The 137,103-nt window shown below is 47.3% G+C and overlaps 19 protein-coding genes across 19 annotated transcripts; 6 read left to right on the forward strand and 13 right to left on the reverse strand.

Moving 5' to 3' along the window:
* Window positions 1–2,588: 2,588 nt before the first annotated feature.
* LOC128708070 (vam6/Vps39-like protein) lies at window positions 2,589–5,747 on the reverse strand. The gene is made up of 7 exons (XM_053803028.1): window positions 5,678–5,747; window positions 5,322–5,599; window positions 5,049–5,252; window positions 4,424–4,963; window positions 3,436–4,343; window positions 3,213–3,358; window positions 2,589–3,145 (listed from the first exon to the last, which is right to left on the reverse strand). Exons 1-7 carry the CDS (start codon window positions 5,745–5,747, stop codon window positions 2,589–2,591), a joined length of 2,703 nt encoding a protein of 900 aa, XP_053659003.1.
* Window positions 5,748–6,292: 545 nt separating this feature from the next.
* Window positions 6,293–9,198, reverse strand: LOC128709924 (probable methylmalonate-semialdehyde dehydrogenase [acylating], mitochondrial). The gene is made up of 4 exons (XM_053804960.1): window positions 9,169–9,198; window positions 7,785–7,988; window positions 7,547–7,700; window positions 6,293–7,470 (listed from the first exon to the last, which is right to left on the reverse strand). The coding sequence occupies exons 1-4, from the start codon at window positions 9,196–9,198 to the stop codon at window positions 6,293–6,295; spliced, it is 1,566 nt and encodes a 521-aa protein (XP_053660935.1).
* An 838-nt stretch (window positions 9,199–10,036) lies between these two features.
* LOC128719899 (glutaredoxin-related protein 5, mitochondrial) lies at window positions 10,037–10,542 on the reverse strand. Its single transcript, XM_053813538.1, has 2 exons — window positions 10,272–10,542; window positions 10,037–10,203 (listed from the first exon to the last, which is right to left on the reverse strand). Exons 1-2 carry the CDS (start codon window positions 10,540–10,542, stop codon window positions 10,037–10,039), a joined length of 438 nt encoding a protein of 145 aa, XP_053669513.1.
* Window positions 10,543–11,416: 874 nt separating this feature from the next.
* On the reverse strand, window positions 11,417–22,359 carry LOC128709513 (eukaryotic translation initiation factor 4 gamma 1). Its single transcript, XM_053804517.1, has 5 exons — window positions 21,940–22,359; window positions 17,229–21,828; window positions 15,705–17,186; window positions 13,430–13,848; window positions 11,417–11,707 (listed from the first exon to the last, which is right to left on the reverse strand). Exons 1-5 carry the CDS (start codon window positions 22,357–22,359, stop codon window positions 11,417–11,419), a joined length of 7,212 nt encoding a protein of 2,403 aa, XP_053660492.1.
* Window positions 22,360–22,543: 184 nt separating this feature from the next.
* Window positions 22,544–25,483, reverse strand: LOC128709515 (uncharacterized). The gene is made up of 6 exons (XM_053804518.1): window positions 25,259–25,483; window positions 24,540–24,756; window positions 24,306–24,469; window positions 24,039–24,225; window positions 23,846–23,957; window positions 22,544–22,634 (listed from the first exon to the last, which is right to left on the reverse strand). The coding sequence occupies exons 1-6, from the start codon at window positions 25,481–25,483 to the stop codon at window positions 22,544–22,546; spliced, it is 996 nt and encodes a 331-aa protein (XP_053660493.1).
* A 427-nt stretch (window positions 25,484–25,910) lies between these two features.
* Window positions 25,911–28,293, reverse strand: LOC128708398 (tRNA (cytosine(34)-C(5))-methyltransferase). Its single transcript, XM_053803375.1, has 5 exons — window positions 28,222–28,293; window positions 26,733–28,146; window positions 26,320–26,664; window positions 26,106–26,255; window positions 25,911–26,026 (listed from the first exon to the last, which is right to left on the reverse strand). Exons 1-5 carry the CDS (start codon window positions 28,291–28,293, stop codon window positions 25,911–25,913), a joined length of 2,097 nt encoding a protein of 698 aa, XP_053659350.1.
* A 948-nt stretch (window positions 28,294–29,241) lies between these two features.
* Window positions 29,242–48,937, reverse strand: LOC128707398 (voltage-dependent T-type calcium channel subunit alpha-1G). Its single transcript, XM_053802351.1, has 25 exons — window positions 48,546–48,937; window positions 48,300–48,411; window positions 47,978–48,209; window positions 47,719–47,896; window positions 46,998–47,057; window positions 43,443–43,564; window positions 43,210–43,364; window positions 43,046–43,138; window positions 42,726–42,967; window positions 41,989–42,379; window positions 41,735–41,914; window positions 40,927–41,654; window positions 40,626–40,829; window positions 35,849–36,014; window positions 34,421–34,576; window positions 34,152–34,334; window positions 33,933–34,079; window positions 33,389–33,860; window positions 32,752–33,325; window positions 32,500–32,692; window positions 32,025–32,336; window positions 31,746–31,964; window positions 31,469–31,661; window positions 30,927–31,390; window positions 29,242–30,842 (listed from the first exon to the last, which is right to left on the reverse strand). Exons 1-25 carry the CDS (start codon window positions 48,935–48,937, stop codon window positions 29,247–29,249), a joined length of 7,764 nt encoding a protein of 2,587 aa, XP_053658326.1. The 3' UTR covers window positions 29,242–29,246.
* A 3,222-nt stretch (window positions 48,938–52,159) lies between these two features.
* On the forward strand, window positions 52,160–64,778 carry LOC128719741 (protein lozenge-like). Its single transcript, XM_053813371.1, has 6 exons — window positions 52,160–52,496; window positions 53,728–53,967; window positions 57,669–57,782; window positions 60,933–61,337; window positions 63,791–63,952; window positions 64,009–64,778. Exons 1-6 carry the CDS (start codon window positions 52,160–52,162, stop codon window positions 64,776–64,778), a joined length of 2,028 nt encoding a protein of 675 aa, XP_053669346.1.
* Window positions 64,779–66,754: 1,976 nt separating this feature from the next.
* Window positions 66,755–67,888, forward strand: LOC128708172 (peroxisomal biogenesis factor 3). The gene has a single exon (XM_053803132.1). It carries the CDS (start codon window positions 66,755–66,757, stop codon window positions 67,886–67,888), a length of 1,134 nt encoding a protein of 377 aa, XP_053659107.1.
* Window positions 67,889–69,580: 1,692 nt separating this feature from the next.
* On the forward strand, window positions 69,581–72,688 carry LOC128710325 (actin-interacting protein 1). Its single transcript, XM_053805376.1, has 5 exons — window positions 69,581–69,596; window positions 70,673–70,794; window positions 70,873–72,282; window positions 72,360–72,510; window positions 72,576–72,688. The coding sequence occupies exons 1-5, from the start codon at window positions 69,581–69,583 to the stop codon at window positions 72,686–72,688; spliced, it is 1,812 nt and encodes a 603-aa protein (XP_053661351.1).
* A 2,005-nt stretch (window positions 72,689–74,693) lies between these two features.
* LOC128710324 (uncharacterized) lies at window positions 74,694–82,625 on the reverse strand. The gene is made up of 7 exons (XM_053805375.1): window positions 82,505–82,625; window positions 80,817–81,908; window positions 80,272–80,402; window positions 76,768–77,263; window positions 75,946–76,701; window positions 75,753–75,844; window positions 74,694–75,686 (listed from the first exon to the last, which is right to left on the reverse strand). Exons 1-7 carry the CDS (start codon window positions 82,623–82,625, stop codon window positions 74,694–74,696), a joined length of 3,681 nt encoding a protein of 1,226 aa, XP_053661350.1.
* LOC128710326 (cilia- and flagella-associated protein 157) lies at window positions 77,402–79,162 on the reverse strand. The gene has a single exon (XM_053805377.1). The coding sequence runs from the start codon at window positions 79,160–79,162 to the stop codon at window positions 77,402–77,404; it is 1,761 nt and encodes a 586-aa protein (XP_053661352.1).
* Window positions 82,626–104,055: 21,430 nt separating the features above from the next.
* On the forward strand, window positions 104,056–104,986 carry LOC128709522 (protein FRG1 homolog). Its single transcript, XM_053804526.1, has 3 exons — window positions 104,056–104,114; window positions 104,174–104,755; window positions 104,839–104,986. The coding sequence occupies exons 1-3, from the start codon at window positions 104,056–104,058 to the stop codon at window positions 104,984–104,986; spliced, it is 789 nt and encodes a 262-aa protein (XP_053660501.1).
* A 1,477-nt stretch (window positions 104,987–106,463) lies between these two features.
* Window positions 106,464–108,276, reverse strand: LOC128709523 (DCN1-like protein 4). The gene is made up of 5 exons (XM_053804527.1): window positions 108,175–108,276; window positions 107,385–107,482; window positions 106,894–107,147; window positions 106,613–106,820; window positions 106,464–106,531 (listed from the first exon to the last, which is right to left on the reverse strand). The coding sequence occupies exons 1-5, from the start codon at window positions 108,264–108,266 to the stop codon at window positions 106,464–106,466; spliced, it is 720 nt and encodes a 239-aa protein (XP_053660502.1). The 5' UTR covers window positions 108,267–108,276.
* Window positions 108,277–109,539: 1,263 nt separating this feature from the next.
* Window positions 109,540–110,109, forward strand: LOC128709524 (uncharacterized). The gene has a single exon (XM_053804528.1). It carries the CDS (start codon window positions 109,540–109,542, stop codon window positions 110,107–110,109), a length of 570 nt encoding a protein of 189 aa, XP_053660503.1.
* Window positions 110,110–112,537: 2,428 nt separating this feature from the next.
* On the reverse strand, window positions 112,538–116,081 carry LOC128709521 (uncharacterized). The gene is made up of 3 exons (XM_053804525.1): window positions 115,985–116,081; window positions 112,693–115,903; window positions 112,538–112,619 (listed from the first exon to the last, which is right to left on the reverse strand). Exons 1-3 carry the CDS (start codon window positions 116,079–116,081, stop codon window positions 112,538–112,540), a joined length of 3,390 nt encoding a protein of 1,129 aa, XP_053660500.1.
* A 443-nt stretch (window positions 116,082–116,524) lies between these two features.
* Window positions 116,525–117,338, forward strand: LOC128709039 (uncharacterized). The gene is made up of 2 exons (XM_053804024.1): window positions 116,525–116,548; window positions 116,616–117,338. The coding sequence occupies exons 1-2, from the start codon at window positions 116,525–116,527 to the stop codon at window positions 117,336–117,338; spliced, it is 747 nt and encodes a 248-aa protein (XP_053659999.1).
* A 1,038-nt stretch (window positions 117,339–118,376) lies between these two features.
* LOC128719617 (delta-1-pyrroline-5-carboxylate synthase) lies at window positions 118,377–125,664 on the reverse strand. The gene is made up of 6 exons (XM_053813244.1): window positions 125,545–125,664; window positions 119,984–120,974; window positions 119,667–119,908; window positions 119,064–119,547; window positions 118,711–118,992; window positions 118,377–118,636 (listed from the first exon to the last, which is right to left on the reverse strand). The coding sequence occupies exons 1-6, from the start codon at window positions 125,662–125,664 to the stop codon at window positions 118,377–118,379; spliced, it is 2,379 nt and encodes a 792-aa protein (XP_053669219.1).
* Window positions 125,665–135,175: 9,511 nt separating this feature from the next.
* On the reverse strand, window positions 135,176–137,032 carry LOC128708928 (tyramine receptor 1). The gene has a single exon (XM_053803909.1). The coding sequence runs from the start codon at window positions 137,030–137,032 to the stop codon at window positions 135,176–135,178; it is 1,857 nt and encodes a 618-aa protein (XP_053659884.1).
* Between the last annotated feature and the right edge of the window lie 71 nt (window positions 137,033–137,103).

The following is a 137,103-nucleotide window of genomic DNA, read 5'->3' on the forward strand; positions in this document are numbered from 1 at the left end:
CGTGTGTATGCGTGTGTGGCGGGGGGTGTTTTTTTGTTTTGTTATTTGTGTTGTTATCGCTATTACTCTCGCTTTTCTTTTTTCTCCTTCTCCTTCCCCCACGGGGCACTTCTCTTCACGGTGTGGTCTCGGTTCGGAATCAATCCTTCTCGGACCAACCGAAACGGAAGAAGGTACCGCGCATGGCATTCAGGGCCTTCTTAAAACCTCGTGCCGGGCCTTTTTTTTTGTTTTCCAATCCTGCTTCCTTCCTTCCTGAACCCCGTTTGCATCCTTTTTCTTTTAAATTTTCCCCTTGGCCGGGCACTGGTACGAAGACAACAGGGGTTCGCGCGCGCATTCTTCTACGACCGTCCGGCGTCTTATTAAGAAAGGGGTGGTTTTTTTTTGGTTGTTGCTTCTGGAGTGCTCTGTCTTGACACGTTTCTCATCACGGATTGCTTTGCTCGGCCGAATGGGGTGGTTGGGAGAGTTTCGGTTCGGGTGAGTCCGATACGCATACCGTCCCTTCGAAAACCCCCTTTGGCACAAGACAACGGATGCGCGCCGTTTTCTTATTCAAATTTTGTTTTTTGCCCGGGACGCATCATCAACGTCCGCACTGTCCGCAGCATCTTTTTGCCTGGGAGAGAACTTCCTGTGCCCAGCACTGTATTGCGGACAACCCTTTGCCCAACCATTCTCCCATGGTTGGTCCATCGTGAAGACTTGCCGAGGTCCTAAATTCGTTGCATAAATTAGACAAACAATGACCTTTCGGTTCGAAATTGCCTGGAGGTACCCGGAGGCTTGGACGCTATTTGCTAACAGCGGCCCCGGTGGTCCTTGGTAAGACCATTCTTTCGTCCTGCCAGCCCTGGTCACCCCAGCCGCTCCGCGCACGCAACCGTTTTTTCACTGGGAAAGGGTTAGAACTGGTTTGCAAGATTGCATTTCGTGACAACCGCCTGGAAGGGACAAGGGACGAAAACTGGTTTGCCGATGGACCCGACCCGGCCAGGACAAAGGATAACGGTCTACGGCGATTGTGGGAAAACCGGTTTCGAGATTTCCCGTTGGACATTTTGTTTGCGAAAGGGATACGCTAGACGAGACCAACCGTCGCAACCCCTTCGGAGGCAGTGGACGGTTTTGCAGGACACCAAACAGATGTGCGCGCTTGGACCCTTCCGTTGGGATCCCGGCCCGGCCGAGGTATGACAGTGGGCCGTTGGAAAATCCATCCGGAGGTCGGCGCAAACCGGATAAATTAGTAACGTGAATATGTGGCAGCGATAAGCCTGCAGAGCATCATCGTGTGTCCATGTGTGCCTGCCGAACCATCGCAGGTCATCATTATCGAGACAAAACCCGTCCTTACTTCCGCTGAAACCGGATTCCGCCCTGGGTCGCTATGTCTGCTGGCATGCTTTGATTAGGTTTTTTTTTGGAATCAGGTCCGTTAATCGAAATGCACTATTGGTATGGTCTACCAAGGGTGCTGGTTGGGAATTCTACAAAGGGACTCACTCGGACACTCAGGGGACGTTTGTTTTTGAATCGCATGGAACACGATTTGTCATCCTGTAACTTCAGAAGGAGTACTGTGACCATACAAGCAGAAGTCTGACAACTTTTGCTTTGAAGTTCTAAATTCGTCTGATTCTAGCACTCGTTGGTGATAAAGTTAACTTTAGTATTTCTTAATCTATTGTTCTGTTTTCCTTCTTTGGCTCCATTGCATTAATATTTGATGACTCTTGGGGCTGTGCCGTCTTTGACGGTTCCGTGGTTGTAGTGGTAGCCTTAACTGATTACGGAACCTTAACGAGATGTTATGCTACCGATCGGTTACATTACCGACTTTACTCTACTGGCCCACCAAAAGCTCCCACTCATTTAATTTAATGTCGCGAGCACAAATATTTACAGGCAATTGAATTGAGTACAACACTATCGACGAAATTAACTTTTATCCTATTATTCTCGATGACTCTAAATGGCCAGTTTCAGAGGAGCAAAGGAACAAAAATCGTTAGTTATCTGGTAAATTGTTAAAAATCCAAAAACTTTAACTCCTTTATACGCTGAAGGTTAAATTGACTGCAAGGTTGTTGTGTAGAGAGAGAAACCGATATTCGGAAGATGATGAAAATCGGTAAGATTCTTAAGAACATTTCATCTACTTTGGGTCAACGGTTGTGTATTGGTAGCGGCGCGAGTCTTCACACGACAGGACCGATTTAAAATTCAGAATTGGCAGGCCTTCGACCTATTGAGGTTGTTGGGACGATAAAGAAGAAGGAAGAAGGGGCAATGGTCAGCACTGACTAAATGTATGGGACGACTGTTCTAGGAATTGTATGATGAACTCTCCACTGTGTAACGAATTAGAGCTAACAGGCTCTCGTAGGCTAGTTATGTCATTAGAATGACACCGGACAACCTAGTTAGAATGAAAACGGACCGACAACGTAGCAGACCAAGTGGTTGCAGCGCCTGATAAGGAGTAAATATTTTATAGCGATTGAATATGACTTTATTGGCGTTAATATAGCAATACATTTCTAGCTTTGCTTATTTCATTTCATAAGCTCGCCTCAACCCGTTCAACTAAACATTCGATCTTGGCAGGAAAAGTGTACGATAACACCATCCGGCAGACGTACGAACGCGCTTTGGTTACTAAACTTTTTTTTACAAACGGCGCACACGCTCAAATCGGTCACCAGGAAGTGTTTCGATTCGCACAGCATCTTCTGCTCCATTATTTGCAAATGTTCCGCATAGTACAAACCCTTCAATACCTGGGCCCGCTGTTTCTTCTCGAGGTAGAACTTTAGCGAGTTCTCCAGAAAGTGCTTAATGCGCACCAATGGAATACTGTCCGGCAGGATCTGGAGCGCTGTGTAGGGGTTAATTTTTTCCGCATGTTTCTCGAGTATGTTTACGACCATATCGTGATCCGGTACGAGGCAGCGTGGATGCAGCGGAACGTCACTGTACGGAGGTGCAGTCGGCGGTGTGAGAATGATTTTCATCAGCGTCACGTACACGTCACAGTTGTGTGGATCGTTTACGTCATACACGTCGTCACAGTAAGCGAGTCCCTTCTCAAAATCGCCCAATATTTGCACAAAAATAGCCAACGCTTTCTCGTGCTTTCCTGCAAAGCGCAATAAGAAACAGTATTTACTTAAAGGGACAAACTTTCCTTTCCTTAAGTTCCTTACCTAATCGCCCTAAAATAATGGCACGCTCCTCGAACATGTCGGTGTACGGAAATTCGCCCAATACCTTTTCCGCATGGTAGTATTTAGACTTTTTGAGAAAAGTCAACAATTTACCCCGTATTTCCGTGAGTGTCCCTTGCTTTTGGCTGCAAACGAAACAAACAGTGCATTACATTTCGAACAGTAACTTCAACTCAAACAACCATGCTCAGTTCATACTAACGTGTCGCTTTCGATATCCTTATCATTCTTTAGCGTGATTAACTTTTCGCGATACTGCTGAATAAGAATGTTATGGAAAAGGGCTTTCTCTTCGTTCCACACGTTAATAATATGCTCCAGATAGCGGATTACCAGTGTCCGATGATCCTTGAGCAGATAGTCGAGCACTTCTGCTCGTGGGAGATTCTTCACCTCCGGCATTTCTTCGGTGAACACCTTCAGCCCATCGTCGGGATGGTTCTGCAACACCCAGCCGGAAAATTCAAAGATAAGCTGCTTGAAATCGGACCCTAGCTGCTGTAGATATTGCACCGTACGATCATGCCCATACAGTGGCGAACCGGGAACTTCCGCTTGCGTGTGTAGCAGCTGCAGGGCACGCTTGTGTTGACCCTTGGTTTGATAGAGAATAATCAGTTCAACGTACTTTTCGTGCTTTTTCAACACCCGTTCGGATTCTTCCAGATAGCAATGGTTCATCCTGAGCACGGGTGCGATCAACGAATCGTTTGTTAGCAGATAGCATTTCAACAGCGTTGTATCGATAATAGCAAGCAGCGCCGTCATATTTTTGTCCACCGGCCCATCCGCATTCGACTTACTGCCCAATACCCGCAAAGGAAACCGTTTATCAGTAAGATATTCGATCAAGGCGAGAATTGCATTTTCCAGTTCCTTCTCGTCCAGCACCGGTGCCGATTTGTCCGAGTACTGGCTCAGCTTGTTTTTGCCACTGTCCGGCAGAAGATCCGGAAACAAACGTATCACATCGATCGGATCGGTATCGAGCTTTCCAAACTGTTGCATCGACTCGCTGAAGTGTTTGTTCACGAACAAATTGTATGCGTGCCGGGTTCGTATTTCGTTTATCTTGGTCGCCTTAAATTCGGGACTTTCGTCGGATATTTGCTGCAAGAGTGAAATAGTACCAATTTACTCTCGATCTTGGTGTAATTGTTATGTGCGTTATTTCTTCTCCAAATACAAACCGTCAATTTTAAGGCCAACTGAAAATTCTCCTCTTGCAACAAGTGTTCTCTCTGCTTGGAAATATCTACAGCCTGAATGCACCACAAATGTGAAACCGAAGCCGCGTACAACAGTCCCTGTTTGCCGCGCACCAAAAACCTTGCCTTTTGCAGCTGTGGAATGCTTTGTATCAACGTACCCTTCTCCTGGACGTTATCGAACACGCGCACCTCGATAGCATCGTTTATCAGCCCAACGGCGTACGGTTCGTCCCACGCCAGACACTGGAACGGTTCACTCCAGATCAGTGACTTCAGGTTCATGGACCGTTTGTCCGCCTCAGACTTTACGGCCAACGCTTCCGTTGGTTTCACCGAGCCGGACATACTGTTCGGACCATCACGATCATCGAGCCGGTACTTTTCGGTGTAGATTGTGATCAAGAACTCATCCTTCACCACCGCAAACACACTGTCCTCGATCAGCGTGATGCACGGTTCGATGGTTTTGGACGAACTCGTGGGAAAGAGATCAACTTTGCGGGGCTGTGCTGCTGACATCTAGTAAAGATGAGTAAACACAGCAAATATGTATGAGCAAACCCTCTTCGTATCACCGCCTCCCAACAATATACCCATAACTTACATCATACAACACGTACTCCGTCTTGTACCCGACACAAATGAAGTTGTTGTTCCATGCCACCGTCTTCGGGACATCGTTTAAATCGATCTCACTATCAAGCGTGAGAAGTTGATCCTGTTTCCAGTAATAGCACTGCAGCTTTCGCTTCACGGCCACACACACGCGACAAACGATCTTAATTTCGCTCGTTAAAGATTTGGATCGCTAGAAGAGATTGAGTTACATTTTTGAACAGTGGATAACTGATTGTGGTGGATGACCCGCCTTACTCACCTTGATATCCAGCGCGAACACATTCGCTCCCTTTGTCCGCAGGGCAGAATGGATCAGCGGAAATCCGTGGCGGCTGAAATCGTTCACGTTCAGCAATCCGTCTGTCAGACTGAACATCAGCGTATATTCTGGAATGACCTCGATTTGGGTGATGGGTTTTTTGCTAAAGTTTTTATCGTACTGCAGCAACTGTAGATCGAGCTTATTTGTTTCCGCATTCGTCTCGAACGAGTACATCAGCAGGTGTCCCTGTCTCGTGCCGAGTATGAGTTTGTTATCTGTAAGCAGTTGAAAAGGGGCGTCAAGTGAGTCACTGGTACTAGTGGCGCAGGCCGTTTGCCTCGTTTACGTCTTACCAAAGCCCGCCATCGATTCAATTTGCACGGAGATTTTCTCCGGCGGATACACAATGTAAGCTTCATGCATATTTGCGATCGCGGAAGGTTGAATTCACACGAAAAAACTACAATTTGTCGGCCTCCCGGAAAATGGACACAATCAATCAGTTGTTGTTATTGTTTTGATACTGGCAAAGTGTCTGATTTGACAGCAGCATACAATGCAAGTTGCAACATTGCACACAACAGCGGAATTGCGTTCAAAATTTATGGAAACGCAACCCGGCATGCCAATAGATCATTCCTCAGACTCAGATAATTCGGCATTCCTCCACTGATTCTTTGTAGATACTGTCCGAGTACAAGGGGTTTGAACAGAAGATATGAAACGACGAGGAAAAAAACAAACCAAAAATATATACCCTCCTTCAGTATTATGAGCAAAGCATTATAGGCATCTTTATTCCACTAGTTTGATTTGTTTTATAAAAACTAACCATTTTAAATGCACTTTATCTGGAAGACGTTCGTTGTCGCTGTCGTTATCGGGCTCGGGGCATTGCGGTCCTTGCGTTGTGCCTTTTTGATGATAATAGCACACATAGCACAACCTACACGTAACACGCTTTACCTTTACTTCATCGTTGGCATGGCAACGGCTGCCTTGGTGTGGCTCACATCACCCTCGCGCCACAGCTGCGTGACGGTTTTCGTCTGCGTGTAGAACTTGATGCCTTGCTTGCCATAAAAGTGACAATCGCCCAGGAAACTGCCCCGACTGCCAGTGAACGAGAACATTGGCAGCGGAACCGGGATCGGTACGTTCACACCAACCTGTCCGACATCGATATCGTTCACGAACTTGCGCGCCGTTGCACCGTTTGTGGTGAAAATGGCCGTTCCATTGCCATACGGGTTGTCGTTGATCAGCTCGATTGCTTCATCGATCGTATCGACGGACAGACACACCAGCACCGGGCCAAAGATTTCCTCAGTGTAGCACTTCATGTTTGGCTTCGCGTCACTGATAATGGTCGGTCCGACAAAGTTACCCTTCGCGAAGGCGTCCACCTTAATATCCCGTCCGTCCAGCACTATCTTCGCACCTTCCTTCGCACCCGACTCTACCAACTCGTGAATGCGCTGTTTCGACTGTGGGGAAATGACCGGTCCGAGATCCGTACCGGGCACGTGACCCGCATTGACCTTCAGCTTGCGTGCGCGCTCCACCAGATCGGGAATCCAGTTCTTTGCCTCACCAACAAACACAGCCGTCGAGAGGGCCATGCAACGCTGTCCGGCCGCACCGAACGCAGCACCAGCCAGCTGATTGAGTGTGTTCTCCTTGTTCGCATCAGCCATAATGACGCCATGGTTCTTCGCACCCATATTACACTGCACGCGCTTACCGTTGCGACCCGCACGCTCATAAATGTACTTGCCCGCCTGGTCAGAACCAACGAACGAAACCGCGCGAATGTCGGGATTGTCGCAGACAAAGTTGACCGCATCATGGGCACCGTGAATCACATTTACAACACCGGGTGGACAGCCTGCCTCGTTTAGCATCTCCATCAGCAGCATCGTCGCTCCAGGGACGCGTTCCGAGGGCTTGATTATGCTCGTGTTACCGCACGTGATAGCGACAGGGAACATCCACAGCGGAATCATGGCTGGGAAGTTGAACGGGGCAATACCGGCCGTTACGCCCAACGGCAGTGTGTACGAGTAAGTGTCCATATCCTTCGCAATGTTTGGCACAGTTTCACCCATCTGCAGTGACGTGATGCTGCAGCAATGCTCCACAACCTCTGTGAACAGAACAGGGGGGAAATTTAGCCGTTGAAGTGCTACAAGCAAGTAATGGAAAGCAGTGTGATCACTTACGCAGTCCACGCAGAACGTCGCCCTCGGCATCGATCAGTGTCTTGCCCTGCTCCTTGGTGATGTTTTTGGCCAGCTCCGACATGTTGTTGCGGATAATGTGCTGCAGTTTGAACATAACCTGCTGTCTGCTCAGGATGGACGATTGGCGCCAGGTCTGTCGATACAGAAAATAAAATAAAAACCATGACGAGCTGTTGTGGCGAACGATACTATTGTACGAGGGAATTGCAATGCGTACCTTGAATGCCTTCTTGGAGGATTCCACGGCAGTTTGCATCTCGTCCTGAGTGCACTTGGGAACACGCGTTACCACCTCGTTCGTGGCAGGATCATGCAGATCGATCCAATCGTTCGTCTTCGACTCGACGAACTTGCCATCGATGAACATCTTCGTGGTCGGCACGGAGGCTGTACTGTAGCCACGTTGCAGTACATTGCGGCACTGTTTCAACAACGAATAAGAAATAACAGGATATATTAATAACAAGCTCTAAAGGTTCAGCTTCTTTGCTTCCTTTCAGAAATAAATCTTTATTGTTTCTAACCAAGCAGACCCATTGCATCTCCAAGAGGCAACCTCTGATCCGTTTGGTTTCTCTGATCCACTTTTAATTATGTGTCGCAAATTCGTGCTGTGCGGTCAACTTCATGCTATTTTTTATTTGTAATGTTGTTAGGCTGAGTTAAATAAAAACCTCTTCAAAGGGACCACATGAGGCCCGCTGAATTTAAGAAATAAAATAACAAATAGCACTACATTATGATATTTTCCACAATATTTAAAATTTAAATGTAACGATCGATACGATGGTCTGTGCGCATAAACAGAGTGTTTCGATTTAAAAGGGTGTTACATTTAAGTTGCAGACAACCCTTAAGGTTGTAAAGATCATTAGAATGACCCTGCTCGCTAGGGACATAAGGGATAACCAATTGAAATTCATTAGCAGGTCGAAAGCGATCGCAACTCGCGACCAACAAACGTTGGTGTGTTAGTTCAACCTTTATCGCGCATTTCTCGTCCGCTTCTTGCACACATACTGGATTGCATATCACCTTCAGCAAAATTCTACGTCACCAAGTTCGAAATGTGGTCCGCCTTCCTCCGAAACTTGTACTAAATAAGCACGATTTCTGGTTACGTCTACACCATGTGATGATGCGTAGGTACCATAAACCTCCCTCTTCTCGATATCATACGATATATACATATGTATATATCAGTGCTGATAATGAAGCCTTTATTAAGAAGCCGACTCAAAACATCCCAGCAAGAGTTGACGGACTGAGAACGAGGCATGCAGGCAAGCAAATGGGGTATGTCTACTGTTGGCAGTACAAGTCGTACGACGTTACTTTGTATCTCTCGCAATGGCGTAGTAAGCAAACACGTGGGTCAATAATCGCCGAAAACCCTCGGGGTACGTAGGTAATGGGACCGATTGACCTTGAAAATCTTGCTCCTATAAATACAATTATTAATAGACGAGCAATTCGTACCAATCTTTGTGTTACGCAATCGATACTAAACAAGCACGCGTTGGTCAATCGACGTAGCCAGTGGCTGCTGGATAACACACAAAACGCTGCGTGGAAAAGTGCCAAAATACAGTTTCGCTTACCTCGTTAGCAACAAGTCGCAGAAGAGCCATTTTGCTAAAAACAGACACACCTCTCAGGTTCCACTCGGTTCCACAATTATCAGCGACAACGACGACGGAGCTTTAGTCGGCGCACTGTCCCGCACAAACGTTCTATCGGGTCACCGGATCTAAAATAACTGAATCGAAGCCCGAACGGATAATGCGACGGTTGCAAGAAAACACACCAGTGACAGACCCCCGAGTTTTAATGAACTTGAATTTGTTGCTATAGCGCGTGTGTTTGTATGTCGAACAACATCATCAGCAACAGCGTACTCCCGCTCGGGACACAGCGGCCGGCATCGACAGATCGCGACCGCGATGATTTACGCACACAGCCACACACTTAAACAGCACGTTGTGAATACATACATTGTTTTAACAATTTACGCGAGCTGTCGCGCACACAGACAAAACTTAGTTCGTTCGTATAAGCGGTTGCCGTGCGATTCGGCAATGGCAATCTCACACACTACGGCGCTATTCCGCGGATTGCGGCCTGTACTTCCTTGATAAGCTGCAATATAAACGCTGCTCTACGTCACGCAATGCTTAGATTCAGCATGACATGTTTAGAAATGGGTGCAAAAAGAAAAAACAACGTACTACGATCAGGCGGTTATCGCAAGCCAACGCGTTGGTACAGCTACATTTCTACCTGATATGCAATCACGGTTGAAAGTGAAATTAACCAACAAAAAGGGGTCACATTGTTGCTTCTTATATAGACATTACTTCCCAATTTCACTTGCCGAAGATTAGGGGTGCCAGTAGCTATTGCTCTCAAGACGATTTGTTTTATTGCCGCACGATCCCAACACACATCGTTATTATTCTACGTTACGTTCTACTTCTCGGCCTCCTTCGCCAAAGCACTCTCTATGCCAGCCTTTTTCAACTCGTCGATTAGCTCGCCGTTCTGGTGCATTTGCAGCAGGATGTCGCATCCGCCCACGAACTCTCCGTTGATGAAAACTTGCGGAATAGTGGGCCAGTTCGAAAAGTCCTTGATGCCTGTAAATAAGGAGTAGTTTACATCGGTTACCTCGGAGTTCAATAACTACTGACAACAACTACGTTACCTTGCCGGAGCGCTTCATTTTGCAGCACGTCATGACTGTCGTATTTAACCGAATGCATCCGCAAAATCTGTACCACTGCATTGCTGAATCCGCATCTCGGTGCATCCGGGTTGCCTTTCATGAAAATCACCACTTTGTTGTTGTTCACTAGTTTCTCTATTTCTTTCCCTTCTAACGCCGGTGTACTGAAGCTCCTTGCCGCCGCCTGTATAAGACCGGCACCATTGTATTTCAACAGATTTTGTGCGAAATTTCGCGTTAGGACGTTCATTTCGTGTTGTTTTGGCTGGTTGTTTGTTATCTAACACCAAGGTAGCTATAGCGCGCCTGTTATGAAGCACCTTGGTCGAACTGTCAAACAGCTGCTGTCGAAACGGGCGTCTCGATTATCCGGGCTCCCGGCTGAACGAGCGCTTGGTAGGGTAGCGGAAAAAAAGCACAAAAAGAAAGATTGACACACGCAGTTTAGGTGCATCTTTGTCAGCCGTTTTCGTAGTTCATTTTCAGCGCAAAAAGTTTTCAATGACGATGGAAAATCAGGAAGAAATATTGATGCTGCTGGAGCGTTTCACCAAATCGAAACAGAAGGACATCCCGCGGGAACTCGAGGACTATCTGAACTTTGTCGCTCGCACGGGCGATACGCTGTACCGCTGGGTGCTAGTGAAGCCGCTTTTCCGGGAAAAGCTGGTCAATGTAATTACTGACTTTCATCACAGCACACCCAGCATTACAGGTAAATGCCTAATGGCAAATGGCACTGCGTTTCAATATGTAACCCATCCCGTACTGTGTCTCCATTTTCATGATCGCACAGACATTCCCCAATGTCCCAACGTGGATCCGTTCAACTTCGAAAGGATGAAGCGGGCGCTGCTAGACCGGTTGGATTCGTTCAATTCGGCTCCCTTCACGGTGCAACGCATCTGCGAGCTGCTTACGGAACCGCGCAAACAGTACACACGTATTGATAAGTTCATGCGAGCGGTGGAAAAGAATATTTTGGGTAAGTTGTGGCCGAGACCGATGTCATACTACGAACGAAAAGCGGAGTACACCGCAAACCCAGTCGTTAGCAAAAAAGAAAGCAAAATGGACTACTTTATTTCTGTACAAGTGACAAGTTGCAACCGTGGTTACGTTGTTCAGTCCTCGAACTGAGCTGCAATCATGTGTAGCTGCTGTCGGATGACTTTGCCGGCCGCGTTGCGTGGAATTTCTTTGACGAATATTACACCACCGGCCAGCTGTTTGTATTTGACGACTCGCTCCTTCACGTGGTCCTGTACCTCCTTCTCATTCAGGTCGGTACCCGGCTTAACGACGACAAAGGCACGCGGAAGTTCACCTGCCGTTTCATCCGGCACACCAGCAACCGCCACGTCGCTAACTTCCGGTAGCTCGAGAATAATATTTTCTAGCTCCGTTGGAGATACCTGTTCGTGGGAAGAGTAGGGAATCATGGTCATCATCTTGTGCAGGCGGATCGGGATTCTCATTTGCATTATCTCATATGAAACAAATTGTTATCCTTTGCAGTGGTAAGCACGCAGGAACCGGGTCGCCGTCGGAGTGATAGCGAGAATGGCGATTCGCTCGATTCTATCGTAAACGGTGATCTGGAAGTGAATGTTGATATCGAAATGGACAACGAGCAGTTCCATCTAGAAGCGGACGCACTGCTGCCGGACTCGAGTGATCCAGTCAGCTCGCTGCACAGCTCTCTCGCGGACGTTGGCTCTTCGCAGCGCGCCGACGAAGGCAATGAACTGAACGGTGGACGAGTTGTTGGCGCCTTCATGAACAACGATGCCGGAAATCTAATCGCTAAGGGTGGATTGAACTCCGATGGACATCAGGGTGTTATTGATACGAATGAAAATGCCACGGATGGAGATATAGCTGCACCGCTGCTGGAAGCTTCTCTTGAATCATCGTCCACTACGACAGACACAACTGAACCGTCCGGAAAGGATGATGATATTGAGAAAAAATCCCTGCAAGCGGCAACGCCTAGCGATGAGGAAGTTGCTAATACGGACACACCCACACAAACGGATCGGGAAGAAGACATCACTACCGCCCGGGCCGCTTTAGAAGAGCCAGATAAACCACACGAAGATTCAGCAGAGCTCGAAGCAAAAGAAAGCGTGGAAAAAGCAAAGAAAGTAGATGAAATTAAATCTCAGCCAAGTTCAACTGTTGACAAAGATGAGAAGGACACCTCCGCTCAGGAAAACGATGAGCCGAAAGCTAAAATGGTGAAGTACGACGAAGATCCGCTTCCGGCCACAACGATCTCATGCACCAGCGTTATCAAGGCAGATGTTCATGCTTCCGATGACGGCGATTCATTATCGATACAGCCGGAAAGTACACGAGCGGTTGAGGAAAAAGCTGCAGCATCAAGCCCTGCGAAATCAACGTTTGCTGCGGACGAAACGTTCAAGGACAACGTCACCATTGAAAGCAGTTCCATCGTTTCGGTGGAACAAACACTCTCAGCTAGTGGTGATGGGGAATCAGAGAGCGTTATCCCAAAGGAAAGTGGTGCAACCGATGACGATGATCGTAAAGAACATTCCAAGAGTGGTGAGGCTGAGCCGACGGAACCATCCCCAAGTACCGTTTCTGAGCCAATAGTGGAGATTCCTCAGGAAATAGATGCAACCGAACATACTTCCACAAATGCAGCCGAGATGGAAGCATCCTGCGTAGAACCGACGATACAGGTTGCAGCAGGTGACCGTACGACTACACAGGAACTAGAGATGGAACTGGCAACGGTAACTGCTGTGGCTGCCGCATCGGCAGCTACACCTTCGGAGATTGTGGTAGAAGAGGTAGATATGACTGGCGAACCGGCAGCAACGGAAATGACAGAGGTTGACACAAAAGCGGACGACAATGTGATGGACATTGACGAATCAAGCGTTGAGATGATGGATCAGTAGATTTTACGGCGATCAGACCTTCAGACCGCGTTTCTGTATCATCGGGAACAATCCGCTCTCGTTTTGGCGCGCTCGGATGTGCACCGCGGCTGAGGCGAGACTGGTGCTGTCTGCCCGTCTGTTGTATTAATGCTAATATTAATGGATCGATTTTTTAACGGATAAATAAACTAAAACACCACTAGACGCTTATCGCTCGCTTACCTGGTTTCCTTTCACCTTAATCAACTCCTTCGTCCGATCGACGATGAAAAAGAATCCTTCCTTATCGTAATAGGCGACATCTCCGGTACGTAGGAAACCGTTCTCAACCAACGTTTCTTTGGTGGCGGTTTCATTGTTCAAATAGCCCTTCATAATTTGTGGCCCACGGAGGTACAACTCTCCGGTCTGATGCGGCCCAAGATTGCTACCATCCGTGAGTGATACGATCTTTGCTTCTGTGTTGGGATACAGCTGACCACACGTGCCGACCTTCGACTGATCGTAACGATGTGGCGTACAGAGTGTAACCGGTGAACTTTCCGTCATGCCATAGCCCTGCGCGATATCAACGTCTCGTCCAACCTTGGTACGGAACTTCTCTTGCAGCTGCAACGAGGCCGGTGCAGCACCGACCAGCACTGATTCCACACACGATAGAAGGTCGGGAGTTACCTTTGGATGTGTGGCAAGGAAGAGCAGTAACGATGGTACCACGAACAGAAACTGGGGTCGGAACTCCGCTAGACATTGGATGTAATCGTCCGGGATGAATCTACAGGGTGTATGATAAGTTCATGAATTGGAGAAGGTCTTCCTTCAAACCATTACCAAAGGGGCGCAAAATTCGATCAGCATCGAATGATGTCTTGATGGAAAACATGAATGTCTTATAATTATGTGCATTTTCGTTTAATAATGTACCATTACTAATGAAACGGTTGCCTCTCCAGCTTACACCCTTCACAAACGGTTTAATCGCTTGGAGGTCACTTGATAAGCAATTGTTTCTAGTAGTTAATCTGTGAAGGTCTGTGTGTACTGTTGAATTTCAATGTTGAGAATAGATTCAAAGATTGTGACCATACGGTCGTCTTCTAAGAAAATGTTAGACCATTCTATTATCAAAAGTGGTGATCACAAAGTACGATCACCGACATCGGCTTCAGTATTTCAGCATGCCCGAACAAAACCTTCATGGGCAGAATGCTACACTTCTAAATTGGTGAACCATCACAAGCAGCGAATGAATAACATTTTGATCCCCACAGGTATAAATGCAACCACGAACATGTTTTTCCTTTGTGTCTCGGCGTCAAATTGCGAAACAACTCAAAAATGTTTGTTGTAGGCACACGTGGCCCAGAACTATTACGGATATCCCAACACCTCTCCACACCCACACGTTCGCGTAGCATTTACAGTGCCAGTAACAAAAGATGAGATGGTTTTTTTTTGTGTGGTTCACCAGATACTTTATTCGATAATTATTTATAAATATATATATTTATGCATGTAAATAAATGTTGATCTTAACGGTATCCATATTTATTAATTATAGTTTATGGTTTAAATCATTACTTGTGTGTTTATGCAATTTGAGAGGGTGTGTCTTGTCTTCTTTGTTTGCTTGCTGATGATCTGCTCCGTGTATGCGTGGTGTGTGTGTGTGTGTGTGGGTGTGCTTGTGTGCGCCTACATATCTCCATAGAGATGGCGCTAAAGAGGATTCGCAGGATCCTAGTATGCGCGTGTATGCTCGCGAGGAGAGACCGCATCGTAACAGACTAATTCGTAGTACATATTGTTTGCAGCATAAACAATATGTTTTGCACCAGCAGCATCATTTTATCGATCATTCATCAAGCGAGCACAGTGTCCGATCGATGGGAGAAAACGCCGAGAGGATTTCGATTGTTTGTTTGCAGCAGCTATGTTGTTAAACCCATCTCACATTTCCTATCCACCTCTCTCAACACCGGCGTAGGCACCGCACGACACACGCACGCACGCACACAACAAAAAAGAGCACACCTCATGGGATCTACTACTTGTACACTAAACACTGTTTGCATTCGTTTCTGCTTGCGATTCTTGTTTGTTTTACTATGCGCAAAAACATTTCACCAATTTTCACCTTCCGTGCGCCCTTTTCTTGCCCTCACTCCCCTCCTAGCTCTCCTACCTATGGGAGGGGGAGGGGAGGTACTATAATCGAATATGTACTTGATAGTAATAGTAGTTGTTGGGTACTGTGTGTTTGGGTTTTGGGTGTATTTTGTGTGTGTGTGTGTTTCTTCTGTATTGTATAAAAAGACGAATCGTACCTCATCATCACGGATCGCAAGTAGAGGGACACACAGAACCAAAATCAAAGCGAAGTGGCCAGAAATATCCATTTCATCCCTTCGGCCACCCTCATCATTCGCTCCCGCTATCGATTATTCCCTCACCAGAACTTAATTAGTTTCATTGCTATCGCTTGCTATTTCCTCACCGTCGCTGTCGGCTTCACACAAACCCACGAAGAATTGTTTGGTCAATTGAATACAGACGCCCCGGCCTTCCTGCTCGTGGTCGTTTTTCTCCACTAGCCAAAGCTTGAAACCGTCCAGGATAACACCCAGCTCGTGCAGCTGGACGAAGATCATGTTCAGCATGTTCGGCGGATGCTGCAGCTCTACCATCAGCAGTTGGATCGCGAACAGGGCCTCCAGCTCGCGCTCAGCCTTCCCGCAGAGGTATCGTTGCAGCAGCATGTGCCACTGTTTCAGCTTTAAAGGGTCGAACTTCATGTTGTTGATGCAGTGCTCGAACACGACCCTCGTGAGTGTGCGGATGACCTCGATCGAGTCGACCTGCTCTTCGGTGACATACGCGTCAATAAATTTGAAGATTTCCTCGTTCGGTGCATTGTTCTTCATTAGTCGCCGAATGTTCGGCCCCAGCGAGTTCAGATGGCCAAGCTTGGCATCGGCCAAAGGTTGCTTGACCGCCGACTTCTCATTGGAAGAATTGATAGATTCCCTAAAATCGAGCGGATCCTCTGCCCACAGCTTTGTGGTCGATTCTTCACCGTGGATTTCTTTATATCTCTTTTGGATTGCCGACAGCAATAGCCATGGGTACTCAGTCTCGTGTTTGAAAAAGCCTTGAAACAGCTGCCGCACATCCTGCAGCGTGAAAAGCCCCTGGTGGAGTAGAGGTATGAAAAATTCTGCCAGATATTCCCACAGCAGGGGCACATCGAGCAACAGGCCTTCAACATCCTGCAGCAAATCCTTGAAAATGTGTTGGAATTCCGTACGATCGATCTTCTTATATCGCAGTATATGCGCAACGTGTTCCGCTCCCGCATTACGTTTTCGTGTGCTATCGATAGTCTTATTCACGAGCTGCTTCGCCACGGTGTAGAAATAGCTAGGCGAGCTTCGGCTCACCACTATTTTGCCAGCCAGTTCCTCTATCTGACTTACCCATTGCTCGCCGAACGCTTCGTTACTTTCAGCATTGCAAAGTCCTCCCTCACTGCCTGTAGGCGTCGCTGGCGCAGGTCCCGTCGATGACGATGACGACGATGGTGCTGGAGGCATTTGCAGCTGCTGATAAAATTGCCCCGAAGTGGAGGAAGATTGTCCCATTCGATTCATTCGCGGTGGTTGCTGCAACTGGTTGTTGGAACCTCTGTTTTGCATCGGTGGACCCATCTTGTTTCTTTCCCATTCGCGATCCATACCACCACCACCGGAAGAAGAGGAAGGCTCCCGAGATGATCGGGCATAGCGATCCTCGTTTTGACTGCTACTGCTACCGTACCGTCCATAGCGATCCCGTTCGGCTGTTTTTACATGGTACGGTTCCTTATTGGAACCACGGTCTCGGTCTCGGTCGCGATCCCGGTCCCGGTCCCGGTCCCGGTCACGATCACGATCACGATCCCTTTCTCGATCACGGTCTCGTTCGCGGTCCCGGTCGCGATCTCGATCGCGGTTACGGTCGTGATCTCGATCACGCTCATTACTGTCGCGATCCGCTAGCGCGCTCGATGATGGCGTCGTGCATTCTTCGTTAAACAGCTCGGTGTACATGTTGGTTTTCCACTGCTGGTAGTTGGACGCCCTGCCCAGCTGCGTTGTATCAACGTTCACTGTCACTGGCAGCTTCTTTGGATCTATAGCGAACGGACGATTACTACTACGGTTGTTGGAGACGGACAGGAATCCTTCTTCGTCCTTCTGCAATCGTCTATTGGTGGAACCGCCACTACCACCACCGCTACTGCCTCGTCCAAAGCTACCCTGGTTGTAGCCCGAGGCACCACTGCCACTGGATGACTTTCCGTACAACGCTCCACCTCCGCTTCGGGAAGCTCCTCCGGGACGTCCCGCATTACTGCCACCACCACCACCGGAGAATCCGCCACCGCTGTCTTTGGTCGGCATGAAGTTCAGCATGTTGATACGGTTCTGCTCCGATTCTGCCTCTCGGGCAATCTGAGAGATCGTTTTCGGGTTGAGCTCCTGGCGACGCGGTACCCAATTGTTTTTGCGCAGATCAATCACGTCCTGGATCATAAAGCGAATCCGGCTGCTAATCTTGAACTTTTCGAACTGCTTAACGATGTCCTCCAGCTTTTTGAAGTAACCTTCCAGCGGGGGTTTACGTGTCTTCTGATCCTTATCATCGAGCATCTTGGATTCTTGTGCCTGCTCCAGCTTTGCACCAACCGTTGTCAACAGTTTGCACAGACACTCCATCGACGCTTCGTAATACTCCTCGGGCTTCGTGGGCAGCAGAGTATCGAAACATGTCAACATGATCTTGTTATGCAGTAGCCCCTCCCTGTACAGCTCGCCAATGAACCGCACCATACCTACAGCTCTCCGCCGCACCTTCAATTCGTCCTCCTCGAGCTGTTCGTTCAACTCCTCGAACTCTTCCTTAGTCAAGTTTTTGCTATTCTCCAGTTTCGTCCGACGCTCACGCACGGCAGTCGCTTGATCTTTGCGCCGCTCCATGAACTCTTTTTCGCACTGCTTTAAAATGTTCGGAAGGAAGGACTTATCGTTCGACACGACGCCTATCGAACCGATTTCGCGGCACATCTTTGCGTAAGCCTCGGAAAAGTTCGGCTCCGAGATAGCTTTCTCGAACACAAGCTTAATGCACCCATCGAACTGTTCCGTCGTCTTAATGGAAAGCTTCTTTACCTGCTCCACCAGCTTGGTAAAGTTTTCCGGCGTCAATTTGTTTAGGATGCTACGCATGTTTCGCAACAGTTTCTCCGTTTCGTCCTGTTCGGTGTTATCGTTTTTCATTAGCTGACTCGGCTTCCAGGCGTTAGCGCTTGAGTTTAGCTTCACCTCCTCGTTCAGCTGCAGGTTCAGCTTGATGATCTTCGATCCGGTCTTGCTCAAGCCCTGCTGCGAATGTTTATTCGGCTGCGCACCGCCACCGGACTGGTTGCCTCCCCCACCCGCATTTCCTTGCTGCGATGAACGTTTCGCCACGTACGGTGGCCGCACCGGGTTGTGGTGCATCATGCCACCGCCGCTCTTCATAAAGTTCGGTAGCAGCAAATATTCATTGCCCTTGATATTGCTACTATATGCATTGCCGCCACCTCCTCCTCCATAGTTCGTTCGCACGAGCAGGTTCTCCAGGTTGCTCGGCAAGTTGGGTGGCTTCTCGTTGGCCGGAGGGATATTTTTCAACATCATCAGCTGTTCGCGCGAATACTTTTTCTTACCGGTCGGATTCTCGGGACTCCACTGATCCGGATCGTACATGACCAGTGTTATTGACTTACTTTTCTTTACCACCGGCACCGGTGGTGCCACGTTGCCGGTGTTTGGACCAACCTGTTTCGCCTTCGATTGCCCACCACCTGCTGGTGGCAGTGCCGTTGTCGTTGTTGTGATCGTCGCCATCCCCGTCGCCGTCGTTCGGGACGATTCTTCCTGCTTACCCTCATCGGCTGCAGTTACCGATGGGACAAGTTTCGCCTCAGCATCAGATGCAACTGACGGATGCTCTGTAACTACGTTACGGTTATCGTCCAAACTACCGCTGGCAGCATTGATCGTGGGCGCTGCCACACTGTTGGACGTGACCACATCACTACTATTACTGCTGCTTTGAGCGTTCATGCTACGGTCGTTTGGGACGATTTTATCAGTCTCGCCGCCTTGGTGCTGTTCCTTTTTCTGCTGTTCGCGATCCTCGCTGGTTGCCTTCGGCATCATACCGGTCGCTTTTACATTATCAACCGACGGCGTGGCTCCCTTGCCGTCGACGTCTACCGAGCTTAAGTGTCTGGTGTAATCCACATTGTTATTATTAATATAATCATTATCTAGATGCTTAACGCTAGGTTCCTTATTTAAAAAGTTCACTTGCTGTATAGCAGCAGTGGAGGGCGCTTCGGCCGCCGGTTCCGCACTCATATTGTTGGCAGTTGTAGCAATCGCATCGGGCATTATCGCAGCTGCCCGATCTGTCTCGTCCGAGGCAACACCAGCGTCAGCACCAACACCAACAGCATGGATATGTTCTGCCTCATCCATTTGGCCATCGGCCGCCGCCACCTGTTCCGCTATATTGGCGCCCTGCTGCGACGCCAACATCTTTTCATCCTGGACAATGTTCAAATTCGCTACGCTTTCAACGAGCTGATCAGCGGTATCATCAGTATGCTGATCGCTAACAATTTCGATGGCATTGTTTTCACTCGACCGCTGTTGAGGCACGTTCGCATTCTGGGTGTCTTCTTGTTCCGCCGTGTCCATAGCACGCTCTTCCAATTTACTCGCCGGCTTTTTGACAACTGCTGAACCGTCGGAATCTCTTCTTTCCGCCGATTCTGAGGTACTCTCAGCGGGCACGCTGTTGATACTGCCACTGTTACCAGTTTCCACCGTAGCGACAGCAATTGAGGAAGGAACAGCCGGTGGAGGAGCTTGCAGTAAGCCGCTCGTGGTGGTGTTGCTGTTGCTGTTACCGGTATAAACGAATGGTTCGGCATCCGATGATAGGTTCGATTCGGTGACGGATTTTTCCGATATCGTACGGAATCGTCGATCGTTGGGTGCAACAGCGGTACCGATCGATGGAGGTGGCTCTGTCATGTAGTTGGCCCCGACTACCTGATTGTGATGATGATGAAGATGGTGCGAATGCTGCTGCACAACGATCGTCGCTGCACTGTGCTGCGGTGGTGGAAGTGCACCAGTAGCCATCATGTCACTTTCCACAATCACGGCACCAGAGTGGTTGGAAGGAACCGAAGCGGCTGCTGCTGCCGCTGCCTGTGCATTAACATGTGCCTGAGCATGTGCTGCTGCCGCTGCTGCTGCTTGGGCGACGGCCACAGCTTGCTGGGACTGTTGTATTACATATGAATGCTGCTGCTGTTGCTGCTGATGTTGATGCTGGTGTTGCAGATGCTGTTGATGATGCCGCTGATGTTGATGATGGTGCTGCTGTTGCTGCTGGTGGTGATGATGCATCTGTGGGTGTTGTTGCTGATGCTGCTGGTGCTGTTGTTGCTGCTGTTGCGAATGATGGTAATGATGGATCTGTTGCTGTTGCTTCGCGTGCGGATGTTGCTGCTGCTGCTGCGAATGGTACATTGTTCCATCAGGGATTTGCTTCTTCTTTTTAATGTACGAGTTGGGTATCTCTACCGAGGGCCCGTCGGACATAGCGGACACGACGGGTGTACCCGTGACCGTCGTCATGTCATTTGCCAGATGCGGCGGTAAATGAGGCGGAGGGTGCGAATGATTCATCATCTTTAGTCCCCCGCTGACGTACATATCATGTGGGTGTGCCGGACCTGGCGGCAGCTGTCCTCCCGGAACGACAGCTTGCTGCTGCTGCTGCGGTGGCGGTGGAACCTGCTGCTGGTGGTTTGGAACACGGCCTAGATCATGTCCTGCTAAAAGCATCTGAGGTGGCGGTTGATGATGATGATGTTGCTGCGGGGGCATTTGACTCACCAACGGCGGAGGAACCACCATGTCTTGGCCCGATTGTTGTGGCGGATAGTCTGAATAATCCTGCGAATCTCCCATGTGCGATGCCGTAGTGACGGGCTGTGCTACCGGCGCCGTTGGTCCCGGTGTTCCGGCAGAAGAAACTGCGGCCGGAGCAGCAGTAGCAGAGACAGAACTTCCACCCCCGGAGGCACCACCACTCGAACTCGTATCGTTGAACATGTTTTCTAAAATATCCTCATTGGTGCTGGGATCGATGATACGAAGAGCATGCTTACGCTTTTCTCGCTTTGCTGGTTGCTTGGTCGGTTCGTTGGGCCCACCGGGACCGATACCCACGATACCTACACCCACACCACCCCCGGCGCCTTGTTGCATATGGGGTGGCGGAGCGGCAATTAGATTCGACATCTGCGAATAGGAAGTATGCGGTTGCGATGAAACGACTGCCACTTGGCCCGCCGTTCCTGCTTGCGGATGTTGCTCCAAAGGCGCCACATGCGGGGCGGCTACTTGTTGCGGAGCTTGCGGTGGATGCATATGCTGCATCATTTCGTGTGTCACCTGCATCGGTGACGGCTGCTGATTCGAGTGAGCATGCTGATGCAGCGGCACTTGCGAGATCTATTGAGGAAAGAAGCATACGTCGTTAGCGACGGCAAAGAACGCGAGAGATTTCGAAGTAGTTTGCGCTAGATCACTAAACTGCGCTGCGTTACGCTTGCACATACTTACATTTACTAAATTGTTTTCTCCTCCCTGTTGACGGCGACCTCCGGCCGCCTGTGGGTACAGCATGTACGGTGGATACAGCACTTGCAAATTGCTCATATTTCCCCATGGACCCGGTATTCGAGGCACCGGCTGTACCATGCTGAAGGTCATTTGCATCTGGGGGTACGGGATCTGCATCGCACCCCGTGGCCGCGCAGATTGACCTCCGCCCGTACCACGAAACACGGGTTGCGGCGTGTAGAGCGCATTTTGCTGTTGTTGATTCATCATCGCTGCTTGCTGCGATGTGAGTTTCATATCCGCCTGCTGCTGCTGCTGCTGCTGTTGTTGTTGCTGCTGCTGCTGCTGGGACGTGGGGGTCCCCGATGCCATGTTACGTATGACCGTACCGGGTGGCAACGGCCCTCCTCCGCTTTGCATTTTGTATTTACGAACGTCACACCAGACAGAGCATACTTCTTTGCTTGTCACGCGGAAGTTTCATTGAAACACTGCAAAATAATAATTGACACACACATCCATCCATGAGGGCAATGAGGGTTGATTTTTCCCCACCCCCATTACACACATGGTAGGAATTGGCGACAGGGAGGAAACGGTTTGATCAGTTCATGTTGGCACTTTCTTCTTTATCCACCGATTCTTCTTTTTGCACTTCTTCCCCCGCTTCTTCGTCATCTAGGATGAGGAAGCGTCTGCAGAGGGAGAGAGCAATGTGAGATTGGGTGGATTCGCGGACTTTTCCCCGGCTTAGTTCGTTCGCGGCGGTGGCGGCGGCGACACGTTACCACCAAAAAAAATCGCACACGCACGCATGGGCTCAGGGCACAAATAACAAACAAAAAGAAAAAAAAAGGAAGAAACTATTGCCTCCTTTTGCTCTTACCTAGCCTAACTGGAACCGTGTTAATCCCATTGGTAATGAACAGTTGCGAAGCCGGACCGAGACACCGCACCGTAAAAGTGCCAGTCGTCGTCGTCACGGAAGGAGAAAATAGAAGCAAATATAGGTTATCTGACTGTGAACCAACCAGGCACCTGCTGCTGCTGCTGCTGCTACTGCCAGCTAGCTGCCTGCGGAGCGCTTTTCGTCTCCGGAATCGTCGGTCGGTGGTGACGTCGCAAAGCACCAGTGCAATCCGCGCAGATCTGCTTCCGTAACGCGGCAATTGTACGCGTTCGTGTTCGATTTTTCAGCAACGTTTTCCGTGTGAGGCAATTATTTTCACCACAAATTCATCCCGTTCAGTAAAAAAAATTAGGCCGTGGAACGGTTTGACAGCTAGTGACGTTTAACGAAATCGATTGATTACGTAAAAAATGCCCATGTCGTGCTGGCAACACTGCTCCGCTGGCAGCACGGAATGTATTGATTTTGAATCAACATTAGGACGCGTAGGGGTGAGATAGAGCACATAATTGTACACGTAAAATCTCACTTACTGCTTACAATTGGCTATTGTTACGCGGGAAGGCTGAAACGGGTGAATTTTCATCACGAAAGTTTATTTGTAACGGTTACTGTGACGCATTTTTGAATTTGACTAACCTTCAGCTGACCTCAAGGGGTAAATGTCGATCCTTTTTCCGATACAAAAAGCGTTTAGTACGTCAAGTTGAGTACTGAACGGGATTTTAAAAGTGCTGTTCTGTTCTGATTTTTGAAAAAAAAACAAATATTTTTTTTACAAAAAAGAACTTTTCCCTTTAAAATTAGGATTAAATTTGGCTTTCACTTTGTTGTATTCATTCGCAGAACGCGACCGGGAAGAATTGACAGAAAAACTTGACAGAAATATAAAAGTATCATCGCAAAAATATGGCTATGGGGTTGGGAACTTAAAATGAGTGATATTTTAATGCAAAGGGAAGAACTGTAAAGGCTATGATAAATATAAATACATACCTGGGAATTGATACAACGTGATTTTTTGTCTTCAGCACGGAATGCAGAATACCATTCAATCCATAAATGTGGAAATATGGTGGAATGGTCAAGATAGTGTCCTTCTTATCGACTGTAATAATAGGACACGAAATAGAAATAAATGGCCGGTGCTGCTTGAGAAGAAGTGGGAGTCGTTGTCGATAAGACTTACTGTACTCTGGTTGATAATATTTGGATATTGAAGGGTGGGATCCTTGTGCTAGATTTGCAACAAGGTTGTAATGCGACAGTTCCACACCCTTCGGCATTCCTGTAGTACCGGACGAATAGGGTAGAATGGCCGTTTTATGACAATCGATCTCTGGGAGTTCACAACGATGATTTTCTTTCAGAAATTGCTACAATGTGAGCGATCATTAAAGTCGTTCTGACGTAAGATGGTATGTTCAGTTCGGACGCAAAGCCCCAAAAAACCTACCTCGAATCCGTAGATATTCTTATCGAGATCATGCGTTCCCCCGATGCAGATGGTTCCTTTGTAGTGTTTCACCTTGGATTTGAACATCTCCGCAACTGGCAGCAACATCGGCAGTGTGACAATGGCCGACACGCCGGCATTTTCAAACTGGCGACATACTTCCTCTGCACAAGAGGAACATCGAAAATGATTCGTCAAACCAGCAAGGAAACCTTGGCAAAGCGATGCACTTACCCGCTGTGTACAAGGGATTGGCGAACGTGACGGATAAACCTGCCAACAATCCACCGTGCAGTGCCGGGACGAACTCAGGTATGTTGGGAAGCAGCAGTCCCAATACATCGTTACTGCGCATGGCACATCCCTTCTGCGATAGCAAACCACGCGCCATCCGTTTTGTCATCTCGTAAGTCATCCCGTACGTGTACGATCGTTTCGTAGCTCCGCATGTCTTCAGGGGAGGAAAAAAACAATTCAAACCGATCGAAATCATAAACCCGTTTTGTAACAGCAGCCTGTGCAATCGAGTGGGAAAACATGTGGGTGTTGATGCCGATGCGCAACTCTGCATAAGTTTGTAATCACGTTTCGCGCACATTATCATCGACTCGCATCAGTTGATCGTGAAACCACCATCCGTGATAGATTCCCCTTTCGTTTCCTTGATAAGGATCTGGACCAAAGTACAAACTAGGCTTGCCGCCGGCGATGATTGAACACGGACCAAAATACAAGCGGCTTATCAAAGCTTATCATATTCTAAAATGACCCACTAACAACGTTGTTGGGGGGGCTTTTCGGTAGTTGTCGACAATTTGTTCGAAAGATTATTTTTTTTCACAGTCATCACTTCCACGAGTACACGCTTATTTTCGCGCGATAATGTGGCAAGGTGTATTCTTTCGCACAGCATGATTAACCAGATGGTTTTGGGACGGAATACGTTTACTTACAACGGCCGGTTTGTCTGCATACTTCTCGTAACCATCGAAGATATACTCTGTTATATTCTTGACAGGGATGTCCACGTTGCCGAAGGGCGATTGAACTATATTCCGTTCGTGGCTCACGTGACGGCGATGCACTACTCCACTAGCAGCCTGTCGGATGGCCTTCTCAAACACAACGCCCCTACCAAACCGGCTCGGAGCGGTTGATGTAAAAATTCGTGAAATCATCGTGTACAACGTAGTGTGTCGGTACAGACAGAATTCCAAATATTTTGGATCGATTGCACAGACTTTCTTAACTGTAGCGAAGCTTTTCGTCAACTGATTGGCTGATTATTGCCAGCTGGAAGCTTCGTTTCGATCGCGCTGCTAGACCTTGATTACCGACGATGCAGTTCCGTTATCAATCAGCGAGTGTTAGCGGTGTGTATGTGTTCCAACACCAAACTCACACCCTAGTAGATTAGAAATCTTCGAATAGAGCAGAAGTTTAGGAACTGATGCTCGGTTCTATCGACTGTCTAACTTTTCGACAGGTTCCAGAAGACACAGAAGCGCAGAGCAATTTAGTAATGATAAAAAATTGGATATTTATTATCAACAAATGGTTAAATGTTTTCTGTGCGATCGTGATCGTGATTCATGCTAATTTAAGCTAATCATCGTTTGTTTCTCCTACAGAACCCAACTCGTCATCGGCCGCTGGATCGTTCTCGTCTATTTCATCCGCTGCTACTTCTGCTGCACGTTTGTCCTGGAATTTATTTTTTTCTGCCCCGAAATATACAAGGTTTCACGTGTTACACACAATGGCAGGAAAGACAGTAGGGAAAATAATGCAAATGCTTACCGAATTTCGAAAGATCCCCACCGAGCAATCGCAGCATGTGCATTGTGTCGTACTGATCGACGTACGCTCTAAGGCTCATGGCTCCTTTCCATCCAACCGTGGCCAGTTTCACATCATCCACCATGCATTCCAAAACGCAGCTACCGGAAGCTAGAGAAGGACGATCGATTATCATCTTACAAGGTTGCGCCACTGTAACAAGCTTTGTACTTACCTACGTTCTGTAGATTCAACTGCGTTTCGGCAGTTAGCGACGAAATTTCCGGCGGCTTGGTGGGATCAGTACAGGAGAGCAGCTCTATAAGATCTTTCCTTTGTACCATCACACGACGCTGGCTGCCGACGAATGAGTTGACGCTTGCCAGACCTTCACTGGCAAGACGAAAGTCACACTCGATGTTACGCGTAGCGCAGCGTACGAAAGACTTCACGCCAAGATTGATGATCTTCACGCGCTTCTCGTTCAGCTGGACAATGTTTCGAACGATACTCGAGCAGAAGTACACGTTTTTCTTCTTTCCAACCTTACATCGCGTAAGAAGGTTTCGTGGTTCAAAGTCTGGAAAGAACGTTGGATGCATGGTGATTGTTCTGCAAATGTTACATTATGGCGTAAAAGTGTGTTACCTGCTCTTAACTGGAAGAACTTGTTCAGCGATTCAAAGACCTCTTCCTTTTCTTCGAAAAATACGAACGGATCCTCTTTAAATCCTCGCATATATTTCGTTTTCTTCTGCGGAGGCTCAACGATCGGGGTGGTTTCGGTGAGCACTTGTCCGTCAGCCACTGCTTCCCACGGCAGAGGTTTCTTTTTCTCCAACAATGCCACGAAGAATCCTCCTGTATTCTGTTGGTGGGGCAAGATTCGTAAGCACCGATCGAGATGATATTTCCCAACTGCTTCCTCCCTCGATGGTGGAAACATGCCGGGACGAATAACGGTTCGCTGTGATTCGGGCACCTCATCGAAGGATTTATAGAATGTTAGATCTTTCGATGCCGGTTCCCAGTACGTAAGACCGTTGGAATATTTCAGTGTAGGTAGCGCATCGCAACACTTGACTATCTCCAAAGAATCGTTCGCTTCCTTCAGAAGGTGATGGAGAACCGCTTCATTTTCGATCGGGTTCAATGAGCAAGTCGAGTAGACGAGCTTTCCGCCTACCTCGAGCAATTCAGCACCACGCTTCAGTATACGGTACTGCAAACCATGCAGATTTGAGGCCTGCGCAAGGTTCCATTTGTTCCAGATGTCGGCATTCTTTCGCAGCGTGCCATCGCCCGAACAGGGTACGTCGCACAGTACCCGGTCAAACTTCAGCGGACACACCGTGCCGTCCTCCTGTGTGTACTGCATCGACGGAAAGGTAGAACTATCACCATTCGTTACTAGAAAACAAGGTGAGTTAAGGCGCTTTGTTTGGTGTACCAGCATGTAGCACCGATTATTGTCCACATCGTTGGCCATCACAAACCCTGTGGGTTGACCATCGCTTTTGGCATGCAGCGACTCGATCAATTGTGCCGTTTTTGACCCGGGAGCAGCACACATGTCCAGCACCTTGTGATGTGACTCTACACCTAGCACCAGTGGAGGTATCATCGATACCGCCTCTTGCCGACTGATGTAACCGGAACTGGTTTCCGAAATCAGAAAATTGTGCAGCTTGAATAGTGGTTCGGAACGGCGTATATCTTTCCGTGACAGCTCCAACTGCCAGGCCATTTCCCGTGGATACCACGCGAGACACTGGGGAGGCTGAACGAGCGCATCCGTTTCTTCGTTTCGCAGCTCCTTTACCGCCCGGAAGTACTCTTCGAAAAAATCTTGCTTGATCAGCTTCAGCAGCAGTGCGGCTTGAGCTTTTGAACCAGTGATGCGGAATGTAACCGGAAGGTTTCTTCTCATGTGCGCCATAAATTGGTCCCATTCGGCATCGCTGCCGCAGATCTGCTGGTGCTTGTAGTACGCCTCAAACGACTCATTCTCCAGTACGATACTTTCGTACGGTTTATCTCTACGTACCGGCGGTTGAGCGCCCTGGGGGGAAAATAATACAGAACAGTAAATATGGCAAGTTGTACGCTCCACTATCTTCACCACAGTGCGCACTACCTTTTCCTTATTGTTGCGTTTCTTCTTGGCGAAAGGGTTCTGTTTGTTCGTCATGTGTTTCGGTTTTCCCATTGTTTTAAACAAGACACGTTGTTGTACCGTAAACTGTAAACTTTCTGTGCAAAATGCCGGCAGCACCGGAGCCAAAGAGGAAGAAGCAGAATGTGAGAGCTGTCAAACTTCGGCAATGGCATTCCACGTTCGGAGCGTGCTATAAATGTCATCGGTATCAAAATAACCCACTGTTCTGATATAATAATTTAACATGGACGTTGCGAGCATATGCGTGATAGAACTGTTTCGGAATTGAGGGCGATTCGAGGCGGTAGCTTCGTACGTATACTATTTCTTTATTACCTGGAACAATAGTAATAGATAAATCGAAGAGTGCTACTTTCCATAATAACGAGAGTACACTTGTTGTTACGCTTGAGGATTTGCTAGTTTTCCCTTTTTTTTTTACTAGACCTAATACACCATCAATTCAATATGAATACAAAACTTCACAGTTCTGCGTCCCTCTAAATTCTCTTCTATAAAGGCGATACTCTAAGATTGTCCTTTTTGATCCATGTTTTTTGTTTTCTGTTCCTAGCCTGGGGTTGGGTAATAGCCCTTTGCTGGCCGGTTTGCAACCGCCAGGCGGATTGTAAGTTTGCTTGGCTGTCTCTTAGTTACGGCTTTACCGAAGTTAACTAAGAGAACAATACACAAACCAGAGAAACCAGAGTGTGAAAGAGTTCCGAAACATTTGCGTTCACGCACCGGGTGACATCCGGTAATTGCTTTTCCCTACAGCCGTTCTTCGCTCGGCTCGAGATTTGGAGTTGGCACTGTTTGCATAAAATCACTATCTAAAGACCAGCTAATTATAATACTTGATGTAATGAACAGTTTTACCGTTTCAACAAACCTACGAATGTAATCAATTGCTTGTTGTGCGTGCACAAAACGAGTAAAGAGCAGCAATGTTTTACAATTTGCCTCGATTGAATATTTTTGTTTGCGCTTCGTGTAATGGCTTCCTAAATTTTGCGTCGCTCGGAAATGATGCGAATGATCTCGCACGATTCCGAATTCTTGACCGATTCCGCACCGAACCCACCGCCCTCGCCCGGTATACTGAGCAGAGCGCCGGCCCCGAGACAATGGTTGCTGCCCGGACTGCCACTATCGGCGACGGTGGCCACCGGAAGCAGCAGGGAGCTCTCATCGTTCGTCTCCCCGTCCTCGTCCAGGGCAGTCTGTTTGAACAGCTGCTTGGTGCTGCCGGATCTGCTCTTGGGCTGCAGCTTAGGAACCGAGAGAAACGATTTGTTCGAAACAGTGCTGCCACTGGTCGTTGTATTGCTGCTGCCACTGTTCCCGATAGTGGAGGACGCTGTGCCTACGCCCATGGTCGTCGCGGGGAGACAACCATCGGTGGCCAGCGGCGCTCCATCGTGCCCGTCCGAGGACGCCTTTGGGTTTCTGGTTGGATCGTAGTCTAAACTCAATTGACGTGATTCCAGCTTGCTACCGGCTTGATGCCGCGATCTACTTGACGAAGTGATTGTCGAGCATTGCGATTCAACCAGATCGCTCTCCGTACCGTCAACGAGACCCACCGGACCGGACGACCCTCGGCGAGGATCCTCCGTCCGGGTCGGTTCACCTTTACCAGCGCCCCCAGCCGGGGCACCCGGTATCGTAATGTTGAGACACTCCTCCTTAAACCCCTTCCGCTTACTTTCGCCCGAGGGCCGACCATCGCAAGACTTGCTAAAAAGGTTCGTCTTGTTGATCAAGATCTTCTTGTTAACGTTCTTGGAGTTGTACTCCTTAGCAGAGTTCAACGCCTCCAACCCTTTATTCCCTTCTACCGGCCCCTCGCCAATCTTCTTCATCTTCTTCTCCTCGCCGTCATCGTCCCGCCCAGCCGCCGGAATTTCTTCACCCTCGGCGTTGATATTGTTTTCCGCCGTTTCGTCATAGGAATTGTTATTGGTGTATGAGTTGAAAACCGAGAGGCCTAGATTCTGGTTGAAATACTGAATGGTCTGACGACGTTGAATATTGCTCTTCTTCTCCAAGATCGGAGTACTGTACGTGAAATTCGAAGGCAAGGAAGAAACTTTGGTTAGTGGGCGTTTGTGAACTTGCTTGTTATCATCGTTCAGCTGCATGCAAAGCGCTTGTTCCTCCTCAAACTCTTGCTCTCTTTCGAATTCGCGTTCCAGCTCCGTGTCAATATCCAATTCATCTTCCATCTGCTTGTGGCTTTCTTCCAGATGCTTCATCAGCACGGCCACAACCACATTCACCAATACGAACTGTGCCATCAGCACGAAGATGACGAAGAAGATCGGCGCTATGATAGTGCTCACGCAGCAATTCTTCACGCAGTCTGCCGCGTCGTCGCAATCGTCCCGCAGCGTGTCCTTCATGATGCCGTTCCAGTTGTCACCGGTGGCCACACGGAACAGTGTCAAGAAGGCCATACCGAAGTTGGCAAAGTGTGCATGCTCTCCCAAACCCTGACATGGTACTTCCTCGGAACATTCGAGCCGCCCGAACAGCTCCACACCGAGCGCGGCAAAGATAAAGAACAGCAGGAAAAACAGCAAACCCAGGTTTCCGACCTAGTGATGATGGAAAAGATCGAGAGAATAAAACACAGGTTAGTGATTTAGTTGAGCGTGGTAGTAGCAGCCTGCCTAGCATACCTGTGGTAAAGCCTGCATTACGGTGTCCAGGAGAGCACGGATACCCTTGGCCATCTTCAGCAGCTTTAGTACGCGAGCGATCCGCAAGACGCGCATCACACGAATGATGGTCGGATTGATCGGTATAATGTTCGTCTCCAGCTCCTCCAACACAATACCCACGATCGACAGTATCACGATCGCGACGTCCAGCTGGTTCCAGCGATCTTTCATATATATCTTCACACCTAGCGCAAGTAACTTCATTGCCGCTTCAAGTATGAAGACGGCGGTAAAGAAGTAGTTGAAAATCTTGAGCGCATACTCTAGTGCCAGAGGCATCATATAATACTCCATCGCCATTGTCACTACGTTAAGCCCTATGACGGCAGCAATTGCCAAATCAAAGTACTTGGATGTGACCACATTGTGCACGAAGAGCCGCATCGGCGAATAGTTGGTATAGTAGGGTGGCTCATGCATTCCTGTGGGAAGGCGAGAATGTGTGTTAAGGGTGGATCCAACAAGCGCTGTACAGTGATATATTATTGCGTTACGCATACTTTTTCGCTTTTTCTCCATCTGCAGTGCTCGTTTCGCTGCACGACGGATCTTTTCCTCCTTTTCCTGCTCTTCGCGGCAGCGATGGAAATTCTCGACGACCACTCCAACGAACATGTTCAGCACAAAGAATCCAACGAGCAATATAAAGGCAATAAAGTACAGCAAACGCCACTCGTTGTAGTTGACAATGGGCTGTTGCGGAAAGAGACATTAGTGGGCAACGGTTGCAACTTACAGGCTATTGGCATGAAGTCGAGTGACGATCTGTTTGCGTACCTGCTGATCCACACCGACCGCATCGAGCCCAGTGTACATGATGTTAACCCAACCGTCGCGCGAGGATAACACGAACAGTGACATGAGCGCTTTGCCCAGATCGTCAAAGTTGTACTTCCTGTTGATCCAGACATTACCCTCAATGCCCAGACAGTCCTGCTTGTTTTTAACTCCCTTGATGTTTTCACCCTCGCAGTAGTAGAACGTACCCTTGAAGAGCTGGAAGCGAAATCAATATACTGACACCGGTTTACCGACACTGCCAACAGTGTTACTGACCTGTACTCCCAATATACCGAAGATGATGAAAAATGTGCAACAAATCAGCACAATGTTACCGATCGGGCGCAACGAAGACAGCAGTGTCTGAACAACCAACTTAAGCCCTGGCGCACGATTAATCACCCGCAGTGGGCGCAACGATCGCAGCAGTCGGAACACCCTTAGGATTCCAAATATTCTGGGACTCGATTCGCTAATCAGCGACATCAGCAGATCCACGATCGAGATGATCACCAACGAACCGTCCATGATGTTCCATCCCGATGTGAAGTATGCATCCGGTCCGTAGAACAATCCGGCCGAAACCACCTGCAGATGCGAAATGGGAATGTAAGTGCCAGTTCACAGTTCATCCACCCCGGTACCGATCGTGGTACAGCCTAAATGTATGCAATTTTGTGTGCGTAATGACTATTTCAAATACACCTTGCATACTTTTAGGCGTTTATGCGTGGTTGTGCTAAACCCTCACCTTGATGAACATTTCCACTGCAAAAACGACAGTGAAAACATAATTGGCAGTGGAGAGAAAGTAACGCTCGGTACAGTTTGGTGGAATGTTGGGACGTTCCATGGCCAGTGTGATGCAATTCAGTGCGATAAACAACAGTATGACGTTATCGAACCATTTCTGGTTGACGAACCAGGTACAAATCTGTCGAAATCTGTAAAGTAAGCAAAAAGTAAGCATCCAAGCAGGCGTACAGCGACATCCGATCGTTACCTATTGTGTTCGGGGAATAGGTAAAGCGTGTACGTTTCATGGTCCTCCACGAAATGGTACGGCGTTACCATGCGGAAGAACTGTTTCAAACGCCCCTTGCCTTTCTTCTTGGGTGTGCCATCGCTTCTGGTCGCATTCCCAGTCATATCCGTACTATTTCCCGCGATCTTGAACGCGTTAGACGATTTGTCCAGCTTGCTTTTGTCTAGCTCGTCCTGTAGATGTTTAATTTCCAGATTCCTGATGCTGCTCATCGGCGATTGCTTATGGTAGGCCTGATCGAACGAGGACATACGGCGCCGATTGTTCGGTGTCCTGATGTCGCACAGGCGCAGGGAATTTTTGCGATCGAAGTAATACTTGGTGCTGCCGTTATTGTAGTAGCACCGTGGGTGCGACGTTAAGCTGAGGTTGCTAGCAACACTGCTTGCACCACTGTCGACCTTCACTGAAGACGACCGTCTTACCGAGCTGCGCCTGCGGTTCGGCGTTCTGGAACCTTGGGTATCGTTCTGGATGCGGTTACTTTTCTCCAGCAGTGGATCAAGCGTGCGACGATCTGTTCCACTGTATCCTAAAAACATACAGCAAGCACATGAGTTTGAATCCCTTGACGGAGCGGTGCTACACCTAGTACCTTTAGGTTGTGCTAAAATCTTCCCATTATTCAACACGCCCTCTTCTGTTGAGGCCTGCCGATGAAGTCCACCATTAGATGTTTCGTCCTTGCCGACGGCTTTCGGTGCACTAACCGACTCGGCTAAAGATTTGTCCATCTTCTTCTGCTGCTTCTCCAGTACGGCCAATCGGCTATCGGACGATGTGGTATGATTCTTATCATGCTTCTTGCGCAGTTCGTTCAAGACGGGAGTACCCTCGAAGAACGTACGATCGTCCAGCGTTTTAAGCGAACCGAGAATGGAGGGTGGCTTCAGCAGGGAAGAATTTTCCCGCTCGTACTTTTCAAAGTCCGCCTGATCCCAATCCTTGAAGCTCGTTCCGGACTCCATTGTGCCGTTCGGGGAATCTTGCGGCGTTGCTGCCGTGGTGGTAATGATCGGCGGATCCTGAACTTGGATGTTGTACAGCTTCAACGATTCTGTCTTTTTCTAAAAGTAAAACCATCCGAAACGAGTTAGTCATACGGTGTGCAATTACAACACGGTGTGGGAAAGATCTACCCCTTTCATCTTTTTGCCCGAAGTTGGTTCCGGTTTGGAGACATCTTTCTCCCGCCTGTTCTTCTGAGCCACGTTTTTCGGATCTTCGTAGTTGGGTTGGAGCAGTCGTTGCTTTTGAATGTTACACTTTATGTCCAGATTGCGCACCTGTGTGTGGGAGAGTCGTTGATCAAGGTCGAACGGCAACGGGATAGATGTGTCACCGAGCCTCAGACATACCTTGCTGAGTTCTTCCACGCTATACCACTTTCCACGCGACCCATTGTAGCTGTCGGTGGTGGAAGATTCGGAAAAACTTCGCTGATCATCGTACACCTCCATGCTTTGCTCCTGTGCCAGAGCTTCCGCGTTCAGTTTAGCCTTCACGAGCTCTCTCTGCTCCCGCTCACGTCTCTCGTTACGCTACGATTGATTCCCAGCAGGTGATTCACACAGTTAAGAAATGTCTACATGCAGTGTCCTTCGGACACTGCACGGCCATGACGTACCTCTGAGCTGAAACCCTCCACCAGGATGGCGACCAGCAGATTGAACAAAACATAGTTTCCGAAAGTCATGAGCGTCACGAAGTAGAGTGCGGCCCAATGGCTTGTCTTTTCCATGCCATTGAACAGCACCACATTCCAGTCCTCCTGCGTGAGTATCTAGATAGGGGGGGAAACGGAGAGACAGAGTGACGGTTGCCGATAGGGGCTGATATGAGACGGTTTCACGGTATCGATTGGTCAACGCAATGCACGACACAACAACGGATAGGTCGGTAATAGGGATAGGAGTTCACAGTAGCGGAAAATTACATCGAGATTGTACGAACAGCACACGGCTACAGAGCATAACCAAATCAGGAGATAAGGCAGGATAGGAGGAGCTTTACTGATTATAATACAAGTTGCATTCCAAAATATATTACCAGCGCTACGTTTACTGCAAACACTACGACAACACTACCGTCGAACGATACGTTACAACAGAGAAATGAAACCAACTGGAAGGATGTAACAGAGAGTGGGACTTAAATGGATCACGTTCTAGCTACAGTTTCATTCGAAGAATATTGGTGCACATGGATGAAGAAGCGCGACACTGTCAACTACTGGAACAGGTACAAATGGAACACCAAACATGCAGCGTACAGCAATGGGAACAACAAGGAACAAATATTAACCGCAATGAGATGCGAACAATCGAACCAAAAACAACTGCCTATTAAATGAAGGATAGCGAACGAGGTGTAAAATCTTCCTGCCAGGATCATGCTTTCCTTCCGCATTGCACGAACTCGTGAGCATGATCAGGAACTTCAGGCGGTTTGCAAGGAGAGATAGCTGGTGGGTTCATGATGCGATAACGTAGTTGGAAGTGTGTCTTGTTTATGCTTTGTAAGGTACACAGAGTGGAATGATAGGCAGAAAATCAAAACAGGACACATCCCTAAGTAGAAAGCAAAAAGAGTGTTGCGTTGTACAGACAGTTACCGAACTGAGCAAAACGCACTGGTGGAGTCACACACTCGTTAGTGCCGGTTTTGCTCGTTTCGGTTATGAAGCATGTATTTGATTGTTTGCTACAGCCACACAGAAGATCAGTTATGTAAGTGTACAGAAGGTGTAGTGTAAGATACATACAGTAGGACATACAAACTTTGTACGAGTAGAGTTAAACGCTCGAATAAGAGACGAAATGTATGTCAAACACATCAACAACAACAACAATAGTATCGTTTACTGGGCAATTAAGCCCGAATATGATGATTTTGGGGAGAGGGGACATCTTACACACTTAAACTCACAAAAACAAATACACACGCACTCGTATGTACGCACACACACACACACAGGAGAAACAGGAGCGCGCTAGTAAAGGGGAGCGCACTTACGGAACATGGAACAACGTGCGTGGAACATGGTGGCACTTACTTGAAACACGGTCACAGTGGCCCAGAGGATATTGTTGAAATGCTTACGGTCGCATTCACATTGCGGATGCTTGGAGACAATTTCTGGACAAGTACATTCCCTTTCTTTCCCGCTTTCTTCGACAAACTTACAGAACTTACCTCCAAAAAGGTACATGCCAAGAATGCTATAAATTGTGGTATATATGTATGTATATATATATATATAATTATGCTTTCAAAACGATGCAAGAACCAATATAACTAAAGCATTCATTTATCACCGACTATGAATATTGATAACGGGGGGAGTATTTTTTGTTTTAATCTGTGGCTACTATTTTGGTCCGGGATCACGCTGCCGTCAGTACTGGAGTAAACGTACACGTGGGGGCCGGCTATAGCCCATTGGTTGTTAGAACAATACAATGAAAGCATCGAAAGGTGTCCCATCAGAAGAGCTTAACGTGCTACTGGTTTATTCCAATACTGACGAACACAGGCACGGTCACCGGGATCTGTTTTGTATTATGTTCTGTATTAATTTGATTATTTATACTGTTTGATTGTGGTTTAACTGATTTGTTCTAGCCTACACACGTTTTGTGTATCCGTTTACGCCAGCATACAGCCGCTTAGCATGTGGTCGTCCTAATGCTAAGATATTGCCCAATTTCCTGGCCACAACTGGCAGCTCCCCGTACCCAATCAAGCCGAAAGCTATATGCTGGCGTATTTGTGTACAGAAGCTGAAGCAATGGAAGCTGCAGTGTAAACCGCCCATTACTTAGCATCTGCACTAAGTGGGTGTAGGTGAATTTATGGTTTTAGCTAACTACCTATCGGTTTGTTTATTGTTATTTAATGTACTGTATTAGGCGTTGTTCTGCTACGAGAAGAATGAATCCGGGTGTTGGTTTACTGTTTGAGGAGGTATTTAAAATTATTCGTTTATCTGAACGGGGTTTGAAGTTGGTGTATTAATTGGTGTATTAATTGGAAGGTCAACGTTCAGCGAGATGAATGTTTCTTTCTGTTGTTTTTGGTTTTTTTTTGGCTATGTCTAGTAATTGGAAAGTGTGTACGCCTTCCACCCTGTTCGGGAAATGAGTGTGTGACGCTGAGCTGTTCTGCCTCGTTCCTCTATCTGGGGTTTGATTTGTATTTTTTGGGGTGGAATGAATTCCTTTCCTTGAAATATTTCACGGACGTTTTGGAGTTAGTTTTGAAGAAGACAAACTGTGGTCACGGATCTGACCAAATCGCTGCTACCTCAGGCGTTTAGGTCTGTTTGGTATGTGTGGAGCGTAATGTGGATGGATGTTTGCAACTTTGAAAGGGACAAACTTTGTTCTGCTGCTGACCTGAGCTGGCCTGATGCTGATGCGTGATTCAGTGTACTATGCTTGTGACCATCAGATCGCATTGCGTATCGAGCGGTAAGATCAAAGTAAGGAGCATGAAGAAGAAAACAGAGATGAAAAATAGGCGAATAAGATGTAAAAAGGGCAAACACGAGGCATGCACGAGCGAATAAATGCAGAAGAAACACGATCGTTCTTGCACACCGAGAGTACAGTGCATGGTGTACCTTTGCTGTTTCGTATTGGGGTTTTGGGAAAGTTGTGTCGTATGTTTGTTTGCTCGAAACGCCACAAGCGACAACTTGCGATGTTTCCAATGCAACAATGGTGGCCGAGTTGTTCTGTCCTAACCGTGTACCGGGTGCCGTGTGAAACGCCGTGACTGTTTTACGGTGGCGAAAATTTAGAGCTGTATGTTATGCGTTTGCTTTTTATATGATACAACAATAACACATGCGCGGAAGAAACACATTACATTACGGATATGTTTCGCACCTTACTATACACAGTGTGGATGGTGTAATGGTACACTTGGTTTCAACGCATGTACAGACAGAGGGGTTAGGGTTTAGGCATTTACAGTACAGTGGTGTCGGCGTGTACTCGACCGATCCAGGATAAACAAGAAGATGAGTCCAGACGGGCATTTCAATTGATGGTTAAAACGAAAATGGAACATTTCGAGCAAAATTCGGGCAATTTCGTGCGGAATACAGTTTTTTTTTGTTGGTTTCAGCTTGAAAAAACGAAACTTGCAGCTCAAAACGGCTTAAACTTACCTTTTGAGGGTGGGGTTTGGGATACTAGTGAGTGTATGGTTTTTTTTTTGTTGTTGTTTGGTTACGTATTGTTTTTTTGTTGTTAAATTAATTATCTACAGACAGTATTGAGCTGTTTGTAATTTATGTGTGTTTAATTTTTGTTTTGTACACTGAGTGAATATTAATATACAAATTCCAAAACAAACACAAAACAACTTAAAAATACAAAACACTTTGGCGTCAATCTGCGCACATTAGAAGAAGAAAGTATACGATGCAAATACTCAGACATGTGTGTGTGTGTATGTGTGTTTATACCGGAAACATTCGCATCCAAAATGTGTTATCGATCCGAAAAAAGGGAATTCGGGAGTTTGGGGACAGTTCGGTGAGATCCTTCAGTGGAACATTCCAAGGATATTTAAAACTTCCAAAGAGCAAAGGCAGGCTTTTCCATGAATCGAAAATACAAACAAAACCAAAAGCTAATCTATGGGAACAGAGCGAGTAAGGGTCAATGTCAATGAGATGCCAACAGGGAAAGCTTAGGGTTTTTATTTCAAAAAGATCGTTAAAAGGATACTCCTGTTGCACACTTTAGCTGCTAAGGCTAAGAATAAGAGCGGTTAAGGACATCTGTTGGTGAGGGGGGGAGGGGGTCTATTGGGCAGACACAAAAGATTAACTGATCAACAAGGATCTACTCTGTTCACTAACATTACAACGTGGATCATTGAAGGTGGAAGAAGGAAAGAATTTAATGGTGAGCACACGTTCGGATACACAAGCATACCCGACCGCAGCTCGATCGATAACCGGATCAGGATCATGTTGGCGGTTCGTGGTTAATGCAACTAAAACAAAGACCAAAAAAGATTACAAAACCAAAACAAACAGCACAAAACCGATTTCAATGGCACAACGCAATGCGGCAACACAAAATAAACGAAAAAAAAAAAACATGGTGCACAATAGATATATGTATATATTTATAGATGTATGTACGTATTGTTTAATTAGTATTGTTTGGGTTGCTGCAGAAAAACCAAGGAAACAACACAATGAAAACAAGAGCAGAACAGAAAAGGTAAAAACAAAACGCTGAAAAGTAAACCAATATTCGTTCCCAAAAACAAACAAACAAAACAAAACAAACAAACAAAAAAAAACGGTTTCAATGCATGTACAGTCGAAGCAATATGGAGTATTAGAAGTACAAAAAACGTATCATTACGGGAATTTTAGAAAAAAGTAAACGTGGGAGACGGGGAGAGAAACGAGAAGTATACAAGTAGAAGTAGAAGGGTTAGGGATTTTGGTTTGTTTTTTTTTTTGCATTTAAATACCTGAAAAACGGTCACCAGGGCCCACAGGAGGCTGTCAAAATTTTTTCTATCACACTCCACCTCTCCGGCGGTCTCGTTTTTTTCGCAGAACTTGCAGCCAAACAGATTCATTCCAAGTATACTTGGGAAAACACAGTGATGATGACAGTTTGAGTTGATTATTGTTTTGATCATAGGCAGATATTGCAGGTTTGGTTTTTGGGGGGTGGAAGTGGAGAAAAAACACATTTGATATGGTTGATTTTGGATGTACAATCGTTTACGGCGCGGGAACGGTGGGGAAGGTAGGCAGCGAGGAGGCAGGGTTTTCGGGCAAGAATAATATTATGGGAAGAAGATAGACATGAGAATGTGAATAGTGTGTCAGTGGCAAACGAGAAAAAAGGCTCTAGCGTTACATATTTCTTCGGTTTTGTAGCTGGTAGTCCACGCTTTACATACACCCTGGAGTGGTTCTTGGGGGGAAGGGGGTTCGTGTCTGGGAAGCGCTAGATGGTGGGCTGAGGGCAAACCACTGTACAGCACATGTTGCTTTGGCACTAGGTGATAAAGGCGACGCGTAACGCGGTATGTATATGCATATATAGGCTGCAAGTGCTCAACTCTTGTGGCTGTATTATGCGATTCAACACACTTATATATAGTGAGAGAGAGAGAGAGAGTAAGAGAATGGGTGTGCACGCTCGTTGATAAAACGATCTTCTTTGTATAATATTGTACAGTGGGGTAAGAAAGATAGTGATGATATGAGAGGAAAATGGGCTAGAAAATGATCTGCTTTTATAGACAGCATTTCCAAATGGCGGCCATGGAAGTGAATGGACGCGGTGGTAGTGCTTTAGAGCGCATAGTTAGCATTTTTCAACTGCCTGCGACTGCGACTGGTCCTGCTGATCTTGGCACAATCATAAATCATAAGAACTAGCGAATGAAGGGCATTTTCCATTCCCCGCGTGGGGGGAATTGTTGGGAGAATCAGACTGCTCCCCTACTGTTCTACGACCTGCATCCTGCTCCACTATCGAACCTGATCGCTCAACTGGGCCTGGGGTTTGACCAACTTTCGGTCGAACTAGACGACGACGTATGACACCCTTCCTTGATTAATAACCAATATAATACATCGCTAGATATCGTTCTGTTTTTAGGCCTAGCGTTTGTTTAGATCTCGTTTTATCTTTGGCTGTGCGTTGCTTTTTTTTCCGCATATTCGAGTTTCGTTTAAAGGCTTCTTAGCTTTCGTTTTTGTTTTGAGGGGGCTCTAAAGTCCCGCGAATGGGACGGGTCGAGTACTACTTGCTACGGGAAGAATGGAATGCGTCACCTACCTGAATATGAAAATGAAGAGTATCAGCAGGCTGAAAAAGATAGCCACATTGTCCATGGTGCGGAGCATGACAAACAGCTGCCGGCGGAGATTGGGCATGAAGCGCACGAGCTTCAGTATCCGCAGCAGCCGGAACGTGCGCAGTACGCTCAATCCGGAGCTGCCCTGTCCCTCGCCAAGGTAGGCTTGGGCCAGCTCCACCACGCTAGGTGAACAGAACAGAACAAGGATCTCGTAAACGTGTTACTACTCCGAACCCCAGCAACCGGGTGGATCGTTCATCGGGTCTATAGGGCAAATACCTGAGTATGACAATCACGCCATCGAACACGTTGAACCCGTTGGCGACGTACCGGAACGGTCCTTCGGCGATCACCTTCAGGACCATCTCGACAGCAAAGATGGCGGAGAACACGATATTGCTCGTCTCGACGATGGCCGTCAGTTCGGCCGGTTGATCATGGTACTCGATGCCCATTGAGAGCGTGTTGATGAGGATCGCAAGCAGTATACCCTGCTGGAAGTACTTATGGTCGACCAGCTTCTTCACGACAATGCGCGTAACGTGACAGGTACGGCGGAAGCAGCGCCACACTGCAATCAGCACTCGCATACACTTGGAGCGCTGCGGAGGCTTCTCCTCGGCGAGGCCCTGGTTCTGATAGTACTCGTAACAGCAGGCAAACTCCTCCATGTTGATGTTATTAATGCCCGTCGATACCGGGTCGAAGCTGGTGCGCGAAGGTTCGTTGCTTGATTTGCTGCTCAAGCGCTCTATCTCGGGCAGGGGCAGCGTCGCGTTCGTTTGCCCTGCCTGCTGGCTGGAGAGGAACCGTGTCGACTCGGTACCCTTGGCACGCTTGAGCGAGGTGTAGAAAGATTCGAGCGTGGTTTGACCGGTCGGTAGGGCGGCCGAGAAAGCCACCGAGAATGCCAACAGCTCCTGACAGGTCATGGCGTCCGTTAGGCACAGATCGGAGTACTCGTTAAACACGGTGCTCACAGTCTGTAGCGAGTGTGGCAAGTTAACCTGAAGGGAGGAAAATGTGCGCAAACTCCTTTTTAGTACAACGGTTGATCGGGCAGCGTTTGGGAACCCATCGCACGTACCTGCCAGATGCTACCATCACCCGCTTGGGTCATTTTCTCCAAACAGTACACATTCTTATCTTGCGGTGGTTCTGTAATGGTTGGAGGCGTATGAAGCACTACATATTCGTTAAACATGACGGACGATCTTCGTCTACCTGCTGATGGAGGGCTTAGCAAGCTTGGCATACAGTGGTGATCCTGCAAGAGACCCAAAGTGCCCGAAGTTACATTAGCACATTAGCAACATCCCACAGCCCATCTCACTCGCTTACTTGTCCGTTCGATTGATCCTCATTGTTGATCTTCAGCAGTAGTACTTTTTGTCGGTCCTCGTTTAGATAGTTGGTGGAATTGTTCAGTGCATTGTTCTTGATGTTCTCCAACGATACAATTTCCGAAACCTCGGGCGATGAAACCTGATTGTCCGCTGGTACGCTGCCCGTCTCCGGGTGGTTAAGCGCCACACCCGTCCGATTGATGGACAGGTTGGACTGCAGATCGTGCTTGTTCTTTTGCTGCTGCAGGTTGGTGATCGAAGCGTGCTGCAAGAGGGCGCCCATTCGCGGGCATTTCGGGTGATGGGCTTTGATTTTGTTCGGTGACAGTGTGATCGTTTCTGGCGTGCACGGTATGAGACCTTCCTTGCGCTTTTGCATGTGATATCTGTGAGGGGACGAGATGGAGAAAGACATTCGATTTGTGTAGTAAAGGTTGGAGCAGATGTGTTTTCGGACGGTCAGTCGTGCTGGGTGTGCACCGTTTATAAAGGAGGCCGAAGGTGGCCACTAGTTGGCATGCAAGAGCACTTTGGAGGTGAGCGGGTTCTGAATTGGATCTCCTACTTGGTGGACAGACAAAAAGCAAGAAGTCTGACAGTTAGTTTGCACTTTGTTTCGAAGGTGTGTGTGTGTACAACTAAAAAGAGAAATAGGAGAGATACATCCTGTCGTCGAAGATAATCTCTCATTCGCTAGGGTGCGTAGTTAGTCATAAAACAGCTCATTCATACTTATACAATCGTAACTTCTTAATGATGCGACGTTTGAGCCGGCGGTAAAGATGGCCGATGTACTTCACGATCTCCGCGTAACAGGTCGTCGGTTCCGAGTTGTTTGTGCTGGATGCGAGTGTGGACGAGGACGTAAACCGTGCCCGTTCCTGTCTCATTCGTTCCATTTCCCGTTTCTTCGTCTCGGAGAACTGCGTGGCGATGACGACTAGGCAAAGGTTGATCATGAAGAAGGAGCCAATCTGTTGGGCGAAGATCGGTCAATCAATTCTGACACTCACTACCTCCTGGGGACTTTGGAGATGGAAACGAATGCTTACCACGATTAGTAACACAAAGTAGATCCAATCCCAAAAGCTGTGTGCGTCCTGCACGTAGTACATTATGTCGGTCCAACCTTCGAGAGATATAACCTGGAAGAGGAATATTTTGTTTCGATTATTGGAGAATTCCTACTCGTGTAGTCGGTGAGCTAGTAACTTACGAGAAATATTGCAACCCATGCGAGTCCAATGTTGTCGAACGATATCGTGCCCTGAAACGGATTGTTACCCAGCTGCGTGCAGTTCGTGTAGTACTGATTCCAGTTCACACAGGCTGTCGCTGTTGGGTCATTCTCCGAATAGGGTAGTGCAGTGTCTGTGTGGATGAAGTGGAAGTTATGGATGAGTACATGAACCAGTTCACTAAGATCCACAGCAAACGGATTTCCATTACCATTGCACACAAGCGGCCCTATTCGATACGGGGGCAGATTCTGGCACAGATGCATTCCGGAGTCTTCTGGCTTGGAGCAGATGTAGTCCTGCTCCTTGGAGAACTCGTAGTAAAAGGAAACACTAATAGTTCGCAGTGTTTTAGGCACATCGGTAGCAGCGGCGACAATGGCGACGGCACACATAAATACACACGCACACGCACACATACAGACGCAGGAAAAAAGGAACAAGAGTATTAATCGCAAGAATAATGTTCAGTGTGCCAGAATGAAAGGAAAAACATGGTAAAACATGTACATTATGATTAGATTCTATCTATGGATGGTATCTATCTATAACTAGTTTGGCCAGCTGATTCCTCACACAAACACACGCACACAGATACAATGATAAAGGAAAGACGAATGAAACACACGTACAGCTACTATACACCAATATCGTCAGGTGGGGAAAAGACGGTCGGTTGAGTTCTACGTAACCTCGGTGGTATTTTCTCAAAACAACAGGTAAGAGGAGGAATTGTTGGGGTCTATTCTAATAGAAACTAAACACACACACACACACATTATAAGACAACCAAGCGCACACATCAAGTATGGGGAAGTCGACAGAGGGTTTCCACTTAGTAGCAGCGTTTTCGTGGCCGGTTCCTCATTTCAGTGGACTACTGAGAAGTTCGGGAATGAATAGTTCCATTTCAGAGTGAATACTAACGTCACACACATACACTTAAACACACAAACACACGCTACTCTACGGACATCGAAACGTGAACTGAAAGGTTTTTGGCGAAAACAGTACAGGAAAGTACAAAGTTTTGGTGGTAAAAATTGTCACAGAGACTTCATTGTTTTCGTTTGTTTTCAATTGCGCAAATGGCATGAACGGTAGAGGTAGAGACGTAGATCACTTTTTATATAAACCAAAAACAAAATTCCTACACGGTTACAGCACAGCAACAAAGCCTGAGTTTGGCAGAGCAAGGCAGAGGCAATCGTTCAACGTCCGTGTGACACGGCAAACGATTGCTTGCAGTAGTAACGTACGCAAACCGGAGTTTGTGAAGAAATGAGCACGCAACAGAGCAATGGAAAAGGCTTGGAGTATGCAACCGGACTCCACACATCAGCAGCCGTTCTATGCAATTATTATTGTGTACCGAAAATACCTATTTTTACAAAATGGATGCAATAAGCTTGTACAACTATGCGGAAAAGGAGTTAATATGGGGTGTATTAAAATGCGTAGATACAAATTCTGTATTCTGGTGAACATGTTTTTTTTGTGGACATGTGTTTTGAGTGAGCATTCTGATGGGTACGTGAAAGTACGTAAGTGGTAGCGAGAGCGAGTGGTATCTTGTTCTGGTGATCATATCATGTATTTAATTTTCAGACTATTCAGGCTTTGTTGACCAATGTGAGTTAGGCAGAGTTGAGTTAGAATGCGGAACGGTGGGGTGGGTTTAAGCAAATGTTCGTCCGTAAGCCGGGCGGAACGAGGCAAAAAGGATGTTGGGTTGTTAACTGAACAGACGGAATTGAACAGAGAGCATATCTTCTGTGACGCTTTTCCACACCGCGTTCGATAGAAGGATACATGAGGAAGGTAAACTAGCTACCCGGCTAGTGAGAAGATGTCTCTATCGAGAGATAGTGTGCTACAGAAGGATGCACCAGTTGGAAGTAGTAGAGTAAGGTTTGATTATCGTTTTTTTTTTTTGCGTAAAACAATGAAACAGAAACCGACCAAATCAAATAATATCGTGAACTTGAATGGAACAAAACCAAAACACAGAAATTAAACAGTTCTACTATCTAGAACCATCCGCGACATCGACCGGCTGGAAGCAGCAGCAGGATTGTTGGCCAGCGTTAGCTTATTACGCCAATTAGTTTTTCCCAACCAAACGTATGGTTGGAATTGTTGGACGGTGGTCCTTTTTTGAGAACAAAAAACGAAAACATACGGGTCTGTCCAACAAGAGCGTGTATGGTGGCTTTGAAACAAGATCTTAAAGGGAGAACCTGTCTTCAACTTTAGTAAAACATCCATTAAAAATTCTTCTGTCGTTTCTTTATGATTTATCTGGCGGTTAAAATGACTATTGAATTGAAATTTAGTAGAAAGAGCTACCATGATCAGCTCATCTGGCACTGCTCAGCGCCATCTATCGATTTTATTTTGTTCAGATAGCTTACAATGGCTGCAGGATGCCCCAACGAACAAAATAGATGAAAAGTTATGAATAATTCTCCACGATCACACCCCTGGGGGTTTTGTTCACACCAGTCAACCGACGAGCGCTTGGGGTGTGTCGCAAACTCTATGCGAAGTATGCCCCGCGAACTATGCAATGTGATTCAGAAATTGCTTATTGCATACTTTCAGGGGCAGCAGTGCTTATTGGACTTGTAACTGGATTTTGAATGAATGGGGTGTCGTTATCAATTCAACAAATTTTACAGAGAAATTCTAAGTTTGAATAGAGCTGACAAGTTGACCATTTATATATTTATTAAGCAAGAATAACAATAGTCAACTCCGTAAGGGCAAGTGGAAATTCAACAACATGTGAAGCTTGTTGAGCGTCTCGGGAAATGTCGGCGTACACGTTCCGGTGGAACAGACCTCATAAAAATGAGCATAAAAACACAAGTGTAGCACAACGTGTGGATAGTGACAGATGTATCTAGGAGTAAACTGAAAAACAACAACAACGGAAAAGAACGGAAACCAAACAAACGAAGAGATGATGAGATCACAGATGGAAGAAGTATTGAAGAGGCATCTGAATTGGTCAAAAAGTGGGAATTTCTTACGAATTCAAGCGTACGCGAACTCTGTACTCATCTGGAAGGGGCCTGTAATGAAGTGTGTTAGTTTCGGATTACAATTACTGAACGGTAGGTATATGGGGTGGGTGGGTGTAGCGGTGGAAATGGGAACTATAGCGTCCTGTTTAGCGTGGCCGCAGGCGAGGCCGGTCTGTTTGGTGAGGAGTATTATTTTTTTCGAGTAGATGTTGTTGAGCTGTGTCGTTATCTTTGAAATGAAAGGAACATAAAACATTCTTTTTGCAACAATTAAACGAAACATAAAAATAGGTATTTTCGTATTACGATGAAAACGTAAAGGACGAACGTCGTTTTAAGAGCGGGTGGGGTGATGATGGAACGGGAAAGGGCGAAATGGGGGTTGGGTGACCGAGCGCCGTGAAACACAGAAACGTAAGCAAAGTGAGTAGAGCAGAGTTTGTAATGCTTGGAGAAGGAGCGTGTGTGTTTTTTCTTTTTTCAGTTTTTAGTACAGCGCGTGACAGAATGGACCTTCTCTTAAGTCCAGCCTCCAATTGCGGAACAGTTCGGGTTAGTACAATGAGCCAACTTCAAGCCGAGTGCTCTAGTAATTGACAGTAATGTTAGTATTATCACCCGCCGAGTACTCTAATAGGCTTTTCATTCAATGCGTTTAGGGGTGGTTTTTGGTTTGGTTTGCGGTGGGTTGTACAAAAGACACGCCAACATTACGAAGTATATCGAGACCAAATTACTCTGTTTTGATTTTTTTCTGGTTAACAATTCGGTAGTAAATGTTACGCGGGGACGACGTGCTAAAACAGAAAAAGAAAATGTACAAAAGTTTATATACAGAAAACGAACAAATGAGTACGCATGTGGGGGTTGGGGTGGGTACAGTTTTATCCGCGCTCTATGTATCCGAGGTATGGGAGGCATTACTGTCGGAGTGGAATTAATAATTCATTTCCAGCTCGTTTCTTTTTCGGCAGGGAAGGATACGGTCAGGTCACCGTAACGCGAGCTAGCATTTGATTGTTTTGAACGGTACGGAACCGTGCTCCTGTCTGGCTTCTGGAGGCTCAAGCTTAAGGCGCGGGTACGTGTACGGGTGAAGAATATAATACAATATACAGTTCGAATCGGACAGAAAGAAACGAAGAACGAATGGAAATAAATACTGAAACTGTACAGTTGAGGACGCGAACGGTGATAGAGTTCACCTACGTCTCCGTCTTCTAGAAGAAAGAGAAGGAGGTTCAGGAAGGTAGGGGAAGACGGGAGAGGATCACGATCTTTGGGGCGAGACAAATAACGCTATGGGGTCTTTTTTTAAATTTAACGTTTTTGTTGGTAATAAAAGTTCGCTAACTACAGAAGTCGCTATCGAATAAGGTAGAAAGTGGAAAAATAGTAAACCCAAGTCAAACCGGGACAGAGGAATGCGCCTGGGTGGTCCGGATGACGGTTACTTACAGATAGGACGGCGGCGACACATTGTCCGGTAGCTTAATGACGCACCGTTGGCGCAGGATACCTTCCCACAGCTGCACACCGACGATGCCAAAGATGAAGAACACGAAGAAACACAGCAGCAGAACGTTACCGAGCATGGGCAGCGTGTCCAGCAGAAGCATCACCAGTATTCGCATGCCTTTGTCGTGGAGGAAAGGTCGGACGGAAGCAAGGAAGTTGGCAAATTGATCTTGAGGTGGAACACTGCACAAGCACTTACTCGGTATGCGATTGATCGCGCGCAGTGGTCGCAGTACGCGGATGGTGCGGATCGCGGTCAGGTTGAGGTTTTCCACCTGCAGGCAGTACTCGAGCGCACCGGCGAGCACGATGAAGAAGTCGAGCCGGTTCCACGAGTCGGCCAGATACGTACCCTTGCCCCAGGCCCCCATCGCCACAATCTTGATGGTCATCTCGAGCGAGAAGAAGGCAAAGATGATGTCATCAAAGATCTGCGTGCGGGTGTGGAAGCCAGAAAACGAAAGAGGTCGAGGTGAGTGATCGGGACAACGGAGCGGGCGCATTCCTCTCGCCAGACCTACCTGCAATATCTTGCAGCGGTTTGTAACGCAAGCATCGTCCACACACGGCTGATACATGCCAAGCGTGACGCAGTTTAGCAGAATGACTATCATCGAGATTCGCTCGAACCACGTGCGAGAACCACGAGTCGGAGAGCAGCAAAAGGCTTGGAAGTTATGGAAACATTACCGCGTTGAAGGTGGCATTTAATATTAAAGCGAAAAAAGGAAAAGAACGAGAACATCTGCATGTGTTGAAAAGGATATGGATTAGTGATGAGCTGCAGGCACCAGATGCGTGGCTTCGTTTCCTGAGCAAGGTACTTGAGCGAGAACTCGGCGAAGCCCGGGTACGGCAGGTTCGGCTCATCGTACGACGAGGACGACGTGTCGCCATCGCTGCAGCTGCTCCCGGACGTGTCGGTCGCATCGCTGGACGAGGACACCCGGGCCGCCCCACCACCGCCCGTGCTGCCGTGCTTCGCTACCGAAGGTCGCTTCGGCTGCTGCTGCAGGCTGTTCCGATGCTGTACCGCTGTCGGTGGTGGACCGTTTCGTTCATTTTTCAGATTTAACGACTCAATCACACCGCCATAATTGACCTTATCGGTGTACACGGTTTGCTGCGGTGCGGCCGTATCCTTTGTGGCGTTTCTCATGGCGTACGGCGTGTTGGGAACGTGCGTCGTGCATGAGCAGGGGGGCCCCACTAAGGCTGGTGCGTATCCACCATGTACAACCAGGAGGCGCAAACACACTGTGAACGAATTGCGGCTGATGGCTATTTATTCTCACCACACGACTAATCACCACCGATACACCAATATACACACACACACGCACACTAGCGCATCCAAGCAACACACAACAAACGAGCGCCACTACTAACACACACACACGCACACGGGAGTGGTTAAATTAAACAGAGCGACCGATTTTCTTTTCGCTGCTTCTTTTGTGTCGTTCACTATCTTTCACGGATTCGATATCATCTCAATTACACCCAGATGATGATGTTTTCCCGTTCGCTCTTCTTTTCTTTTTCCTTCTCTCCACTCGACTTCGACTGGGCCGTTCGCTCAATCAATACTCTGGTGAAAAAACCAACATGGCCTTCTGGCGTGGTGCGGAAAACTCGGTACAAAAACTTTGCTTTGCCTTGGGGGTGGCCTGCGCGCGTAGGGTCGGCGGATATTTTCACCAATGCGACTGCGATTGGGGATCAATTTTCAACTGCACCGTAATTAATCCACCGCACAAATCGTCACGCGAACGACGACGAATTCACGGGGTTTGGTCTCCCCCCACCCCCTCGCTCGACATTCGACCAGCACGAGCACCCTTTTTGGGGAGCAGCTTTTCCGCACACACACGCGCACGCACGCACACACTGTAACTTCCAGCAGCAGCAGCAGCGAGCCGACGGAGAATTGTTCCCGTCCGTTCGTGTCAAACGCCAAACACACATTGAGACGGTGCAGCACGGCCGTGTCCGTGGCGGTTTTGCTCCGGAATCTGAAAATATAACCGAGAGACCGTGGGAGATCGGGCGCGCGCACGGACATGCGCACAGTTTTCCCGCACTCGCCACTCGTTTTGGGGCGAGTTGATGTAAACAAAACGGTTGCTTTATGGTCGTGTGTTGCTTCGGGGCGGCAATGCAGTGCAACAGATGAAAATGCTACGGGACAGGGTGTTTCGTACCGGGTGTTTTCCGAATGGAAAACGCACGTGGCCCACTCGTGCTGAAGGTTGATGTGGGATGGTGCGGGCGACAAAAGGGAGGTGGTTGATTTTCGGCCAGGTGGGATCATTTTGCAGCGATTGCTTTACATGATGTCTTCCTGGGGATTTTGATGGGGAATCTGATGTACTGTTAGTGTAGTTATTTCATTGCATATTCTTAATAATTTTCTTTTATCATCTAGTTTTATTTATTTCACTTCCCATCCCGTTGTTTAATTTTTAAATCACGTTTAGTCGAGATGTTAGCTACGCTTCTAATATACCAACGTGTAGTTTACATGTATTTCAGCCGAGTTCATAGTATATTTTTCATATCCTTTTTAATACAATTACCAAATTGTTCTACAAATTAAATCTTTTCCCCCCATCTTTTAATTTTGACTTTGACCAGAGATTAAAAATTGAATTCATTTATTTGTTGTTTTATTATTGACTTTAAGAAAACCATCTAAAAAGCCATATTGCTATATTGTTGAACGTGTATATGTATGTTATTTATTTGTTTGTTTGCTTGCTTGTTCATTTATTAACATATCAATTTATCAACTTATTTGTTAATTTCTTTTTGTTATCTTAAGCGCTTCATAAATGGACTCAATTTTCATTTCACTTTGGCCCATTTATGTTATTTATTATAATTTTAACGGCTCTTAGCTCAACTTTTTAGACCAATTAATGGCAAAAATCTCTAAGCCTTCCCAAAAATCTTGAAACATATTCAAGCTAAATGCAATGAATGCCAAATGCCTTTGTTTTGTTGCAACCATTTTTGATGTTTTATTCGTAAAATTGTGAAAATTCGTGGCACAGTGTAATTTGTGCGTGAAGCAAAAAGTGGGAGGAGCTAACCGACGAATGAGAGGAAAAAGCGAAACTGAAAAAGAGAGGGTCGATTGCTCACCCCGCACACTGGAATCGAATCTCGCGCATTTCAGCTAAAATTTGATTTTGGTATTTAGTTTTTGGTTGAATGTTATTAGTTTTATAAACTAGCTTACTTAACTTCTGGTGACTTTTTGCACTGCTACGCACTGTTTATAGTTTACAGTTTTAAAAAATATAATTCCATTTGTTGCAAGTCTCCAACAAACATTTATTTGACATTTTCTTTCATGGCATGTTCCTAATTTGATCCAGAATTTAAATCTTTACAATTTTAACTTTGTTTTCAATTCACTTGCACAAGTTCGGCAACGAGCAACAGGCCTAAATTAAGTTCAAAATGTGTTGAAAGTCTCCATTTTCATAAACCAACGGCTGAGCAACGCTGTGTAGATAAACGTGTGGCCTAATCGCGCCCGCAGCTACGAAAGCATGCCTGGTGGAGCATTCTATATATGAGTGTCCCGTCCACCGCATCAGCTGCTTCTCGCGGTTGCGCCAACGATGTGGCTGCTGCAACAGTTCATTTGCGCGCTGACTTTGCTCCGTGTAGCACGTGTTCGGCGAAGGACGACCCAACGCACACTTCGATCAGTCCGCTTTGCGTGATCGGTCGACTGCGAAATGTGCACTCGGTGGAATACAAAGCGGTGCAGTGGAAATTAAACCGAAAAAGAAAAGAGCGTGGAAAAGAAATGCATACAGTAAAACTAGGCGCACAAATGTAGTACGGTTTTTGCGTGGTGTACGTTAATCCAGTGCGTTCCTGATTTCACGCTTGATTAAGCAGGCCGATCGGCGGTAAGGTATTAAGTTCGTCGTCATCGCCGTCGTCGGCGTGAGTGAGAAAAGTGAAACAAAAGTGAATAAGAAAAAAAAAACAAGCATGTAGTGTTGGAGGCAAAATCGACATCAGTGACTAGTTTGCCCAGTGCGTTGAGTTATTGAATGAAGCGAATAAAATTCCACGCTTGTTAAATACTTGGCTGGGAATCGAGGGAGCTTTTGCCTGCCTTGAAGGTGATGAAATGATCTGTGCGTGATGGAAGTGCTGGTGGTGCTAGTGTGAGCTTGGGTGGTTTTTTCCCTGCGAATTCGCTAAAGTGTGTCTAAATACGTTGAAGTGTTTCGTGATTCCACTCCCAACCCTCTCGCGTAAGTGTACGAGTGTGTTTGTGTGTGTGTGTGGGCAGTGGCATTGCGTGGATGCACCGTCTACGGTGCACCGATGCAGATTCGATCGGGCACATTCGATGAGTTTGGTGACGTGTGGATTGCGATCTGCGAGTCTGCTTCCGGGAACGGGAACGTCCGAACGGTCACGGTGCCGAAGGAAGCAGACCGTCGGATCCGGGACAGGAACGATGCTGGAAACGGGCACCGTGAGCCATGGGTCAGGCCCCGGCGACACGGGCACGGGGAGTTGCCGCAGCAATATCGGATCCACGTCGGTGCTGCAGCCGTCCAACAGCCAGAACCACGGGCCCGGCAGCAGCAGTAGCAACATCGACGACAATCCCATTCCGGCCGATCTGCGCTGGATCGAGCGGATGGTGATGGAGGCCGAACAGCAGTACCCCGGGGAGTTGGGTGAGTGGCCGGCGGTAGGGCAATTTGATCCAGCCCAGGGGAGTTAGATTTTCATACACGTCCATACGCGCGGGTTTTTCGATCGTGCACTCATGCATAATTTCGAGTCGTTGCGTTGCTGTGTGTTGGCCGGCAGCATTTCATTAGATACCGCAGCGTCTCGTGTATATTGGTGCGATAGAAGCCTTAAATATTGTTCCACGGGCTTGAGAGTTTGATCGAGTGGGTATAGGATTACACGATCGATGGCGAACGCTTCGACTCGAGAGCGGCAATCCATGTGTGTGTGTGTGAAGATTATTTTTTTCTATTCGCCCGACGGTCCAACGTCACTTTTTTATCGACATGTAGCTGCGTTCTTGTGATAGTGAAGAATTGAGAAAAGAATTTTTTGTTTGGGCCGTAGTCGAAGAACTCAACTTGGGGCGCATGAAAAGGAGGTCCGAGGTAGAGTGTTGTTTTTCCACGCGGTTCTTACACGGGACCGGATCATCAGGTGTAATGTATACCTCCGCTGTATGTAAGGAAATGCCTCCGATCTGTGTTCGATGGGAAAGTGGAGGATTTTTTGTGTCTTCTACTGACTAAATTTGTTTTTTGAATGAAAGCATTCTTTGGGTATCGATCACACGAGAAGCAAAGTTGAATAAATGTGTGACACAAAGAGGGTCTGAATGGGTTACTGTAGCTGTCGTCTATAGACGCGCTCGCCAGTGAATATTATAAGGAAAGTTTAAGAATGAATTTTAAATCTTTTTTCATCTTATTTCTGGTGTCTTGGGAGATTATTGAGATACTTTTCTGCTAAATCCTTTTCAAATTAAATATATACAAGCGTATTCTGAAGAATACTTCCACTCCAAAACTTTAAGAAGCATAAGGCAGAGGATGGAGTAATTCCTGAACGATAGTCTCCTTCAACCTGTCTCATTTTCTTGAAAAAGCGAGGAACGTTACCAATCTCTTTCAGTGCACTGTAAAACATTCAATCAACCCTCGGCGAGTAAATTATACATTTTAAGAAAGGAATCCACCCTTCAACTGCACTCAAATTCGTTAAAGTTGTCACTTTCGGCTAGGCTAATAAGCATAATTCGTGGTCCCCTTCTAAAGCCACCTTCCAAGTGTTCCGTTTCCCAAATCAGCTAAACTGCAACGAAACATAATTGTAGCCACACATGGGCCCCACGCTTAGTAATTATTCCGTCCCTTTTATTTGCTCTGCTTCCAGTGCGTACCGACAGTCCCTACTTCCTGTGTTCCGCCCTGCCGAACCATTGGCGCTCGAACAAAACGCTCCCGAGTGCCTTCAAGGTGATATCGCTCGGGGACGTCAGCGACGGCACGATGGTCACTATCCGGGCCGGCAACGACGAGAACTTCTGCGCCGAGCTACGCAACTGTACCGCCGTGATGCGCAATCAGGTGGCCAAATTCAACGATCTCCGGTTTGTGGGCCGCAGCGGACGAGGTAAGTGGGGTGGCGTGGGGGGCGAAGTGGTTCCTTGAGCCCTTCAGGGGACAGACGAAGAGGGCGGAATTTCTTTCCGTGCGGGCAACATATGGTACCAAACATTGATAATTATGGCACCATTCATCGTACGAATTGCAATTATATTTTATAACGAATTCGGTACGTCTTTTGGCGAATGGGCACTGCTGTTACTGCTGCTGTTGCTACTGCTGCTGCTACTGCCGGACGGTTGAGGTGCAACACAAAAGTGTCGATATGGCGCACGCATGCACGAAAGTGCATCTGTTATCCGATCGTGTCGATGGATGTTTTGTTGGGACCGATTAGCCAGGCTCTGTTCGGGATGTTCGCTGCAGAGCGGCTCGGTGGCTCGGGATGCCTTTGCATTGTTCTATTCTTCTCCAACACATGTCGGCGTGCTATCTGCAGTTGTGGTGCATTTTGTTGCGCACTTTTCCGTTCGAAAACGGCAATCAATTTCCTGCCCTGTAAGCGACAGTGTGCGGAGCAGGTAAATCGATAGCAACAAGTTCCCGCACTGCTAAGGGCATAGCGCATGACATTCAAGCAGATCAGGCCTGACGGGCTTCCTGTTTGGTACGTTCCTATGGTTTCTAGAATCCCGCTCGTCTACCTACGCCCGGTCCGATCACATTACCCGCGTGAGAGACTAAACAACGACCAAAAAGCACACTCCGACGAATCATCTCAGAACCGTTTTTCTACGGTCAGGACGTCGGCTTGTACGATGGTTTGGAAAGTGCGGCCAACTGTGGAATGTTCTTCCCGCTCAATTCATCAGACCCAGATCCAGAAACAAACAGATCAGTTCCAGCATTCTCCCGCATGGACCGCAGCGTACGAGGCTGTTCATTTATTCAACACGTGATAAATCGCTGCACGCGGGATTCGTGCGGGATGTTCTTCGGCAAGATGTTCCCGCTTGCTCCAGAACTCCCCCAAACGAAGCGGACCGATCCCGGCGGCGATTTCGGCCGATGATGGGTTTTGATGATTTCCAGTATCTCGACAAATACTTCCGACACGCGTCATTAATAAAATCGCGCACCCCTTTTTAACAAAGAGGTCACGAGCCGTGGGCACGGTGCCGGTGTGTTCTTCATAGCGCTCATTAGCCGGCCCTCCGTTGCGTCCCGTTGGCTGGGCCATTCTCACATCTGGAGATTCCTTTTGATCTTTGGATATGCAGGCATCCCGAGCATAAGAGGCGAGACGCTTTAACGGACCGATGAAGCAAAAGGCTGGCTGTACACAACAAAAACCCGGGAAAGATTCGGACCTCATCGCTCATCGGTTGGTCACCTTTTATCTGCATAAATCCGGCCCGAGCCACGAGTCCTTGAGCCGATTAGAATAGGAAGGCGCGTCATTATGCTTTGCTGACTCTTTCTCTCTCCGACGCACTCTGTTTTCCGATTGCTGGCACATGGCCAAACAAATAAAGCAAGCTCGGTCCCGGCGCGCATCTGGTGGCGATCAGTTGCTGTTTTTGTCCACACCAAACCCGGATCGTGAAGCTCCGGGGACAGTCCGGGCGAATATTAATGAGATGTTAGACGGGCTTTTTTATGACGATCGCGTCCGTCGATCAAAGGCGTTGTGTGCAGGCGTAATATGATGGTTTGGTGCGTTTTTTTGTGTGTGATTGTGTCGCCCATATGCGAGGATAGTTTTGTTGTTTTTCCCGCGCCTAGAAACATCGGTCACCGGACGACGTACTGCCGGTCCCGGTGGTGGATCTTGGACGAGCTGGCTATAAACGAGTATATTACACAAAATGTGTCATAAAGCCGTCGGACGATGGATGGGTTCGAATGAGTGAGCAGGGGCCCGGCTGCAAGTGTCGGTGAAAGCCAAGTGGCGTGACATGCGGTGAGGGGTGTACCCTGGGTAACCACTAAAGTGCGCCACAAAACAACACCCTGCTCGTTCACGTTCCCACCGCCCGGCCCGTGCATCGTAACACATTAAAGGGCACAACATTGTAGTGTTGCAGAAAAGGTGTAGGACCGTGTCTTCCTGAATCCTGAAACCAGCGCCAAACACCGGCGAGCACGAGAGCATCTTTGGGTCGGTTGTGGAAGCTGCCCTGAACCAGAGCTTGGAGGCTGAACATAAATTATTGGCGGTGTGTTGGTTGCCGAGAGTGTTTTGTATCTTGGCCGATCCGACAACCCCGAAGCCGTCGTAGGTCCCATCGAAGTCAGACCAAGCAACACGAGCCGAACGGCGCAAAGGTTAAGGAAAATCGTTAAAACGAAGTGTTAATATGCCTTTAATACATTTAAATTGTCGGTTAAATCATATTTATGACGGCGGCATGCATCATAGGACTGGCGTGCTATTGTCAGGACCCGCCAGATCCCAGAGCGTGCCGACAGAGGACCGAATCGAGTCCGACGACACCGTTGGAGTAAAATGTAGAATGCAAATTAATTATTGGGTGGGTGAATTGAGCTCGATGGTTTGGTTCGAGAAGGAAAACTCAAAGCCTGCTGGTGTTTTGTTACCGATATCATCCAATGTATCCGATCAGGCAACGGGCACAATGTTCAACTCGGCACTTAAACGACTGACAAAACAACGGCATCATAAGCAGCATTATTTTCCACAATTTCGCTCACCACCCAGAAAATAGCCGGTACCAATCACTTACGCAGCTGGACAAAATTTAATTTTATGCTGCTGGCCCGGTAGATGATGCTGACTGTCCCTGGCGCTGGTCGGGTATTCGCATCGCAATCGCATCGTTTTAATTGTGTCGTCAAACCGTTAAGGCCACCCACCGGGCATTCGTGGACCGTTGGGCTTTAAGGGCCCGGCCTTCTGCACGTGACATTTACGTGGAACGGACATCCGATCCGGTCGGTCCCGGGCGGCAACCCGCGAGCAAAGCGGTGGTGACGGTGGTCGCAAAAGAGCATAATAAGTTCATTAACAGCTTCTGCCCGAACTGTGAACCCCGGTGCGTACGGTTGGCCCACTGGTTGCTTTAACTTTTCCATAATTTTCCCCACCCATCTGGGGCTCCCTAAAAACCGCCGTCCCCGTTTTGCGGTGGTAAAGCATCGGAAACGGTAGCAAATGGGCAGCAAAAAGCATAATAATAATCTTATATACTTATCTCTCATTTCTGATTTTGGGTATCGTGGTTTTTTTTTTCTTGCTCCTTGCCGTTTGTCTCTGCGACCCCGGGTTAAATGCACGTTGTGTTTTTTGGGGTTCCGGCAAAGCGGATTACATTTTTAATATGTTGCGCATTGCATTGTGTGTGTGTGTATGTGTGTGAGCGTGGGTGGGCTTGTGGACGATTTGAACCGAGAAATGGGTTAGCTTTAGCTTTGAGGTGTAATCTTCAACCTTCCGGGGTGTGGGACATAAAGTTTATGGCAAAACAACGCAAATCCACCGATACAAGAAGCAAAAAGGTACAGAAAGGGGATGAAAGAGTTGGAAGTGGTTCGGAAATAGGGGCGAACTCACTTAAAACTGCATTGTTGTGTGGCTAGTGATCGATCGCGACGGGGTGGAGGGGGTTCGGGACTGTTTTTACTTTGATGTTTGCTTGGGAAAGCACCACGGGCAGATGGGTCAAACGTTTGTTTAGCTACCAGCATTCTATTAACGCTTGCCTTCGGTTTCATTTTGTCTTGTTTCCAAATGTTTTCCATTCGCAGGGAAAAGTTTTACGCTTACCATTACGATCTGCACGACGCTGCCACAGGTCACTACGTACTGTAAAGCGATAAAGGTGACAGTGGACGGTCCACGGGAACCACGATCGAAAACGAGTAAGTACGGCAAAACCATTCAAAATGCAAAGTGAATTATTAACTTCGTTAAAAGTAGTGTAAATGAGTGGTAAGGATGAGTAGTTAAGGAGTAGATTAATTAAAAAAAAACGATAAATACACTTCCAAAATATTATAGACTAATAAAACTAATAGAACTGAATGCATAGCTTAGTAATAACTTATTACCTCCAATAACTTATTGTTATAAAAACTGCATAGCAAATAGTTAGAAATAGATAGATTCTCTAACAGACACTCAAAAGTCATCCTTAGCGTTCCTACAATAAATAATGATGAAGGTTTATCTACATTTAGGCGCAAAAGAATCTACATTGGTAAACCGCAGAGAGAGAGAGAGGATCGCCTTTTAGCTGTGTTTTGTCCTCAAAACACATTGGTTTGCTATTTTCTTTCATACAGCATGCATTGTTTTCAAATATAAATTGTTTTAAAAATTCCTAAACACATTACTTTCTATTAGTTGTTTAAATAGATTCTCCTTAGGGGGTTTGCAGTTAATATTGGATGTCATTGTGAGTTATAGTACAAACTATTGAAAAGAAGAATATTTAAGCAGATTATTTAGATTTTAAGTCGTCTCGAGTCCGAACAACGTCTGCTTGCTTTTTTGCTATCTTAATTAATGATAAGTTTCCCATTAACAATCTAAAATAATCCCTCCCTTTCGGACGTTGTTCCTTCTTAAGTGAAAAGGGTTCACCCCACACACACACACACACACACTCTTTCTCCCGCTCTCGCACAGCATATTAGCTGATTTGTTCGACGATTATCAGCAGCAAAAATCTGTTGGAAAAACTCGTATGTTTGTTTTTCGTACTCAAACCTACGCTAACCGCACAAATTCGACAGCCATGGCCCAACGAACAGCCGACCGAGGGACACTAACCGGTGACAGGGTGGTGAAGGACTTGTCTTGACAAACAGAGGGCGCCTGTTGCGAACAGCGCAACAACACTTAAAACAGATATCAACGGCTCGGTTTCTGGGCTTATCATTAACGCGCGAACGCGCCACTGCGCCTCTGGACGCTTTTATCAGTTAAGCATGACGGTCGGCGGGATAAGAATAAGTGGCCGTGCGAGTCGTCGACGATGTCGGGGCCTGTTTGTGCATGTTTGGTGTGAGGGGTGATTAAAAAAATTCTCACGGTACACACGGTCAGCACATTCTTCACGGGCCGGCGGCATCAGCTCGGAACTTCTAATGCTTTGCTGGTACATTGTTTGGTGGGTTGCGGGTGGATGTTGGCCGTGATGTATCTCTAGGATATGGGAAATATTGGCTGGGTTTCCAACTACTTCCAAGACTTGACATATTATACGAAGTTCAAGTAAGAAAGCAAAACGGCATCCAAGGTGTGATTATGATTGAGAGCGAAATCAGTTTAATTATCTTGCCAACGAAGGCCCTAACTCAAACCCCAATTCGCCCAAAGGAGGAATTGTTCTGACAGGTTATGATTATCACCTCAGGGGAATGGGACTCGGCATTCGATGCCTTTGCAACACGTGCTGCGATTAACACTTGGGTGGCTGTAGCTGGAAGCCTTACGTCAGGGAACCATGTGCGTGAAGAACCGAGCCCAATTAATGGAATTTTACGGTCCGTGTTCCTCCAGGAGCCCCGAGATGCGTATGTGCAGTGGCTGGTAAGTGATTTAAGAGCCTTCCTGCGTTGAGTGGCTTCATGTTGGCATTGCCATGTACGGCCTGTTTAAAAATATATCAACCCTAAACCTTGTAGACACAGTGGCACGATTGTACCGCTCGGCTGCTAGTCCGATGTCGCTCCTGTCGCTGGGAAATTAGTTAACTTGTCGCAGGGCCCATTCTCCAACCAAACGGACGAAACGTGTCCTTTTCTTCTCGCCTTTCAAACGGTACGGCCTACCTAACCGGAGTCCCACGCGCACACGTTCGATTTTCGAACCGATGCTTAGGACGGCTCGTGTGCTAGGCTCGCCCGTCCTAGTCGTCCTAGCTGTCCGTCGCAGGACGATGGCATAAAAATATTTATTAGCTTCGAACAAACAAACGCATCGCATAAAAGTCGCCACAGTCGGGTGCCAGTTGGGACCAATGGTTTGCCGAACGGGTGCAACACGATGCTTAAAGATGGCACTGGGAACCGTACAATGTGTGCCTCCCAATGCCACCGCCGGACCTGCGTTGGGCGTTGGGTTGTTTCGTGTTTGGCGAAAGCCAATTAGAAACACAATTACATAATGTCGTTGTGTTCTGTCGGTGTCCTTTCGGACTTCGGACCATTTGCCATTCCCGAACGCTCACTCAAGAACCCAGCACACCGGTCCCCCGAAAGTCCCGATAGCAAGCAAGGATCCCACTATTTGGCCAACGAATGCACGCCAACCGAAGAGGTTCTCGTCCGGCTGCAGGACGAAATATATATAGGAAGCGTAAAAATAAATGCGAGCCATTCAATATCATGTCGCACACATGGCTTCTCCAGTGGATCAAACTGGCAACAACGAACGGTTTGGCAACCATCCCCGAACTGCAATCCCTTGAATGAACCGGAAAACGGCCGAACCGGGCCATGGAGTGGGGCGGCGATAAAAAAGTGCATCCCTTGCTGGCATATGCAACTCCCAGCAGTCGGGCCAAACCGGGGCCCAGCGCGCAAAAGAAGGCCGCAACAGCGTTCCTCCGGCCGGGCTAATGATCCCTTCACTCACTGTGGCGTTCGCTTCCCGCAAGCGTAACCGCAACTGAATTCCCTTTTATATTCTCAATTTTGTGTCGTCCCGTTGCTGCCGGTGTGTCTTCGGCGGGCACATTTGCCCGGCGCGCGGTACGGCAAGAAGGCATCCACGTCCAGCAGCACCCATGCGGCTGGCAGTAACATGAGCTCGCTTTTATTTTGCATGATGGGGTTCTTTTCATCCCAATGCCCTTTGCCTTGCTGATGATGTCAATGCGAGTGCTGGAATGTTGCCCCGAAGAGTGCCTAGGAGTGCCTCTATCTAATCCAATCGCTTTGCTCTGTGTGTGTGTGGGGGGGGGGGGCGTTTTTTTTCTTCTTTGGTTGTGTTTTTTGTAGCCTTTTTTTCTATTTCCATTCAAACTCCACTGTGTTTCTTCTCGTGTGTCGTCCATTCAACAGATACACCACAGATGCGTCCACCACCGTTGCATCGGTTTTTGGAGCAACCCGCGTTCAACCATCATCACTATCCTGGCCGACCGTCATCTTTCGGCGGTACCGGCGGAAACAACGGACTCGGCAGTAACGGCCTCGGCACCGGACCGGGCACCGGGGCTAGCGGCGGCATTGGAGTTGGTCCTGGCAGTGGCGGAACCGGTCTCGGTAGCGGAAACGGCAAATCCTCTTCTGTCAACTACAGCAACACCGGGAGCGGTGGCAGTCTTCATGCGCATCATCATCATCATCATCACCATCATCACGGTGCCGGCGGTACGGGTGGCAGCGGCGGGACGGGCGGCAATATGACCATCAATACCAGTACCGAATCGAGCAGTGATTACAAACCTAATCTCGCGCTTTCAGGTAACGTGTGTGCGTTGTTGTTGTAGGGGGAGGGGGGGGGGGGGGGGAGGGGAGTTGTCCATCCGTCCGTTTGAAGGGGTTAGAAATTCGTTGTAATGACATTCTGGCCGACCAGAAAAACGGGCCACCAAGAGGGAAGAACATGGACGATTTGTTAAAAGTGTTTTCGGCTGGGTCGTTTTGTTGGTCGAAAACATGGACATTTCGGCACGGTTCAGTGGATTGCGTCCCCCTCGCAGAGTTATGCAAGCAGACAAACAACGTGAAGATGCGAGGGCGGGAAACGCATTTAATTGTGGTGAATTATGGTTATGCAAAAACCGGACAATCTGGAAGGAATGCGACCCAGCAGTGATAACGTTTTATTGATGACGTTCCACACTCTGGCCGTACATGCGCGAATGGACTATATTTGTTTTGCAACGGTTCATCAACTTTGATGCACAAAAGGGATGGACAGAAATTAGAATACAAGCGCATGAGTACACGAAAATTACTTTTTCCAGTGAGGGAGCGATAGGATAGGACCCGTCCATCTGATTGGAATTCACCTGGCATCTCTGCATCTGCAACGAGCGCAAACATCTGCACGGTGCTGAACGAGACCATGCAAATAAGCGTGAATCGAACAAAAAACGGAACGATCACGATGATGATGGGAGGTGATGAGACCCCGTGTCTCGGTTCGGTTCGGCCGATTATAGGGAATTTCTTTCATTTCCTCCCCGGGAACCCGGCTACCAGACCGTGGTGCTTGGGAAAATTGCCCCAACAACTACTGTGCCGGCAGCTAATCACGTAATACGCGTCCAGTCGGCCGCATCCGTCGATCCGGCGATCGGACCAAGGGGGCGGTTGGGATTGCAAAATTGATTTCCAGTTCCTTTCGGTGGATGTGCCTGCACGTGCAATGATTCGATCGGATGATCGTACCGTTCGTGGCATGGGAAAGGAAAATGCACAATTCAAATTGTTTTTAACCCGTCACTCCGTTATGGTTCCGTTGCAGTTGCCCCCGGGGGCAACAGAAGATCAAGGGTGCTGAGGGTTGATCTACAGACATGCGTTGATCGGTGTTTTTGGAATGTTTAGAACTAGTTTTCAATTTTTTTGAGATCATAATTTGTTTTATATAAACCTCCAATAGGCTACAGCATCCGGGAAAGTATGATAAATCATGGCCCCGACAGCACAACCGACTGATTTGCGCGAATAGTTTTACAACACGCGAGACTTTCTTCCCCTTCCTTGTCACCGGCGAAAAGAACGGAGTAAATTAATCTTCTTAATTAATCTCAATCTGGTCGGAAATCAGACGCACCAACGTCATCATCATATACTATGGCACGCACGTGTATACGTTACCCTCTGTTGGACGCCCCGGCATCCACTCCGGTGGCTCCGTGCACCGACGTGCCCACGGCATGTTCGGTGCAAAACATTGTCAAAACATTGTCAATCAATTTAAGGCAAAATTACTAATTAATTATCCAGCCATTGGGTGCGTAAAAGTTGCCCCGGGACGGAGTTGGGGAGACACCGCCCGAGCGAAGGGGGGGTTGGGGGGCGCGAAAGGGTAGTGAGCGGGCGATGAGCGCATGCTGGAGACATTTCCGACGGGAGTCACATATTTTATGATTAACTTTTCAATAATCCTGTCATCAGGACGTGATCCTGCCTGGTGCGGGAGTTGGGGTTCTGTTTTGGGATTTTACAAAATAGCGTAAGCAATTCTTCGCTACCCTTCAAGTCTCGCAGCTGCGTTGGAGTACGTCCCCGATTCTGGAGACCGGGGCAGTAGTTTGACTAAAAACTGATCCCTGCTTTAGTAACTGGTGGATGCATTTTTGGAATGTCCATGAGTTCGACCACGAACGGGTGGCCAGTTCTGGACGACGTTCGGATGAATAAGTAAGCCAAAATCGATTAGAAGTGCAGGTGCCCCCCGGAAGTCCACACATCTGTCTGCCGGAAGTGCACGACCGGATAATGTGCGAATGAGGTATGTCCTCATCGGGCCTGCTGAGCGTGTCTCGTGTGTGGATGTGATGATGGAAAACGATTAGACGGATATTATCGATTTGGAATTCGATGTCCATCCAGGTGGGCTGTATGATGCTGCCGTTTTAGAGCTATGGAAGATGAAGAATTGCAGACTGCACCGACACACACACACCCACACACACTACCCAATAGAGCTTATAAAAGTGTCAATCGTCAAGGCTGGCGGCAGTCACCTGTAGACAAGTGTCGGTAGAAGACGGCCCCCACAATGATTACCTTTCGGTAAGGCTGAAGAAGTAGACGAAGTTCTTCTTGGTGACGTTTTCTATTGAGGCTCTAATAATTCGTCCGTACGAGACTAACGGACGATGGGCATGATGATGGGCTTCCCGGTATCGATTCACTCGATTATCATATATTGGTTTCTTCGTTTCGATTCCTCACTGCAGACTACACGAACGCGCCCGACTGGACGAACGGGTTGGGAGCACCTTCGAGCACGTCCTACATGAACACCTTCTCCCCGCTGCAGGCCAGCCCTCCGTCGTACGTGGCGTACGAGTCCTGCCCCATGGTGGACCACCCCAATTACAGTCTGACGGCGTCCGGAGGTAGGCATTCATCCGGCGGGATCAACGCATCCGTTCACCTTAATAACTCTCGTCAGTCGTTTTAGATAACCTGCAACCGTACCAAGATTACTACGGACTTTCTGGACCACCTCCGCCGCCGCCACCACCACCACCACCGGTAGCTCCCGTAGCACCAGCGGTCAACGCACAAACCCAACTCGGTGGTGGTCAGATTGCGACCGGCGGTGGTAGCTCGTACGTTGCCAAAACGGGAGACCTGGTAGAGGCGGGCTCCTATCCCTCGTACCCCCATCACACCCAATGGACCAACGGGTATCACGGTAGCTATCATCATCACCAGTACAACCATCCGGTGGCCGCAGCTCCCGGGTGTGCGTCTTCGCTAGCCGTGGCCACCCAACCCCCGGCAAGCTTCCACACACCGGCTGCTCCACCGCCGCCCCCACCGATGGTGCTATGTCCACAGATGTTCAGCACAGTCAATCAGAACCAAATCCACGTGCATCTGCACGGGTCGGGCAGCGAAAAGTTCGAACACTACTTTGGCGCCGCGGACAATGGGTTCACGATTAATTCGTTTCCCGGGTCAAGCATTCGATCAGTGCCAGCACCGGTGACTTCCTCGCTGTCTGGGTCGTCCGTAGACATCGGTGGTATCGGTACCCATCATCAGGATAGCGCTGGAGGCTCGGTGGCCGCGAACGATACACTCACGGCGTTACTCTCGGCACATCACGAGGATGCGCCCCATACCAGTGCGGAACAACAGCAGCAACAGGATCAGGAAGGTCGGGGTGAAGAACCGGTATCCGGAGATCCGAGCAGCGTTTGGCGACCTTATTGATCCCCTTGTTGGCATGTGTACTGACGTGGTCAGGTTGGTTTCCGTTCGGAATAACCGAAACTGTTCGATGGATTCACGCTAATTTATCAACCAGACAACCATCATTCGGTTTTAGGAAGAAGTCCTAAGGTCTGCATCTTTTGTCCCCCTGTATCATTCGCGTTTGGGCGCCGAGGTTAGTGGACGGATATGGAACAGCACGGTTGTGGTGGCGAATATCTCCACCAGGGAATCTCAGTGCACGATTTGTTGAATTCAGCCCAACACGATTTACGATAGTGCCTTACAATCCCGTATGTATCTTCGACATCTCACATTGACATGGTTTTACACATCTGAAGATCTTGTACTTGTACGTGTTTCTCTACAGTAGTTTCTTAAGATAATAACAATTTAGCATAGTTAGATCCGATTGCTGCATAGTCTGTCGTCTACTCGGTGTATTTATATTTACAAATTTGAGCTGACAGCGTTCGGTGGATGGTGGATATGTTGAGAACACTGGATAACAATTGTACATTGCGTGTTCTTTTCCTCCTCGGTAGTGAACCAACTTGAACATATTCTAAACTGCTACTTTCAATCTGCATTTCGTGTCTATCGTTGCAGTATGTGTGTTTAATGGATAAAGGGCACCTTGTCACCAAGTACGGTGTGACCCGTTTAGCAAATGATTCTCCTTAAGTCCCTCTCTACCTTGTGTGTATGTGTCCCACATTTGATGAGTAAAATGTATAAAGAACAACATAGATCGAATATGTATTGTGATTGGAAAATTAAGCACACTTATATACGACAATCAGCCTATCCAAAAATATCTATTCATTTACTAGAATTGCATTGCTGTCTTGTTGTGTCGAATCATCAGTCGAATAATTGAGGAATTCGTTGTACCGGACCATTATGAAAGTGTAAAGGATTGATTGATTTCATGCGCGATGTAACATGTGTATTGGAAGAATAAGGTTGTAATAAAGTGTAAGAGATAGACAAATTTCAATAAAGCACGTAAAACAAACGATGGCCACTTTTCATTCGATGACATACGGTTACGGTTTGGTTCTTATTACACCACTTGTTGCCAAAGTGTTCGTTCTATATGATGTACAGTTAAATCTATCCTATTGAACTGGGATCGATCTCACTCGTATGGCAAATGAATGCGGAGGGAATGTGTTTCATAAACGATACGGATTTACGCTTTTTTGGGAATAAAAGCTTCTCTAGCTTCGTAGCAATATAGGGCATTTATCACTAATCAAACATTTTAAAGCAATCATTTGAGTTGACGAAATTTATGAAATAAACTCTATTGCTGACCGCGTAGAACATTTTCAGTTTTGAACAATAAAACAATGTTTCGAGCATACTCAATAGCTATTTTCATACAATCCATGTTTAAATATTTATTGTAAGAATTATAATTTCACAACGGCAATCAATGTTTGAACATGCGGTTCAAATGAACCGCTTCATTATACAGTGTTCATTTGAACCGGTTCAATTTACAGGGTTAGGTAGCTACAGTGGGTCGAGATTATGAATTACAGATTTCTTTACTCGCAGCGTCCAGTTCTGTATCAACATTTTATACATGTTATGGATTTTCAGAAGAAGAGTTATATTATTTTGTAATCGTAATTAAAATCGTGAATTGCCATTTGATTACCGTTTCGAAAAGTATACGAGCCCTGCAGCTCTTCCAACTGACAGCTGCCATCTGCCATTGAAAAAGAAAACAAACATAGAAGAAAAGAATATTGTATTTTGAAAACGCAAGAACCTTTTTCGCAACTTCTTCCCCCAAAACAATCGACTATTCGATTAGTTGCGTGATCTTTTGCCATTTGACCTTTGGAGCGGAAATCACCCCGGCCGCAAAAGAGTGAAAACGGGTAAGACTATCACAGCTATTTCATGCCTTATCATCGTATTACGTTGTATGTTTACACGGTGCGTGGTTTTACAGAAGCAGCATGTTGTCGAGAATTAAAGATTTTCTCCACCGACACCGGAGGAAATTCATCACCACCGGCGTGGTAATTGGTGGCAGTGTGTTCCTGCTGAAATGGTTACAGTACAAGCTGCGGGAGCTACAAGAACGGCAGGCGAAAGAAATTGGTGAGAAGTTAAAACGCATGCAGCATTACGAGTGCACTGATCGTACGTGCAATCAAACGATCCTGGGGATGGCGCCAGCCTTGTCGGACAAAATAGTTCAAAGTCTCCAGACGGACGATATACTGACGAAGCTGCGTTCCAATCCGGACAACAAACTGGAGCTTTGGGAAGAACTTCGAATCGTTGCCTTCACGCGGCTCATTACGCTCGTGTACGGAGCATCGATGCTGGCCGTTACGTTGAGGGTGCAGATCAACATCCTCGGAGGTTATTTGTACAAAGCTACCGTAGAGGGGGATAATGGCCAGCAGCAAGCGATACCTCTCGAAGTGCAGACCGCGTATCTTTCCCTGATACAGCACTTTATGCGAGATGGCATCGATCGTCTGATCGAAATCATCCGCCCGAACGTGACCATCGTGATGCAGCGATACAAATTAAAGCAGCAGCTCACATTAGCCGACACGGAAACGCTGCTCTGGTCGATCGAGATGGCGTTGAACAACGAGAAAGGAAATCCGATCGAAGACATGGCTTCGTACACCTTGCCGAATCCCGGTGCCACGCTGGCCAGCGGTGACGGTGCACTTAACAGTATGTTTCAGGAAACGCTGGACGTGTTGGAGAGTGTGGAATCAACACAAGTGGGTCTAGCGAACGTAAGCATAGGGTTTTCGAAGGTTATGGATAAACTGGCCGATTACTACATGACGTCCGGTGGCCCGAACAAAAACTCCAATTCTAACCAAAACTTGGAAAGTATCGCCAACATCAATGCAATTACAATTTCCCTTGCTAAGCTGATACCGATTGTGAATGGGCTAGCGAGTAAGGTGACACTACCGGCAAACGGCGGAATGGTCAGCAACGGGTTGGTACCTTCGCTACCAGACGAGACGGACCTGATGTCGTCCATGGTTGTGCATTTTCTACAATCGGAAAAGCTTCGAACGCTTGGAGCCAACGTTTACGAAACATTCTGTCATTAGAAGTAGGAGCCGCTCTAACATTCTATATCATTTTAGACAAGTAGGTTTAGTGTTCTAGCTTTTACTGGAAGTACACGAGACGGTGGCAACTATATGTCCGAGTCCCGGTATGATATGGTTGGTTAGCATTCGTTCAATCCATCATCAGCTTTTGAGTGAGTTGGATAGACTTTCAGGCGACAGAATCGCTAGAAAATCTTATCCGGACGGTTCCTCTACAGTAAGTATCCGGGTAAAAGTATGTTCGATAATCCAGAAAGGGCAAGCATGAACTAGCATATAGATTTTAATTTGGGAACAAAGCCCAGGGCTGGATAGGTAAGGCTTTGATGAATAAATGTGATGGTTGCGATTTTTTTTTAAGTTGGAAAAGGTGCGGTGTGATTTGTGTTTGAATAACGTTAAGGTGGTCCGATAACAGGGATTTCTTATCTTATCAAATCGTGTGAAATCGTTTATAAAGAGGGGACGGCAACGGTTTAAAGTGGTAGTCACAAAAGTAGAACTACCTCGAATGAGAGAAATCGAACGAATTAAAGTGAATCTTTAATGTTTTACCGTTATCAGCCGATGTCAATGGAAACACGATTTCTATTTACAAAATCACACTGAAAAGAAAGTTGACATAAACAACACTTGGTTTAAGCTTGTGTAAACCGCTCTTTAGCACCTTGACATCCGAAGTTTGACAGCCGAGGCCCCAGAGAGCAATTGCCGGAGTGAGCACGAAGCGAAAGATCTGCCGTTTTTGGGCCGTATAGCGAACCGGATAGTAGAATTGTCTAGTCAATCGAGGGTGTGTGAAAGGAATGAGGAAGGGACCGTGCGAGTGCCTGCGTCTCATTCTTTCGCGACAGCGGTGGTGGAAGCGGTCTCGAACAACGGCTGCGCTTCCACCACGGCTGTCTATGGATGTGTATAGAAACAAGTATGCAACATTTTTGGTATTATTTGATGCACATTTTCTAGTGCATTGCAATTGTAAATTGTTATTGTTATCGTATATTGTTAATCGTATACACGCACACAAACACAAACATGAGTTTCCTGTGAACTTTTGAAAAGACAGTATAAATAAACGATGTTTGTTTTGAACCGATGGAATATTTGCTGCATTTATCGAATCAAAAATTTCATTAAAAAAATTAATTCATTGAAAAATGCAGTAAAAGTCACCAACAATCATCGTCTATCATCCGTTGAAATGGCTTCGACGTTGCGGTTGTTGCTGTTTTATATCCATTCTACATTGTAACTCAAAATTAGTCCAAGTTTGGTGCGATCTACTCTTTAAACATTGATAAAACATCATTCGTAACATTGACATGAAATCGCATCAGACCTATTTTTGTATGGAATTGAAAGCAGGCGCAGACTGTGTCGTAATCTGTTGAGTCGACCAATTGTGCGTGTAGTTTGGCTGTAAGGTCGTTGAAAAGTCATGTGCTGCACTTGTTGTGATAGGCGCTTGCGTTGTTCTGTCATCAAAAACCCTGTACCTTACCAAGAGCCGCTCAGTATGTTCAGTCAGCCGGTGTGAAACGCAGCGAACCTGGTAGTTGCGGGGTAAAAATTGTTCCTTGGGTTTGACGTTTTGTGCGTGTGTGCTATTTGTGCCAACAACAACTAATTTCTCCGTGTGCAACAAATTCGCGATCTCTAGCTGGAACAAGTTCCCATTTTTTAAACAACATGGCCTATTCTAATAGTGAGTACCTACCATATAAGAAATATTGAAGGTTGTGCAGTGAGTGTGCGATTGTGCGTTAATTCTGAATTATCGAACCAAACACCCCACCCTGGGGTGGTTTTTTGGAACGGCGGCGAACCGACCGATGTGCCGGGAAAAAATGTTACCAAATAAGGAAATTGTGTTGTTCTGCGGACACAGCTGCAAACCGGCCGGGTAGAGGGCGGACGGACCTGTTCCGTTTTGCCTTTTACGGGAATGTGTCCATCATCCGCCATATCTTCTAGATATTATACTATCGATCATACTAAATAGGGGAAAAAGGTCATTTAACCGAATTGCAAAATGGCAACTTCCCAACGCGTCCCCCCAACCCCCCGTAGTTAACCAGACCCTTCAAAACGTCTCCCTTATGCCAGCTTATCGGCTTGCGGAAGCGATGACTAATCGCAGCAATGATGTATCGTAATCGCTCGTCACACAGGGAGACGGCAATGAACTCGGCATTTTTATGCACAAGCAACTTTTTTTGTTTTGCTTGTTCGATGTATTGAGAGAAAAAGTGCTTGCTAATGGTAGTTTTCCACCCATTTCCCGATATGCCGGTGTTTTCGGTGCAAAAAAGGGACACCGTAAAACGTGTGTTAAGGTTTAAAAATAAAACTCCCACTCGTGCGCCGGTGGTTGCAACAGAATGCAGTAACACCCGGAATAAAATCGGGATGCAACTGAAAAGCGTACGAAGGAAGGTTAAACCACAGTTTACAATGTTGGGTGATGATTGATTGTAAAAAAAATCTACGTTTAGGGTGGTGCGTTTTACGTGGGGTATGTTTTGGTCTGCATTTTGTACACAGTCTTTTATTGCACCTATAAGAAACTCTTACAGTGGTGTCTATGGAAACGGGAATAAGATACTGAGACGCGTTTCTATCTATCGCACTAGACCACTCCCTTGGGTCATTCATAGTGTGCATCGAAGCATAGCGCGCACCGAAGCAATCTTGTTAACAAGTTTGAAACAAACCACGGCACTAACTCCACATGATTCACTCTCGCCTAATTCTCGTTTCTCTTTTTTCCTTGTGTTATAGAGTTTATTTATGCGACATTGCCCCGAACACAGCGTGGCCAACCGATCGTGCTGGGAGGTGACCCGAAGGGCAAGAACTTCCTCTACACCAATGGACATTCTGTGATTATTCGCAACATTGATGTAAGTATCGTCATGGTAACGAGGATGGAAAACCCTCCAGCAAGTGGCAGTTATAATCGCGTGTTGATATTGTTTTAGAATCCGGAAATTGCCGACATCTACACGGAACACTCGTGCGCGGTAAATGTGGCCAAGTATTCGCCGAGCGGGTTTTACATCGCATCCGGTGATCAGTCGGGTAAAATTCGCATCTGGGATACGGTGAATAAGGAACACATACTGAAGAATGAGTTCCAACCGATTGGTGGTCCTATTAAGGATATTTCCTGGTCGCCGGACAGCCAACGGATCGTCATTGTGGGCGAAGGTCGGGAACGTTTCGGGCACGTGTTTATGGCGGAAACGGGTACCTCAGTGGGCGAGATTTCCGGTCAGTCGAAACCGATTAATTCGTGCGACTTCCGACCGGCTCGTCCGTTCCGAATCGTAACCGGAAGCGAAGATAACACGATCGGGGTGTTTGAGGGACCACCGTTCAAGTTCAAGATGACGAAGCAAGATCATACCCGGTTTGTGCAGGCGGTCCGGTATTCCCCAAGCGGGCATCTGTTTGCTTCGGCCGGGTTCGATGGTAAGGTGTTCATCTACGACGGTACAACCTCGGAGCTGGTTGGTGAGGTTGGTTCGCCGGCCCACAGTGGCGGTGTGTATGGAGTGGCCTGGAAACCGGACGGTACGCAACTGCTTACCTGTTCCGGTGACAAGTCCTGCAAGCTGTGGGACGTCGAGACGCGCACCCTCGTTAGTGAGTTCCCGATGGGCAGCACGGTAGACGATCAGCAGGTGTCCTGCTTGTGGCAGGGAAACCACATCCTGTCGGTGTCGCTGTCCGGTTTTATCAACTACCTCGATGTGAACAATCCCACCAAACCGTTGCGTGTCGTTAAAGGTCACAACAAACCGATCACGGTGCTGACGCTCAGCGACGATCGAAGCACGATCTATACGGGAAGCCATGATGGTGCGGTCACGAACTGGAATTCTGGCAGTGGTACCAATGACCGTGTGGCGGGTGTTGGCCACGGTAATCAGATCAACGATATAAGGGCGGCCGGTGACTTTGTGTACACGGCCGGAATTGATGATTCGATCAAGCAGATCAGCGTCGAGGGTAATACGTACACGGGTGTGGATGCTAAGCTCGCCTGTCAACCACGTGGTATGGATATACTGAAGGAGGGCAATACGGTTGTGGTTGGGTGCGTGAAGGACATTACTGTGCTGCAGGACAACCGGAAGGTGTCATCGTCGCCGATAAGCTACGAGTCGAGTAGCGTTAGCATTAATCCGGAAACGATGGATGTGGCTGTTGGTGGCGACGATAGTAAGGTGCACGTGTACGCGCTGAGCGGTGGTCAGTTGACGCACAAGCTGGATTTGGAACACCTGGGACCGGTGACGGATGTGCGCTATTCACCCGACAACAAGCTGTTGGTTGCCTGCGATGCTAACAGGAAGGTGATTCTTTACAGTGTGGCAGAGTATAAGGTATGGGAGAGATGATCGGCTTAACAATCAATAATGGCTCTAAAAACTCCTTTTTCGCGCTTTGTAATTGTTTACAGCCCGCTCACAACAAGGAATGGGGCTTCCATAATGCTCGTGTCAATTGTGTAGCATTCTCGCCAAACTCGGAACTTGTAGCCAGCGGTTCCCTTGATACGACCATCATCATTTGGTTCGTAAACAGCCCGGCTAAGCACACCATCATCAAGAGTAAGTATTGCCTTTCAATCATTCCTATTCGCCTAAGTTTAATTCGATCACACTTTGCAATTTAGATGCCCATCCACAGTCGCAAATTACGGGTCTGGTGTGGCTGGATAACGAAACACTAATCTCCACCGGTCAGGACTGCAACACAAAGGTTTGGAACATTGAGAATGTCGCATAAGCCAAAAGGGGTCACTCTTTCACTTTCCTAAGGATAATCAGAGTTCAAAAGTAGGGAAAGCGAAATCGAGCGCCTGCCCCCCCATTTTGTCACAGTGTTGTGCAAACACTTCGTATTTATTTTCATCTTTTTTATACCGTTTTGTGCTCTGGAAGCTTGTGTGTCCACACATCGACTAACCTTACCGTAATGGTAAACAAAGAACAGTGTTTTTGAGCGTGTGTATTTGTATTTACGTGTGTTTCTTTTCCTTATCCGTTCTTGTTGTTTATAATTGTGTTAGCAACACAACGTATTGCTACCCTTGTTTCGGCTTAGTATTTTTGAAGAGTGAACGCAACATGATGCAAGCGGGAAATTTGTCGTTTTTACTGCTGCTGTATTATTTCACTCTCCTTTTCCGTTTTGCTCAGTTTGAGGCCGTTTTGGTTAATGATTTTACACCTGCTCGCTACTGGACAGACAGTTTGTTCCCTTTTTTAGCCACAAATAGCTACAAATTCGAGTAAGAGACTAACAAACACTGGAACCAGCCGTAGGTGAAAGTACATGCGAAAGACAGTGGCTTAAACAAGGCAAAAGTAGCAGAGAGCGAAGGAATTGCATTTAATTTGTTACCTTTTTTAACACAAAACATCAAACAACGTAATTGCTTTACAGTGCTGCTTGCAAGGAGAATTTGATTTGATAAAATCAGTGAACGGTGAATTGCTACAACAACAAAACCATGAAAACATGATCCCTTTGTCTACATATACACGTAATTTTTAAGGTTAATAAAACGAAGTTTTTTTTGTCAGTATAAGTCATAAAATTGCACATTTCGGCGCATCAGTCGGAGCGAAGGAAAGAAAGCGGGTTTGTTTCATATGCCTCTTCCTCTTTATTACTCCTGTATCGTTACAAAAAATTGCCAAACGAGAAGTTTTCCCTTACATTGATAACGAATAACGCAACGTGATTTCTTTTTGCTAGTGTTTTGGTTTTCCATTTTGCACATATATTATATAGTTTTGCTTTTTGATTGATTCCCAAAGTTTTGTAGATTTTCCTTGTTTTTTTTTTTTTTTTTTTCATTGCCAAACGAAACTTGCGCCCTTCTCTCATCGTTGCAAAACTAGTAAACGCTAAGCTAATAATAATGCACTATCATTTTACCATAAAGCAACGGAAAAGAAGCCATATACATACACCTACATCCATACATATACGTATATTTTTATCCTAGAGCGTATATAAAGAGTCGAATTAAGCGCATCGAAAGTAAGCTTTTAGGTTTGCGGAAAAGGTCGAAATCTTTTCAAATTTTGCGATTAAATAAGTTCTCTCTGTCGTTCGTTTCACGTTTCGTTGCGAACCAGTATATGGAAGGTTCACTTGCATTGCTAAAATGCTCTAATGCTAGTCTCTATGGTACTGGGGAGGGCCCTCGTTAACGTATAAAGCCATCAAACAGCCACTACAAGATGGTTCGATTAGATGAAACAGATCCGTATATTGTTACTAAACCCTACTTATATACACCTTGATCAGTCTCTCGGTACACAGAGTGTCACTACACGATTTTGGGGGATCGATTTACGGGATTTCTAACTGCAACCGAAGGGAAAAGGGTTGGATGCTTCCAAAGCAGGGCGAAAATAGAGGTCGGTTTCACAAAACTACAGGATGTCTCGGTTTTATCACTATACAGATATACATATGCGATGTGTCCTTGTTGGAGAGCAAACCTGCTTGACTAGAATGGATGAAATGTTTCGGGTATGTTTGAGGTTTCATCTATAGCTTTGTGATGTGTGATCTTTTACTATCGTCAATTCCGATCGATATGACTGCGGGATACAGGTAATTGTACTTTTGTAATTCCGGTGTGTATATATGTGTGTTTGTGTGGGAGTTTTGGTGGTCCTGTACATGAGGAGCTAACGTTAACGTTTCTCCGTACGGATGTTCAATTTGTCTACATCTGAAAAAGTTTTACTCAAGATTCGGCGTCCGTCTACTGCTACTGAATCATCTTGTCGCCCTCTCGGTGCAGCGCGTCGGCCACTGCATGTTTATACTTGTTCGATTCGTTCCCTAATCTGTTTGGCTCTTGCTTTCCACTGCCTGCCGCTGACAGCAGAATCGTACCTCCCTTTGGACGATCTACACAAAAGCCTCCCGCCGGAACTTCGCCTGCATTCTCCTCCTCCTCTTCCTCCTCTTCATCGGCCTCATCATCCGCAAACGCGATATCGGCCATTTCGTAGAAATCACTGATCTGTTTGTTGTCCACCGGCGACTTCGTGAAGGACGTTTCCTTCTCCCTTTCCTCCGTTGACTCATCCGAGGAGCTTTTGCGTACGGACGTACCGGATCCGGTATTGCCCGGATCACCACTGCGACCACTATTGCCACTATTGCCACCATTCCGGCGCACCAGTATCAACTCGTGCAACTTTCTTCTTCGCCGTTCCAACGGCACCCTGCCGTCCGTCGATGCACCGTCACTTTCGGAACAGATGTCACTCTTGGAGATGCTGTTCGATACGATCACGTAATCGTTTCGCTTCTGTTCTGCTAGCTGTCGGATTAGTTCTTCGCTCGGCGTAATACTATCACAGCGCGAATCGACCACACCCATCCGATCGTCGCGAGCGGTACGATTCGCCAGTTCAGTCAGCTCGTCATCATCGTCGGAAGCGTGGGCTGCCGGGGGATGTTTCGTGTCCTCGTCCGAACCATCGTCCAGGGGTGGTATCCACACGAGAAAGGCTGGATCCATCCCGAGATACGAACCGGGAGCTGCACCCGCGTTAATCACATTGTAGTCATAGTAGTCCAGCTCCATGTCCTGTTCGGAGGGTGCCCCGAGAGAGTAGTCCGAACCAGCCAACAGTTTCTGAAGGTTGCGTTTCTCTTTGCTTTCCTTGGCGTTCCGCGTCCGAATGGAGGTGCCGGTGTTGCGCCTTGCCAAGGGACTTCGGATGCCTAACTCAGGCGGTGAGCAACATTCCTAAAAGGGTGGAAACAAGTTATTCTGATATGATAACAGGAAGCCAACGCAATATCACAAACTCACAACGTCCGAGGGGCTGACATTGGTTAGAGTCGCTGTACTGGTACTGGATGTGGTCATCAGACAAGTAGCACTCTTGACGAGTTGATCACCTGCTGGGAAAAGAAAGAGAGGTCCAATTTAACAACGCAATATGACGTAACCGACCCAATAGCGTAAAACTTTATCTTAGACAGTTGCGCATTCAGTCGCTTACTTCTCAGCATTTCCACGCCGGACTTGTTGGATCTCCCTCCTACGAGCGGGGTTTTTTCACGATTTAGAGATGAATAGGCAGAACTGATCGTTGTAGATCGTTCATCGTCGGATTCTGGCACATCCTTGCTGGGTGGAGATAGCCGTTCCTTGGGAGTCACGCAAGGGCGCTCGTTCGGAATGTTCAGATCGTTCAGACTTTGAAGCGGAGTTTCATCATCACCCTCCCCGTGGTGTTCCCGATCGTCGACATCTGTTGCACTTCGGTCCTGCAGTTCCATGATGATTTCCGAACTTCCATCCGATCGAACGGCGGCATCCGAACGACTATTGGTGGACTCAAGTGCGTACTCCACACTCTCCCGGAAGCGCTCGTGCCGGATGGAGGTCGTCACCCGTGGCCGTAACTTCACGTAGGACACAATTTCCGATATCAGGGTCGTTGTGGAGACGGCCCGCGAGCGGGGTTGAATCGGAGCGCCCTGCTCGATCGATTGATTCGAACCGAACAGTGTATGAGCGGGCGAATCGGCTGCCTCCATCCGGCTTGTGGCCAGCTCGTACTTCCGATACCGGAAGATGTACTGCACCACGAGCAGGAAGCTCACGAAAACGATGAAACAAATAAACAATATGGCACAAACGTGTGCTATCGTAAAGCTAGCATAACTCTGCAAACCTGCCACAATCGGCATTATCACCTTGCTCGCCATCGAAGTACTATTTTCCGTGGGTTGCGGTGCGGCGTGTGCTAATTCTGTTGCAAGGAAGAAAAACTCGGTTAACCATATCGAATCCAATCCAAAGATCTCTCGAGACTTACTGATTTGTTCCGCCTGGCCCAAAAATCCCGCATTACACGCCTCATCGTACTGGTCAGTTTTGCGCGAGAAAAACTCCACCAACAGCATGTTGCCAGTCGCTTCCGCCATTGCACTGGCGGATTCCACTGCCCTGTCAGCGCCAAACTGCAGCAAAAGCTCGTCGGCGACCGAATCACCATCCCGTATCTTGAGCCACTGGCCATCGCAGGGAAATTTTTGGAAATCGATCGACATGCGAACGCGACATCCGTCGTCTCCCTTTATTAGCCACAGACTTCGGTCCGGGCAGCTGTGTGAGGAAGACCCAAGCAATCGTTTCGGTTTCACCATCCCCAGATGAATCACGCAGCCACAGCGACATCCTGGCCCGATCTCCGTATTGACGTCTTCGATCTCCAGTGGTAAGTTGATGCCACCTATTGCGGGACTGAACATACACTCCCAAGAATCTTCGGACGTGTCCAGACCGCAACGTTCCGTCTGCACCGATGGACCCTGGAAAAGAGCCAAACAACTTATTCGCATAAGACGACAAGCACATCGGGAAGAAAGGAAGCGTCATCTTGAAAGAGAATTAAACCCCACGATATCCGTGCCATTGCCAAAAAGACCCCAAATATCTTCTCTTTATTTTCAATCCGAATCACTCTTGGAACCAGCAAACTCGATCGTTTCGTCTTCAATCGACTCCGGAGCGTCAACAATAATGCCGTCCCTATCCGGATCGCCACCGTCCATCGCCGAACCTTGAAGTTGCTGGCTTGCCTCGTCATCTCCAAATTCCCCATCGTCCTCCTCATGCTGTTCCCGATCTTTCTTCTTTTCCTCATCATCTTCTTCGCCGTCAGGTTCCTCCCCGCTTGCCCCTTCCCCTTGGTCCTCTTCTTCGAGAGACTCGTTCGATCCCAGAAACACAAGTCTCGAGCCACTGACAACATCAATAATGGCCGCTTCATCCTCACTTGCTCCAACGAGCGTAGATTTGCTAGCGCCCTCCATCTTGTCTGCCTCCCCCACGGAGGAGGCAGTTGCGCTGGAGCTGATAATGGCCGACTCGCTCACTTCCTCGAATCCTTGCGTTTTCTTCAGGATAGTCTCCATGGATTCCCGTGGAATAACGCCCAGATCACCCTGATCGTACACGTCCGTTAGCGACGCGACAATGGTTTCAACCGATTGGTCCGCCTTGGATTGCATCTCCAGCTCATTCAGCGTGTTGAGCAGGTCGGCAATCAGACGCTTTCGCTTGATCTCCTGGTAGGGCAGGTCAGAATCTTCCTCCTCACCCTTGAACGCCGACCGTACGGTGTAGCGCACCGTCTTCAGGATGTCCGAGATGCGTTCAAACTCCCGCCGATGGTGGTCGGACTCGGAACGCAACCCTTGCCGATCGGTGTTGATGTAATGGATGTATTGCTCCAGCACACGCACCTTCTGCCGCAGCTGGTTGTAGTCCTTCCGGGTGGTTCTGTTTTCATCCTCCAGCTCAACAGCCCGCAGTCGGAAGGCGTTCAACTCGCCGTTCTTTTGCAGCACGGTCTCGAACTGATCCGTCAGCTGCTTGATCGATTCCAGCCGCTCCTGGCACGTCTGCATCAGTCGCTGCTTCTCCACAAAGTCTATCTCGGCCTGGTTCCGCAGCTCCGTGTTCTGTTTGCGCAGTTCGGTGAATTGTTTCTGCATCCGCTCCTGCGTGTAGATCATGCGGTCCATCTCGTTGTTCAGGGCAATGTTTTCTCGCACCAGCCGTTGCGTGTGTGCGGCTACCCGAATTTCGGATGACTTGGTAAACTCGGTGGACAGCTGTAGCAGCTTGTTCTCGACATCCTTCCGCAACCGGTCCTTATCCAGTATGACCTTGCGCTCCATCTCGTACAGTGTCGACTTGTGGCGCTTGTTCTGCTCCTTCAACTCACTATCCTGGGCATCGAACTTAGCCATCAGCTCGTCCCGCTGCAGTCGGAACTCTTCCATGGAGTTGAGCTTACCGGTCAGCAGCTTTATCTCGGACGTGAGCTGTTCGTGCATGGCCTTATACTTCCCATCGAGGGTATTAATCTGCTTGCGGCACTCTTCATTCTCCTGATCACGCACCTTCGACAGCTCGCTTAGTTTATCCTCGAGTTCCACGATGGTGCCCACCTTTTCCTGCAGCGTCCGGTCGAGATACGCCGTCACATCGGCACGGTCTTCCTCGATTTGCTTCAGCCGACTTTCAAGCTCTTCATTGCGCTCTTCAATCTTCACATTGTGCGTCCGCAGGCGGGCCAGCTTTTGGTTAAGGTCGTTGATGGTAATTTCGTAGAACTGGCGATCTACAGCACTTAATCCATCGACGGGCTGTATCTCGGGGACAGCCTTTTTGGGCTTTTTCGGCTTCTTTTCCTTCGGCATTGTAGCAGCGACTTGCAAATTTGGACAGAATCTAACTGCGACCGGAGTGAAACTGTTTGCACAGCAGAAAGATACCACTTTTGGAAAACATTTATAAGGTTCTCCATGGCAACGAGAGTCGATGGTGTATCGATTAAATTGCACTGTAACCAAGCGGTATTCCCATCGGGCGAATAGCTTCATCCCATCCATGGTGATACCATTTTCATCGGGTTCAGAGTGTCTGGTGCTTGTTTACGTTCGAAAAAGTGTTAACACGCAAAATAAAAAAAACCGGAACCGTACCGACAGGACTCGATTGCCACATATTGTGCACGAGACGCTGAGTGTCCAGACACCTGAAGTTTATGGAGCTACATTCCTTTCGACGCGTTTTTGCTTTCGTCCAAAACATCCGACACACGCAAGTCTGGTACGGTTCGTGTGTGAGGGTAGGAGCATTCAGCACGTTGATTACATTTCGACGAACGGATTACAAGCCATGCACACGGTGTCAGTACTTAGCCGGGGTTAGAAAACTTCAAACCAAATTCGAAGCTGTTTTTATTCCGTTTGCCAAAATGAAAAAAATAACGAAACCCAAGTAAAGTTCTACCACCCATATTTGCCAGTGCACCGCGTTGTTGGTTCCCACTCGTCACAGCGGTCTCGGGCTTGCTTGAGTAATTTCAACTTTACTGGAATCCATTTTATGACCGCTCCTCGTTTACACTTACACACGCAGGAGGTATCGAACCGTGGCGGTATCCATTAGCGGGGGCCCGGAATCCAAGCCAGACGTACACTGCCGGGAGGAAATTAAATGCTTGCAGTGTTCGTTGGAAGTACGGCACCGTACCTTGAATTATCGTTACACGTGTTGCAGTGGTGGTACCGAGGGCGTGTGTGTGTGTGTGGGTGGGGAGGTTTGGTAAGGCAGAAATTATAATGCCCGCCCGCCAAGGGCCGCCAGCGTCTAAAACATGTTGCATGCTACCAGGGGCGCAGACCCACAACACAAGTGAGAAAATCAATACCTGCAGCTGGTGTACCTTACGCTAACTACCGGGAACTTGGAACGGATAAAGTTTTTAACGGTGCGAAACAAACCGATCGTCCGGTCATCTTACCTCGCAAAACTTTGCACCGTACCGTGGTGGGGGCGAGTCACAAAATCGATAGCGATTTCTTATGCCACCGCGGCATGTTGTCGAACAGTGCGTCCAGTTGCTCCAGGGTCCCCATCCACCGGAATCGGAAGCTATTAAATAACCGGGGAGAAGGAAAACAAAGTATTGGAAACAATGAAGAAGGAAGAGATGTTAATAACCAAAAATGCGATAGAAAAAAAAACACACGCAAGAGAAACAAGTGTAACCGGCTGGCCGAGTTGGGAAACGATTCAATCAAAATTAGATTAATTCACCCATCACTCATTTTCGACAGCGTCACCTGAATGGTGGCCAGTGAGCCAAAGTGTTCGATTAAAATTTAATTTTGGATCAACGAAAACGGCCATGATGAGGAACTTAATCCACCTTGCTCAGAGGCCGTCGCCATCATCATAATATTAACGTCATTTTGCCTTCCAGCGGTACGTACATTAAAGGAGGGGAGTTACTCCGGTAATCCCCGCACGGGAAATTATTTCCCACTGGGGGTTTTTATAGCTTACCCGACACCGGAAGCGTTGGGACGCAGTCCATCCGTATGTCCGCGACCGCTCCCGATATTGCCTGGCTGACGTACACGAAGCAGTACTCGACGAACTTCTCGTAGAACAGATCGCACTCGAAGTACAGCGAGTGTTGACCCTTGGTGACACGCTGTTCCGCCAGGTAATGCAACGAAGTTGGTGGGGCCAGCGAGAGGACATCCGCCCGCAGCTTAGCGTACACCCGTACCCGGTCAGCTTGGTTCAGGATGCAGGCCGGATATTGGAACAGTACGCGAATTCCCGAACCGTGCGGATCACAGGGGAAAATGCTTCTCGTGTGCACGGTGAAGACGTACTGCTTGCTCCAGTCCGCTTGCAGCAGGGCACGGGCCTGCAACAGTGACGCCATTGTTGGGTCCTCCAACCCACCGGTACGCGATTTCAGATGCAACCCGTAGAACCCCGCGAGGCCGAAAAGATCGCACCGAAAATCGATCACCCTGCTGCGGGGCAGCCCACGGACTTGTTCCGTGTAGAGGACTTGTGCTCTGGAGAAGGGTTGAGAGTTGTTGCCGTGACTGCAGGAGTCTACCGACTTGCCACAGTAGAACAGTTCCAGCCACAGCTCGGGCAGATCCAGCTCGTCGACACCGTGGGCGGGAAGCTGACAGCGAACGTCCGGGAATTCCAGCATGCCTCGGATCTGCAGCTCCGGGTAGGTGTCGGTACGGTTCGGTGCGATGGCCAACCGTACCGTGGGCCAACTAACGTCCAGCGGTTGTCGCAACCGCTCGTCCATCACCTGCCCCAACCGGGTATGGCTCGCATTCTCCTCCAGCACAGCCAGCTCGTAGTGGCCACCGTGCAGGAAGTGATAGCATGGTACCTTGATCTGTGTCACGTTGTGGTTCACGTCCACGCGGATGTCCAGCGTGGTCGCTACGATTCCAGCCGAACCCGGCAGATGGCGCGCTATTTCCAACCTCAGCCGGTCCACCGTGACCAGCTCCAGTGGGTCGGCATGCAGCTGCACGTCCAGATCGTCCCCGAGGGCGGTATAGGAGCTGGGCAGTACCAGCTTGCCTTTGCGCAGTCCACCAACAAAAAGAGCTGCGGAGCAAACAAAAGAAGGTTAAAAAAAGTGGCGTTTTGTTTGGCGAAACCCCACAGTGAGAACAAAAAGGAAAAGCGGTAAAGACCATCAGTCGCCTATAAATAAAATGGGTGTGGGGTGGGAGGTGGGTTGTTTAAATAGGGACAAGGCTCTCCAATTTGTGAGTGCGTGCTTCGTTTTTTTCCCCCTCCAAGAGCGGTCTTGAGGGACAGGCAATACATTCCCATCTGACACCATCCATCCATGGCCATGGACGGCATACTCTGTGGCGCTGGCTGGATGGGTCGGTTGTGTGATAAATCAAAACTATATGGCCCCGTTTTTCTGTCCACGTTCGTGGCCTGCAAGGGGTTCTGGATTTCTTTTTTTACACTCTCGCTCTCTGTGTGTATCCATCCGCGTGGAACGCCACCACACGGACCGTTTCACGGACCTCCCGGCTGTCCCTTTTGCAAAGTTTTAAATTACGAGTAGAACAATACGGCACCAGAACCCGGACACCGGAGTGAGTTCCAGTGGGAAAGTGGTTATCTCTCTACCGTTCCATCCCATCCACCAGCCCTCTGCTTGCCCGTTCCCCATTTCCACCTACCGTTATGCAGCAGTACGAGCAGAATATTTATGTAGAGGAATTTTCCGGATGTGCTCCCATACGCCCACCGGTTTCTGCCGGTGCTCCAGCAACCGGTCGGATGGCCAACTGTAATCTGCATACTCGCTGTCCCCGCTGCCACGCTGCTCCACTACTACTCCTTCCGCAAGGGCTAGGAATGGCCGGGCTGGCTGTAGGCATCAGGGCAGGACAGCAGGCGCTCTCGGTGCAGGAAGAACGGTCCCGGAATGTTCATTCCACATTCTCGCCGCTTCTACGCTGTACTGCCATCCGGGCCACGTATATGCTTTTGGGTGGTGCCTCTTTAGAGCCCGATTGCTGGTACGTTTCCGGCAGCTGCTTCCGGTTGCTCTCTGTTGCTCCTGGCGGGACCGTCTCCAGCAAATGAATGGCGACTAAGGCCAAATGGTATGCACGCCGATGATAAGGCACAGATTTCAACGACAAATCCTGCAACGGGAGTGACATTTGCGCAAAAAAATAGAGAGAAAGACACAAAAACAAAACGGGAGTTAAATTGAAATCCAAAGTGCGGTGTGGGAATGTGAATGAGGAATTAGCAATAACACTCAAAATGGCAGGAAGTGGAACATAATTGCTCCGGGGGTGAGATGTGATACAATGGTACACGAGATACAGCGCGGGACAGACAACACGGTTTGTGTTTTTAGCAAATTTGGATTTAACTTTTTTTGTATTAAAATGTGGCACTTAGCCATAGTTTTTTTTGGTTTGAAACATATTGGGTCTACAACCTCATTTCAGACAGCATTACTTCTACTCTTTATCCTGAAGAAATATTTCGTCAGAGGTCTTTCGTTTGGGCCAGGACCTGGATTATCCAGAACTAGGATTTAGGAGTGAAAGAATTCAAATAACACTACAGCGAAATATTCACCTACGACCAGCCATGGTCTTCATATGGTGGGATCTGAGATGCATCATATATTACGAGCTGTTTCCGAATGGCAGTTGGAAAAGGACTTAAACTCAGCTAATTCGCTGGAAGGAATATTGAGGTAAATATGCCCAGAATATCAGACACGAGTCAGTAATTTTCCATCATGACATCAAGGCCACATGAAGAATAGTGGATCTTGGTTTGGAGAACAGTCCAAACATGACATCATTACGCGAATTATTTGCTTCGGTCGTTGTAGAACACCAAAAAAAAGCTCCCTTGTTTAGTCGAAGACATCACAAATTGGCTTGATTCATTCTTCGGCTGAAAAGAGGAGAATTAGTATTGCTCTGGAACACATTATATTTCCAGCAATTTTAGGAACAGTCGTAGAAAACCATGTCTCTGCAGCGGATACAAACGCTGATCACTTCCTTGAACACCCAATGCGTTATGTAAATAGTAGCGTTACATAACGCTGTTACGATCTAACTGATCAAGCTTGTTAAATGATTTTTATTGCTCCAAAATTATGTTACAAAATGGGCGTCCCGGAAACAAGAGAACATACTCTCCATACGAGAAGGCAATGCCACCCACTAAGCTTTCCCCCCCACTAAAGGAAGTTGGGGAAAAATTAATTTAGAATCGAAGATGCAGCATTCGACAAACGTCACACACCACAAATGCACTGCCCAAGACGCAGAGCAAAAGCCTCCCTGTCAGACGGCACGGTTTCTTGTAATTTTCCTTCCGTTTCCTCGGCCTACTGTGCTCGATGTTACTCGACTGAGCCCATCGCCCAAGGAACGGGAATCCTTATCAAGCGATTGTGTAATATTATCCTGCATTAGCGTTCGGGTGCGATCAGACTGTTGGGGGAAGGTAGAAACAGGTGGAAAGAATTTGTGTAACGAGAATTGATACTTTTCATTTACAATTTGCAAACGGATACGCTACGATGCCTTAGCTTACGGAAAGCTGAAACCTTAGCCAGGACGACAAAGACGTTCCTGTTTGGACGCACGTAGCGATATTCGATCGGGTTTAGCTTTGGCGAACGAGAACCATCGCTGGAAGCGGACCGAAGACAAGAGGTCAAAGTGTAAAATTAATTAATCATAGGTTTCAGTTCTGCCAACTGGCCCGGCAAACGTGACCCACCCCTAGTGCACGTTTGGAAAATTATGAGAAAGCACGTGGGGTTGGTTGCTGTTTGCTTTGTTTGTCGCTGGGACGCTCGGATCCACTGTCCCACCTACCACCCTCCCTCCCCGTCCTGAACATCGATGAGCAATCGAACCGGAAGTATCTTTCCATCTATCTGTCATCGAGATATTTACAGCATTACAACTGTGCAATGGCGGCGATCAACCACGGTGGAGTAGGAATGTTTTGCTTTGGCCCATTGTTTGATGCTGGATGGGCGGCGAACGAACACAAAAATTGATTTATGTGTTTAATTAAGTCTTCTACAATTATGCCACCGTACCGTGTGTTTTGCGTGGGGGAATGCTATCGTGTGGAAATACTGTTACTGCTTGTTTGAATGATTGTAAATCTTCATAACACACCGCACAGGCGTGTAAGCAAATTATGCTACCATTACGCACGAGAAGAGCGGGAGGGAATTTAATCAACCTTCAATTTTAGCACGTCTCAGAATGGTTGCAAATAAAAACCCGAAATACACACCATCAACGTTCGATGGCAAATCAAACGCTGCCATTACGTGCGGAAAGGTAAAGGATTGTTAAAGAATTCCTTCCAGCGCCTTTCTCCTTGGCAGCTGTCAGCTGAGGATGATGATGGGTGGAGTGAAGATTGTACAGATATCGATTTCATATTTCAAATGATCATTTCCGAGGCGCTGCGCCGAGAGTTGAGCAAATGAGATTCTCGGAAGTTTTCGGCAGTGATGCAAGATTGATAAGATTAGGCATTTAGGAATGTTGAGCTGGGCTGTCGGATGGGCATTTGGGCAACATTTCGGGTCGGATATTACATTGCTGCTAGCGCAGTTTGAAGAGGTTATGCTCCATTAGGTAAATGTTGCGATAATGTTTTTGTTGAACTAGAACGTTTCAAAGTTTGTTTGAAAAAAATGTGGATCGTTGTTTGAGAAAGTTTCACTGAAACAACTTCAGACCTAAGCAATGTAAGTTGTTGGTTGAAATATGTGGACGGGACGGGAGTAGTTATAAAGCCTGGGGTTTCCTTCAATCACGACCAACGACTCGACTAACAAACATCGATTTACATAGACGAACGCGTCTTTGGAGTCATGGTTCTAACACTAGCAACTACAGTGATGTTGTACAATTCGAGGCAACTTTCGCATTACCTTTAGCTTTCGAAAATTGTGGGACCTTACAGAACATTTGGAGGTCTAGTTCTCATATCTCTTTGAAGTAATAGACTCTGTTCCGTATATGAAAATTGACTATAACTTCTTAGTGGAGTTCCAAAGAATAATTCGCTCAGAATTCCTTGAAAGATTCGCAGAATGTGCGGACGAAGACGGACTTTATAAGTTGTATTATAACCTCAGTATCATGCAGTCGATTAGATATGCAAAACTCCTGTGGGTTGATCGTCATTCGGACGATTCCTGAAGGACAGAACCCTTCGGGTCTTCCATCTTCCACACGATTCAGAGGAATCTAGTAACAGTTGGAACTAGTGCTAGTAATTGCAAGAAAACATGCTTATCTATCATTTCTCCACTCCGCACGATAGTAAATCAATATTTTATCTTGAGTGTAGCAGAAGCAATCATAATCCTTCACACCATGCAGGCGTCCGGCTGATTGGGCGCTGTATGATTAATCGAAAGAAGGGGCGAAACTTTCCACCGTCAGCACATTTTAATCTGACAGCGTAATTTCCAACTTGCGTGCGAGACAAACACGGCGTAATATTTATCACAATCACTGCCAAACGTTTCCTGATGCGAGAAACACCCAGACAGTGGGAATACTTTTGAAGAACCACAACAAAAAAAAAACATGGGTTGGTTAGAACTGTGGGCCGCTATCGGGTGGATGCGAATCGTAAGACACCAAAAACACATGTGTAGGAAGGGCGCAAAGTTGCCAGCCTTTGCGACGTACCATTCGAACACAACGTGCACGGGAAGTAGCGAAATGGGTAACCCGTGGCAATAGGGAAAATCGGAAAACAAAGCTATTTCAAAAGTTTTGCTGCCATTCCGTGGCAGCCCGACAGAAAGAAGAGAAGGGGGAAAAAACGAATTCAATTATTTTATGTCAACATACTCCGCCCAAAGAAAAAAGCCATTGGAGCCAAGAAGATTTTAGCACATCCGAAACGTAATTCGCTTACGATCGGTTTGTGGTGTGCGAAATGGCACCAAGGATTCCTCAGTACGGTGCGGCACCCACTCGGCAGGAGATGGTTAAGATGTCAATGTAGTAAAAAAAAATGTAGTGCAATCGATGTCCTAGCAGTTATTTGCCTTCGGTGTGGTTAGCGAGAAAGACCGCACGCAAATAAAAAAAATACCATTCTCAGTTCGCTGGAGTTCGGTGGGTCACTTTTCCACCCTCCCTCCTAAGCTGCATTAATCACTGTTTGCCGAAGTATAAAGTCAAAGCAAAGGCAATACACGGGAAAGTAAGGGAAAAAAACACAACCAAACCGCACTTTATCACCCCGAAGAGGAAGATGCAGCAAAAGTAATTCGTTTTATATTATCTCTCTGATACAAAACGAGGAGGTGGATGGGCCAAGAAGGATACACACACAAACCGAAAGGCCAACTATTCGACGGTGCGGTGAATGGAAAGCCTCGTTGACAACGGGGCAAAAACGTATCCCAACGTCTGAGCGTGCTACCGACCGCGTGCTAAGTGGAGTGCAATCATTTGGCGGGAAAAGTTTTCGTCGGAGGCTATAAATTTCATGCAAACATTTCCCCCCACCGGTTGTTGGGTGGCAGGGAACCGCCGTTCGGCTTCATCTCCGTGGTATCTTCGCGAATCTTTGCTGGATGCACGCACACACACGCGCACACGTCAGTAGGACAAACAAGCAAACAATTGGTGGTGTGAAAGCATACCACCGACCGCGGGGGGGAGGACAGACACAACCAAACCAACCACACCGTTGTGTGGCCTTCGATAGAGGGAGCAAAAACTTGGCAAAATGCTATCCACTCCATCAATTCGAAGAAAATCGTTGTAGGTGACACCGGAACCGGTTTGTTTTGGGGATGTTTGCACCCCCGGAAAATGGCGGTACACGCGTTCCTTCTGCGCAATAAATTATTAATTTGGTACCAGAATTAACACAAATATTGCGTTACAATTTGTGCCGGCAGTCCAAAAAACCAGTCCCCTCGTTCTTGAGACGAATCCTTCCGGGCGTCCGGGACAGAGTGTACAAAGGAGGGGGGGAAGGAAAATCGGCAAGCAGGAAAACAAGTCGTCCGGAACCGTGACGAAAGGAAAGGTATCCCTTTTCGCAGGGATGCTGGCGTCGATGAGCGGACTCCTGCTTCCTGGCTGGCCATTATCCACTTGATGTCTCGCTGCTCTGTACATGTCGCCGTGGAAATGAGGGGAGATTGTTTGAAGAAGCTACAACACGACTACAACACGGCACAATAAACGTGTGCGTGGTGCGCATCCCCAACGGTTTATGTCAACCCGCAAAAGGCGTCAGTGGCGTCAGAAGGTCGTCCCACCGCCTCGTCCCATCCTCGGTGGATGATTTCAATAACATGAAATAACGGTCCCACGTTTGAAGGTGCCACAGGAAGATATTCGTTTTTGGGGAGATCGTCAACAGCATGGCACGGAACAACAAGCAGGGTACAAGACACCTTGTCATGAGTTTTGCTCCAATCGCGAACCAACCAACCTGCCCCAAAATGAAGATTTGCTACTTCTAGCGCCGGTTGTACGAGTGGGCCCTTCCGCAGCCGTCTCCCCTTCTCTCTACCCCCACACTACCAAAACACATCGCCCGATAAGACACAAGGGATGCAAATTAAATGAAATGGCCTCCTAGTGGGGAAGACGGCACAACAAGGATGCTTCTCCCATGCGGCGAAACCAAAGCGGAGGGTGTATCAGTATCTTCGAAAAAGCGGAGGGTTTTTGTCGACGCCTCAAGAGCTGCACGGGGCAATAAGTTTGCAGCAGGTCTCGCCGAACGAACCAATAACTCAGAGCTAACTCTACCAGGGAGGGGTTGCGCCCTGCGCCCTGCCTACCGACCGACACCGGATGCACAAACTCCCATCTCCCGGTGTTCGGGAGCGCGTGTGTTTCTCTCTGTGTGTATGTCTTCGGAACCAAATGCCCGGAACTTGCTACAGCTCGTCGTCCCGTCTGGATGGGAAAGCAGGGAATGGAATTATAAATCCTGCAACAACACTGCCATTACGTTTAAATCTGCAACGGCGGCGTCACAGTCACCGGTCCAGTCCATTCCTGGGGAAAAACCCCTCGGCAATCGATCGGTGTGTCGGTGGTGGTCCCTTCCTTCTCACTTTTCCGCCACCGCATAGACAGGCGCGGAAAATAATGGCCAGTGGCGGTGTGTTGCGCACCATAAAGTGTTTCCGTAAAGAGGGAGAGATTACGGCGACCCTACAGCATTGCTGCAACCGAACGGAGCGAGGGGTCGGTTTGCATTTCAGACCAGGAACTTGCGAGGAATACTCCCGTCCTGATTATGTCCGTCCGTGCTGGGAGTCATTTCCATTGGATTTCAGTGGTTTTTTTTTCTCTGTAGGAAATGATTGCATTCGGACGAGCAGCCGTTGGTTGCACGCTGACTCGTCGATGCACCGCACTGCTGCACCGTTGCATCCTTTTGTAACTCCGGCTCCGGCTCTTCTGGTAGCTTGCTGCGGGATTTCCACGTGCCTGAGCTGGTATTGGTGCGGAACGTGAGGGGCGATTGTATCCTGCTGGGCGCGTGTTCAATTCATTCGCAACGCGCACCGAACATCACGAACGACAGGCAGCTTGGCGCCCCTCGTTTCGTTTCGAGAGCGCTCGGTGCTTTCATTGGTATAATAAATATTTTTTCTTCACCGGCTTACGGTGTGGCGACCACTGTGGCACTACAATTGTGCCCGCTCATGGTAATGAAGCTATCATTAACTAGAAAATTACAGCAATCAATAAGAAAACAATTTTCCCGCCAGGGAACTGCAGGGTTCGGGGCGCGGAGAGTAATTTTGTGTGTGTGTGTTCTTGCAGGCGCCGTACGATAATGGATCACCAATTTTTCGATCACGAACAAACAAAAAACCGTAAGCAAAAGGAAAAGCTTTTGCTCATTTAAGCCGCTAATTCAAGAAGTTTCTACACCACATACACACGGGAATAGGAACAATCTTGTATCGGGAGCTCAGATTCCAAGGCCTAGGACTGCCTTTTATGGCAAAATTACCCTCTCAAAACAGATACTGCCATGTCCATCCATTCGCTCCTGGTGGTTCCAAATCCGTGTGTGGGTAAGTGTTTTGCACCTTTCGGGTGCGGTGAAATTGAATATTTGTGTTCAGTTTAAAAGCGTTTTGGAAGAGATAAGCACAACAGCAACGTAAAAAAAAAAAAATAACTGAAACTCCCTCTCAAATGTCAAATTTCGCTTCCAAATACTCCTCGCCACTAAACGGAGGCACTTCGAAACGGGAACGGAGAGGGTAATGGGAAGGCAGGGAAATCAAATCCCGAGTTTTCCCCCGGTACGCCATTTTTGCTTCCCATTTATCGTGGAAAGCAGCGCGCCGGAATGGAATGGGCCGGTTTGCGGGGTTTTCGAGATTCTCACCTGATACGGATAGCATCCCATGATGCCACGAAGTGATTGTTATCGCCCCACCCGTCCTCGGCCGCCTCGCGCACGCTCGGGAGGGTTTGAAAAAATGGAAACAGATCGCAAACGCCCGCAACGGAAGCAGCAGCAGCATCGGCGTGGTAATGGGAAAGAATGACAGCATCGTATCACTCCGGCTTGCCGGATACTTTCATTTTGTCCCAATTTGGGTCGGATTTGTCGAATATCGGGACGATGGACCGATCCGGGGAGTGAAAGTGAAATCGGTGACCGGGACGAAGATCCGCATTTCCTTATCGTTTTTCCTCCCCGCCGACCAATGTTGCTGTTCCGGCTGACTGTCCCCTCGCCGTCATGTATGATTTTAACCAATTCCCTCGCCACACGCCACACGAGCCACCAGCGAGCGAGAAGTCATCGAACTTCGGGGTTCCCGTCGAAGGGCTCGGGTTGTGTTTGCTGGCACTCTCTGGCCCAACCCTTAGTTATTGCGTACTTGTGCTCTTTTTTTTCGGGCTTCATTCGCTTTCCACTGCCGAATGCCGGTGTGCAAGGGGCAATTTCATCCCTGTCAGTTCGCTTGCCGAAGGAATATCGTAGGGTTCCCGTTCCCGTTTTCGGGCTTCACGGCACTGACACGGGAGTGATATATTTTTAATGGGTAAAACAACACCCGGGAGCACGGGGAAGGATGACTCATGTGTGGGCTCGAAGTTGGCGGATCTGCTCGATAGACATATATCCCCGCGACCGTCCGGCCACGGGGGGAAATGTTCTACCCAACCTAGAAACCCAAGAACTCAATATATCGCACGGAGAAGGATGGATTGGAAAATATACGTACGTTGGGCGGTGTGGGTGTTTTCGGGTAGCAGCGTTGGGCAGACACATGATGAGGATGAGGTTTTCCATATCGATACATTCGGGCGAAGCAGGCATGGTTTGGTGGCTTTCCCAATTTCCACCCTCAAAGCGCAGGACGTAGGCGCCAGCCAGTCAAACACAACTACAAATACCCCAGCGTGTCTTCATCTTCCCTTCACCATCCACCCACCTACCCCCCATTTCGGCAGGGCGAATTTCATTTGGGATGAGATTTTTTGGGCCGAACTGCTTTCATGCCGCTCAATCGACCGTACCCGGTTTAATTCGTGTTTTTACTATAACTACTACTACTGCTCGTCGATTGCCTCGATGGAGGCCCCCTCTTTCACTCGGTTTTGTTTGCTCGCCCATTGTTGCCAGTTCACCAGGTCCGGCCACAAAATTGAGTCCCTTTTTTTACCGGGCCTATCCTTCATCCAACCCCGGTGCCGGTTGTAGTCTGAAGGAAGATGTTTATATCGGTGTTTTGGGGCAAAGGTGTATTATGCCTCCCAAAACTACCGTCCCTCCCCCCTCCCAAAAAAAAAGTTGTTATTCCTTTTTTTCTCCTCTTCCCAATCCTTGTGCCGCAGTTGTTATTTACGTTTTACTTTACCCAGGTATCGTGGGGAGAGTGGGGTTGAAGCAAGGACACAGGCTGCACAGGGTTGACTTGTGAGCCTGTGCTGTATCGCCATCAAAGTGGACCTTTTGTACAGTCGTGCTTCAATTATGTGACCATAAATGGATAATAAGTGCGGGATGGTCAGAAGTAATTGAAGCGTTCATCAACATCACACACCTGCTGTCCATTGGGTGGAGTACATTAAAGTAAATCGATGTAAAATGAAAATAAAACAAGGTTCGACGAGGTTTAAAGCATGGATGATACTTGTTTTTATGGCTTGATTTAACAGAGACACAACGTCAACATTACCACAGTGCCGGTGTTAATATTTATCTTAGAGGGAGATAAACTGTGGGGATTCTTTCTTGTCTTCATAAGGGTTTCCAAAACAATGTTAAATAATTAAATCGTTGAGAAACCCTTTCATTTGGGATTTGTTCGTTTATGAGTCTGCTAATCTTTGAATTATTGTCTTTCCGCTCATAATACACACTTGCCTGATGATCCCACCTAATGTGTAAGAAGAAACTTGATGGAATATTTTAAACAAAGTACATCGGAAGAATACTGTTGGGATACCCTTGGAACACTCCCCATAAATCGGTAAAAATGTGCTGTAAACCCTGGGAACAGGACAACGGACCCACACGACAGGACCGAGCCAAACTCCCATTTCGATCGTTCCTCCGTAGCAACGTGGTGGTAAAATAATTCTAATAAGCCTGAAATAGCAGGCTAGACCTTGTACGTCGCTACGCCAAGAAGATGCCATCGGCACTGTCCAGCGTAGTCGAAACAATCCTGAGCAGTCCGAAGCAACACGCCCTGTGCAATACGAACCAACGCCAGAAATTCCTCCGTGTCTAATCCAGCTTTTCAGCGGTGAATTCGGAGTGGATTCGTGACTTCATTTCGAATTTCCCATCTGCGTACAGCAGGATCGATAATAAATCCCCATCCGGACGGTTCCCCTGCAGGCGGAGAACTGAATATTCGGCTGGTGATAAATGAAGTTAAGGAAAGGTAGCATTCGGAGGCCAAGACCTCTGGAGGTTGTAGTGCTGAAGGAGGAGGATTGATAAGTATTAATTATTGGCGAAGGCACTAAAGGTTGTGTACCACCTGGACCTGCTTTTCGCAGCAAGAACTTAACTACACCTTGCGTTCTAATAGAATAGAGAACGTATCACAAAATTCCTTTAAGTTATAAATACTTCAAACAAACTCGAACTCAAGTCGAACTGAACACTATTCGCCATGGACATTGTGCAACATGTACCAGAAGTCAAGTACAGGAATAGTACAGCGAATCTGAATGCATCTCCCTGCATCCAGGCATCTATTTGTCAATCTGTCACTAGCTCAGCAGGGCATCAAATACACCCAATTCCAACCAAACACCCATGCCATGCCCCAAGCATTCCGGCAAGATTTCATTCTCCTTGTCCAATTGCAATGATTCACTGCATGTTATTTTTCCGCTTATTCTCCTCAATATGCTTTCGAGCTGGTCGATTGCAGCTTGTCCTTTGCACTTTTCCTTTCGTGTAGCACAGCACATCCGAAAGCCATGAAAGATTCCAGCAGTGGTGTGGTTGTTGTTGCAGAAAAATAGATTGCGAACCGGATTGCCGTGGCCGGTGTGTCACCCTTCCTCCGGTTTTAGGCGTCAGGCGACATAAATAAGGGTGTACGGAAGGGGGCCCCAAACCTTCGAACGTTTGATCATTTGTTACACCAGTCCGGTCCAGCAAGGGGCCAGCAGGGGGCAAGCAAGGGGAAAAGAATGAACAAAGGGCGAAGCATCCCATTGCCACCGGTTCCAGTGTGAAGCCATTCTACACAACAAGTCGAATGTGCCACGAAGAATGTGTTTCCCGGCTGTTTGAAGCTTCCCTACCGAAAAAAAACGGAACATGGCGAAAACATCCCCGTGTAGGATGTTGCTCGTCAAACGCATTCGCAGGATGGATGGAAATTATTCTGACCCAAAATCGGTACCCAGGGAACACTAATGCTGTGCGGCCCGTGATCCACCACCCGATCAGCACACCCACCCAAGAACCCATCAAAACCGATGGCATTCCTTTCATTGCTGTGGATTATCGGAAAACCGAATGCGAAACTGGAACTGAACTTTTCCCTAGTGCCTTGGGTGCGTGCCTGTGGTATGTCCTTTATCCCACAGCCCCATATACAAACACAATGTGGAAGGCTTTCAGAACGTTCGGGAGCATAACAAGCCTTGCCTACACACACACACACACACACACACACGGAAGTAATTTTGTCCCGGACGGTGGACGGAAACGACACGGGGCAAAAGACGATGGGTCATTTCATTGAGCCCTTCACAATGATGCCTGCTCAAACGGACGACGTCGTCTGTTTCAACAAATTACGATCCGGCCCCGACCCCACCCTTGCTGGCACTGTTTCTGCAATTTCCCACTAAAGGACACGACCGTCAGGCGATCATCATTTCTCGGGCTTTCGCTTTCAGCAAGGGCAACAGCAAGGAACAAAAAAAAACACAGTTCTCCCACTCATCGCACATTCTTCAGCGGGTGGGGGCGGTGGAAAAGCCCCATAAAGCTGGACCCATTTTATGGTCTTCAGCTCCCTCCCAAACCCTTTTCTAGTCTCTTCATTTCATTCTTTATGTGTTATTTTGCACTACGGCGTAACGAATGGGGGAGTCGCTCGGGGAGGGACTCGTCCTGCTCATTTGCATGCATCGTTTGGCGTCGTGTAGCTGCGGACGGAGGGTAGCCGAGGCTAAACACATGTGCCAGGAAATGGCAAAGCAATGATGGCTTATAATGGGGTTGTCTGTTTGAGTTCTAAAATGGAGACTCTCGCCCAGATCATCTCACATGTCCCTCCGTTGGATTGTGTGAGCGTCGGCCGAGCTTAAATAGGCCGCTGTTATTCGATCTCGAAGCATTCGGTGCCTTGTGAAAACGTTTTGCCCCGTTGCTCCTCCTTCTACCACCTTCTCCACCCACAAAAAAAAAAGTTCGTCGCCTGACCACCGGGTGATGCGGACAAATCTGAACAACTCGTCCACATGCACACTCCAATCAATTGACATTCGATATCTCGTGATCTTTTCGCTCTTTCTCTATCATGTTTCCATTAAACGGTCTCCGGACAGGTTGAGCTTTTGCCCTTTTGCCCGTCCTTCCCCCTCAAATTACCAACGCGGTGTTGAGTTGCCTGCTTTTGGCGCACTGCAATCCATTCCCGTGAAAATGCTACCCGATCGCGACCGAAAACCGTTTGTTTTTGGAGGTTTCCGCCTAACGCAGCTGGCGATGAAACCCAACCTGTGCCGTATCTATTTCATCGATGATAAAGTGTATCAATTTGTCCGGTGGAAAGCAAAACAAAAAAAAAGGAGTGAAAACACCCGCACACAGGTGATAAGAGCTGAAGTTAACTGTGGACTAAATAACAGTGCCGGTGAAAGGTTAGCATAAAGTGTGGGGGGAAAAAACGATGCGCAAAACCAATCCACACGTGTGAACGAACCAGAAAAGGTGTGGAGAGAAAGTTAATCTCACGTTAGTCACGTCCTCCGAGATGGGACAACATACCCGGTGTAATTTGTGCCGTAACGAAGCTGCTTTCCGCTTGTCTGTGTGTTTTTTTATTTGTTACCCTTTAATCCACTCCCAAGATCAAACGAAAGCGTCCTGTCCTTTGCTGGATCCAAGCCCCCAACCAATTTGGAGGAAAAAGGATTGTTTCGGTCCCTCTCTCACCGGCCCTTCGGTATCAAGACTGAACCGAAAAAAAAGAACGCCACCCGGACATTGGGAAGGTAGACATCACTGCAAGAGGAGTCTAAAACCGCACGAGAAAATGTGATTTGCTCCGTAACTGTTTGCATTTTAATATCAAATCAAGCAAGGGTAAAATGGTTTAAATAGTTGACGTCCGGAGATGTGTCCTTTTTTGCTCGTGTTTCATTTCCCGGGCTAAAATAGATTGCTTCATACAGATGGGGATGGCTTAGTAGGGCCGAGGACGTTTCTTTCTTTTCCGCGTCAAAGTTGCGCATCGTAAAATGCATTTCAAAGCCCCGGGAGCGTCGTTCTCCTCTTCTGATGTACCTTTTTTTCCTGAAAGTTGCTTTTATAAAAATAAGTTAAACGAACGCACAGGGTACAGTCTTCATCAGATACGCTTTCACTATCAACGCGCCATTATCACAGAGGGGAAGAGGGAGAGCTCGATAATTTTCCCCAGGAATTTTCACACAAGGTATAACTGCATCATGATAACGTTGTGACGCAAAACCCAACCGAAGGCTTTCGGGGTGTAATTTTTGCGTTTTCCACGTCATTAATTTAAGCGGCCAACTTTTCAAACGCCATCGTAAATTGCTTCTTAAATCTTCCCCATCGGGGATGGTCGGCTGGTTGGGGGGATGCTTCGGATAAGAGCTTTCGAGCGATCATTTCTGTCATTAAGGGGGCAACACCACTTGTACTCGCCGCTTTTTTCGTTGCTGTGCGTTCAAGTACCAATTATGCGCTGCTCGCTGGTGACACTTATTTCGCTCAACAATTGCACTTGAACACGGAGCTGGAGGAGCTGGCTTGTGGGGTTCGAAAAAGGATGAATTGTTTTACAAATAACATTCTACGTAACGATTAATGTATTTTTTGAGCTCTATTAATTTAATTTACAGAATTTAGCTTTAAGAAAAATGGCTATTTTGATATCATCGTCTTCTTCGTTATCGGCACAACAACCTCCAGAGGTTTAGGCCAGCCATTTCTGGCTTAGCAAGTCCTGTGTACGGGGGGGAAAATATTTTCCCTTATACTACAAGATCGTCCTGTCCCATTCGTTGAAAAAGTAGTTGGAAACTATCATGAGGGGATTCTGAAACAGAAAATCTGATCTCCTTCCATCTCTTCATCGACTTCAAGGCCACATACGACAGCATAGCCTGGGTAAAACTTTACGAAAATGAGCTAATTTGGAATCCCGGCCAAACTTACCAGACTAGTACGAATGACAGTGACCAACGGCACATGCCAGATGGATGGTGGATGGAAAACTCTCAGTGTCCTTTGCTACCACCAAGGGTCTGCTTCAAGGAGATGAGCTTGTCTACTCTTCAACCTAGCGCTAGAGAGGGCCATCCGAGACTCGGAGGCGGAAACTTCGGGGACCATCTTCTATAGGTCAATCCAGATTCTGACATACGCTGATGACATAGACATCATTGGTTTACGGCTCTCCTACGAAGCGGATGCCCACTCTCCGGTGGGCTGGTCACGTCACGAGAATGACACCGGACGACCCAACCTGTAAAGTTCTTTTAGATCGTCCACATGGACAGAGGAGGCGTTGTAGAGAGTAGAGGAGGCATTCAATGATAAAATGAATCATTAAACTGAATTGATAGTTCTAAATCTGTATTATAACATTCTTTGAAGATGTAATAAATTTCTTATATTGCTCTCAAGGTTTGTGCAACTCCAAAACATCATCAATCTTCAATGATGTATGGCTTTAGTCTTTTAATCTTCTCCTGATTCATGAATTCTTCGTGTTCTTCTAATCTTTTGCTTCTAAAGATTCATGAACTCCTTGTAATTCTATATTGGTTCATGAATATCTGAGGATTCCAAGACTTTTAAAGTTCCAAAATCTCTTGTCTTATTCATGACCGTACGCATTCTTAGTTTGTTGTTAATTTATTTGTTATAAAAAGATGATATTTTGAGAGTCAACTGGGAGAGAAAGAGTCTTATCTAACTCTTCGAACTTTTGGAAGAGTTGAATTTAATTGCTAGAGATTCATATAAATGATAATTCGCAAATGATTCATTAACCACAGCACTAATGGGTATTGTGCTCCTAAAAACAATCGATTTCATTTATCCTCTGTTTATCCACGCGTGGGCTTGGCACTGGACTTGCCAGGAGGGTCAGAAACACCCGACACTGCAGCTCGGAATGTTTTGTAAACAAAAGCGGCGGACAAGCTGCTGCTCGAAAGGAAAAAAACAGGACACGAGCTAATTGTGCCATACGCGGCGTATTACACCGGGAACCGGAATACAAGACCTGCTCGACCGGCTCGACCTTTTTCGGTTTCCGATGGCCATTAGCTGGAATTAATGGGCAAACCCGGGCATTCCACGGTGATAATGATGGTGGTGGTGCTGATATTTCCCTTCGCCCGTTGCCGGCATTTTCCATGAACCGTCGGAAAAGCGCGGGTTCGCTCTGTTATGGTGACAGTTAGTGAGCTTCTAACAACATAAGCGGCTTTATTGGCTTTACAACATTTGGATGGGGGGGATGAGATCTTGTGCCACGGAAGAGGACGAGTGAGAGGGATAATACGGGGGTGTGGTTCAATAGTTCGTGCGCTTAATTATCGTAACGCACTGCGCTGCACAACATTGATGGAAGTGAAACGTTTCTGTAGTGCTGACCGGGTGCTGAACACATAGCATGATAGATGGACAGTAGTTGGCCCTTTCATGGGCACCCCAACGCTTTTGATGCATTCGATTTACTATCCTTTCCTCCCCTCCATGTTCGGTGTGTTCGGTTTCCTTACGGTTACGTTAAATCATTTATTTATGCACAAACGGAAACGTTTTTATTTTCCGGTTCAGTGCGACTGCAAGGAGTTGCTGTGAGTCTTTAAGTAATTGGGTGGCATTTTAGGGGTTTCTTTCCTTTTTTTCGGGAATTTAGTAAGGGTATCAGTTTAGTTGGGTATCAAATATATAAAAAAAATATTTGTTACTGTTAACGTTCAACAGAACTGTGTTCTTGTGTTATGTCGGAGTTTTGACATCAAACTCACTAACTCTTCTGCAGCTTAATTCCTGCAAGTAATGATCAATTCGTAGGACTCCCTAAGTGATAGAGCCACAATAAAGAAGATGTCACAGTTCGACAGACAGGAGTAAAAGCTTGACAAAATTGGCAACAAATTAAAGTACATCAGACTTCTCTATCTGATATGTAATGCACACGTGTGAAATTAAATTTCTTTTAAATTAAGTTCAGAGCCACACAGCGAGCTGACGGATTAACGGGGATTGTGGCCCAAAATTACATTTCCGCAAAGTGCTAATTTTAATTTCACCTTGTAATTGAGCTTCAACTCTTTCACACAAAAAAAATGATGAAGCAACATCCTTTCCACGGAGTGCGTGTTACACAAAGTGGAAACGCACCTACATAATTGATGATCGCAGTAGGCGCATCGTGCGAATCGGTTTTTGCACAAACCCCTTCCCGAACGCTATTGGAACAATCCCGGCACGTACTCGATGTTCATCTTCGCCGTACTTGATGAACATTGGGGTGCAGGCCCGAGAAAAAGTCCCAAATTTTACTACCACCGATCGTCGGAAGTGAGATAAAGGCAAACATCTTCCGTTTTTCTTCCTTTCTGTTTTGGGTGTGCCTGTGTGGGTGTGTGTGCACCTGTCGTCAGGTTTGTGTGTTTATGTCAGAATCACGCAAAATGAAAATAAAATGAAAATGAAACTCCCCTTCCCCCCCCACCTTCCAAAACAAAAAAAAACCCAAGGAAAATCTTCGTGCCAAATTGGTAAAACAGGAGGCGGTCGGTAAACGTAGTTACGTTTTTATGATTTAATCCTTGCGAGGTCCTTCCGTCCCGTAAAACCATCCACGCGCGTGAGTGTCGAAGAATAATTCGTACATTTTCACGCATATGCCCGTTTCCCGCCGTCTCGCTGCGCTTCCGCTGCCAGGCCTTGTTGGCTTTTCCGCTAGGTTGATTTGTTGGACCGCATACTCGGCACGACAACACGATTTCCCGGTAAAAAGGATGACTGTGCCGTACAGTTCGGCCCAGGGTTGCGGACGGTTTTGGTCGGAAAATTCAAACAAAGAACCGTAAAAGAACTGATGAAAGTCCCGACCCGGGTACCGCGTGTGTGCGAGCAGCCGGACGGGAAAAACCCCCGTGGATGGGACACGTTTGTGTTTGTTTTGTTTCGTGGAAAGGCACGTTTATTTACCTTTCGCTTCCTGCTTCGGTGCGTGGTGGTGCGTCACTGGCCGTGTTGCAGATTTTCAATTTTCCACCAAAGGCGCTACCATTCAAGCGCTTCTTTCGCTTTCGGGCGAAATTCTACCGCCTGGACTTGGATCACTTTCGGCACTCACGAACAGAACGCACAAGAAGCGCACGTCGCCCACTAATCCATTCGGGGAACCGGCGGTTAACAATGGGACGTGGAAAAGGCCAGTTTTTCCCGTACGCACTGGTACGCAAATCGGTTGATAATCAGATTTTTGGCCGTCACTTTCGCATTCGTTTTTTCTTCGCTTTGCCTTGGGGATTTGCAATGATCGCTCGGTGGATTTTCACTTCCAACTGCACAACGTTCATAAAATCACTGTAATTATTGAAACCAGACTGCACACATTCACATTAAGACAAACAGCACCGTTCATTCTTTCATCCGAAACCACACACTGTGCACTGTTGTGCTGGCCGGCGCAGAATAAAAAAAGCTCAACGACATCAAAGCAACCCTCCGAGACGGGCAGGCTTTTTCACCGTGTGCTAACCGCATTGTTGTGAGATGAATGCGCTTTGAATGCTGGTTGCTGGTGGAATGGCATCAGGAAGCGAGAAAAGAGTATGACATTCCGTGGCGTGGAAATAACTACAATTCTCTGTCACACACACACAAACACACATTTGTCCCCCCTTCCAACACACTCGTAACAGAAGGAGGGAGGAGGAGTTGAAGTTGATTCGATTGCGTTACTTGGATTAAACGAACGATCACGCGGTGACGGCAGTCCCCGTTTTGCTGGCAGTGTGCAATGTGTCGTGCAGTGTCAAATTTCCAATTGTTTAAACGAAAATCACGTTACGGGCTGACGTTCCGTCGCCACGGCTTCAATCCCTCTCTTCCCTTCTCTTCCTCCGTCTCTCTGACTGTCTCTTTGGATTTTTTTGTTACTACGGCTTATGACAATCGAATGGGAGGAGGGGGAGTTTGTTTCCTTTGTCTTTCGTATCGGCACACACTCAGCTCCGGTTGTAAAGCCTTTTGCAAATGAAGCTCACTGCTACCCGGGCTCATTTACATCCTCGTTTAAAACTGCGTCGAGGATACGAGTGGAAGAAGGGTACGGTGAGAGGAAGGGAAAGAGGAGGGAAGGTTATCTTTAGTTAAAAAGGGATGGACAAAAAACGATTCGGAAAGCGAACGGGACATTGGGAAAACAAACCCAAATTTCACCTGACGTAATCGGTGCGCTATTATTATTGCTTTTCCCTTCAGATATATTTTTGAGACGTACTTTAAAGACACTTTAAATATGAAAAAATGTTTGTTTTAAATAATACACTTGTAGTCGTTGTTTTTCCAATCAACGGTCATACTAGAATTGGAAATGGGAATAAAATCCCACAGGCACTTTTCAATTCACCCACTGTAGAATGAAAATCTCCACCGGGTAGAAGCTTCATTTAAGCTAATTTTCATTTTCACTAGAATCCGGACCAAAAACCGGGAAGAGAACCTCAAAACACTGTCCGACCACAGTCGAATGCCTACCACTACTACGATACACCCGGTTTGCCGGTTACCCTTCTTCTTCGCCCTACCCGTTCTGTTGGTGGTTTTTACGCGTTGTATTTTTGCGTCCACTTTCTGAGTTCACTGCTAGTGGTCGCTAAGCAACAGCCACACGAAAAGCACCGATAAATCACATCGACAGACTGTGTACCGTACTGCAACTGCACGCTTGGATGTGTATTCACCGCAAAGAACGGAAACGCGAAATATTCAACTTCAACTCTCGTCCCAAGTTCAGCGCAAGAAGCCGTTGCACGCACGAACGAATCCTACGCACGCCAAGCGTAGACTGGCCAACTTTGTTAGTGACGGCGTCCTGCTATCGTACCGGGGGTTGGGAAAGCCGGCACAAAAAGGATTCGGGCTCGGGATCGCTTCGGTCGGATGTTTTTATGAATGAGGGGGAAAAATGTACGACCCGCACCCTGCCGCTCTGGCGACGAACCCCGAACAAATTGTGGGTCGCGTGCGCGTGGGTTCGACGTGCGCATGTGCCCGAAATTAACACCCCTACTATTTGGTTTTTGGCTTCACTTTTTTGTGCTTTACTTCGGACAATGCATTAGAACACGGCAGCAGCATCATCACCGCGGACGGTGTGTGTGTGTGTATGTGTGGATGTGCGTGTTTGAAAGAATAGAACTGTGAAGTTGCGGACGACGAAGGATCGCCATAGTGAAGCGCGTGGCCAAAGCGCGTTTTGCGCTTCAATGGATTGCATTGAAAACATCACACGAAAGCGTGGAACAAAAGCGCACACAACAGGCAAGTAGCGTGACAAATGGCATGATGAGGGTTAAAGGACGAATGGACTGGGTGATGGAGTTCCAGTAACAAAAAAAATCCCCTGTTTGCACATTCCAATGGAGTCGTTTTTTTTTGGTTTTAATAAACAGAGAGAATTAATGTATTTTAAAAAGACACTCGATACTCAATTACCTAACGACAGTTTGTGGGACCATCATTACATTGAACAAACATCGGGAAAATGGGCGTAAAATGGTGTGCAATTCATTTTCATACTCCTTTTATGTGCATTCATCTCCGTTTAGTGTCTGTGTGTAATGGGTTTCATAAATCTTGTCAGCGAGAATAACCGATTTATGGGCATCCATCCGCTTCGGGTGATCGCTTTCGTATGTATCAATTCCGAATGGATTGTCTCATACACTCGTTGGGTTTGATTGGTAACTTTCCCCATCCTTTCTTCACACCCGAGGAAGAGAGAGGGTGTCCTAGCAACAAGTGTATCGCGACAGCCCAGAGCACACTTTGCCGGTCCAACACTCGGCGGTGTCTTGGATCGCCACAATCGGAGCAGTCGTAAAATCCTGGTGAAGCACATAAACCCATCGAGTACATCTTTCTTATCTTCGCGGGTACTTGGACCGTTGTCGCTCGAGAGTTGAAGCATCCTTTCGCGTTCCTCTGCCACCAACCATTTCGTTCGTGGCAACCGTGGCAAGTGAATGGTTTAGGTTTTTAGGGTAGCTTCCTGTGCGAGCTTCGGTACTTCGAAGATCTAACGTCAAGCCAGAAACAATGGCCACCGGAGAACATAATGCTTTTGTTGGTGGAAAATGTTCCACCCACTGGCGGACGTCCGCCTGGATGGGGATGGGTGTCGAAAGCCTGCAGTCAAAGTGTCCGTCCCCGTGGCTGGCTGTGTCGAGGCGTAAAGGCAGGGCTATGGTTGAGCTCAAAAACAGGCACACTTCAAACTGTGCGACCAACTGGATAAAATTAATGGAAGCGAGGTTTTTTTCTCCCTCCTTTCTCCACCCCCTCCCTCCCACGATGAGATCGACGGGGTGTTTCGGGTGTTTTGTTATTCTGCTTCAGCGAGCCTCAAAAACGGGTGGGAACTGGACGGAGAACCGGCGGTAAGATGGTAGCTTAAAACTCTGACCGAGATGCTTGTTTTTTTATTTGTGTGTGAATGTTCCCGTTGTTCTTGTTTGCGACTGTGTGTTCTACGGGAAGTTCATTGTGCGTTATTAGCAGGGTAGTTGTGACTGTTCTGCCCACTCTACTCCGTCGCCCTCATTGTAGCTTCCGTCAAGGTTAGTGCCATCAGATAGCGCACATCATCCGAAGGCTTGGCACCGAGATGGTCTGAAACAGACTGCACCAGAAGATAGCATTTAGATAGGAAACATTGGAACTTTTGGGGTATGGAACAGCAAGTGGGGAGCAAAAAAAGACCTCCTGTAGCTAACGGAAGTTGTTCGGATGCAGCTTATGGAAAGAGTGGTAGCGATGTGATGGTAATGGGTGGATCAGTAGAGTTGAACGTTGTTGATTCAACTAGTTTTATGGTGATAAGTTTCATAAGTAGCTTTTCTACGTAGCAATAGAAGTTTGAAACAAATCTGAAACACGTAAAGAAATTATATTTTATTTAGCCTATTTTAATCATAAATGAATTTAAAGTAGCAGATGTCATTTGGAACACGTGGTCGTTGAGAATGTAAAATAAATTCATTTAAATTTAAAATGCAAACCGCCACTTTTCTGAAACATTAATATTCAACTAAGAAATGATAGCAGCCAAGCGATATGGCTAAAATTGAAGTAACTAAACTATGATCTATAAACAGACGAACTGCGATGTAAACAAATCACACTGTCAAACGAGCAATTTTTATTTGTTTACCTCCGAAAAAGCTAAAATCCCGATCGGACGGGAACGATATCTTGGAAAATGGCTGAATATTATAAAGCGAAAACAAGCAAACTGGTCCTAAAGGGTGAAAGTTCAAAGTGGGTTCCAACAGTAGTCGAATATCGACAAAAAACTCAATACATTTGCATCTTTTCAGAGGCACGAAGCGAAAGCACAAAAAGGACAAGAAGGATAAGGAAGCTAAACGTGCCCTCGTTGTCGACACGGATGCGGTCAAGCATGGTGGTTGGAGGATAGTGACAAAGACCAGCGATATTACCGGCTCGATTGCATTGCAGTTTGATAAGCAAGCTTATGTAAAGGCACTGGATAATGGGCTCTTTACGCTGGGAGCACCCCACAACGAAGGTGATCCACCGGATCCGGAAGAAATATTCAGTGCCGTATTGATCAACGAGCAGAAGGTCGCATTCAAGTCTGGTTACGGAAAGTACCTGAAGGCGGAAAAGGATGGTATGATAACGGGTCGTTCTGATGCCGTGTCGGCACTGGAACAGTTCGAGCCAGTGTTTGACCAAGGCAAAATGGCTCTGCTCGCTGCGAACGGATGTTTTGTGTCGGTGGACCCGGAGGATGATGCACTCGTGGCTATCAAGAAAAAGGTTGGCAGCGATGAAGTGTGCATGATTCGGAGCTGCGCCGGCAGGGAAGACATCTCCAACAAGGAGCTACCGGCCGAGGAATCCGGCAATCTTGACCAAGTGGAACTAAATTATGTGTAAGGGAAATTCACGAGAAAACCGATTTACAGCCGAAACCTATGTTTGTATTTTACGCGTTACACTTTTATGCTAATTTCAGGAAAAAGTTTCAAAAATTCCAAGACAAAAAGATACGCGTCAGCAACGAGGACAAGGTGGCGCTGAAAAAGGCAAAGGACGAAGGAGCACTGCATGAAGCTTTGCTGGATCGACGAAGCAAGATGAAGGCCGATCGATACTGCAAATAAAACAGAGCACCATTCTCACCGTGTAATAAAGTGCATGCATGAACGCTGGTTTAAGATAAAGTATGTTTGGACTTTTATTTTATGTTGTATTATTTATTGCCCGAGCTGCTTCACCTTTGTTGTCTCGGTACTTTGTATTTGTTTTGCTCATGCGTTACTGTTAGTTTGATTTTGGTGAGTATAGTGGTTGTTTGCCATAGTGATAATAATGATTTTTTTTACCATGAATGTTATCATTTCCGTAGTTATGTTGCCAAAAACCATGTTACGAGCGCTAAACCGAATTTTGATAACGAACTATTTTATGTTTATGTGAGTGTTTTTGCTTCTTCTGCTAATCGTCTTTTCTGCTATTGTTTGATTACTGTTTTAACCTACGAGAGGTTTGCTGTTTTTATCCGGTTTATGTGCTACCATCCTCATCATCATCATTGGTTGACTCTTTAGTGTTATTGGAATATCAGTTCGTTAGAGCCAGTTTTTGTACCTGCGTTCTAACCGGACACGAGCATCCCGTGTGCTCTCACGTGAAGCTAAATCGTCATTAACCTGCCGAATTGCAGGCTTCGTGTTCCGTTCACTCCAGCATTCGTTATGGACATTTTGGGAGTGTTGTGGTTTTGTTTTGCTTTTACTTTCGACCGGAACCGGTCCCCCACCGGGATGTTTCATATATCATTAACAATTTCGTTTATTGTTCCATTCCATACATGCAACTCACTCACACAGTTCACTTCAGTTCATTTTATCCTTCACCTAGATAGCCTTCCGTTTGTCGGCTTGCCATCAAACCCATCCTAATGCATTGTTAAAAAAAAAGTTGGATTGTATTGTGTGTTCCAGGCAGAAAAAAAACTAACCATTCCGTTTACTATTTTTGGTTTCGATTGAGACTAATTACGCTGCGATGTGAGGAGTGAGTGAAAAATCTTGCCCTAGAATCTGTCATGAGGCTAAACGCGTCTGCTAAAAACAAAACGTAGATAAACATAGGTAAAAAAATAGATGCTATAGAACGCGGAACGTTCCATAATTAATGTACAGCATAATATGATAATCCGTTTCACACGAATACAATCCGTCTTCAAATATCTACAGTAGAAAAGAGCCAATCCAAAACCAGAAAATGATCTCTATAAATGTATCACTTTCTATCCGCAACACAGGGTATTGTGTCATGAATGTGGGAAGAATTTACGCTAGGATTGACATCATTTTGCAATTGCCTTGGAACGCAATCGAGCGTATTGTGTTCCTTGGCATCTCTTGCCCTCTGTGCGGAGCGAGATTCTACGAGCGTTCTGATTCTGAATTTGAAAAAAGAGAGGCATTACAACTGGATAGAATAGATGTCTGTTTTGGTGGAGGGTGTGTAACGTGTATAAATTCTTGCTGTTTGCTTTGTCTTCTGGTTGGTTGTGGTGCAGTCGTGTGCCAACAGGCCCCCGGCGGAACACGGCTTCTAACGCAGTAAGCCTCAGCTAATCGTTGACTGGGCTCTTAATTGTCTTAACCATTCTACAAACTCATCGAGCATTACGGGCCCTGAAACGAGTAGAAAATCAACGTTAATGACATTAATACCTGGACACGCGACTACGGTAATCAGCGGACTACTGCACTTACAAGCTCCATCGACGTCGTAATTCGTTAGATCGTTGGAGATGGTGCGGGAAAACTCTAGAATATTACACCACTGATCCTTGTTGATCACTTTGTACTTGGACTGCTCTAAGAATTGGGCAAATTGTGCGTATAGTGGCCAATGTTTCCCGAGTAGTAGCTGTAACATTGCTTTCGCCGTGTCAATGTCCATACTACGCTGGTCTTTATCCTACGGGGACAATAGAAACAAACTTCAACCTTGCGTAACTGTGGTTCGTAGCAGCAGCAGCAGTAAAACTTACCCTTGCAAAATCATACGCATATCTGTAGATGATTTTGAACGAGTTCGGGTCATTTAGCATGCTTCTTAGATACTCCAGCTTGCACTGCACCTTAGAGGCGGTGTCACACTGCAGATCCGTCAGACCCTTCAGCCATTCGCCCTGCGTAAAGAAGCCCATCTGCTTGGCACCCATCTTGTACGCCAGCACAAGCATTGCTACATTCTCAGGTTCTACTCCAATGTCTTCGCAAAACTTTTCCATTCCTTCCGGACCTGAAAAGGATAATGAACACCGGTTTAAAACGTACATCAAGAACAACACCGAAAACTCAACGGAAGCGAAGCAAAAAATGCTTCTTCCTGTTGGGTTCTAAAATTAGTTCTATTGTTTACGAACAAAAAAACCGGAGGGAGGACACAAAGAAACATACAGTCGTTTTTTTGCCGATTACTTAATACATTTGTAAAACAATATGTAACGGATGACGATGCCCATTCCGAGCAACTCACCTAAAGTGTCCGTATCATCCGGTGTGGTGTACTCCCGGAACCAGGCAAGGCATCGCTTCTGACTGAAGGCGTCTTCCGATTTACTGTAACGCCTAGAGCTGCAATGGAAAAGAGTAACAACACCCCAAAACAAACCCTTGTCAGTGCTTCTTGGTCACAAAAAGTGTATCCCCACAGCAAGTACATTCCGTCACCCATCGTTAATCTCGTTTCGTTGACAGATCAATCGAAAAACGGCACTAAACGCTCGCTGCTGTAAATGTATTGCACATCGGACAAAACCGCGTAATTTAGGCCGAGAAAACCGCGCATATGCACACACTTATCACTGTTATCGTACTGGGGCAGCGTAACCCTCACAACAGCGCTTGTTTCGTGGACGGCGATTCGCTGACAAATGGAAAGTGAAAATTAGGAAGGAAAGCAATTCGTTCGTTTCGCAGCGGACCCGCCGTGTGCCTGTGTGCTAAAAATATCATGTTGATCTTTTTTTAAAAAGACGCGCCATGCAGCACAAACTGTGATCCTACGTATACGTAGCACATACGTTGATCTTGGTGGACCGACCGAGCACGCGATGGTCGGTCAAGAGGAAGTGGCAACGAGATGCATTGCAAAATGGGGAAGTAGCTAACGCTAGCTTGAGATATAGACGTTCACATAAAATAAGCTTGTCTGGACGGGATACACACTCTAACTGCACGATCTTTGCGGATCTACGCAAACACTCCCTATGGGACACCAACCACTCCCCCGAGGGTCTTACTCCATCTCCTTGTAATGAACTTACCTTTGATAACTATTTCGTTGCCTTTTTGTCGACTGTTGGTCCTCTTCGCTGGGCCTCATGTCTATGGCGTGACGACGTTTACCTCTGGGCATTTGTAATTTGTCAATTGTGATGCCTGTACTGATGGCTGACGACGACGGTTCGCAATCCGTTCCAGGGGTATTCCTTCCCTATGACGAGCAGTTCTCGCGTACTGTGCTGTGCGATCCTTACCACTACTTCCACATCAGGTTCCCTTTTTCCTTTCAGTGCAGTAATCTCAGTCGCTTGCAAATTGCCTTAACCACCAAAGCAACCAATAGCTAGCCACAGCCTTATTGCAATCAGTCTTTGAAGGCAGAGAACGTAGCTTCCGGTATGCGAGGAAGTGTGATGGATTTAAGGCAAAGGGATTCAGCGAACCAGCTGACCGGCACGGCAAATGATTATGGCGAAGAAAGTATGCGAAAGAAAAACAGATAAAACATTATCAGTGTGTAAACTTTGCAAAATCGATACTGTCACGAAAATCAATATTGAGTAGAATCCGGTTCGGGGGCTTGAGAATCGTGGAAGTTCCTGAACCTCACTTGTATTAAGATATCAGGAATCTTTCAAAATCCTTACAATTTGCCTCATTTCCCATTCACAGGTACCGTATTCACTCGGATAAATATACCCAGGCGCTAGCTATCTGTCTTTCGTGCGCGCTGGTGTGAGCTCCGTTGCTGGACACTGGCAGATATCTGCAGGAGTCCCAGTAAATCCGGAATCGGTGAATGAAAGCTCGGTGATGAATATTTACCGTCGTGTGCTGTTGGCTGCTACAGGCTATCGCGCAATGCACGATTGGAAAACGTAGTCAGCAGGTACAGTAAAAAGAGTACACTTGTCGCTATCGTGTGCTGATGCTGCTGCTGCTGCTGCTGCTGCTGCTGATGGTGATGATGATGATGGTTATGCTTTCATGTTTTTAACAACGCAATGGGAAGGGAAACGAAGAAGCTTGACAAACGACGGTAATCACATAGTCGAACCCAGCCCTTAGCGTGCACTGCTTGCTGCGACGAACACCAACCATGGGGTTTGGCCGAGCAACTAGCTGTCAAAACGCGTTGTATCGGGTAGAGTGAGCGAGAAAGGCAACGAAAAGGCAGAGTGAAACGAAGCACTAATATGACAAACGTCAAACAAATTCAAAGTGTTGCCAAAAATACAAACTGCTTTCGCGTCCTCGCTGGTGTACCTGCTCAAATTCTGTACCCTGGTCGTGCGTAGCATCGGATTGGTGTTTGTTTTTTATAAATCTACCCGAATCATTGCATTTGCGATCGTTTCCAACCAACGATTGCACCCACGTGTCATTCGTACTACCCGTGAATCGCAATGAATCAAGTCACACCACCACCGAGGACCCTGTTTAAAAAGCAACCACCCTTGCCGAAGGACTACGAAAGTACGTCGTCCGATGAGGATGGTTACCTGTCGCCATTCAATGGATCAGATGATGGAAGTGATGCGGTCGAAGGAAGTTTACTCGACGAGATGCCACCGTTCTCTGCCTGCTCTATGTCACCGTCGGCACGGTCACTTTCACCAATCGAACAGGAATCGTTTGAATCGCCCATCTCGACACCGAAATCTGGCAGAAGCTACTCGGGCTGTAGCACACCGTTGTATGCGACCCCACCGCCAACCAATCACCAAACAGGGATCGGTGCTCAACCGGCGGAAGGGTATGTTACGCTGGACGAAATACATGCCCGCATCGGAATGACCCCACCGGATGGGAACGTTAGCCGGAGTCGCCTGAACTTGGAAACCATCTTCGAGGGTGTGTTCCTGGAAACACCGCCAAAGAAAGAGTTCCAGTCGAAGGGAAATCTGTTCCGTCGATCCATACGAAATCGAGCGTTGTTGTGTGAAAAAGCGGAACAGAAAGAAAACATGCCCTGAGGAGCGTGCCAGTTGAATAGCTTCGTAGCCTGTTTAACGTTTTTTAGGTAGTGGAATGTTTTATAGTTTTGATTTCTTGTTCAATCAATTTGCAATATGATGATTGCACAGCGAGGATTCAGTTTTTTATACCTATCAATAGTTAGAAGCGAGCGGAAAGATACCACCATGTGGTTCATTTTCATTCCAGTTTGGTAGCTCGATGTCTACCCGGGAAAAACTTACGTTATAAGCAAAGAAGAAACGGTCGTGCCTTTTTCAGGATTTATACGTTACTGAAATAATCGATAGAATAGCATCGCCATGTGGCTGTTTGCTCGCGAGTTCGCTATACCGTTGCGAGCAAGATACGAATAAATACACCATCCAAGTACGCATCGATAGGTGTGTAGCAATGTAGTTTGCATTTGTTTCGTGGTTATTGAATTTCATCGGGTTAGTGATTTGACCATATAAAATAAGAAAAAGGTTTGCGCTGGGCTGACCGGATCTAGCTTCGCATCATGAGTGTTATGAACATTACCGGTATGCTGTGTTTTATTACGAATTGATAAAATTACTAACCTACTTCCGTTCTGTGCTTTCAGGATACGATATTATCGAACAGATCGGAAGCGGAGCCTATTCGGAGGTGTTTCATGTGCGTTGTCGAAGATCGGGGAAATCCTATGCCGCCAAACACCTGATCGATGCGTGTTCGGATTTGAATTGCGATGTAGCGTTTCCAGAAATTCAGCTGATGAGATCCGTGCCCAACCATCCTAACATTATGCACATTTTCGATCATGTATTGTACGTCTGGGACTTCTGGGAGAATGGTTTATTGGCTTGGATTGGATTTAGTGGATCTATTGTTACCTTTCTAATTGCTAGCGAGAAAAATGCTCTGACGCTGATCATGGATTTAATGGACATGAGTTTGTACAATTACATGCAGACCCGGGCACGTCCATTTTCGGAAAACCGAGTCCGAAGAATGTTGTACCAAATTGTCCTAGGGTTGGAACATTTGCATCAGAACGACGTATTTCATTGCGATGTTAAGCCGGAGAATATATTGGTGAAATTTTCCGATGGAATTGTTGGCAGAGTAAATGAAAACACTCACGATCATCATGTAAAGGATGTGTGGAATTGAACTTCGTTTTTTTTTATAGAGGGAAGCTCTACAACTTGCCGACTTTGGAAGTGCGAAACGGATTACGAATCGTCCACCATACGACATCTACATTGCTACCCGTTGGTATCGGGCTCCGGAATGTATGCTCTCGTTGGGTTATTACGGGCCCAAGATGGACATTTGGGCCGTGGGTTGTTGTTTCTATGAAATGCTCACCTTGAAACCACTATTCCAAGGCGATAGTGAAGTGGAAATGTTGGACGCAATACATACGCTGCTAGGATCCCCATCATGTACCGTGCTGGAGCAATTCAAACCATTAAATGTGAATAATTTAAAGTTTCCGAGCCGAAAAGGAATAGAGCTCCGACTTCATCTTCCACTAATGAACCCAATCGGGGTTGATTTGTTGAAGAAAATGTTGGTCTATGCTCCGAATCGGCGAATCAGCGCAAAAAACCTGGTTAAGCACGTTTACTTTGAGGAACTAATGTACGTATTCAAAGATTTGTATCATTCGATCGACCATTCATTCGGGTCCTATCTCATTGCGAGCTTTTCTTTCCCCATTTCCAGTAAACGCAAAAAGTTATCCAAATTCTCATTGAGCCATCAGAGCATTCAGTATATTGCTGATGATACCGTTTGGCCACCTTCCATCGGTACCCAAAAAACAAAGGTAATATATCTCACCCACCAACTTAAAGCTCAATTCTAAATTGTCTGTTTTCTTGATCCTTTCAGCATCGTGATTTTCCTTCCGTATCGGTTCCAAGTGTGGCCAGTTTCCAAACTAACAACACATTTCACATCCTTTCGGTTGATGAGCAAAGGAGAATAAACAAAAAGAAGGAGCGCATGTGGAACATGAATCCCGCTAGCACGGAGAAACAAAAGCACAAATTTAGAATGTCGAGGAAACACGTGAAAATGACAGACGGAAACGGACTGTCGATTTGGTAGTAAACTTTTATTTTGTTATACATTTTCCCCTTTACTGCCCAAAGAGTGTCCTTGATTTTGCAATTTTGCGTCCCATCGCTTTTTGTATGGCTTGTCAAATCTACGATTTATATGCTATCTTTGTGCAAGCACGATGATGCTTTCTATATTTGCTAAATGACTCGCGGATGACTCATGACTTTAAATCAGGTACATTCGGGTTCATCATCGTTCACGGGTTGTTTCTTCCCGTTCTACACACGAATTGCGTGTAGTGATCCAATTACTCGTTCCAGTGACTTGAGGCAAGGTTTTAAGTACACTTTGAGTCGGACTTTAGTTTGATCGGCCCGCTTAACTAGCACGTTAGTCCATCATCATAAGCTGTTCCAGATCGTCCCGATTGAAAAGCTTGATCTTTAGGAAGCCTGGGTTTAGTTCGGTGTATCTGTAAAAAAAATCGGATGTTGTTGAACGCCTCATAATCCATTCAACGCACAGCTGCTTCACCCATCACTTACCTTATGTTCTTTGCTCTAAGCATTGCTATCACGCGCTGCTTGATGATCGGTTTACCATCGGCTGAATGTAGTCCACGGCCGGTTATGATGTACAACGTTTTAAAGCGCTGTTGAGAGATGAGCAATTTGGAGGCATTGTCGGCCAGGAACAGTTCCAAAGCGCGTAAAGCTTCTTGCGAGTGCAAATAGTGTAGGTCGAGCACTGCATCATTGTTCAGCTTCAGCTTATGCACCTCCATGATGGAGTTCGATGCTCTGCTGTTGTACATGTCGATCTTGGTCCGGTGCAGACGTGCTATCTGTGAGTAGTAATCGGCCAATCCTGGTACATTGCGCTGCATCGCTTGTCGTGCCTTTTCGTGACATTCGTTCTTAAGATCGAGATGATGTTGTGCCAAGTTCCGACATTCTTCCGCCTTGATCAGATGGAAGTTGATCGCTTCCTCGCCGGACAGACTGCAGGATCCCGTCGGCGATGGTGACGCAAAGGTGGGTGAGCTAAACAGATCGACCAGCTTTTGTTTTTCATTTTCTGCCCGTCGCTTTAGCAGTTCTTCTTTTTCGAGCATCTGCTGCCGTACGGTGTCTGGTATAGAAGCGTTCACCACCTGTACCGTTTCATCGAACCGATTATGGTGCGCGGTCAGAATCTGCACCAAGTCTTCGCCGTTTATGTGGGGAAACATTTCCTTCAGCTTCTGTTGTGACATCTGCTGGGCCAAATCGAGCGATCCTGCCTTCTGCCAGGTGGCGTCGGTTTCCTTCTGATATGCCGCCAGCGCTTCCTCCATCTCGATAATGTCTTTCAGGTTTGGAATGCCCGATGGGTTGGGTGGTTTGAACAGCGCAGGATACTTTTCCTCCGTCTGCATCAGCTGTGCCATACGTGCGTCTTCCCGTAAACTGAACAGTTTCTTCTCCTCAGTGTAGCTGTAGAGCGAATCGAGGAAGAGCAGATACAACTGTTCTGCCATTTCCGTTGCCATGAATACACGCGTCCGGTCGGACTGTAGATCGTCCAGTTCCAACGACTTGGGACAATGCTTGTCCTTGAAGATGGCGTGCAGTTGTTGCACCAATTCAACGCCGAGCTGCAGTTCAACCACCTCACTGTCCGTGACCTTGTCAGTAGCTTCCAGATCTAGCATCTCCCCGGGCGGAGACTCATCGGCAGCCGTTACAATCCGTCTAGCAAGCCGCAACTTTTGGATCGGCTGCGAAAAGTGTTCATTGCCGAGTACGAATCGTGCCTCGATTTCTTTCTTGATTGCCTGGGCAGTTTCCCGCTGTCCTTGGCCACGGCGAAGAGCTTCACGCGGTGACTGATGTCCCGATGGTATCGTTGTCATGTAATTTGCGGCGCCCTGGTCAGCTACATCGTTTTCTATCTTAAGCAACGAAGCTGGTCCCGATGCCGAAATGCCCTTTGCTATCTGCTCGTTGCAGTTACAGTCAAGCAAGTTCCATCTGAATGCCGTGTCCGTTAGTGCATCAACCGGCTCGCCTTGATTGTTTTCCACGTTCCGGTGTTGGGATGCTTCGAGAGAGCTTTCAAAGTTTTCCGATTTTTGTTCCTCGAGCAGTATGTTCGCAACCCAATCACCATCACCACTACACTTCTCAAACAAGTCCCACAGGTAGGATTCGGGAATCTTCGGATAGAGATTACGAATTTCCGAAAAGCTCGTATTCTCATTTGGGCATCCGCGCTTATGCTTTGTCAACGCGATTCGTTTCATATCGGTCTTTTTCGATGGCTTCTCCCTGGGTGGCTGGGAAGTTTGGGATGGAGGAGATTTTTGAGCTGATTCAGGAAATTTCATAGACTGTTTGGTCGGTTCCTTTACACTAGAAAGGAGAAATTCGGTGATTGGTTCAAGGTGTGGATTTGTCGTTCGTTGTGGTTGCGATTCTAGTGCTAATCCATCCGCAGTTTGTATTGGTTTCTTTTGCTTTTCTTCCACTGCTGACGATGCCTGGCCCCAGAACTGATCGTGTTCCGTATCGTAAGGTTTCCAGTTTGTATCCGTTTTACGCCAGTCGTCGGTGAAGTCCCACGAAAACTCATCTTCGTCTCGTCCATCGTACCCTCCCGCTGCACCGAGGTCGGTCTCTTCCTCGATCGTTTTATGTTGTCGAGGTGGTGCCACCTTCACCGGTGTGGCTATTTTCTGCAGATCGCGAGGTGGTTTGGGTGGTGGTATAGCCGACAGATCGGTTACACGATCGGTTGGCTTTAGAATTGAACTGTCTTTTGTTGCTTTTATCATTTCGCCCCAAGGTTCGGCCCATTTTGTTGCCTGCGGTACGGTGTTCGTTGATTCCTTCGCTGACACAGGTAAGTCGCTCGGTAGGATGGGATAGTGGCGCATCTTAACTGGAATGTAAAGTGCGTGCTCGAGCTTACACAATCGATACAGCTCCTGCACATTCGTGAGCTTCTCAAAGTTTTGCAGTATGTTCTTAATCTTTGGTTCCGGGACGCCATGTGTGTTCCGTATCGCTAGACTGCGACTATTATTCCGCCAGTGCGTCGTCGGTTCGAGCACCTCGAGGAAGTAACCGTGTGAGGCAGCGATCTTCACATACTCGAACATCTCCCAAAGCCGAATGTTCGTATTGTCCACTACGATTGGGCTCCAGCCGTCACGTGCTTTCGATAGCACGTTTTGCTGATTATACCGATGCGCAGCATCTAGCCCATCGGGCTGGAATTTGTACACTCCGTTCACCATGAAGTAGTCGTCGGCGCTAAAAATGTGATTACGATAATCACCCCCAGAAGTGCGGTCGATAAGCGAGCGCGCGAGGTAAGATTTGCCACTACCCGGAGCACCGCGCATAAGCACCATGACGCGATAACCTTGAGCCACCATGTCGAGGATGTTTTGAAAGTTCGCCGGTTGTTCAGCGGGCTTATGTTTCCCGGCGATCCGTGGATTTGGGTTGTTGCTGGGGACGGGCTGTTGAAATTGGACAGGAAAATTTCCCTTTTGAAGTAGAGAAGCGAAGCTGGTAGCCGTTTGTGTTGCATCGTCCTTGGCAATGTTCACCAGCTTGCGGGTGGCTCCCGTCGAGCGATCCGGACCATTGAGGGAATCATTATTATCGGTCGATAAGGCTATTGGTAGTTTTTGGGCAGAACTTTCCAGATTCGGGAAGGAAACAATTTCTTCCTCGTCTTTCAATAGTGCTTCGATACACGCATTTACTATGAGGGGACATTTGGAAAGAGAAGGGACAGTAGTTACCTCACCAGATCTACAACCTTGTAGCCGTAATCCATACTTACGATCGTCGTATTTTTCAATCGCAGCAATAATTCGGTGCTGGTCGATATGATCGCCAAACATTTCAGTAAGGTGTGCTAAAATTTCGTCCCTATACATTCTAACCTTTGCCCTTGGGATTGCGTTCTTTCGGGAGACGAATATGTGATACGGGGTGTCCAGTATTACCCGAATGATTTTTGTTTATCAGCTTGGGCGCTCCGTTGATTTGTTCGGCTGATGTATACTCAACCGATTGCTCTTCATACTATAGAAACACACATTTACACTGCATGGGGATACCATTAAACTTTCACTAAATAAAATGAGAAAATAACGCGGGTGTTTCGCGGAGTACAGTGGTAAAAACGTCGTACAAAACAAACACGTAAATAGAACAATGTGGCGAAACAAGAGTGACAGCTGGTCGCGTGTACGTTCAAGTCGCACTGGTTTGGCAACACTGGCACGCAGGCGAATCAGCTGTTTCGTATCGTCCCAAAACAAAGCAGATGCTGCGGATGTGAAAGTTTGTTTACGTCGTGTGGTTGTGCTGCGATGCGATGGAAAATTCACACCTAAATAGGGTAAGTTCGTAATTCGTGATCTTCGAGTGCATATCTGTAATGAAACAAGTGTCATCCACTTTTGCAGGCTCACATGTACGGTAGGCGAGCGGAAAATTGTGCAAAAAATCGACGATTCGACGATGCTATGGAATGCCATCGGAAGGCCGTTTTTCACTTCAATGAAGCATTGAAGCTGCAAACGAATGCGATTGTGCAGGAGTCGCTTCAACTGCAGCGAAAATACCACCTGAAACAGGTCGATTGGCTGCTGGTGAGGAAGCAACAGTACGATCGGTACCTACGAGCGCTCGAATATCAGCGACGCAAGAATCCCGAATTTTTAGCCCAACAGATCGAAAAAATGGACAAGTACAACGAGCTGCAGGTGGCGATCTATCATAATCTGGACGATACGGATGGATTGCTGGAATCGCTAGGCAGAAACATTGGAGCCAACAATCCACCCACAATTGGCGGGGCAGACAACGGTGGCACGAAAACCGTCAACGATCTGATCGCGCTTAATCACTCGTTGCACATACTGATCCAGCGAATGTCACAGAATGTGGATGAATATGCCACCGAGAACGAGGAGTTGCGGGAGAAGCTACGCTACTACGAGAAGGAAAAAGAATCGGGCAGCTCCGACGGTGGGAAGGTTGTTGGTGATGCCGAATCGTCGGCAAACACACATAAAGGTGGCCCTAGCACGCAGAAGCATACGCTAGGACTCATGCACGACAATCTGTCCACACTGGCACCGCTCGAAATGCCCGTGTTTGATTTGTCCGATTTTGACAATCATTGAGCGATCGGGCCGTGGATGACCATACCGGAAGGAAAACCTTTGTACCGTGTGCCCATCGTCGGTGGTGGTGCAGTGTGATGCAAACAGTGTTGCACCGAATGTGATAACACTACTTATATATTTACTTTAAATTACGAACAACGAGCTGTAGTGGAATGTGGTCGGTGGTTCACGTCAAGAGAAAGGGGTCGGTAGATATGTAAATATGTTGTACATGAGCAGACAGAAAGCGGACCTTTTTCGCGCCCTCGTATCTGTGCTTGTGTTGTTACTGGGCGTTACATCGATGTGTAAAACTATTGCTAATAAAGATTAATTACAGACGGATAGATTGCGATATGCGTGTTCGAGGTAAGGGCAGCAAATGGTCAGTAAAATAATGTGATGACGCTGGTTGTTTGTCCGCACTAATGTGCCCTAATATCGTGAAACGTCCTTCGCAGATCGCATGCCGGAAAATGGCAACAACACGGAGCAATGAAATGAATCGTAATTTGTAACATTAACCACTGATCTTTCCTGCCGAATTTCGGCCTACCCCTAGAATTCAGTCAATTTCAAACGGCGGTACATAATTTATTGTACGCTCATTAGGCACGAATGAAATTAATTTAATTTTTATACACTACAGCGCACACCGAAAGATTGAAGGAAAAGAAGGAAAGCACACACATACACAAAAAACGCATTGGACCAAAGAATTAAACTATCGTTATTTACAGGCGGCTTTTATTCATTTTCAACCCAAACACTGACCACAGCACTTCCCATGACCCCTGGCGGAACCGAACGATTATGTTCCACCGGCGCGATAATATGATACGGTAAGGATAATTAATTGAGTTTATTCGATTGTGTTGCGCATTTCGTACATTCTCGAAATCCGTAGTGTACACATTTGGGGGTGTGTGTATGAAAAGGCACATCCGAAGGTGACCATTTAAAATGGCCACTGAAATTCGCAGTGTAAAGAAAACTTTTTAAACGGGAGCACCAACGCCAGGGATTGCAACAAACGGAAATTACAGCTGTTGCCAATTATTCGGTGGGTAGCGATTGATGGAGCCAGGCACGTGAACCTTCGGTAAATTCCGCCGCCGTATGGTCAACACCGCTGAGGATCCATTTCGTGGTGAGCAGTCCTTCGACACCGACCGGTCCACGGGCATGTATTCTGGCGGTGGATATGCCAACCTCCGCACCGAGACCGAAGCGGAATCCGTCCGCGAACCGACTGCTAGCATTGTGGAATACGCAAGCACTGTCAACGTTGCTCTGGAAGTAGTTGGCCGAGGAGGCTACAATGGAAGAGGATATGACAAATTATTAACAGTTCAACCTCCTGATAGGCTAGAGAATCATTTTAACGTACGATTTTCCGTGACAATAACATCCGTATGTCCACTGCCGTACGTATGGACATGATCGATAGCTTCTTCCAAGTTTTTCACTACTTCAATGCTGCACTCTAGCGCACCATACTCAAACTTGAGCGATTTTGCCTGAGGTGGGCCGAAGGTCAATATTTGGTTTAGCTTGGGACCAGAATTAATCTTAACACCTTCGCGCTTGAGCATATTGCACACATCGGTAAAGAAGGAAGTATTTTGCAGCAGGTCCTCGTGGATGAGAAGCGTTTCCATAGCGTTACAGGCTGTAAGTAAGCACACCGTTTGCGAAGAAATTAACGAGATGTGAACTCTTTTAACACACTCGACCACTTACCCGCCGGATAGTCACACTTGGAATCGCGAATGATCTTCAAAGCCTTGTCCAGATCCGCTTCCCGATCGACGTACACATGGCAGATGCCCTCAGCATGACCCATCACCGGAATGTGCTGAGCCTTTTCCTGTATGCTGCGTACTAGCTCACTCGATCCTCGTGGAATGATTAGATCAATATGTTCGTCCATCGAGAGAAGATCACTAATCTCTTCTCGGGTCGATACCAAAGAGATCGCGTTGGAGGCTCCCGTAGGTGCCAGAGATTCTTTGACCAGTTCCATCAGTGCCCGATTGCTGTGTGCTGCTTCCTTGCCACCTTTCAGCAGCAATCCGTTGCCGGAAGCCATTGCTAGGGCGGCCACCTGCGGCAGCGAATCTGGACGGGATTCAAATATGACCAACAGCACACCGATCGGGACAGTGACTTGCTTCAGCTCGAGTCCATCTGCTAGTTTGGTGCGTTTGACCACACGTCCCACGTTCTGTGGTTAGGGAACAGAACGAAAAGTGTAAACAAACACGTTATGTTTTTTTTGGCTGACAAAGCAATCGCTGGACAAAAGCTGTCACTTTTGCCATGGTAGTATCCGCAGTAGCTTACCCTGTGGCTGTCGTCGGCAATCTGTTTCAGTCCTTTGGCTAAACTTTCCAACTTGGAGGGAGTCAGCGAAAGTCGCGAAAGAAGTGGCTTCGCAAGGCCGGACTTCTTTGCCTCGTCTAGATCTTTCGCGTTTGCTTCAAGGATTTGTGATTGGCGTGATACGAGCAGATCCGCCAGTGTGTTTACCGCCTGGGCACGTTCGTCCGCAGTGAGATTCTGAAGAACACGGCTTCCGCTACGAGCTTGGGGAGAAAATGGTACGTGAAGTGAATTATTTTTTTTTTGGTGGTGGTTACCGATGTGTAATTTATGCTTACCATTTTCAGCGACTTGTTCCACGGGGGTCGTCTTCTCGGTGGTGGATTCAGTAAAGAACGTGCCCACCTTACGCCCGGTAAGTATACTTTTGATGGCCTTATCCTGATGGCCATTGCAGATCACCACACTCACTCCACGATCCAGGGCCCAAGTGGCTGCCATTACTTTCGAGTTCATGCCTCCGGTACCGACCTTGGACTTTTCCCCAAACTTGATCAGATTCTTATCACCGGCGGTGTACGTGTGCATCAGCCGTGCACCATCCTCCCACGGTGGCTTGTTGTAAATGCCATCCACGTCCGACATCAGGATCAGTAGATCGGCATGAATTTCAGCGGCCAACAGTGCCGCCAAACTGTCGTTGTCCTTGATGCGTATGCCACGCTTCTTGCCCGTAGCGGACACTTCCTGATCGACGATAAACATCGGCGGTACGACGGCATCGTTCGTGTTGATGATCGGCACAATGTTCAGGCTGATCAGTTCCGAGAGAGTGCTGAACAGATTCTTGCGTGTTTCTTCGTTGTAGAAATCCGGCTCGGTTACCAGCACCTGTGCGATCTTGATACCGTACTGGGCGAACATAGCGTCGTACAGCGACATTAGACCAGATTGACCCACGGCAGCGGCTGCCCTCGGTTCCACCATCGTACCGGCGTCCTGGCGCGTATGATCCGTCGGGGAGAGTGTTTCTCGCATCGATAGCGACATCAGCAACTCCTGCGTTAGTTTTTGCTTGCCGAACGCGACAGCACCGCTCGTTACCATAATACATTCGCGACCTTCGACATGATATTCGGCCACCTGCTCGACGATGGAAGCAAGCCGACCGAGAGCGAGACCATGTTCATCCTCGCGGGTAATGACGGCACTGCCTAGCTTCACCACAAGCCGTCGAGCATACTTGAGCTGGCTGCGCTCGTTGAAGGTGGCTTGCTTTCGCTCGTGAAGTCCATGCAAAGTACGGTTGATATTTTTCGCTTTGTTAGCCTGTGGACAAGAAGGAGGTGAATATGATGGTCACTTGTGTTGTCCCTTTCCAAGGGACAGTTTATTTGAGGTGGATTAAAGTACTTTGTTTTGGAAGTTTTGTTTTCCACTTGTTGGTGGGAAAGTACCTTGCCCAGTGTGCCACTTGTTTATCGTAGGTCGTACACCTTACGTACCGCAAAGATGCCCCAACCAACCGTACGTTTGGTGTCGAGACGAGCGTTATGAAATTTTAAACAACTTCTCGTAATGCCCTACGAAAAAGAACAACCATGAAGTAGACCTTCAACATGCTTTTGATTGCATTACATGAACATCAGACACGAGAAAAGGACACGTGGCCCTGCTGTTTTGTCTTCCGCAGGCCTATACTACGCTCCAAAAAAGTTTCTGATACCCATTTTAGTATTCAGAGCTCGTAAAAAAGGGGTTGCAAAAGCTTCGTTTGGCTTGTAATAACGGGCGCTATCATATCGGAAAACAATCGAAACTTTTTTCATCAAGTCCCGGTAGAAGATTCGTCCCAGATTCGCTGGGATTGCTCGAACCTCCATCGGCGGAAGATTCTCGCGCGAAAGTGAAAACTTTTTCCATCGGTAGGCATTTTAAACGTACTCACAAATTCCTACCCATGGCCATGCCCTCAGGATGCTCTTTTATGTTCCATTCCATTGTTCGTCCTTTTGCACCGGTTTGAAGGGTGTTTGGGTTCTGTTTTGGTCACACCGTTACAGGGTGAGGGCCACTATTAGCATTCATTTTTGATATTTCTTCTTATTGTTAGGCGAATGGCAGCGAAGGTCCGGCGAAGAAGTAAATCGTTGTGGGAAAGCATTTTGTATCATTATTTCCAGCATGCGGCACCAAGTATCCCGAATGGATCCTTTTTCGCTCATTATGCTGTGCAGTCGTTGAACAATCACAGGACCAACCCAATCCAGTGCTGGGGTTGGGTTAGTTTTCAATGCGTGTGTGTGTGGGCTTTGTGTGCGCTTGTTTGCAATTCATTTCCAAATGGAGCAGCCTTGAGCTAAAATGGAAAAAAATGGTCACTAGGGGATGAAAAGGATTTGCGAGTGGAAAGTGCTGCTTTAGCTCCATTAGCAATTACGAAAACCCGTTAATCTATCTCTTTAAAAAAAATCAACCTTCTTTTAATTTTCCAGCTGGTGTAAGATCGGGCATATCAAAAGAACCAAGCTTGTAAGCTCCGTCCAAACACTGAAAAAAAAGGTTCGTCTTGTGTTTCGTCACGAGTAAAGTGATTATTTTTGGGAAAGGATGTTGCCTCTAAGAAATGGATGAAATGGAGAAATGGTTCAAATGGGTCCGCAGACAAAGACAATTCAGTTCAAAGTTAATTAACATTGCCAGACTAACTTTCCTCTTGGCCGCATACCATCGGTTGCAATGTTGGTTGCAGGGACGATCTTTTTTATGTGCATTTATATATATTTGAGATTCAACTACATCCCCCTACATTTCCGTTTATGCTTTACAACATTGCGCCAACAAGGCACTGCCCGCTTGCAAAACGTTCAGTACATTCAGTTTGCCGCTCGGATTAAAACGTACTGTGCAGCGTAATTTTGTGCAACAATCGTGGCGGAAATTATTTTCCATTATTATTTGATTTTCCATTACACGTGATGCGCTTTTTGTCTCTTCCTTTTCTGTCATCCTTTTTCTTTAATTCTACATTTCCATTGGGTTATTGGGGGTGTTCGATGGGCACTATAATTACTTTGATTCGTTTCGTATTGTCACGCCGTCTCGGGTGCTAGTCGGGATTGCCTTAGCACAATGTGCGCCTGTACCGGTTTGCAGGAGTAATTGGAATTTTATTTGATTTCCACATGATGCTATCGCTGCGAGTCGAAGCGTATTGGAGCTTATTGGTAGGAAAAAAAATGCGATACACCACAGCGCGGCGTAATAAATTATAATTATGCCAAATTGTTTGCTTTCCGTTACCGGTATGGGGGAGAGTTGTTAAATTTTTTACGATTGTTTTAACGCATTCCATTTGCTAGCACGGTGCATTATACTTGCAAGAGTCTGTACAGAACCGTTCAGTTATTATTCAATCGTTCAATACAGTCGAACGAAAAGCACTGTGAATAGGGGAAAAGCTTTTGCAAACAATTCGTATTGTTGGCAACAGTTTCCCAACGAAGGGTACTTGAGCATTTTAACGTTTTAATTTTGATATAGATTGAACAAAGGTGTTTGTATGTGTGGTGTAAAATGAAGCTAGCAACTTGTTGATTGGTGGACATCATACAGACTGTACCATTAAAGCCAGCATTAAATCAATATTTTCCTATTAATATTCGATTAAATTCCTTTCGTCGTGGGTTTTCTAAATTATGTTAAAATTTGAAAAAAATAACAAACCTTTGTTTTTTGACGCAAGATCTCATCTCGACTAAAAAAGAGCTTAACCAACTTCGAAAACTGATATTAGTGTCCTCACTCGGATCACTGCGTCGTTACATTGCTTTTCGTCTTCTAACTTTGAAACAAGATGTCTCAAGATCCAAAGAATTCAAGAAATTGCAAAGATTTTTTTTTAATAAAAATAAAACAATTTCCTTTTCACTGGCAGCATATACCAACTCTTTAATATGCCACTCTGGTACGTGCTCAGCTTCATAATGATGCAAAAGTATACTTTTAAGGTGACATAAAGGTTGACGAAACAGTACCGGAGAATACGAAAACCCTGGGAGTAGTATCAGATATTTGAGTTTCTTATAAAATGATCTCCAAATCTTCCTGAAGAAGCTAAAAGTCTAATGTAGCACCACCACCATATCGTAACAAAACATCCCACTAAGGTATGCTTTCATCTAATCTGTTGTACTTGTTTGCGTTCTCCTGCATGGGGTATGAAATCCCGCCCGTCTTACATTGCGGCATTGGATATGCCCTGGATCACTGCAAGGTGTGGAAACGGCAGAATCCTTTCAAGTGGGATAGAAGTTCACATCAAAAGAAAGGACCCGTTTCGTCCCGATAGCACGAATAGAAAGTTACAAAATTAGATTTGATGAGGTTTGATGAGGGCAGGGAATGGGGTGGGTCTTGGGCCTGTGTCTGGATGGGGCACGTCACTCAGCCAATCAAAGCTATCACCGTGCGGAACCGGGCGGGAAGTCTGCCGGAACGTGACTGGAAAGAGTGTTTGTGTTCCGCGTTATTCGGTGCAAGACACGATTTCTGATTATGAGCGCCAACCGCCACTCTCATTCTCCCTGGGGCTGGCTATGGGGCTGGTGTTTTGTCCCGATAGTGGTTGTTTTGCAGTTGGTTCTCAAAACACAAAACTTTTACCCAGCCGGACTCCCGCTCAGCTCCAAGGTCCAGGTCAGCGCGTGCTGGACGGCTGTGGGCAAATCATGCGGGCGGATCAAGCATCAAGCGCCTTGGATCGATCTCCCCTTCGCGATGCTGGCGATAAGATCAATCAACCGGTGAAGGCAGTTGTTGTTCGAATATAATTTCAAATCAAATAAATTTCCACACCAATCGCTTCGGCTCGGTAGTGCATCCATCAGGCCATCAAGGGTGGAAGAGTTTGCGAAGGACAAGCAGTACGAGCTGGAAAAGCAAACAGCTGCTGGCGGCACAAAACACTCCAGCACATGTAGTTCCCGCACCCGAGTTACGTTGTCCAGTTGCTGGAGGGGGAGAAGACTGTTGGTCTATTGTTTACTGGAGTTTAGCTGTTCGTTCGGCCGCGAACAAGTTTGCAAAGTTAGACGGGGAGGTAATTAGATAATAGCGCAGACATCAATAGTACTGCAACAAACCGTGTTGTCCCAGCAACTCGGATCGACAAGCACAGTCGAACTGTCTCCCGAAGGTTTGTTTTGATAATTTGCAGGTGATTATTTCTCACCATTCACGATGCGCTCCCGGTAGACCGATTCCAGCCGGGTACGTTTTTGATACTAATTAGGAACGATGGGTTGAATTGTGTGATAATATCAATCACACTGACCTATCGGGTCACGGCCGCGTGAGATTTATTGCGGATTGCATTATATTAGATTAGCCGCGGATGACGCTTTTGGGGCGCAATGTTTGCATTGCGTATGACAGAACCGAAAAGGGCAGGACAATAGAGGAATAGAGCGCGCCGTGTTTGATGCGATTCGATAGTGAATGTGTTTTGGACTGTGAAGATTCTATGGGGAGATGTAGCTTTTTGGGGATGGTGGGGTTTGACGTGGCCTTCTCCGCAACAGATTGTCGACACACTAGAATCATTCGCCCGTGGTCGTAGTGATTGAATATTCAGGGCAATCACAACTCCGAACATTGTCTGGCAGATGGGGTGGCATCTCACGCCGTTGGGTTATCGCAGTAGTGTAAGGGTTGTGATTATGCAGGAAATGTACGGTGCCGTTCTCGCGTGGTAAAGTCACGTTATGGAGAGTGACGCACACACTGCCCGGTGTCAAGACCGCATCCTTGGACTTGGACCAGAGTTCGTTTATTCCATTCCCAGGCGCGGCATTTGCTATTAGATTTCTTCGTCAAACCGTACCGACACGACACTTACCTGCTGTATGAGATACGCGCTAACGCTTGGACTTCCAACGACGGAAAAGTAACGCTTCGGCAACTGGTGTCCGATTCGCAGCGCCCTTCCGGACTGATGGAGTGCCCTCAGGAAACTCATCGTAGACGGCACTGCTCGGTGAAGTTTATTCAGAAGTGAAGCTGCGACTGCTCGACAACGGCGGAAGCTCGTTACGCTTTAGCGATTCAAACAATAGGAAGTCAACACGACACCGTGTCAGACGTTGCAGTTTTTTTGTGTGTTGTTTTCGTTTGTTACACGGTACACCTTCTCGAGGACGGTTCACCAATTGACACACGCGACTGTCACAGCATTTTTCCACAGCAACTCGAACGTAAAAGTTGCGCACCGAGTCGGATTCCGATTGTTCGGCGCGTATGGACGGAATGGACGGTTGAGTATGGAAAATGCGAAAGGATGCGCCGGTGTGTTCCGCCGAATGTGTCTATCCGATCGATTCGACACCGCTCAACTGATCGCTAGCCGGTCCGAGTGGTGATGAGGAAACCTTTCTTTTTTCGCTCTCCCCGGCACCTTGTAGCACCGGCACTTCCCGGTTGCTTTAGCAGCACCATCACCACTCAGGCTGGATGTGATAAGAGATCTCCCTCTCCCTCTCTCTCTCTCTGTCTCTCTCTCACTCATTCGTTTCACCGTCGGTGCGGGATGCAGTAAGACCTTACTGGGGCATCAGCAGGATCCTTATCGGACGTAGCGCGTTTTGCCTGTTCAGCTGATGTTGGAAATCTTCGTTTACGTTTACGCTTTTCCCCTTGTTTCGCGCTCACCCTCTGTCGGCTTGCAGGCCGATTCGTCCACCGTCCACTTTTGTTGTTGTGATTGTACCACAGTCAAGTAGAATCTACTCACACGCGCACGCCCTCCAGCAACACCGGTTCCCACAGGTTCCCGCAGGTCTTGTTAGAGCGAAGGACTTTGGACCGGAGGCAGAAATAGTTGTGAAATGGAAGGAACCTTGCAGATAGGTACAGAGGTCAGGTACTGCGACAAGAATTCATTGTCAATAGTCAACCGACACGAGGGTACAACAAGTGCAGGTGCGTTGTATCACTGCATCTAGCCGACCTCCCGCCACAGTGACTGGTGACGCACGGACGCACGCAGTGACGCATGCTGCAGTACGGAACTTATCAGCACCACGCTATGCTCAGACTCCGATGCATCACACACCATTAAGAGTCCACCGTGCCCGACCGACTGCGGCAGGCCAGTAAGCGGAACCGCAGCCACTTGCACTATCTGGGTTCGTCCGGCACGGTCAACCTATGCGTCAGATCACCGTCAGATGCGTTCGGATCGCACACAATACACACACCAGTGCCTTCCTCAACAATAGAGTACCGGCAGCGTATGACAATGTGCTAATGTGCGTGCCGTTGCGAGTCACGTGATGTGGTAATGATTATGGCGCACTACAATCTTTTGGGGAGCGAGGGGGGGCGTTGATAACCCGATCCGTGGTCCGGCCTGTACGGATGATTGATGCGAGATGCGGTAAGGTTTAGCTACTTTCACCGTCCCGGTTTTGCCACTATCAGTGCTTGATTGAAACATAATTTCGCGCCCTCACAAACACAGTGCGCTACGGAAAATGGCAACGAGGCCCGTGTCTTAAAAAAAGGATCTTCTTCCTCTTCGGCTTCGTGTCTGCTAAGCTGGGCCAGGATTATGGTTGGGTGCATTATTAATTGCTGTCTGATGCCGGTACCTTCCAGCATGAAACTTCCATTTCCAGCAGTAGTCGCCATTTTCGGCGTACAATTCAACTGTTTGGTGCCACAGGGTGAAAGCGTGTGCTTTAGAAACTTTCCGAGAACGGCTAAGCCGGTTCGCACTCGAAACTGGATGCGGTGTCCGCGTGTTTCCGTTGTGTTTTGTTGCCTTGGTGCGAAAAGCAAAGCGAAACCGGTATCAAATTACTGTGAAAATGGTGGTAAAGAATTGGGCGGATGGACGGCTTTTCGGATAATAAACAAACCACAACACCACAACACCTCGGGTGAATGGTGGAAGTTGCAAGGCTGCTAGGAGGCGGGCGGGCTCTGGTCCAAGAGCTTCATCGTATCGAGCTGGTGATGGTGAAGCTTGCTTCGTTGCTGCCCGACAACCTTGGTTTAACAAGCGAAGGAAAATGGCATCAGGGTGGGAGGGGATGAATTTGGACGTCCTTCGTCGATACCCAAGGATATTGTATTGTTTTTTTTGTTGCTGTACTGTCTCCTAATATCTTTCTCTTTCCCTGTGACTTTTAGCAGATGTTGACAAAATCCGACCTTGGGCCCCTCGGGAACCCACCCGTGTTGGAGGAGGTGGAGTTTGGAAGGAACTAGAATTTAGTCAGCTAGATGGAAAACATTTTCCTGCGGTCCGATTAAAAGTTCAGCCCCAGAAAGAAGCCCCACAGACAGTAGAGGACCAGCGAGGGAGACGAAGATGTTGCCATGCGAAGGAAGTGGTTTTACCCCTTTGCCGGGCAGTGATGATTATCGATTGCTAAGTCTTTGAACTCTTTCATGTCTGTTTTACTTCGATGAAAAGCAATCTGCGTCTTGGCCGACGAAGTCAGTGCAAACAAGGTGGTTACGGTCGTACGGACACACCGGGACGGAGTGATGTTTCATATTTTCTTCTGGCAGGTCTCACCATCCCCGTCGGTTGATAGTAATCAAATCAATCGCTTCACAAACTTTATCATCTGACCCAGCGCGGTGCGGTGGATTGTGCAAAGCGAGAAAAGTTTCAAAGAAGTTCGTTTTTCCGGACACTGACAACTGCGAGCTGCATTAAGTCGCACCCGTTTCAAAGGATTTGGGACTCCGATGGAACACCTTCGGTTGCAATTGTGAAAGGGGAACGAAAGGGCCACGTGTTCGAAAGTTCAAAGCTAGCAACCGATCGGACCGAGCAACTCTTTCCAATCCGTTCGATTGGAGTAAGTGGGTTTTTTTGTTGGTTCGTTGCTGTACGGATGAAAGCGACTTTTCTGCTCATTTCTGTGATGGGCAAAGTAATGGAATGGGGCTTTTGGAAGTCGTTCGAGTAAACTTTCGTCGGTACTAGCTGGTCCGCTATTTTACCTAACCGAATGGTTCGGACTTCCATTTGAAGGTGTGCAGTGTTGACCAAACGGAAACCAACGGAAAGAAAAAATTGTGAAAAGCTCTTCACTTTGCCGACCACGTTTCACGGTGGTTCGCATTTTTGTGCACCGCTCTGCTCTCGTGAACGAACGGACGATGGTCATTTGCAGGGGAAAAGGGGTGACGGATTCTTCAGTAGGACAGGACGGACCCAACTCTTGGATGGGCCTGTGAATCTAATTAATTTTTAATTTTCCTTTCTAATTAAATGGTAATTAAATCAGAAACGGGCAAACGTTCCAATTGCCCGACTTCTTGGGGCGGGTGGCATTCAACTAGGGGTTTGATTTGAGGAGCGAGAAAGGCGACGAGATGACGCTGGTGTGTAGATTAAGATTGAAAGCTGTGTGGCGTTGGCAGCGGATTGACGGGAATTAAGGGTTTTCCCCCGGTTGGTTCCGGTTTCCTTCTGTGCCGCTCGGGACACGGATGCAATGGGCCCAGCGAAGGCACCGGAGCTAGATGACATTCTATGTGAACGAGCTGGCCGTGTCCGGTGAGCTTTCGGATGTGAAATATGAGCGGGAAAATGATTGAATCGACGTCCACACATTTCCGTTTTACATTTTGTTCGACCAAATTCTTTATTGCAATTGAACTAAAACTAGGCAGCGTTTCCATTTCGGGAGCATTTATGTGAAGTTGTGTCACCAAAATGGAGTTTGCTTCGGCTTCATTTTGTCCGCGTAATTAGTCGCTTTTCAACGTTCGATTTCTACTTATTGGCCAATTTACATTGCCGGTTTATCCGCTCCATCATCTGTTATGTTTGATTTTTGTTTGCATGCTTGTGCTTAACAAAACCGACGGTTTGTAAAAGTTGGCTTAAAATTTTGTTTATTTTTTGTTGTTGTTGTTGTGAGACAGTGATTTCGATTTTCTATGCATTTGATTGGTTGGAATTTGATTGGCTAGATACACATTTAGAATTCGAGAGCGATGGAACTTCGCTTCGCTTAAGAGAGGGGATAAAACCTGTTTTTTTTTTTTTGGGAAGGACGCCATTAAACGAGCCTGAACCAACTCTCCTGTCCCGTTCAACTGTCGGTTTTTTTTTCCTTTTGGATTAGTATTTTAAGCTTTAGAGCGTTCTATTTTATCTCAACAGTATGTACAGTGGCTTGAATGGAGAGTATTTGATTCTAGTTTAATCATTGTGTTCCTACTAATCCACCCCACCTTCTTATACATATCTTCCGTTCTACGGTACAACGATAAGCACGGTTAGCTAGTTTTGGCGCAAGTCGCTTGTCACGGCTTAGAATAATCTCCAAATGGTTTCAGGTTTCCGATGGGACCTTCACACGTCTGTATGGCTTGATTATGCTCATGTTCGCTGCCAACGGCGTTTACAATTACAAACTCATCACACCTGGTGTCGTCGCATTGCAGTGTAGCTGGAACCAGGAACATGGTTTTCCTTCCCACCCCCACGGTGGATGAAGAAATGAGAAAAAAAAACACACTAAGCCCAACCTGATGATCACTTGACTTGGTTGCAACCATTTTTTTTATGGCACTGCACTGCTGGCCGTGCGGCTACTACTAGCTACATTTTCAATTTCATCCACGATGAAACAGTGTTTTGTTTATTTGCTCGTTTACTATTTTACCCTACACCTTCGCTTACGTTTTTCTCTTCCCCTTCCTTCCCCTCAGGGGGTGGAGACCCTTGTCTACCACTTTCTGGACCCTTTTTGCCCGAACTTTGTTTTGTTTTTTTTTTTGCACATGTACAAAATATACATACAAGCACCGGAGTCTAGTTAATGAACCAGTCCCGCGCGAACGATATGAGGACGCATTTGTCTGTGTGTGCGTGTGTGTTTTGATGCTTCTTTTTCGTAACATCTCGTTAGAAATAGCACTATCGTCAGTAGATGAAATGAACTTCAAACAAAAAGAAATACATTACATTGCATGAAACAAGCTTCCAACAGGTACGTTATGAAATTTCTATTTTCCTCTACTGCCACCATCTACTGCTATGGCCGTCTTCACACACCGACCTATCGTTATCGGCCCCTAACCGAGCGGCATCCCGTGGTGGTGCATCCGGGAACTTCTCACTAACGGCAGCAGTAATTTAAAACACTATCATATACTATACACGCTTACCGGGAGGAGTTTTTTTTTTGAGGGAAAAATAACGTTCATTCACGGTTCTCTTAATTTTGTGTTTTTTTCCCGTTCTTGTTTCTTTATTTTCCCCCATTTTCGCACGTCTTTGGAAACCGTTTGGAAATGTGTTGCAATGTATGTGTGTGTGTATGTTTGTGGGGGGTTTTCCGAACTCTTGACACGAATCTACTTTTGTCGAAGTATGAAACTTTACAGGAGGGAAGATGGACGAAAACTATCGTTAGAGTTTCACACCACTCCTCCACATGGCGGACATGGCTCCACCCTTAGACACCTCTCCCACTTCCCGCGCGCTAAAGGAATCTAAAAGTCAATGCAGCACGGTGCCGGTTGTGTTCACTCGGGGCAGTCGCTCTGCCCTGTTGTTCTGTACAAAAGTGAAACAAAAAGAAACACGTTCCCACTGCCCTCGGGAAACTCTACTCCAACAGATGGCGCTGTGTCGCTATGTGGACAGTGTAGCCCCTCTCCAGCGTCCAGCGGGTTCTCTTTGGGCTCGGAAAAAGAAGCTGCTGGAGGTGTTGGGCGCACATATCGAGAACTTTGTGCATTCACTTCACAACCGCAACACCCGGTCGTAATGGTCGAGTGTGTGTTTTTCGTCGCTTAGCCTTTTAGTTCAGTAGATTCGTGTGGACTTGACCGAAAGACGGCTTGGTTTTCGGTTGCATTTTGTCGTTTTCTTACCTTCCCCAGTAACTCCTATATCTCGACTATTGCAGCTGCAGCTATTCGGGGGGGAAGTACGATGATACGATTTGTAGGGATTTTTTGTTTCATTTTAGGGAAACCAGTTCATCGGAGGAGGAGGTTTTTCTTCCATTTTGTTTTTACTATAGTTAAAACTGCATTCACTCGTCGTCCTGCGAAAGGTGAAAGTTCGGTGCAAAAGTTTAGGTCGTTCTTACTATTTTCTTCTGCCATGCTTTGGCCTTTTTTGTGTGCTGGTTTTAGTTGAAGATGTGTCTAGATCGTGGGCCGAGAGGACTTATTGCTTGCTTTAACCCAGCAGTATAAACAAAGGATTACCCGGCAAGCTGTGTGAGAAACTTTCAAATCAAACCAAACACGGAGGGACGACCTCGTTTGTCTGTGAGCGGGCTCCTTAACCGGTTTCAGGCTTTTCGACTTCCTGGTCGGCAAGGATGTGGCGTTTTACGTGGGAACCAGCACAGCTGTGCACAGCAAGAAGTCACCGTAGCGAGAGCAGATGATAATCATAATAATCATAGTTTGGTCAGGGTCGATGGGATATTATTGTCTTGCTAGCTTGCTGGTACAGGGAAATGATTGGAATGCAAATAGATTATACAACCCTGCAAGGCCGTCATCCATTGACGTAGCGTTAGCAGAAGTTTGTCTTGTGGAATGGAAAGTTATTCCAAGAATCGGTGAGTGCAACCTTGCTCTGGAGTTGGGTTGGGATTTTATGATGAATTTTCTTTTTTCGTTGGTTGTGGGGTCTTTTGTGCAATGTCTGTCTGTTTTATTAATTAAATTATAATACATTACGCCCTTATTTGCCTGTTTCTTATTTCCGCCGAGAGAAGGAAGCCGTAGCTTTATGTAGGCATAAAAGAAAAGCTATCAAAAATGGTGAAGAGAAGAAAATTTTAATTAATGTCGCACTCCTGAATGGAGACTGCACCTTTGGCATTATCATTACCACGCCACAAAAAAAAACACACACACACACACGCTCACGAAACGAAATGTTAATCTCCGGCACTAAAACAGGCCTACAGGCGACCTAGGGGACATTATGAGCAATAAGCATCTTCGAGACGTTATGTGAAAAGCATCTTTGAACACATTTTTTGTTGTTGTTCGGTATTCCGGAAGGAAGGAGACAAACATTTCAAATATCTCACATCAGACAATCTGTGTAACCGTGAGATGAGTGGGTAGAAGCGGTATGCCGCTAGCCCTATTTTCCACATGTGTGTCATAAAAGATTATAATTTGCCTTTCCAACCACCAGCTCACTAGAGGGCGCTCGCTTAATCTCCGCTCCCGCACGTCTTGCTGTCAGGAAGTGTTTTGTTGTGCAAAGACTTTCGGCATTCACTCACTTTGTATGATGGGCGGATGCAAGGGGGGGAAAAAGTTTTTCCGCATTTTCCATTTTCTTCGCTTTGTAGTAGCTCGGCCGAGTAATGTAAGGATGTTATTTACTGATGCGCAAAAGTCTTTGCATTGTTCTGATTACCATCCCAATGTGTCCCGCTTGACTGTCCCGCGTGAAAACATATTCTGGAGACGAGGGGGGGATTGGGAGGGAAATTCATCCTTCACTCCCCCGACCGTCGTGGGCATGCTGGCGAGCAACGCAACTTCGGGATGCAAAATGATTTCCCGGTCGCGTTGCCTTTCCCTATTCCAGGGCGGATAGGATGGAAAACCTTTCCAAACTCCTTATTGTTGAAAGCGGCTGGAAAATACATATTGCGGTATGCGGCCGCTTGGGGCTTGTTTTTGAAACTGTTTTTCTTTTCTGCAACCGCTTGCGTCGGTTGATTTCGCGAGCGCCTTGGCGACCGTGACGACGATGAAGAATGAACCACCCCCGGGCCATCTTGTGGCAAACGAACGCTGGGTGCAGGGTGAGCACTGTCTTTGCGCTGGTGCGACGGGAACAAAGTGGCTTGTTATTGTTTCACGGTTGCGCCGCAGGTTTTGAAGCAGCGGCAGCTGTCCTGCAAAAACCGGATGAGAACCGTTTGCTAACAACAATCGAGTCCTGGGTGCTGTGGTTCGGGACCGGGAGAAGGGATTTATTGTCGCCAAGATTGGTTTGATTACACCGTCGGGGGGTTGAGCGGGAACTACGGCAATGGGTGGTTGTTAGCGGACGAAGCAAAAGATCTCGTAGCGAAACCATCGCTCAAAAGAAAGCACCGGAGACAAAAACCGGGGGAGCAGCAGTTTTAAAGCACCGATTCACTGACTGCTCCGTTTCCGGTTCGTGGTTTTGCTTTCGAAGAGATGAACGAGAAAATCCGGTGCAAAAACTGATGGTTGGTGAGATCAGGAAGGAAAAGTGGCAGAAAATAGGGCCACTCGTTCGTAAGCACAAGTGGTGTCCACCCGGGATACGATCTCCGTTGAGGGCACATCCCATCCACACACAAAATGGGCAGCGATCAAAGATAAGAGCGGCGCGGGTTGAATGGGCATGAATTGTGAGACCTTTTCCCGCCATTGTCCACGGTGGAAAAGTGAAGTGCTAGTGCAATTGTACCGGGCCGGTTGAATAACAAGATAGCTTCCGGGTTGCGGAAGCTAGTCAGCTTTCCCGGTATAGCTTTCTATTTCCCACCAGTGCGAATGGGTCAGTTAGGGCAATATCGTTTGTTGCGTGATTTTCATCACAAAGTCCCCTCCCTGTTGGAGAGTTTGAGTTGGACGAAGACAATGCGAGAAGAAAAAAAAAAGATAAACAACCCACAAAAGACACGTGAAATGGAACCTGAACCTAATAAAGTGCGAGAGAGCAAGAGAAAAACAAAGCACGGAAAGAAAGCGAATGGAGGCGCCTGGTGTGTCGTTCGTGCTCGAGGTGAATGAAATATGACGAAGTGACGAAGAGTTTTAAGACAAAAGAAGGACTAATGCTTTTTTCCACCAGCTTTCTCCCCTCTCTAGTTCTCTCTCTCTCTCTGTATTTCTACGAAATATTTGTTTTGGGTTATCTGTCCACAGAGGTATGCGCGTTTTTGCTTCTCCCTATCTGCTACTTCAAGCGGCACAGAAAGGGAACAAAATAAATGATGTTGAAGTGGATTTCGGGCGAAAAAAATAGAAAGCAAATACTCCACCCAGTGTACTTGCAAAACCAGAGTTTCGTGGATTAATTAGCAAAAAAGCCGGAAGCGTATAAAAAAGATAAAAATCAATAGCACGAGGATGAATGGCCGTGGCCCACTCGTGCCGTTTCCTCGCTGTTCTCGCTTTGGCACAAAGTTGGGGTTGGCTTGCAGGAGTAAAGGAGTAAAAAAGGACACTCAGCGATGGATGAGGGCGGTTAATAGTTCCTCTCGGCATAAAAGCTTTCGAGCAGTTCCACTTAGTGGCTGCTTGATGAGCGAGTTCCCTAACGGTCCGGTGTTTTCGGTACAGAGTGTGCATAATGGTTCGATCGCTTTGCTTTTATGACGCTTTATCTGCGCATTTTCCTATCCCTGTGTTGTGTATGCACATTGCACCGAAGCGTAAAGTGGACACGTTCGCTGAAGATGAACTGATTTCCCGGAAATGAATTCCCGCCCCTCCCCGGTACCAGCAGTGCGGCACTGTCATCGGCGCACCTACTGTTTAATGCCGAGCAGTCGCTTGAATGCGCGCCGATAGTCTAGATTGAATATGGTGTAAATAATCGGGTTGAGCGCGGAGTTGATATAGCCCAGCCAGGTGATGAAATTAATTAACTTATTCGTCGGGCAGCAGCTGGGACAGAACGGCAGGATGACGTACATGAGGAAGAACGGCAGCCAGCACACGACGAACACGCCCATGATGATGCCGAGCGTACGTGCGGCCCGCCGCTCCTTCGACAGTGAAATCTTCTGCTTCTCCTCGATAAACTGATTAATGCCGCCCGGCTTGCGGAACGATTGTTTCAGCCGGCCCCCGATGCGGGTGGTGGCCGGCGTTGCATTCCCCGCCGTCCCGCTCGCCACCAGCTCGGTCGTTGACTCGTGGAAACCGACCTCCCGGTGGCCGCCCCCGTTGCGGGCGGTTTCCGTCGGTTCGACCGGCGGAATATCACAGTTGCCGGATGTGGACACAATCGCCGGGTGCGATGCGTCCAGCGGCGCTTTGCCACTTTCGCCCGAACCGGAATTGTCCGGATTGTCCGTCACCGAGTCTTCCTCGCGCTGATGCAGCGCTGCCGCCAGTCGGTGCTGTTGACTGTCGTCCGTCCGACCACCGTCCGGCTTCCGGTGGTGCTTCTTCCGGTTGCCACCACCACCGACCAGCGCCCGGCCAAAGTACGCGCTGAGGCCCTTCTTTTTGGCGTCCGTCTTTTTGCCCGCCAGCGCACCCGCACTGCCGGTGTCGGTGTGTTCGTTGTGGTTGTTCGTTTCACTGCTGATCGACTCCTGGTCGTGCTGAACCGTATTCTCCTGCCCGTGGTGCTGCGTATCCGGATGGTGATGGTGCAGCTGTTGCTGGTGGGGTTGGGTGGTGGTGAGTTCCTTCTCACCATTACCGGCCACCATGCCGATGCTCCGCGTTGCGAGCGTGTTGATCTTGGAGGCTTGTGCCCGCTCGCGTAACCGTCGCCGGGTGGCGATGTAGATTTCGATGTAGACGATCGTCATAATGACGAGTGGGATGAAGAACGAACCGAGCGACGAGTAGATGACGTAGCCCTGATTGCTCGTTAATTGACACGGGAACTCGCTCGAGAACTCCTCGGGCCAGTCGTTCCAACCGATCAATGGCGGGGAGCTGATCACCAACGACAGCACCCAAACGCCCGCAATCAGCGCCAGAACCCGCTCGAGTGTCCGCTTCTGGGCGTAGTTGATTGGATCGGTGATGGCCCAGTATCGGTCCAGTGCAATAGCGCAAAGGTTCAGGATCGAGGCAGTACAGCACAGCACGTCCGAGGTGAGCCACATCTTGCACACATGAATACCGAACTCCCAGCGACCCAGGATCGAGTAGGCAACGTTGAGCGGCAACACCAGGATGGCAACAGTCAGGTCGGCCACGGCCAGCGACACGATGAAAAAGTTCTGCACGATTCGGAGCGGCTTGTACGTGAACACGCTCAGTATCACGAGTATGTTACCGACGATGGTGATGATGATGATGAGCGTGAGGATGAGTGCCGTACCGATGGCTTCCCACTGTGGTACGGCCAGATCGATGCCAAAGATGCTCGGGTAGAGTATATCGTCCGGCTTGGGACAACCGTCGACCATGTCGCTTAGGTCTTGCGATTGCCCGGAACCGTTCCCACCGAGGCTGACCATTACTTCGGCCGACCCGTCCAGCCCCAGCGTTGTGGTTAGGCCAGCCAGGGATACTGATGGGATCGGTGGTCCGTCTTTCGCAATTACCATCCCGAGTTCGCGAGTTGACGGTGTGACGGGGCCGTACTTGTCGGCTGTATGAGCAGTGCTATTGCTAAAGTTTTGTAGAAGTGCACCCATGGTAGGAGCTGTTTCTGTTGTTGGCCACGACGTATCACGTCGTCGCGGCCGTCTGTCACACTCAGCGCATG

The sequence above is a fragment of the Anopheles marshallii genome, chromosome 2 (genome assembly GCF_943734725.1).
Source record: "Anopheles marshallii chromosome 2, idAnoMarsDA_429_01, whole genome shotgun sequence".
Taxonomy (NCBI): Eukaryota; Metazoa; Arthropoda; class Insecta; order Diptera; family Culicidae; genus Anopheles; species Anopheles marshallii.

Excerpts from the sequence above, each read along its gene's own strand:
- LOC128708070 (XM_053803028.1), bottom strand. The coding sequence starts at position 5,747 with ATGCATGAAGCTTACATTGTGTATCCGCCGGAGAAAATCTCCGTGCAA. Across the intron at positions 4,344-4,423 it reads AGTTGGCCTTAAAATTGACG|CAAATATCCGACGAAAGTCC; the intron begins GTTTGTATTTGG and ends TCACTCTTGCAG. Across the intron at positions 3,359-3,435 it reads AAGGATATCGAAAGCGACAC|CCAAAAGCAAGGGACACTCA; the intron begins GTTAGTATGAAC and ends TTTCGTTTGCAG.
- LOC128709924 (XM_053804960.1), bottom strand. The coding sequence starts at position 9,198 with ATGGCTCTTCTGCGACTTGTTGCTAACGAG. Across the intron at positions 7,989-9,168 it reads TGCGACTTGTTGCTAACGAG|TGCCGCAATGTACTGCAACG; the intron begins GTAAGCGAAACT and ends TTGTTGAAACAG. Across the intron at positions 7,471-7,546 it reads CGACGTTCTGCGTGGACTGC|AGGTTGTGGAGCATTGCTGC; the intron begins GTAAGTGATCAC and ends TTCTGTTCACAG.
- LOC128719899 (XM_053813538.1), bottom strand. The coding sequence starts at position 10,542 with ATGAACGTCCTAACGCGAAATTTCGCACAAAATCTGTTGAAATACAAT. Across the intron at positions 10,204-10,271 it reads AAATGAAGCGCTCCGGCAAG|GCATCAAGGACTTTTCGAAC; the intron begins GTAACGTAGTTG and ends CCTTATTTACAG.
- LOC128709513 (XM_053804517.1), bottom strand. The coding sequence starts at position 22,359 with ATGCAAAGCGGAGGAGGGCCGTTGCCACCCGGTACGGTCATACGTAAC. Across the intron at positions 21,829-21,939 it reads GAGAAAACAATTTAGTAAAT|ATCTCGCAAGTGCCGCTGCA; the intron begins GTAAGTATGTGC and ends TTTCCTCAATAG. Across the intron at positions 13,849-15,704 it reads GTGTGAAGCCGACAGCGACG|TGCTGGTCGGTGCTGCACCG; the intron begins GTGAGGAAATAG and ends GTGTGGAATCAG.
- LOC128709515 (XM_053804518.1), bottom strand. The coding sequence starts at position 25,483 with ATGATTTCACGAATTTTTACATCAACCGCTCCGAGCCGGTTTGGTAGG. Across the intron at positions 24,757-25,258 it reads ATGCAGACAAACCGGCCGTT|ACATGCGGAGCTACGAAACG; the intron begins GTAAGTAAACGT and ends CCTCCCCTGAAG. Across the intron at positions 24,470-24,539 it reads CAATCCCTTGTACACAGCGG|AGGAAGTATGTCGCCAGTTT; the intron begins GTAAGTGCATCG and ends CCTCTTGTGCAG.
- LOC128708398 (XM_053803375.1), bottom strand. The coding sequence starts at position 28,293 with ATGGGAAAACCGAAACACATGACGAACAAACAGAACCCTTTCGCCAAG. Across the intron at positions 28,147-28,221 it reads AACGCAACAATAAGGAAAAG|GGCGCTCAACCGCCGGTACG; the intron begins GTAGTGCGCACT and ends TTTTCCCCCCAG. Across the intron at positions 26,256-26,319 it reads GTTGAATCTACAGAACGTAG|CTTCCGGTAGCTGCGTTTTG; the intron begins GTAAGTACAAAG and ends GTCCTTCTCTAG.
- LOC128707398 (XM_053802351.1), bottom strand. The coding sequence starts at position 48,937 with ATGAGAAACGCCACAAAGGATACGGCCGCACCGCAGCAAACCGTGTAC. Across the intron at positions 43,565-46,997 it reads CAGAAAAAAATCAAAACAGA|TGTTTCCTTTTACTACGAGT; the intron begins GTAATTTGGTCT and ends GCGAACTATTAG. Across the intron at positions 43,365-43,442 it reads AGGGCCGCTTGTGTGCAATG|ACACTGCACTACCCTATTCG; the intron begins GTAATGGAAATC and ends TCATCCACACAG.
- LOC128719741 (XM_053813371.1), top strand. The coding sequence starts at position 52,160 with ATGAGTTTGGTGACGTGTGGATTGCGATCTGCGAGTCTGCTTCCGGGA. Across the intron at positions 53,968-57,668 it reads TGTGGGCCGCAGCGGACGAG|GGAAAAGTTTTACGCTTACC; the intron begins GTAAGTGGGGTG and ends TTCCATTCGCAG. Across the intron at positions 61,338-63,790 it reads ACCTAATCTCGCGCTTTCAG|ACTACACGAACGCGCCCGAC; the intron begins GTAACGTGTGTG and ends TCCTCACTGCAG.
- LOC128708172 (XM_053803132.1), top strand. The coding sequence starts at position 66,755 with ATGTTGTCGAGAATTAAAGATTTTCTCCACCGACACCGGAGGAAATTC.
- LOC128710325 (XM_053805376.1), top strand. Across the intron at positions 70,795-70,872 it reads TGATTATTCGCAACATTGAT|AATCCGGAAATTGCCGACAT; the intron begins GTAAGTATCGTC and ends ATATTGTTTTAG. Across the intron at positions 72,511-72,575 it reads TAAGCACACCATCATCAAGA|ATGCCCATCCACAGTCGCAA; the intron begins GTAAGTATTGCC and ends TTTGCAATTTAG.
- LOC128710326 (XM_053805377.1), bottom strand. The coding sequence starts at position 79,162 with ATGCCGAAGGAAAAGAAGCCGAAAAAGCCCAAAAAGGCTGTCCCCGAG.
- LOC128710324 (XM_053805375.1), bottom strand. The coding sequence starts at position 82,625 with ATGCAGATTACAGTTGGCCATCCGACCGGTTGCTGGAGCACCGGCAGA. Across the intron at positions 77,264-80,271 it reads ACGGTGCAAAGTTTTGCGAG|GGTCCATCGGTGCAGACGGA; the intron begins GTAAGATGACCG and ends GCTCTTTTCCAG. Across the intron at positions 76,702-76,767 it reads GGGCCAGGCGGAACAAATCA|AATTAGCACACGCCGCACCG; the intron begins GTAAGTCTCGAG and ends TCCTTGCAACAG.
- LOC128709522 (XM_053804526.1), top strand. The coding sequence starts at position 104,056 with ATGGCTGAATATTATAAAGCGAAAACAAGCAAACTGGTCCTAAAGGGT. Across the intron at positions 104,115-104,173 it reads CTAAAGGGTGAAAGTTCAAA|AGGCACGAAGCGAAAGCACA; the intron begins GTGGGTTCCAAC and ends GCATCTTTTCAG. Across the intron at positions 104,756-104,838 it reads CAAGTGGAACTAAATTATGT|GAAAAAGTTTCAAAAATTCC; the intron begins GTAAGGGAAATT and ends TGCTAATTTCAG.
- LOC128709523 (XM_053804527.1), bottom strand. The coding sequence starts at position 108,266 with ATGCCCAGAGGTAAACGTCGTCACGCCATAGACATGAGGCCCAGCGAA. Across the intron at positions 107,483-108,174 it reads CAACGAAATAGTTATCAAAG|CTCTAGGCGTTACAGTAAAT; the intron begins GTAAGTTCATTA and ends TTTCCATTGCAG. Across the intron at positions 107,148-107,384 it reads GGATGATACGGACACTTTAG|GTCCGGAAGGAATGGAAAAG; the intron begins GTGAGTTGCTCG and ends TATCCTTTTCAG.
- LOC128709524 (XM_053804528.1), top strand. The coding sequence starts at position 109,540 with ATGAATCAAGTCACACCACCACCGAGGACCCTGTTTAAAAAGCAACCA.
- LOC128709521 (XM_053804525.1), bottom strand. The coding sequence starts at position 116,081 with ATGTATAGGGACGAAATTTTAGCACACCTTACTGAAATGTTTGGCGAT. Across the intron at positions 115,904-115,984 it reads GATTGAAAAATACGACGATC|TAAATGCGTGTATCGAAGCA; the intron begins GTAAGTATGGAT and ends GTCCCCTCATAG. Across the intron at positions 112,620-112,692 it reads CTTAGAGCAAAGAACATAAG|ATACACCGAACTAAACCCAG; the intron begins GTAAGTGATGGG and ends TTTTTTTTACAG.
- LOC128709039 (XM_053804024.1), top strand. The coding sequence starts at position 116,525 with ATGGAAAATTCACACCTAAATAGG. Across the intron at positions 116,549-116,615 it reads AAAATTCACACCTAAATAGG|GCTCACATGTACGGTAGGCG; the intron begins GTAAGTTCGTAA and ends CCACTTTTGCAG.
- LOC128719617 (XM_053813244.1), bottom strand. The coding sequence starts at position 125,664 with ATGAGTTTCCTGAGGGCACTCCATCAGTCCGGAAGGGCGCTGCGAATC. Across the intron at positions 120,975-125,544 it reads GCGCGTATCTCATACAGCAG|GCTAACAAAGCGAAAAATAT; the intron begins GTAAGTGTCGTG and ends TCTTGTCCACAG. Across the intron at positions 118,993-119,063 it reads CAAGTGTGACTATCCGGCGG|CCTGTAACGCTATGGAAACG; the intron begins GTAAGTGGTCGA and ends GCTTACTTACAG.
- LOC128708928 (XM_053803909.1), bottom strand. The coding sequence starts at position 137,032 with ATGGGTGCACTTCTACAAAACTTTAGCAATAGCACTGCTCATACAGCC.